The sequence below is a fragment of the Bufo bufo genome, chromosome 4 (assembly GCF_905171765.1).
Source record: "Bufo bufo chromosome 4, aBufBuf1.1, whole genome shotgun sequence".
NCBI lineage: Eukaryota > Metazoa > Chordata > Amphibia > Anura > Bufonidae > Bufo > Bufo bufo.
Genome location: NC_053392.1, coordinates 482,110,482 through 482,254,660, shown reverse-complemented (window position 1 = coordinate 482,254,660; position 144,179 = coordinate 482,110,482). Strand labels below are relative to the sequence as shown.

The 144,179-nt window shown below is 44.4% G+C and overlaps 1 protein-coding gene and 1 long non-coding RNA gene across 3 annotated transcripts; one reads left to right on the top strand and one right to left on the bottom strand.

The window, feature by feature from the left end:
• Positions 1-24,825: 24,825 nt before the first annotated feature.
• Positions 24,826-69,944, bottom strand: STX11 (syntaxin 11). 2 transcript variants are annotated; one of them, XM_040429540.1, is made up of 2 exons: positions 69,580-69,944; positions 24,826-25,971 (listed from the first exon to the last, which is right to left on the bottom strand). In XM_040429540.1, the coding sequence occupies exon 2, from the start codon at positions 25,964-25,966 to the stop codon at positions 25,109-25,111; it is 858 nt and encodes a 285-aa protein (XP_040285474.1). In that variant the 5' UTR covers positions 25,967-25,971; positions 69,580-69,944; the 3' UTR covers positions 24,826-25,108. The 2 variants fall into 2 exon arrangements, with proteins under 2 accessions (XP_040285474.1, XP_040285473.1); XM_040429539.1 differs by lacking the exon at positions 69,580-69,944 and adding an exon at positions 43,598-43,703.
• LOC120998736 lies at positions 25,867-99,306 on the top strand. The gene is made up of 3 exons (XR_005778473.1): positions 25,867-25,973; positions 40,178-40,182; positions 99,206-99,306. It is a non-coding gene; the product is annotated as an uncharacterized LOC120998736 (long non-coding RNA).
• Positions 99,307-144,179: the final 44,873 nt, after the last annotated feature.

Sequence of the window (144,179 nt, the reverse complement as noted above, 5' to 3'; positions counted from 1 at the left end):
ATATGTGACAGTGACTGTATAGTGTATATGTGACAGTGGGGGCAGTGACTGCCTAGTGTGTATATGTGACAGTGACTGCATAGTGTGTATATGTGACAGTGACTGTATAGTGTATCTGTGACAGTGATTGTATAGTGTATATGTGACAGTGATTATATAGTGTGTATATGTGACAGTGACTGTATAGTGTATATGTGACAGTGGGGGCAGTGAATGCATAGTGTGCATATGTGACAGTGACTGCATAGTGTATATGTGACAGTGGGGGCAGTGAATGTATAGTGTGTATATGTGACAGTGACTGCATAGTGTATATGTGAAAGTGGGGGCAGTGAATGCATAGTGTATATGTGGCAGTGACTGCATAGTGTATATGTGACAGTGGGGGCAGTGACTGCCTAGTGTGTATATGTGACAGTGACTGCATAGTGTGTATATGTGACAGTGACTGTATAGTGTATCTGTGACAGTGATTGTATAGTGTATATGTGACAGTGATTATATAGTGTGTATATGTGACAGTGACTGTATAGTGTATATGTGACAGTGGGGGCAGTGAATGCATAGTGTGCATATGTAACAGTGACTGCATAGTGTATATGTGACAGTGGGGGCAGTGAATGTATAGTGTGTATATGTGACAGTGACTGCATAGTGTATATGTGACAGTGACTGCAAAGTGTATATGTGAAAGTGGGGGCAGTGAATGCATAGTGTGTATATGTGACAGTGACTGCATAGTGTGTATATATGACAGTGACTGTATAGTGTATATGTGACAGTGATTATATAGTGTGTATATGTGACAGTGATTGCATAGTGTATATGTGACAGTGAATGTATAGTGTATATGTGACAGTGACTGCATAGTGTATATGTGACAGTGAATGTATAGTGTATATGTGACAGTGGGGGCAGTGACTGCATAGTGTATATGTGACAGTGGGGGCAGTGACTGCATAGTGTGTATATGTGACAGTGACTGCATAGTGTATATGTGACAGTGATTATATAGTGTGTATATGTGACAGTGACTGTAAAGTGTGTGTATGTGACAGTGACTGCATAGTGTGTATATGTGACAGTGGGGGCAGTGACTGCATAGTGTGTATATGTGACAGTGACTGTATAGTGTGTGTATATGTGACAGTGATTATATAGTGTGTATATGTGACAGTGACTGTAAAGTGTGTGTATGTGACAGTGACTGCATAGTGTATATGTGACAGTCACTGTATAGTGTGTATATGTGACAGTGAATGTATAGTGTGTATATGTGACAGTGATTGTATAGTGTATATGTGACAGTGGGGGCAGTGACTGCATAGTTTATATGAGACAGTGACTGCATAGTGTGTATATGTGACAGTGACTGCATAGTGTATATGTGACAGTGAATGTATAGTGTATATGTGACAGTGGGGGCAGTGACTGCATAGTGTATATGTGACAGTGGGGGCAGTGACTGCATAGTGTATATGTGACAGTGATTATATAGTGTGTATATGTGACAGTGACTGTAAAGTGTGTGTATGTGACAGTGACTGCATAGTGTATATGTGACAGTGATTGTATAGTGTATATGTGACAGTGGGGGCAGTGACTGCCTAGTGTGTATATGTGACAGTGACTGCATAGTGTGTATATGTGACAGTGACTGTATAGTGTATCTGTGACAGTGATTGTATAGTGTATATGTGACAGTGATTATATAGTGTGTATATGTGACAGTGACTGTATAGTGTATATGTGACAGTGGGGGCAGTGAATGCATAGTGTGTATATGTGACAGTGACTGCATAGTGTATATGTGACAGTGACTGCAAAGTGTATATGTGAAAGTGGGGGCAGTGAATGCATAGTGTGTATATGTGACAGTGACTGCATAGTGTGTATATATGACAGTGACTGTATAGTGTATATGTGACAGTGATTATATAGTGTGTATATGTGACAGTGATTGCATAGTGTATATGTGACAGTGAATGTATAGTGTATATGTGACAGTGACTGCATAGTGTATATGTGACAGTGATTATATAGTGTGTATATGTGACAGTGACTGTAAAGTGTGTGTATGTGACAGTGACTGCATAGTGTGTATATGTGACAGTGGGGGCAGTGACTGCATAGTGTGTATATGTGACAGTGACTGTATAGTGTGTGTATATGTGACAGTGACTGTAAAGTGTGTGTATGTGACAGTGACTGCATAGTGTATATGTGACAGTGACTGTATAGTGTGTATATGTGACAGTGAATGTATAGTGTGTATATGTGACAGTGACTGTAAAGTGTGTGTATGTGACAGTGACTGTATAGTGTGTGTATATGTGACAGTGACTGTAAAGTGTGTGTATGTGACAGTGACTGCATAGTGTATATGTGACAGTGACTGTATAGTGTGTATATGTGACAGTGAATGTATAGTGTGTATATGTGACAGTGACTGTAAAGTGTGTGTATGTGACAGTGACTGCATAGTGTATATGTGACAGTGATTGTATAGTGTATATGTGACAGTGGGGGCAGTGACTGCATAGTGTATATGAGACAGTGACTGCATAGTGTGTATATGTGACAGTGACTGCATAGTGTGTGTATATGTGACAGTGGGGGCAGTGACTGCATAGTGTATATGTGACAGTGGGGGCAGTGACTGCATAGTGTATATGTGACAGTGATTATATAGTGTGTATATGTGACAGTGACTGTAAAGTGTGTGTATGTGACAGTGACTGCATAGTGTATATGTGACAGTGATTGTATAGTGTATATGTGACAGTGGGGGCAGTGACTGCATAGTGTATATGTGACAGTGACTGCATAGTGTGTATATGTGACAGTGACTGCATAGTGTATATGTGACAGTGATTATATAGTGTGTATATGTGACAGTGACTGTAAAGTGTGTGTATGTGACAGTGACTGCATAATGTATATGTGACAGTGGGGGCAGTGACTGCATAGTGTGTATATGTGACAGTGGGGGCAGTGACTGCATAGTGTATATGTGACAGTGGGGGCAGTGACTGCATAGTGTGTATATGTGACAGTGACTGCATAGTGTATATGTGACAGTGGGGGCAGTGACTGCATAGTGTGTATATGTGACAGTGACTGCATAGTGTATATGTGACAGTGATTATATAGTGTGTATATGTGACAGTGACTATAAAGTGTGTATATGTGACAGTGACTGCATAGTGTATATGTGACAGTGATTGTATAGTGTATATGTGACAGTGGGGGCAGTGACTGCATAGTGTATATGTGACAGTGACTGCATAGTGTGTATATGTGACAGTGACTGCATAGTGTATATGTGACAGTGGGGGCAGTGACTGCATAGTGTGTATATGTGACAGTGACTGCATAGTGTATATGTGACAGTGACTGCATAGTGTATATGTGACAGTGACTGCATAGTGTGTATATGTGACAGTGACTGCATAGTGTATAGTGTGTATATGTGACAGGGACTGCATAGTGTATAGTGTGTGTATGTGACAGTGACTGCATAGTGTGTATATGTGACAGTGGGGCAGGGACTGCATAGTGTGTATATGTGACAGTGACTGCATAGTGTATAGTGTGTATATGTGAGCAGTGCAAGAGTATTAGCCCCGGGCTACACTGTGACTTTTTGTAGCATGACTGATTGATTTTAACTATTGAATGACAGCTGCAGTCCATAAGATTGCATTCAACTGAACGCATTCATTTGGATTGCTGCTGTCATTCAATAGTTAAAATCAATCAGTCATGCTACAAAAAGTCACATTCTAGCCCTAGCCTAAGCCTGCCTCAAAATAAAGGCAGGCAAAAAACATGTATCAGGCAGCCAGCAAGATTTGGGGTTAATGTGACTCATTAACCCCAATCTTGCCACTATCATGTTTTAAACATGATGGGGGTCACTTATTTTTAATGTCAAGCTAGGCACACGCTTTTGGACTGGACCCCATGGGCCTCACATTAATAGTAAGTGAGGTTTTTCTGTTTAATTCAATCAACGTTTTACGTTAAAATAATCAAAAGTTTTTTTTGTGTTTTTATTTTTTTTCCGCGTGGTATCGCAATACTTTTTTATGGTATCAAAATCGAATCAAAATTTTGGTATCGAAACAACCCTAGTTATGGCACTATATGGCACTTACTATTATAGATTTCTTTGAAATTCGGTGCCATTTTCTATAAGATATGCTCCCTTGTTGGCCAAGACTTTTGTGCGCTCCACACAGGGATTCTGTCCATAAAATGTCTGCTGATACATAGTCATGTGACAAGGCAAATCATCTCCATGGGATGTCCTCCTCCTCTGCACCTGCCATCTGCTCTGAAAATGGTGGGCGTTTAATCTAGGTGCAGTGTGTTTGAATAGAGAAAACACTTGGAGTTGATTTGGGTGGTCACATGACCTTCCATCAGCAGCCATCTTATGGACAGGACCTCTGTGTGGACAGCACACAAGATTACCCTAACAAGGGGACATGGCATATACAGCACAAAATGTCAACAATGGCTATATTAGCAATTGTGATATAGTCATCTTGCATAAAATACACATTGGCCACAAGTAGCCAGAAAGTGGCCAATCCTTTTAAAGTGGAATAAAATCTAAATGTGGCCCCATTTTGTAGACGGATCCAAATTGAAAGAAGATGGGGCAACACAAACAGGGACAAGTAGGCAGGGACAACCGAAGTAAGCGGGGCCTGTAATACTGTAGTGCAGCACAAAATACTGCCACCCTCATCACAGTATTTAACTATTTCACTGTTCTGAGGACGTTGATACAGTTGAGGTCAGGGGGCACCTGTGCTCCTAGCATTAAGGCCTTATGCACACGGCCATTGTGCGGCCATTCCGTGCATTCGTTCCCCGATGCACGGGCAACATCCGTGCAGCGGCCAGGACGGATCGAGACCCATTCAACTTAAGGTGCCATCATTATTGGTTCTATTTTGGGGCACATAATACTTTTTGAACACTTAATTTTGCTTTTTTGAAAGCAGGATAAAAACAGCAACTTTGCCATTGCTTTTTGGGTTTTGTTTTTACAGCGTCCACCGTGCGGTAAAAGTGACGTTATATTTATTCTGCTGGTCAGTACGATTATAGAAACACCACTTTTATACAAAGCATTTTTGTAAGAAAAAAACAATGAGGCTGCAAAAGATGCAGACAGAACACCTTGTGCTGTCCACATCCATACTTCCGTTCCACGGCCCCGCATAAAAGACACAGCATGTCCTATTCTTCTCCACAGAATGGAAAACGCACAAGGGCGGTATTCATATTTTGCGGATCCGCAATTTGTGGAACGCAAAACACATAAGGTCGTCTGAATGAGCCCTAAAACTGCGGTATTAGGATACCTGCAATGGTGCGGATTTGTATTCAAATAAATCAGCATGATATCCATACCAAAACCGCATAAAAAAAAAACCACACATAAATCAGCACTATTTATCGCTGTTCTGGTGCGTTATTTGTGCAGTTTTTGGTCCAGATTTTCTGTTTATGTTAACATCCCCATTGAAGTCTAAGGGGAAGACCAATTTACCTAAGGTGTGGAATCAGGACAATTGACATGCCGCATATTTCAAAATCCGCACGACAGGTCAATTTCCACATGGAAGTAAAAAAGCAAAGTGCACATGAGATTTGTCAAATGTCATTTACTTTGCTGGTACTGTATTAGGCCTCATGCACACGGACATATCAGTTTTTGCAGTCCGCAAATCGCAAATCTGCAAAACACAGAAACCAGCCAAGTGCATCACGCATTTTCCCTTCTGCAGGTCCCGCAATATGTTTTAAATACCTATTCTTGTCCGCAAAATGGACAAGATCGGATGTGGATCGAAAGTATGGTCGTGTGCTGGAGGGCTTACATTGCGTTTTTTCCGTCCGAACAGCTCAGAAAAACCATGCGTAATCGGCAAAGTGTGCCGGTACGTTTACTGGCAAAATAGTTTGGCCAACTCGTAGTGCGAATACCCGGCCAATGCAAAAGCTTCATGAAGATGTAGGCCATATTTTGATCAGTATTTGTAAGCTAAAACCAGAAGTGGATCCAAACACAGAGGAGGGCAACTAAAGTAATAACTGGAATGGGGCAACTACAGTACCCTGAAAGATTATCAAAATTAGGGTTATTCACGTTAGAAAAAAGACGACTGAGGGGAGATCTAATTACTATGTATAAATATATCAGAGGGCAGTACAGAGATCTATCCCATCATCTATTTATCCCCAGGACTGTGACTGTGACGAGGGGACATCCTCTGCGTTTGGAGGAAAGAAGGTTTGTACACAAACATAGAAAAGGGTTCTTTACGGTAAGAGCAGTGAGACTATGGAACTCTCTGCCTGAGGAGGTGGTGATGGTGAGTACAATAAAGGAATTCAAGAGGGGCCTGAATGTATTTCTGGAGTGTAATAATATTACAGGCTATAGCTACTAGAGAGGGGTCGTTGATCCAGGGAGTTATTCTGATTGCCTGATTGGAGTCGGGAAGGAATTTTTATTCCCCTAAAGTGAGGAAAATTGGCTTCTACCTCACAGGGTTTTTTTTTGCCTTCCTCTGGATCAACTTGTAGGATGACAGGCCGAACTGGATGGACAAATGTCTTTTTTCGGCCTTATGTACTATGTTACTATGTTACATTTCTTCTCTATTTAAGCTAAGGCTTTACTGCAATCTTGGCCGCAACACCCATTGAACAACTAAAGATCGCTGTTTAGCAGTGCAGCCATTCAACTGGGCCGTAGCATGACTCAAGTTGCCAAGACACCAAAATTAGTGATTCTGGGCTCATGGGTGAAGCAATGCTGCAACCCCATTCAACCCCAAGATTGCCATGTAGCCCAGCCTTATTCTCCACTCTTGGTTTTAGCTTACAAATAGTGATGCTAAATATTGGCCAAATTAAATAAGACCATAGAGTTCTTCCACAGAAGACCAGTGTGATAGCTGTGCAGATAATTTTTGTTCACGTCATATATTTTGATAGTTGAGTTTTTCAGTTAAATACCATGTAATTAAATACTTATTGGCCATTCTATTTCAGTTAAAGTTCATAAAGATTAGAATGATCTTATAAAGCCGTTTGGATGGTTGCCAAAGGGCAAAAAACAGTTAAAAGGGAAAAAAACTGGTTATCTACAATGTTAACATAGTACTGCATCCTTTAGATAAACTATCTGTAGATGTGAGGTTTTAACCATGGTAGCCCTTTTATAGATCTAAGGATCTTTTTTACACTGGAGATGAATCGCCTGAACGAGTGCCATTCGATTGGAGCTTGTAGGATTACATTTTGGACTCGATGGACCGCTGTAGTTTTTAACCTTATCAACTATGTAAAATAGGGCCAGTCATGGCAAGGCAGCTAACAAATCAGTATAGGGGGCTTGGCAGGAAATGTTATGTGTACGTTCTTCATTTATACCTATAGTCATTCACAGAAGGTAGACACTGAAGATGTAAGTAATGATGCTTTGGTTTTTATATGTCTTAAAGGGGTTGTCCGGTTCCAAAAGAAAAAACAGACAACTCAAGGGATTGTCAAGGGACCTGTAATAAAGATCCCATGCAGCCACTCCGGTTCTTCCGGCTACAGCAATGATATCATGTTGACAAAATAGGACTGTTGCAACCAATCCCTGCCTTCTTTAGTGCACCACAGAGGCCAGAGATTGGCTGCAACGGTCACTTGCTGTTGATATGACATCACCACTGCAGCCAGGAAAACAGAGCACTGGAGAATTGGAGCAGCAGGGTGGGATCAGGCAGCTAAGTGATCCCCTGTGTTTTGCTGTTTCCTCTTGAAACCAGAAAACCCCTTTTAAAGGGGTATTTTTATCTGGACGTTTATAGTACTGTCCAACAGGTGCATATCCTGTGGATGTGCCATAGAAGTCCAGGTGGGAGTAACCCTTTAATATATATACGAGATTCCAGAGATCCATCCGCCCATTAATCATTTTGTTCACCAAAAAACAAAACATATCCCCATGAAGAATTCCCCCAAATTCTGCAATTCCTACAGGAAAACAAATCTGCAGAACACTGTGTGAATTATATATTAGATTTATATCCCTACGTTCCAATAATATAGTATTTTATAGTTATATTTTAACCACGGGATAGGATAAGTATTTGATCGCTGGGGGGTCCCAGTAGTCATACCCCCAGTGATCAAATACGAGTGTGGCTAAACTTCCCCATAAGAATGCGCATGCACGCCCACTGCTCTATTCGCTTCTATCAGACTTATTCGAGCATTGTACTCGGCCGTCCCATAGAAGTTAATCAAGCGGTAAACGCGCACACACCACCACTCCATTTTCATGGTGCATTTCAGCGCCACATGCATACTTGTCATCGCTGGAGGCAGGGCCGGCTCCAGGCTCATGTGGGCCCCCTTACACAGTGATAACTCTCTGAGTACAGATAATATGGTAGATGTCCCCTGCAGTCCTATGTAACAGCACAGATAACACAGTGATGGCTATCTGAGTACAGAAAATTTAGTAGTGTTACCTGCAGTCCTATGTAAAACCACAGATAACACTAGTGCTGATAATGTGGTAGTGTTACCTACGTCCTTAGTGTGCCTCTCCCACGGACTCCATGCTGGTGGCGCTGCCTCCTCTTCAATCTTCTTCTTCTTGCCCCGCACAGAACGTCCTGATGCAGCTGCATCAAGACATAGGGACACTGCGGGCATGGTGATGGTGACACACACAGGGACGGTCAAATACACACAGGGACAGATACACACACACAGGGACAGACATACACACAGGGACGGTCAAATACACATAGGGACAGATACAACACAGGGACACACATAGACACAAGGAGAGACACATACACACCAGGACAGACACACACATATGGACAGACACCTGTGTGATGGTGGTCTACAAACTTCTATCTAATGTGTATGGCCACCTTAAGGGGGCATTAAAAGGGAATTCCACCTTTAGTTAGGCTCCAACCTTTTACTACCTTCTAATATGACTCCCACTGATTCCCAGTACTGAGGGGACATGGACTGGGGTTTAAAAGGGAATCATCAACATGTACCAGAAGGTGGTCTCAACTGTAACCCATTAGGCACTGGCTAGACTATGGTATGGAGTCTAAGCAATGCCTCTTAAACACACACACACACACACACACACACATACACAGGGATGGTCACATACACATAGGGACAGATACAACACAGGGACACACATACACACAGGGACGGACACACACATATGGACAGACACCTGTGCGATGGTGGTCAACCAACTTCTATCTGATGTGTGTGGCCACCTTTAGGAGGCATTAAAAGGGAATTCCACCTTTAGTTATGCTACAACCTTTTGTTACCTTCTAATACGACTCCGACTGATTCCCAGTACTGAGGAGACATGGGCTGGGGTTTAAAGGGGAATTATGAACATGTACCAGAAGGTGGTCTAAACTCTAACCCATTGGGCACTGGCTAGACTGTGCTATGGAGTCTAAGCAATGCCTCTTAAACACACACACAGGGACAGACACACACAGCTAGGCCTCCTCACACTCCAGCCTGGCTCCTCTCCGTACAGGAACACAGCTCTCCGCTCCTCCCCCACTGTTCACATGGACGGAAGACATCAGGAAGGTCCTTTAGCCCGGTAGAAAACTCCATCTACCCTGTTCTGAGTCCTGGGGCCACCCATCCCAGCAATGCACTCCGCAAAAATTGTCTGCATTGCTGGGGTAAGCTGCCCTAGAATTCAGAACAGGCAGTTTAATGAAGACCAGGACACAGCTGCAGGAGTGAGTGGGCACCCCCAGGAGCAGTGGGCCCCGGCGCTTGCCCGGGTGTGCCGAGTGCAGACGCTGGCCCTGGCTGGAGGCCCAAGTGGTCAGACCTCCAGTGATCAAACACTTATCCTGTGGATAGGGGATAAGTGTTATTAGTGGCACACCTTAGGGTACTTTCACACTGTTCACCCTGTTGGACCCGTCCTGCCGCTATTTCGCTGTGCCGCTGGACTGCCGCTCTGTCCCCATTGACTATAATGGGGACGGGGCGGAGCTCCGGCGCAGCACAGCAGTTCGCGGTGAGAGGCCGCCGGACTAAAAAGTCGGACATGCAGTACTTTTAGTCCAGCGGCCTTTCGCTGTGCACTGCCGTGCTGCGCCGGAGCTCCGCCCCCGCCCCCCATTATAGTCAATGGGGACGGAGCGGCGGCACGGCAAAATAGCGGCAGGACGGATCTGACAGGGTGAACAGCCTGTCGGATCCGTCCTGCGCTAGTGTGAAAGTATCCTTAAATGTTTCTTGAGATCCATGTGTGTAGTGTTGCTGTTACCCGGGCAAAAAATCTGCTTACCTTTAAAACTGCATGATGTGTAATGTAACAAAACGGGATAGTCAGTGACATTATGCGGTAGTCTCTTATCCACAGGCAGTTCAACATTCTGATTAAAAAAAAAAATCCCCTCCCCGTTCCTTTTTTTTTTTTTAAGAGGTCTGTATGTGGAACCATTCACTTCAATGGGTCCACAAAAAAAATTTGAAATGACTCTGTGTGCATTCCGTTTCCATATGTCCATTCCACAAAAAAATTGCACATATCCTATTCTTGTCCGTTTTTGCCTTGTTACAATGGATCTGCAAAAAAACTGATGCAATACGGATGTCACCCGGCCTAGTAAAAGCTATTGAATTGGAAAGTAGGCACGTGGCGATTCACACACTGAAAACCATATACATATTGGGGTTCTAGGGGCTTTCAATATTGATGACCTATCCTCAAGATAGGTCATCAATATCAGATCGGCGGGGCTCCGACACCCAGCACCCGCCGATCAGCTGTATGAGGAGATGGTGCGCACAGTGTGCACGTGCCATCTCCCTTCACTTTTCCTGCTCGCTGCTGCTTTGCCATATATATAGTAGCAGCTAGAAGAGAGATGGCAATACAGGTGTTGGATCCCCGCCGATCTTAGACCTCTTTCACACTACCGTATGGCTATTTCAGTGTTTTTTTTGGCTGACCCATTGAAATGAATAGTTCCGTATACGGACCGCAAAAAACGAAAAAAAAAAAAAACGGTTGTGTGAAAGAGGCCTTATATTGATGACCTATCCTGAGGATAGGTAATCATTATTAAAAGCTCGGAGAACCCCCGCAACACAAGTGCATTTTCTATTGAAAAAAAAACTGTTCTAATTAATATTACTAGAAATGATTTCATGGTAAACCTTATTTTAAGTCATTCTGGAAGAGTTGTACTTATCTGGTCCCTTAAAACGGAGAATGCTCTTATGGATAAAAGTAGTCTGTAAGTTATCCTGTACATGGTTAGTACAAGCTAAAGAAAGCAATGTATTTGAATACTTTCAATCTATTTTCTGTAAGTTACTTTATATTTAAGAATTAAATTTGCATTTAAAACTGAATATGAAAGGCGATACAAAAGTAGATATTTTTATTTATTTATTGATCAGATTGTGCAGAATCCCACTACTACCAGGGGAGTCTTTAACAAGGGGCAAAAGGGGCAGCTGCCCTGGGCCCAGGTGCTCCTGGGGGGCCCAAGGCAGCTGCCTCTTGAGCCCTGCTAGCCACTGCCCCAGGTGTCAGGCTGTCAGCTACACAGGGGGTGCTGCCATGCCTGCCGGCACTCCAGGCAGCAAACTGTGAGAGCTGTGATTCTCTAGGACCTTAGATGACATCATCACCATGTGACCAGTAACCTAGCAATATTACTGGTCACATGGCTATGAGGTCATCAAGGTCCTTTCTACTAAGAGTGTTGCTGTAGAAGTTTGCCTTAACTGTGGAGCTTTTTTTGTGAAGATTACATCAGAAAAAGGTGACAGGGGCTGTTATGCTAATATACTGTAAACTACTGTATAGTGGGGTGCTGTATAGTGTGGGGGTCTGTATACTATGGGGGGCTGTATACTGTAGGGGCCTGTATACTGTGGGGGCCTGTATATTGTGGAGTGCTATACTGCTGTACTGTATAGTGTGGGGGCTGTATACTGTATACTGTGGGTGCTGTATATTGTGGAGTGCTATACTGCTGTACTGTAGGGGGCTATATACTGTGGGGGGCTGTATACTGTATACTGTGGGTGCTGTATATTGTGGAGTGCTATACTGCTGTACTGTATAGTGTGGGGGGCTGTATAGTGTGGGGTGCTGTATCGTGTATAGTTTGGGGTGCTGTATACGGTGAGGTGCTATACTGCTCTACTGTATACTGTGAGGTGTTGTATACTGTGGGCTGCTATACTGCTCTACTATATACTGTGGGGTACTGTATAGTGTGGGGTGCTATACTGCATACTGTGGGTTGCTGTATACTATAGGGTGCTATACTGTGGGGTGCTGGGGTGCACTGTAACGCTAGGGTGAGCCGAGCCCTGGTCTCCTTCCTGCAGAGTGGTGCCCACTTCCAGCCTGAGCCCAGCTGCCCAGAGCACTGATCCTGAGCCGCTGGAGTCTTCAGAACTGGAAGTATTTACGGTCATTCACTTTACTCTACCAGATGTGTGATTTTTTGTGTGTGTGTTGTGGTGGAGGGCGTGATTGCCTGCTAAGGTGTGGGAAGGCGGGATCCAGGGGGCCCAAGTAAATTTTTGCCCAGGGTCCAATCAATATTAAAGACGGCCCTGACTACTACTGTAATGGTACATTGCAAAAGGGTAGAAAATATGATTTATTATGTGGCATTTTCATTTCATGTATTTATGGTGCACAAGGAGCTAAAGGGGTTGTGCAGCGATTTATATTGATGACTTATCCTCAGGATAGGTCATCAATATCTGATTGGCACCCTCACCGATCAGCTGTTTGAGGCGGTCTTCCATGTCAGCGCCACTTCCTCTTCATTACACTGCACTTTGTCTCGGAAGTGCAATGTAATGACAAGTACTCTCTGCATTCACTCGAATTACACCACACCGCCGATCGACAGGAGACGGTGCGTAGTGTTGGTAGGTGTGCCGAGTGTCGGACTCCCACCTGTCAGATATTGATGACCTATCCTGAGGATAGGTCATTAATATAAAATCGGTGCTCAACCCCCTTAATGTGACGAGTTAAGGGGACATTTACTATTCTATTAACACTTTTGTGGCATCAGAATGTCGCCAATAATTTGTGACTTTTCCCCCCTTCACTTTTCTTTTCAGAAATGGCTAGAAAAGTGGGAGATGTAGCAGGCATGCCCCATTTATCTTTATTCATGTCAGTTTTCTAGTGTTAATAAATAAAAATCTATGGCAGCTTAAAGGGGGTGGCAGGTTCCCTTTAAAATGTATGTAACCAATCTGGATTATTAACAAAAGACTCCCTAAGGGCCCTTGCACATGAACATATGTATTTTGAGGTCCACAAAAAATACAGATGACATCCGTGTGCATTCCGTGTTTTGCGGAACGGAACAGCTGGCCCCTAAAAGAATAGTCCTATCCTTGTCCGTAACAATAATAGGACATGTTCTATTTTTTTTCGGAACGGAAATGGAATGCACACTGAGTAACTTTTTTTTTTTTTTTGCGGACCCATTGAACAGTCCGCAGAAAACAAACAAACGAAACGAATACCGAAACAAAATACGTTCGTGTGCATGAGCCCCAAGTCTGATATTCCCAACGCATCTGAATATATTCCAAAATATTCCATATACACATTTTAAGTGTGAACATCAGGACTTCGTCCTTATGAGAACATGAGAGGAGAACTGGCCCAGATTTATTAATGTGAATGCACATAGACTCCATCTAAAAATTGGTGCACAGTTGTACAATTTGGGTTTTTCCATTTTTTTCCTGATTCGTTCGAAAAGGGGGCAGGGTCTCATAGGAAAGGAGGCATGTCCTAAGATGCAAAGTGTTCTGCCAGAATAAAATTCTGTCTAAAAGTAAGCCAACCAATAGTTAGTATAGAATTAGGCAAAAGTGTCTATTCCTGCACCATATTTACCATCCTATGTTAATATATTAAAAGGGAACCTGTCAGATTCTGTATGCTACCCCTTTACTGAGGGCAACATATTGTAGCGACAGACCTGCTGTATTCAGCGGTCTCTCACTCCTGGGAAGGAGGAATTCAGTAGTTTTAGAGCACTGACATGCTAAAGACAGCAGCACAACAGAGCTGCGGGAGGGTGGGTACAATGCTGCTGCTGCCCTCCTCCCCCATCCTCTCAATGATGATTTACAGTTTTCCCTCTTGTTATCCATATGAACAAAAGCAGTCAATCATCATTCGGAAGTGGGGAAGGGGGTTTAGGGATAGGGTGTGGGGCAGCGTGCAGCATTGGCACAGGCTGCAGCTATGGCAGGTACTATTCTAAGTGAATAGTAATACAGAGTGCCAGACAACTGAAATCAGCGGATCTGTCACTACAGGAGCTGATAGGTTCTATTTAAACTTATTAGAAAGAAAGACTGGGCAGCTATAGGATACTATTTCCCCATGCAAAACATAATGACAGTTTATAAAACTTGGAGCAAATATGGGAGTTCCAAAAATCGGCAAGCGTTGTACTCGGCTGTCTCTGGAGCTCTCGTAGTGATAAGTGTTAGGCAATATGATTGCCGTGTTTGTGAGAGGGGAGGCGGGGCCCTACTGCCTATTTATACCAGCAGGCACAAAGCCACAGGTGTGGTTCGACGACGCTACAAGCACTTCCGGTTCGGCTGGGTCACCATCGGATACTGGGTGCGCTAGCGGCGGTTCGGTGGTTCGGCAGTGAGGCGTTTTTCCACAGCAGGCGCTGCTACTCCTGGTAGGACGAAGGCTGCTGGGGCTTGCTGGCAGCCTGGGACATGTTACGATTGAAGCTGTTATCCGAGGGGCAGGGTTGGCGGTGCTTACTTTCTGTTTCGTTCCTGTCTTGAGCGGCGCGCACTGGGCGTGCTCCCAGTGCTTGTCGTAGCGTGCCGGCGTGCTCCCAGTGCTTGTCGCAGTGGTCAGGGTGTGTGGGCGCCATCTGCTGGTCATTTTTTGCTGCGCAGCTCTGCAGCTTCGCCAGCACATCCAAGTGCTGCTCGTTATGTTATACGTGTTTAACTGTTTGTTGCTGGGGGTTCGGGGGCCCACAAGTCCGTTTTAATCTCTTAAGGACACATGACATATCGGTACGGCATGTTGTCCTGGTCCGGCGGGCGGTGATCGGAACCTGATGCCTGCTCAAATCATTGAGCAGGCACCTTGGCTAAATGCGCCGGGGGGTCCTGTGCCCCCCCCCCCCCTCCATGTCGGCGATCGCAGAAAACCGCAGGTGCGGGCAGTGCGGCAGGGAGGGCGGGCGGGTTTTGCTTGGATAGCTGAGCAGTTTGCAGGATAGCTGAGCAGTTTGCAGAGTGTCAGCACATTGCTGACACTCTGCTTGAAATGCCTGACATCTGTGCTAGCACAGATGCCATGCGTTTAACCCCTTCCATGCCGCGGTCCGTAGAGACCGCTGTATGGAAAAGGTTAAGAGGGAGGGAGCTCCCTCCCTCTCCCATCGGGGGCTGCTGTGCCTTTTCAGCACCCGATGGGAGAGGGAGGGGGCCCCCCTCCCTCCCCATCACCCACTGCTCTGCTGTGGCAGCGAGAGATGGTTACCATGGCAACCGGACACCTTCACAGGCGTCCGGCTGTCCATGGTACTGATCAGAGGCTGTCCATGGTGCTGATTAGACTTCTGCTAATGGCAGAAGTCTAATCAGACTTTGTAAAGTGAAAATGCAGTACAGTACACTATAAAGTGTACTGTACTGTATTATATTATACAGACATCAATCAGACCCACTGGATCTTCAAGAACCAAGTGGGTCTGTGTCAAAAAAATGTTTAAAAAAAAAGTGAAAAAAAAAAGTAAAAATCAAAAAACATATTTATCACTGATTAAAATTGAAAAAAATAAAATTCCCTACACATGTTTTATATCACCGCGTCCATAACGACCTGATCTATAAAACGGTCATGTTATTTTACTCGCACGGTGAACGCCATAAAAAATAAAATAAAAAAATATGATTAAATTGAAATTTTGCCCACCTTACTTCCCAAAAAAGGTAATACAAGTGATCAAAAAAGTCGCATGTACGCCAAAATAGTACCAATCAAACCGTCACCTCTTCCCACAAAAAAATGAGACCCTACCTAAGATAATCTCTCAAAAACTGAAAAAACTATGGCTCTCAGAATATGGAGACACTAAAACATGATTTATTTGTTTTTGTTTCAAAAATGAAATAATTGTGTAAAAACTTACATAATTAAAAAAATTGTATAAATATTAGGTATCGCCGCGACCGTGACAACCTGCTCTATAAAAATATTATTAAATAAAAAGAACGGTTTATTGGTTAGGTATTGGGGCTCTGCCTTCCAGCCTTCGTCAAGGGAGTGGGCTCTATATTATCAGCAAATCAAAGTATATGAAGAGATTGAAAGGAATCGGAGAGTTGCACGCAGAGCCACGTAGAAATAACTAGAAATAAGAAATTGTATTTTCTGTTTTTTGATTGAACAGAGGGGAACGACAGCCAATGACGGGGGGGGGGGGCCTATAGGGATATTTTTCATTTCTATATTTTATACATGATCGTGATTTGTTATGTTAATAAAATTTAGTTAGATGCACAGGATGGTTGATGCACCAAGCAGGGTGCTCTCAGTTTTAGCAGCGTCACCCCGCTGCTAAAAGAGGATAAATATAGAAAAGAGATAACTGGGCACACCTGAGATATTGGTAATTGTTGTTTATTAATTAGTTGTAAAAGTAATTAGAAATTTATTAGAAATACTTGCGATAGTTTGGGGTATAGAGTCACTATCACACTATTAAGCAACATACATGATGTCAATTCTGCGTCCCAGTAGTTGGAATGGAGCTGCAACAGTCACCGCCGGCAATTAAGCAGCCTCACTCCAATCCCTGCGCAGGCAGAATAAATACACAGCATATAAGCTACACAAATAAAACAGCATTAAATTGGCGGAACAATGTAACAATAATGTATAAAAGTGATAAAAATTCAATAGCAGTAAAATGGATCCAATGTCAAGAGAATAATATCCAGGTAACAATATAAATAGGGATTCGTTTCTCCTGAAGGTTTCCAAATGTCCAAATATGCCAAAGGTACCCACAAGTGGTGTTGTATAGTGTATTCACAATAGTGCAAGTAGTTTGGTTTATTCAATCATTAGACCAGCGGCGTCCCGCTTGCGGTCTAAAATTAATCCAACAGTTGGACAAAAGTACATAGAGGAACAGTCTTACCGGTGCTGGAGGGTTCTCACGGTGGGGAGAAACCTCTGCCGTCTATCGAAACTTGATCCCGGTTTTTGTGCAGTCGGGTAGAACTCGCGGAAAGATGTTGTAGATCACCTGTTAGCAGTCGAATCACTGCACGAGGTCCCGCTTGTTTGAGTCCTAATGGAGTATCCCAACCTTCCAGGTAGAGGTTTCAGATCGGCTGTGTTTGACGAGTCGGCTCAAGATTGTTCCTTTCTCTAGTCGATGCGGTGCACTCGCATATGCTTGAATTTGGGGGGTCAGACCAGACGCGTTTCGGGGTTAGAGTGTCGCCTTCATCAGTGGCTATCTGACCTCCCCAAGAGACCATTCTTTTATGCTCTGGCAAAGAGCTTTACAAACCCCGGTTCGGAATTTAGTTCCGGAAGTCCTGAAAAAACCTTTTATCTCATCAGGGAATATTTTCCTTATAAGTGTCACAATGCCGCTTTACTTGTTCTGTTTGTTAAAAGACTATTGTTATGTTTGCGCGTTTATGCACTAATAGTCATTTGTATACTGTATCGTTTGTTGCAATGTAAAACAACTAGATGATAACGTTGCGGTTCACTAGCGTTTTCGTTATCGCCTGCCACCGTCCAGATGATACAATATAAAATCGTACATTTATAAATATATAATATATCACATATACAGAGCATTTCAAAAGGTTTTTCGACATTTATCTAACTATTCCACCACTTTACATAAAAAATGTCTGTAAAAATATCTATAAAGAGAGAAATGAAAAGACGTATAGTAAAAAATTTAAAATGAGGGAGATAAATGTTAAAAGGACACCATTGGTGCTATATTCACAATATATAAATTCACAATATATAAATTCTATTTCCAAAAGGTCATATATTAATACCTCTATATAGACAAATGTCTATATACCTAGAAGAAGGAAATAGATATGGGCATTGGTATATATCCATACATTGATTTTTAGTTTTTTGATTTTTTGTGAAGTTCGAGATCAAATCTCGATGATTTATTATATTCATGTCCAAAAAGTTGGACAAACTCCATAAGCCCCATGGGCATATTGTTCGTAATATTAAACATGATATATCATCATGGACAATCCAAAATATATATATATATATGCACACAAATACCCATAAGTTATTTCCATGGGAATATTAAAAATGTGTAATAAGAGATTCCAATAGAAGTCCCATATAAATCCAAAAGTTATGATGGTATAAATACATATCTCAGAAAAAAAATATATATATACTGTATGTATATATAAAATTTGAAGAATAAAAATTGATATTGATAAAAATCGATAAAAGTGATTTATGTCTGTTTACATAAAAATTGGCCCATACAGGGGGAATTTTATTAGAGGGGGAATTTTATTAGATAGACAAAACAAGCTGATGCCATGAACAGTCGGTCAGTGGTGCATGTTGAGGAACTAGATTTGTTATGTGATGTATTTATATATATTATATACTAATATGATTAATATAGGTTATGTATTAATTTTATGTCATTTTCTTAAAATTAAAATAAAGATAAATAAAAAAAAAAAAAAAGAACGGTGTAAAAAAAGCAATTTTTTGTCACCTTACATCACAAAAAGTAGTGCCAATCAAACCGTCATCTCATCCCGCAAAAATCATACCCTACCCAAGAGATTTGCCCAAAAACTGAAAAAACTATGGCTCTCAGACTATGGAGACACTAAAACATGATTTTTTTTGTTTCAAAAATTAAATCATTGTGTAAAACTTACATAAATAAAAAAATAGTATAAATATTAGGTATCGCAGCGTCCGTGACAACCTGCTCTATAAAAATATTACATGATCTAACCTGTCAGATGAATGTTGAAAATAACAAAAAATAAAAACTGCTATTTCTTGTTACCTTGCCTCACAAAAAGTGTAATATAGAGCAACCAAAAATCATATGTACCCTAAACTAGTACCAACAATACTGCCACCCTATCCCATAGTTTCTAAAATAGGGTCACTTTTTTGGAGTTTCTACTCTAGGGGTACATCAGGGGGGCTTCAAATGGGACATGGTGTGAAAAAAACGGTCCAGCAAAATCTGCCTTCCAAAACCGTATGGCATTCCTTTCCTTCTGCACCCTGCCGTGTGCCCGTACAGCGGTTGACGACCACATATGGGGTGTTTCTGTAAACTACAGAATCAGGGCCATAAATATTGAGTTTTGTTTGGCTGTTAACCCTTGCTTTGTAACTGAATTTTTTTTTTATTAAAATGGAAAATCTGCAAAAAAAGTGAAATTTTTAAATTGTATCTCTATTTTCCATTAATTCTTGTGGAACACCTAAAGAGTTAACGACGTTTGTAAAATCTGTTTTGAATACCTTGAGGGGTGTAGTTTCTTAGATGGGGTCACTTTTATGGAGTTTCTACTCTAGGGGTGCATCAGGGGGGCTTCAAATGGGACATGGTGTCAAAAAAACCAGTCCAGCAAAACCTGCCTTCCAAAAACCGTATGGCATTCCTTTCCTTCTGCGCCCTGCCGTGTGCCCGTACAGTAGTTTACGACCATATATGGGGTGTTTCTGTAAACTACAGAATCAGGGCCATAAATAATGTGTTTGGTTTGACTGTTAACCCTTGCTTTGTAACTGGAAAAAAATGATTAAAATGGAAAATCTGCCAAAAAAGTGAAATTTTTAAATTGTATCTCCATTTTCCATTATTTCTTGTGGAACACCTAAAGGGTTAACAAAGTTTGTAAAATCAATTTTGAATACCTTGAGGGGTGTATTTTCTAGAATGCTGTCATTTTGGGGTGGTTTCTATTATGTAAGCCTCGCAAAGTGACTTCAGACCTGAACAGGTACCTAAAAATTGGGTTTATGAAAATTTCTGAAAAATTTCAAGATTTGCTTCTAAACTTCTAAGCCTTGTAACATCCCCAAAAAATAAAATATCATTCCCAAAATGATCCAAACATGAAGTAGACATATGGGGAATGTAAAGTTATAACTATTTTTGGAGGTATTACTATATATTATAGAAGTAGAGAAATTGAAACTTGGAAATTTGCAAATTTTTCCAAATATTTGGTTAATTTGGTATTTTTTTTATGCAAAAAAATTAACTTTTTTAAACCAATTTTAGCAGTGTCATGAAGTATAATATGTGACGAAAAAACAATCTCAGAACGGCCTGGGTAAGTAAAAGCGTTTTAAAGTTATCAGCACTTAAAGTGACACTGGTCAGATTTGCAAAAAATGGTCCTTAAGGTGAAATAGGGCTGAGTCCTGAATGAAGAGAAAATAAAGCTATGCTAATTAATAATTGATATATTATAATGGTGCGTTTTCTGGTTTGGTTATGATAGGGGGGGTTACTTGACTACTACTTTCACTTAGTAAGTTGGTTTTCCTTAATTTCAGTAGTACAGTCAGCTACACTAGGTGTGCGCTGCAGTCCTATCGTTATCTTGTCTACCTGTAATCAAATGGTAGGTATGGTAGGGGCCTTGTTTGTCATACTATTTACGCATGATGCTGGGCAAGGGGTTTGACTGTTTTTTATCACGGGTGCGCCATTTTTCCACCTCGTCCACAGGCACCAGATTTCCTGTTGGCACTTCTAGTAGTTCTACGGTTCACGTATAGGGGTAGTTGGTACCTGCAGTCGGGCCCACTGTCATGGCATTTCCATTAAGGTATATGTCAAAAAAATAAATTTTAAAAAAGTTTAAAAAAAATTAAAAATAAAATGTATTTTAAAAAAAAATAGATATTTTTTATTTTTATATGCAAGGTCTGTCACGACTACAGGCAATGGGTCAATGTCTGTCACGACTACAGACTCGTTTACTATTCTTGTCACAACTACAGGCGCAGCATTGATTTGTCTGTCAGGTCTTCAGACTCGATTTCTAGTTCTATCGCGACAACAGGCTCAGCATGGTAAGCTCTAGCACGACTGTAGTCCACGTCCAGGGTCATTAGTCCTGTCACGATTACAGGTTCGGGGTGTAATGGTTCACGACTATAGGTTCATGTGTATTTAGTCACGGTTGTAGGTGGCGCTTGTCTATACATCATTCATACTTAGGTGTAGGTATATGGTTATTCAGGGTTTGCACGTTGCTTGTCAATTAGGGTGCTAGTTTGGTCCCTTGATTTATTTATCTCTTTTAGTAGGGAGTTGTCTCAAGAGTTTCTCGCTGAGGGCTCATCCTCCTCTCGCGACAGTGGTGATCTGCAATCAGTAAGAGGTGCTGTACCATCGTTGAGGTCATGGACCTTTCCCTAATTGACGGCAGAATTTGTAAAAAGAATCTCGTTCTCAGCCTCAGCTAGAAAGGCAGAACTTTACCGTCTTCTCTCTACGGATTCGGCTGCACCAAGCCAGGTAGTGGTATCAATGAATACCATTCAGACTTCCCTTACGCAGCTACACGCTGTCATTAATACGATGGCTTCTTCAATGTCTGACATTCAGGCTAGACTGGACACAGTCGAAGCCAGCCAGTACTGCTGCTTCTGGCTTGATGGGGCAGACATCGACAGTGGCCACTTTTTCACAGTTTATGCTCCTGGTGGGTCGAGTCCTACTCCCACTATTGCACCTTTACATTTCATACCCACTAACATACGACAAGACATCCTTGAAAGGAAAGATGTTAACCTGGCATCTCTTCTCATAGCTACTCATGAGGCCCCAGATAACAAAACCATAACCTGCGGTGAGGGTTCGGTGATATTGGAATCTGGGGACGCTAGAGCTCAATATTGCAGAGTTGGTGTTGGCCTTTAGCTTGTTTCAGGACGTGGTTTGTACGCTTAAGCCCACTTAGGAGGGAGGAGTTAGAGCTCTACATGTATAGAATGGTAGACTTGGTATACAAATATGGTGGTACTGCATTCTTCTACTATCCCCGCTTATTCTCGGCTTAGGCAGCAGCTGCTCTTGCACAGTGTCAGCATACCGTTGATTGGTCTATTATTGATATGGAGCTATTTTGTCACCATTATGTGGGACTTAAAGCCCCAACCTGTACGGTTTGTAACTCCTGCGCCATACTGCTGGGTGGTGTTCTAATATTACCTACACAACGGAACTTTCCCAGTCTAGCGCTATTCCGGGCCCGTCAGTTAGCAGGGTAGTCTCCGGGGTGGATAAGTTGGGTCGGCCAATTAAATATTTAGGTAAATCACTAATTTGGAACAATTTCAATTATTCTGCGTGCCACTACAGCTAGTGTAGATTGTTGCATTTGTGTGCTATTTGCTTTTGGACCCACCCCCGAGTTTCTTGCATGACTAAGCGTAGTTTATGTGGAAATCCTTAGTTTTTACTTAGCCGCTCATCCAGACCCAGGTTGGGTACTGTTCGTGCTCAACGGCTTAGTTAACGGTTTTCATACGGGTATGCTCGCCCTCCCTCAATCTCCATAGGAGTGCACGAGTCCTGTCACGCCAACAGGCACGATATTACGAAGTCTGGCCCGACTACAGACTTGAGGTTATGAGTCCTGTCACGACTACAGGCACGTCACTCGTCCTGTCACTACTACAGGCACGATATTACGAAGTCTGTCACGACTACAGGTACGATCATAAGTCCTGTCACGACTACAGGCACGACATTACGAACCCGGTTACTACGACAGGTACAAGGCTAGTAAGCCGGTAATGGCCACAGGCAGTGTGGTCTCGGCGGTCCGGTCACGATTACAACATACAACGCAGCAGCAATGTTGGTCCTGACAGGACTATAGCCATGGTTATTAGTTGATTGGGGCAGGGTATAGGCACGGTTTAGATATCCACGTCACGGCTACTGGCACGGTTGCGGTAGCTGGTCACTTTACAGCCTTTAGGTAGCACGGGTTCATTAAAGAGGTCACGAGTAGGCCCTGGGTAAGGTTGGTTAAATATGAAACGAAGAATTAAAATAAAATAAAAGTGGCTGACATCCTTATGTTGGGTAGATCTGGTTCGAAACACATAATGTCATTTGTGAGGAGGTTTATTTGGCTGTCTTTACATTTTCACTTCATTTGCACACATATTAGTGGGCAGTGTAATGTCACAGCGGATGCTCTGTCCCGGTTTATCTTCAACTCTTTCAGGTTTTTCGGGCGCAGATTGTTTGCTGACGCCAACTCATCATTTCCAGTTGTTGATGAATTAGTGGCATATCTCGCTGTAGCCAGAAGCCTTATGGCCAAATCATTGTCCACTAATACCTTTAGGACATATAAGACGGCCTGGCACTTGTTTAGTAGATTTATACATACCTACCCGCCTGCGGAGTGGGGCCTATAACTTACATACTCGCATTTGTTGCTTTTTGCCACTCTTATCTACAGTTGGCCCATAGCACTATTAAACTATACCTAGCTGGTATTCAACCTTATTGGTATTGCCAGTGTCCCGATCAACCGTCTCTGTTCTCAGCCCATCCTGTTAAGGCCTTATTAAAGGGTATTCAGAAGGTGTCCGTTAAAAAACGACCCACTTGAGAGCCTTTTTCTGGCAGCATGTTTAGGTCTTTATCAGACATGTTGCAGAATAAACCGTTTGGTCTGCACATCAGCCTACTAATTAAAACAGCACTGTACTTGCCTTTCTATGGGTTCCTCAGGCTGGGTGAAAGTTCCTGTGCCAACACATCTTTAAATTTCTTACGCTAGAGTCAGTGGTGCTGGAGCAGCTCTTGCTATATCCTTACCTTAGTAGCTTCTAAGACGACCAGGCCGGGGGAACCGGTAGCGGTCAAGTACTTTGCCACGGCTAATAAATGGTGCCCGGTGAGTGAATTACATCAATGGTTGCAGTTTATCAAAGCTGAGCCACCTGATTCCCCCTTGCTCATGTTGGGAGATGCTCCCTTGAATATTAATTCGTTCATCCGCCTATTGTTGGCCAATTCAGGGGTTAACCCTTTGTCTATTACTGGTCACTCTTTTCGTATTGGCGCAGCTTCAGCGGCTTCTGAGCATAACGTACCGGTTCATATCATTAAAAATGGGTCGATGGAATTCTGCTTGCTATACTCGTTCTATTCCCGATCCGCATCGTGAACTATCACTTGCCTTCCGAGATTTGGTTATGTAATTACATGTCATAAAAATACCTTTTGCTATATCTATGGTCCTTCTCCCATGCTGTAGCACTGGCCAATCGCAGCACTCAGCTCATAGCCTGAGAGTTTTTCTTTTCTCTCAGGCCATGAGCTGAGCACTGCGATTGGCCAGCGCTACAGCATGGGAGAAAGAGACGCCGGCAGGTTCCCCTGGGTGGAGCCGAACATATGAAGACACCGGAGGCTATACCGGGAGAACGGAGCGGCGCCCAGGTATAATAGTAAGTGCAGGGAGATCCCTGGGCGCCGCTCTACATGTCTGTATACTTAGTTTCGATTTTCAATTCTAGTGAAAGGTCCTCTTTAAGTATAGTAAAAAAATAAAATGAATGTATTTGTATCATTTTTTTCTTTTTATTAAGAATTCCTAGAAACATCCATATTAGTTTTGACGCTCAACATATAAAATAAACCTTTTTATGTAAAGAATAAAACAAGGCAGTGACTTCTATATGTAACAGTCACATACAACATTTTTATACATATACAGGATTACTCACAAACAGGATATTTTTTTTTTTTTTGGTTTTCAGCATCTATATTCAGTAACTATTTAATAGAGTGAAATAAAAAAAAAATAAGGAAAAAGATCTTGTTTAATACTTGTAAGGCACTGCAAGTTCATACAGTTTTCTATAAATAAGACCCCCAGCTTTATAAAAATCTGTTCAAGGAAACTTTTGGCTTCAGTCGCAGCAAGGGCAGCAACAACAAAACATCCTGCGGCACGGATTCTTCTTCTTATACTCTACAGCTTGTTTGATTTGTGCTTTTGCTGCTCCAACATAATCTTGAACTTTTTCCATGTTTAACTCAACAACATTTAGAGTCTCAGCCTGCTTTTCAACCAGTAGGGCCATTTGTAAGAAGAGATCATGGACCTCTTTTATACGTGTCTCCAGCTTTATGAGCTCTTTGTGCCGCGTTTCAATTTCATTTAGCGCTGAGCGTGCAACTTTAACATCAGAGAGAAGATTTTCAGAGAAGACATCCCATTTCCCTTGTTCAATCATATCTTCAATCTGGTTTCCTGACACATCTTTCCCCATGATCTCAAGCTGACGTTGGATTCGGATTTTGCAGTTATCTCGTTGAACCATTTCAGCTTCATTGTATTCAACCATGGCTTGCTGGAAAGCACGTGTGAGGGTAATATACTGAGCTTTGGACACACGTGCTATCACTGAACTTTCCCCAAACTTGTTTTCAGCATCTTCACTAAGGTTTTTGAGGTTTTGGAGTTTCCTGTGGATGCCTTCTCCCCGTAGCTTAATGTCTTTAGCTATACTGTTGGAGTCCCTTTTTATGCTGCTAAGGCGACGCATTGATGTAAGAAAGCGTGTTGTTTGCTTCCCCAAGCGTCTTATATCAACCTTCAACAAGTGGTTTTCTGTGCGGATTAGTTGTATATCCCGGTACAGGACTTCTAAAGAATGGTCAGTTTCAAACATAGCAACATCTTCTGGAATGTCCTCATCACTACTTTGAACATATTGATTGTGAAGTCTTGCATATTCCAGTAGCTCACTGAGACGGTCCTTCATGATTACTGTAAAAAAGAGATAACAATATTCAGTGTATTTGTAGTGAAGAAACAAAGATATACGCAACAGTAAATTAACCTAATAACCGTAACATTGCTGCAATTTAAGGCGGGTTTACACCGAACAGGCAGATTAGCAAGGACGAATGTTCCTACAGCTAGAAGATAAAGTACAAAGATAGCTATGTTCTTGTGACTTCCTGTTGCACCACTAAAGTGTGATCAGCTTCAGTGGTGTTACAGAAGTAGGGGCGAGGAGTAATTAAATCTATTTTTACATTAAAAAATAAAAAAAATAAAAAAATTCTCATAAGCATTGACAGTATATGGTTTAGATATAGGTGCCTAGAAAGAAGGTGCCACGGCACTTTTGGATTTTTCTCTCACAACCTAGCACTGCAGCAAAACCTAATAGTATTCAACGGATTTATGCTTAAAGGGGTTATCCTATCAACCTTTCATAGCCAAGATGGGAATAAAAACAGTAAGTGCCAGACAGGGGAGGTGGAGTTACAGAAATAGCTGAGCGGCCAGCTACACTGTTTCTGTAAGGATACATTTACACGACCACAGTGTTTTGCGGATCCGCAAAATTGCGGAACGTACACCGCTACCATAGAAATGCGGATAAGCGCCATCTTTTTTGCTGGGCCACGGAACGCAACTATGACTGCGGACAGCACACTGTGTGCTATCCGCATCTTTTGCGTCCCCATTTAAATGAATAGGTCAGCACCCATTTGGGAACGGAGGTGGACTCGTACGGTCTTGGAAATGTAACCTAAGGCTTAGGCTACGCAGCAACATGCTGTACAACATTTCATGTAATGTATTTCAATGGTGCCGCAATGCGACATGCTGTGACTGACGCAACAGTAGCAAATTGTGGACCCGCAAAACACGGACACCGGCCATGTGCGTTCCGCATTTTGGGGACCGCACTATAATAGAAATGCCTTTTCTTGTCAGTGTCTGCGGACAAGAATAGAACACGTTCTATTTTTTTGCGGGGCCGCGGAATGGAAGTGCGGCTGCGGACAGCACACTGTGTGCTGTCCACATCTTTTGCGGCCCCATTGAAAATGAATGGGTCCGCACCAGTTCCGCAAAATTGAGGAACGGATGTGGACCCATTTTGCAGACGTGTGAATGGACCCTTACTCTGAAGTAGCTCCCATGCACCACTGTGGGAGCTAAGGAAACAGTGGCCTTTATTCACTGGTCTTCTATTCCCTGTCTGTCAACTTCCACACGGATGGGGTCATATAGGTTGCTGTAGCCAATGATTAGCATCAGCAGTGATGTGTCCTCAAGTGGCATGGCACTGCTGGGTCACATGCCACTTGAGGATGTCATCTGTGAGGCCAGTCATTGGCTGCAGCAGTACATGTGACCCTGTCCATGTAGAAGCAGACAAACATGGTCTAGAACAGGGATGCCCAGCCCTCGCCCTCCAGCTGTTGCAAAACTATAACTCTCAGCATGCCTGGACAGCCTACAGCTATTAGGGCATGTTGGGAGTTGTAGTTTTGCAACAGCTGAAGGGCCACACGTTGGGAATCCCTGGTCTAGAAGAAGAACAGTGAAGAAAGGCAAGGAGCCGGAGCAGAGTGTCGAGAAGCTGACAAGTATTGATTTCTCCACAGGTATTCCAGGGTGGATGGCGATAAATAAATAAAAAATTCTGGACAACATCTTTAAGGTAGTATACTATTAAAGGCATGCATAATATTTAAAGATCTACGATGTATGAATCCTTAGTACAGTAGCCATACTTTACCCATGTATGCCTCCAATTTTACATGTGGCATGCAGAATCACATGGTGCATTTCTACCCTAGTAGCATTGCTGCTACAGAAAAATACATACCTAACCGCAACTAAAATGTCAGACCCGTAGGTGGGACTCCCATGTGCATGGAAAAGGCTTGAAGCAAGTCTTGGTAGTCAATAAGGAGTAGACTTTTTTCCACAGTTTTTACTAAAGCACTGGACATTCAATTTCCCTTATACAAAGTAAAAAAATAATAATTTAGCACACTATTAATGCATGTTCTATCTGGAGTACAGAACACAGAGGCAGACTGGCCATGAACTGTACTGAGAAATTTTCCGGTGGTACAATGACTAGGGAGCGGCCCAAGTCTTCCTCTCTGACACTGGCCAGGTACATAATGAGCTCTTGGCAGTAATTAACGCTGCGAGATTTAGGTACTCCTATACCTCGCCAGCGACCACACATGTCCTCCTGAATTCAACTGCCGTGGCCAGCCTCACACCTCCTAAGGCAACTGGAGGAGGAGCAGGACAGAAGATGGTAGCTACTGAGGGCCACCACAGAGGGAATGCTTTTGGGGCAATATATTGTGATACACTGTGGTATTTGGTTCTGCCGAGACGGTATTTCGCACTATGGTATTTCTGACACCTACTATTTGTGTTGCCCCGAGCCTTCTGCCAATTTGGATCCACCTAAAACATGGAAACACTTTTTGTTTCTTTTTTCCAGGGCCACTTTAGTCCACCCCTGACAGAATACTTGTGCCTGGACCATGCCTGTACAACGATGACAACCATACAGTGGTTCGACCGCAGAAAAAGTACACGATATATATATATTCTCGATATATCAAAACAGCAAGTATCTTGCTGGACTAGTAATCATTTGGATGCATTTAATCCTTGCTGCATTAAGAATTTGCCTTTGAAGAGGACTTGTCTCAGAAAAATGCAGGGCAATCTGCAGGCAGCATTTTATAGAACAGAAGGAGTAGAGCAGATTAATATACTGTACAGTTTCAGAAAAAAGTGTAATTTTTCTGAGTTCAGTTGTACACAGGGGCCATCTTTTTACTCGGTCCGAACACATAGCGATATTTGTGCGCTTGGACGCCATCGGTGTTTTGCGGATCAATGATTTGCGGACCGCAAAACACACAACGGTCGTGTGCATGTAGCCTTAGAGGAAAAATTGTTAGGAAACATTCTTTCCTGTATATACAGTGTAAGTGCTGCCAAAAATTACAAGGAAGAAGCACTCCGCTACAGCCTGTATATCACATAAAGGAGGGCCTCATTCACATCGTGCTACAATTGTTCAGGTACACTGCTGCACTCCTAAAGCCTAAGCACTAGGATTCTGTGGACCAGACTCTTTGCTAATGAGACTGGTCTTGGTGGAAGAGAGGGTAGAAGAATTATCTTCTGCCAGCCAACCGACCACCCGGTCGCACTGGTCCAACTTGGACAGTGTTGTCCTGCGACGTCCAGTTAACTGTGAAATGAAACTGGGTATAGTGGATTTTTTCTTTTTTTTCCAGTTTCACCGGCAGCTGGCACAGTTTCATTGCGCCCAGGGCTACGGCCTCTGCCTGAACAGTCAGCAACACGCCCACTTCCCCCGTCCCTTAGTGCTCGCCTTCTTCATATGATGTTGGACAACTTATTAAAATTTGCCCCTAGCAAAATTCTTTGCTGGTATACTGTATATAACGTTTGTGGATTGAACGCACACACAGATGTGCCTAAAACTAGTTAAATTTGTCCCAAATAAAATGTATTCTCTGCTGGAATACTGTATATAACGTTTGTGGATTGAACGCACACACAGGTGTGCCCAAAAGTAGTTAAATGTGTCCCAAATACAAATAATTCTCTGCTGGAATACTGTATATATGGTTGCGGCCTAAACGCACACACAGATATGCCCAAAACTAGTTAAATTTGCCCATAATATAAATAATTCTCTGCTGGAGTACTGAATATAACGGTTGCGGATTGAACGCACACACAGATGTGGCACAAATTAGGTTAATTTCCCCAGAAAAAAAAAAAAAAATTATTCTCTGATGGCGCGGTGTATATCTGACTAGCAGGCACACTCTAGTGAATAAGCCCCTCTTTATAATGCCTGATAAACACACTGCTTTCTGATGGCGTACTGTAGATCTCACTAATATCAAATCTTTGTCTTTTAAAAGCTTTTGGGTACTTAAAAAAGCGATTTTCCACCCCTGCACTCTCCCTTCCTGGAGACGCCTGTCCCCGATACTGCTGAATTTAAACCCTGGTAAAAAAAATAAAAAATTATAATAATTAATAATAATAATAATAATCAAATTTAAAAAAACAATGGTGCTGCACTGCTGTCAAACACACACTGTAGTCCTTAAGACGACTGTTTGGTCTCTCAATAGTTTTTTTGGAGTTAAATCTGTGAATTTCCAGCAAAACACCATCTATCCCTGCCTATTGTCTGCTCTCCATGACGCTGAATGATCCGAGCGCGGGACGTCTGCTCCTATATAAACTGGTATCACGTGTTCCGGCCAGCCAATCAGTATAAGGCTACTAGCTAACATGGCTATGGCATTACACTGAAGGGAATTACTTACCTGAACGTTGATTGGCTGCAAACGTGCGGGGAGGAGACTCGAGCAATGCGACGAGCACACGTGGTATTCGGCCGAGTACCGCCACGTGCCGAGCATGCTCGCTCATCACAATCAGATGTGAACTCTCCTTTATTGTGCTTGACATTAGTTTTCCTTTCTGCTCCTTCTAGTACTACAACCACTCCTTGGTGATGTGTATGTTAATTCATCTCTATACAGCTGCAATCCACTAAATACATTACAAACATCCCTAACACGAGTGCTTTTAGGGTACGCATACACAACTGACATACACGTCAGAAAAATCCAATGTGTATTTGCAGTGAAATTTGTTTCAGAAATCTCTGAGTCTGAACCTTGAATTTCAGCCATTGATTTGCAGTTCGTCATTCAGTGGATCTGAACATGGATTGCCACATGATATGACACATGGAAATCCACGTCATATGAACCAATTCCCACTTAAATCAAAAGGAAGCTGAAGAGACATGTTTCATGTGGATTTAAACATGAAATGCCTGTCGGAAATTCCAAGCCTCGGAATCCACTTGAAGAAAAGACTCGTGTGAACATAGCCTTATATGCTAAACAAGTTCCCTTTAAGAGAGATCTTATAATATATATATATATATATATATATATATATATATATATATATATATATATATATATATATATATATATATATGTATATGATTTTCTGACACCATTGGCTAATAACAGGCAGAGAGTATGTCTCTTATGAGCATCTTTCATCATTTTTGTGACAGTTTCTCTCCATTATAAAAAACAACTAACCAGCACTAAAGAGAATAGGAAGTTTAGCAAAACTAGAAGGTCTGTTAAAAAAACGATATACCAGACCACACAAAAATTTTAAAAGGTAAAAAAAGAAAATAAATCAAAATACAATTTATGGCAGTCTTGCGTGACTTGACAGAAACTACTAATTTTCCCATCAAAACTTTACAGTGGCAATCCCCATTATAAGTAAACGGAGTCCGTTGGACGGTAGTAGTATCAACCATGCAACAGATCTGGCAGAGCATTGGGGTTCCTGTTATACACATAGGCCCTGATTTACCAAACTACTGCAGAGGAAACTGGCTTAATTACCATTAGCAACCAGATTCCACTTTTCATTTTCCAAAAGGAACTCTGAAAAATGAATGGTGGAATCTGATTCGTTGCGATGGGCAACTAAGCCAGTTTTCCTTTGCATTGGTTTTGATAAATCTACCCCATAGCCTAAACGCTCTTTTACAGGAAGCATTCTTTCCCGACAATTGCCTGTTCTTCAGTGAAGGAGACCGCTGTATTTACATGCAGCGATCTCCTCCGCAGTATGGGGAGGAGCGGTCACTAATGCGATTGCTCATCCCCATACATAATCATTCTTTGCCGGCAGCAGAGGCTGTTCTGACGGCACAACCTGCTGCTGGCAAATAATAATTTAGGTGTATGCACAAACGAGCGTTTCACTCGTTCATTGGGTAGTTGACTGCACCTTTTCACCGCCAGATATCGCTAACCAGTGTTCCTATAACCCCTTGTCACTGATTATCTGGTGCATTGTTGGCCTGTGTAAAGGTGGCTTAAGAAATGAGAGCTGCACTGTAATTGGCAGCTATAAGCAAGAAGCCCAGTTTTTCTGATAGTTTATAGACACAATACATTTGAAAAGTCTTCAGACTTTCACCTTTTTTCACATTTTATGTTGTGCCCTTGTGCTAAAATAAATAAAGTTTTCCTCATCTTTGTGCACTCAATACCCAATAATGAGAACGTGAAAACTTAATTTTAGAAATTTTTGCTAATTTATTAAAAAGGAATATTATTGAAAATCTGGGCCAAAGGTTTACCTTCCAACAAGGCAATGACCCTAAGCACACAGCCAAGACAACATAGGAGCAGCTTAGGGACAACTCTGTGAATATCCTTGAGTGGCCTGGCCAGAGCCCTGACTTGAACCCAATTGAACATCTCTAGAGAGACCTGAAAATGGCTGCCCACCGACAGGCCCTATCCAACCTGACGGAGCTTGAGAGGATGTGCAGTGAAGAACTGCAGAAATTTATCAAATCCAGGTGTGCAGACCTTGTGGCATCATACCCAAGACGACTGGAGGCTGTAATCACTGCCAAAGGTGCTTCAACTAAGTTCTGAGTAAAGGGTCAATGAAATACTTTGGTTTTTCCTCATCAATAAATTACCAAAGTTTTCTAACATTCTGTTTTCACATTCTCATTATGGGGTATTGCGTGCAGAATGATGGGGAAAACTTGAGAAGACTGGAACATTAAAAGGTGAAAAATGTGAAAGGGGGAAGGGGGGGAGGGGTGTTTGAGGACTTTCCGAATGCATTATATAACCCTATTATGAAGCAGAAGGTAAATAGGATGTATGGACTTCTACATATTGTTTAGTTTTGCCCTGTCATTCTACACACAGTCTGTCCAAGAGTACATATCATTGCTGCACTTTACACTTTATTTACCACAATTCCGACAACTCCTTTAATGGGAGTTAGAGATTATGTGCAACGATCCTCAATAGTATATATAAATCACTGGAAAAAAAAATGGGTATAGCAGCACAACGAAAAAAATAATAAATAAAACCTTTTCTTGTGGTGGTGCCAGCCGTGTTGGGAACCAGTCTGAAGTTCCCCCTTTTTAATATATGATATATATATATATATATATATATATATAAATCACTGTTAGGGCTGTTTCACACGAGCGGATGCCGTGCGTGACATCCGCTCCGTGAATGACAGCCAAGACCCGATGCAGACTGCAGAAGCACGGAGCATTAACATGATTGATAATGCTCCGTGCCTCTCTGTGATCTCTTTACTACGAAATCACAGTGAGATAAAGTTGTCACTGTGATTTCGTAGTAAAGAGATCACAGAGAGGCACGGAGCATTATCAATCATGTTAATGCTCCGTGCTTCTGCAGTCTGCATCGGGTCTTGACTGTCATTCACGGAGCGGATGTCACGCACGGCATCCGCTCGTGTGAAACAGCCCTTACTGGGATTGATTATTTGTGTTGGATCCATAGCTCTACATGTAGTGCCTTGAAAAAGTATTCATACCCCTGGAACTTTTCCGCATTTTTTTTCACATTACACCCACAAATAAATCTATTTTCTTGGGATTTTATGTGAGAGACCTAATAATAGAATAGGAGACTCTTTTGATTAGTCTTGAAGGGTAGGCGGGCACAGATTTGTTTTGATCAAACTATATTCACTGGGAGTCTCAGATTTTATTATTATTATTAGAATGAAGGCTTAGTCCATATATAATGTTTGCATCTAGGGCTGCAGCTATCGACTACTTTTGTAATTGAGTATTCTATCGAATAATCTAACAATTAAGAGTACTCTAATAACGAAAAACTAATTAAAATAAAGCTTTTCTTTATAAAAAAAAAAAAAAAAACTCATCAGCCCCCCAGTGCAATCAGCTACCCCCCCCCCCCATGTCATCAGGCTTCCCCCTAGTGCCACCAGCTGCCCCCCCAGTGCCACCATCTCCCCCTCCTAGCCATGTCCCTAGCGCCAGATGTGTCAGGAGGAAAGTGCAGCTCGGTGGGGGCCGGCGGGTGACCACGGAGCGGTGAGTAAGCGCTTCACTCCAGCTCTGTGGTCACACGACACACAAATCCTTGATGCAAAAAATTAGCATCGAGGATTTTGTGTGTCAAATTACTTTATTCAACCGAATAATCGTTTCAGCCCTATTTGCATCTATTGTTTTAGTGCATTGTTTTCCGTGATTTTATAAATGGAGCCATGCACATTCGCATATTTACTATCATATCGTGCAGGATGTTTTGTATCTTTTTCAGTGATTTTTCAACTGAAGAATATGTTTATTTGATTGCTTCTACAGTATAATGCTTTGGTATACTGATAAACTGACAATCTACTAGGTTGTGCTTTGTCACAGCCTAAGGCCTCATGCACACGACCGTTGTTTTGGTCCGCATCCGAGCCGCAGTTTTGGCAATTTTCAGACCGCAAAACGCACAACAGTGTTGAGGCCTAATAGAAATATATTGTTCCTTTGATTGGCCGTAACCTGCCATGGCAACCCATTGGCGCCCCACAAATCATACCTCAATGGGGTGAACCTCTATTTGTTGCCACTGAATACGACATCTAGGGGGGTTATATCCCCGATCCAGATAAACTAAGATCAATGAAAAAAAATAAAAAAGTTAAACTTATTTTACTTATTTTGCAGTTTTTCTGCCATCTACCCCTGTTTTCAGCTAATAATACATTCTTCAATGACTCTAGAGCTGAAGCCATGGCAGGATGTGATCACATAGATGCAGGACTTTGTCACATGACAGTGGCCGCATTACTGGAGGCAGGGGGCAGTGGAACAGCAAAAAAGAATTTTAATAATGCACACGAGTGACTAACCTTTTAAAAAAAACTGTAATAAAGTGAAAACGTAGCAAAACATATCAGCCCTTCGTCCTAAAGTATACATTTTAACAAAGCGACTGGGTATCTTTGATAAAACTAGCCAATACTTCCTACCACAGAGTTCAAGGAAGTTGCAACAGTCCAGATGAGCAGCATAGTTAACTAACGGACTATTGCATTATAAAGACAGAAAACAAATATTAAGGAATGGGTGTTTCAGAAAAAGACTGAAAAACATTAAACATGTATAAAAACACCACTTTATCTACTAAATGCAATTGAAATGGTTGGCAGGACAAGCAGAGCATCCATGGGGCATTTTTGATAAAGACAGAATTATGCCAGTAATTGATTGGTATCAAGACATTATGGGTATCAAGACATTATGGGTAACTGCGGATCACAAAATGTTTTTCCACTTGGATTTTCATGCTGAAAAAACGTAGCATAATACAGTACCAGCAAAGAATGAGATTTGTCTAATCTCATTTGTAAATTTGGGAATTGACCTGCCGTGCGGATTTTAACCCTTAGAGCCCCGGCGCCATACATGGTATTTAAACATGTCGCCTGCTGGCATGTGCAGCAGCCCCTTAAGGCTGGTCACAGTCACGGCCAACTATTGCCTGCCGCCACCCCCGTCGCAGGATGTTTTGATCCGAGCGACTGTGAAACGCAGCAGCAGCCGTGCAGGGACCAGGAGCGACACAGGTGTTGGGGAGCAGGTAAGTATAACTCATACAAGGGGCCCAGACATTGGCTATCTGATAATCCTACTCACAGGGAGAAAGGTGTCAATCATCTGCAGGAGGCGGATCTATCCCCAAAGCTTATGAGGACTCATGAGCATTGCAACTCTTAAAGGGAGCTTAACAGCCATTTTGACCATGCTAAACTGCCGATAGCGCTAGATAGGGGCTGGGTAAAGCAGTTAAACCATACCTTTCATGGCAAAAAAATAAATAAAAACACAATCTTTAGAGCATCATCTGCTATTGTGCTTTACCTTATTTCTCCATCCTCTGTAACACTGCTAAGGTGGAGGCACATGCTCAGTTCCATCCTTCAACTGCCACCAGCCCTATCTACTGTTAGAAGCGGTGACAGTTACAGGAAAAGATCTGCGGGAGTCCATAGCCCCTGAACTGTAAAAGGCAGAGAGCTACAGCAGAAAGGACACACCTTATGAACTGCCGGTTTGAAAGTCCAGCAGAGCAATTGGAGCAATGAATGTAGGGAGCTCTGGATCCATGTGAGGCACAGGACTGTTTCTAACTTTTTTGGAAGAGAATGTCAAGCACTGTGTGGTCCGATTTTAATTTTTCATATTAAACATGGGATAACCCCTATAAGAATTTTGACTGATGTTAGCTAGACATAAAACACAGCATTTCTTAAGATAGATTAAAGGGTTTGTGATTTTTTTTGGGGGGTGGTTTGGCAACCGCCACAGCAGCTGATCTCTGGCCAAATGGTCATGTGATGCAAGGGCAGCATGCCACCCCTGCGGCTAGCGACTGGCTGCAGCGGCATCAAACAGGAAGTTTACATCCAGAAAGCCCAGTGGAACAGGCGTGTCCATAGAGTAGTCGGGAGTCAGCGCTGAGAAGCAGGTAAGTATGCTTCCCTTCGCAGGTCTGCACAAGACCTTTAAGATATGTGATAGGGGAAGGTTGCTTGTTCCTCAATTCAATATCATAAAAGGTTAAGTTAAACTTCTGAGCTATTCAACCTCAACACCTCCTTAATATTTCTTCATAAGTTTACATGCAAGAGTTTTCCTATAGTACATGACTATGTACTAGCCAAGAGGACCTACAAAAAAACACAGAAATTCCTTATACACTGTGGACAGATTTGCTCCTACTGCTAACAATCCAAAGACAGAACAATCTAGCAAAGCAATGTCTACATAGTCTATACTCTTCAGATAAACAATGGTGTTCTTTGTGTCATCTACTGCCCCATGACCCTACACTAGCCACAAAACTGTGGTTTTAAATTGCGACAAACGTTGGGGCATTTTTTTCACATCTAGTTTTAGAAAATTCACTGTGCCTATGGGGTGTGGATTAAAAAGAAAGACGTATCTTTTAATGTAAAAAAAAAAAAGGCATGGCCTAAGATGCACCAATTCTGGCATAAAATCCAGAATTAGTCTTACCAGTAATTCGGTTTCCATGAGATCACTACGACGGCACGAGATTGACCCTTGACCTCTGTAGGGGCAGGAACAGAGAAAGGTTAAATCCCCCCCTTCCGCTGACACCAGTGTTTTCAAAATGGTGGTGGTTAATCACATAGTGACCAAAAATTGTAATATCAATTTAGGAAGGTATTTCTTCATACCCACCAGGGAACCTCCACAAAAAAGGAGAAAAAATAAAAAAAAATATAATAATAATAAATAATAATAATAATAATAATAATAATAATAATAATAATAATAGGGATTAATGTGCCGTCAAGTTCTCCCGAGATTCCTTCTCCCTGGCTGTGAGCGGTTCGCCCTGATTGGATCGCGCTCACAGACAGGGAGAAGGAGACGCCCACAGCAGAAGACTGCATCTCCGCCCTATTGCGAAGTTACAGCTCATTACAATACAGCGCGGCAAAATAACGGGGGACCACAGTGTATGAAGGGGGGGGGGGGTGTTTGCAAAAATAAAATAAAAAATAAAATAAAATACACCCATGGCATAAGTGGGGGCCGCCCTACAAGGTAATAACATAATTAGCCTATGTCAAAACAGATGAAAGGTCCTCTTTAAGGAAGGGGGGGGAGGGGGGTGACTGCCTAAAGGACTTTGCGCTCGTAAGTATTGGAAAAATCTAACAGATAGTGTTTTGTAAATGTATGTACACTAGACCAGGTTGCGGCCCTGCAAATGTCTAAGGATGCTCCTGCTTTTTCTGCCTGAGAAGATGACATGGCCCTAGTAGAGTGAGCTTTTAAGTTATCAGGGCAGGAGAGACCCTGAATTTCATAGCAAAGGGAAATGGTGTCTTTAATCCTTCTAGCTATAGAAGATTTTGAAACTTCCTGAACGATTTGGTAGACTCGAGATACGTACGTCTAACATCGAGAGAATGAAAAACAGATTCTTTACCGTTTGTAGGGTTATTACAGAAAGATGGTAAGATAATCTCCCGATTCCTTTAGAAATTCGACACTACTTTAGGGAGGAATCCCGGATCTAATCGGAGGACTATTCTATCCTCTAGAATTCTGAGATAAGGCTCCCTGATGGAAATGGCCTGGATCTCAGCCAGTCTTCTTGCGGACGTGATTGCGATTAAAAAAGCTGTCTTGAAAGAAAACAACTTGATTGAACAGTCATTTAGGGGCTGTCCAGGAGTCCTGGTAATAATACTCTGCAACCTTCGCTCCCCATCCTAACCGGCTTGCATCAGTTTTGATCTAGACAAGGAGTTTTCCTCCAGACTACGCATTTGGAGAGGTTCCTTGGGACTGTCCACCAATACAGGGACATTTTTACAGTGTATGGGATGAGTACTTTTTAATCTAGAGTATTTTGCGGTTTGTTCCAAATCCTGAGAATCCAGGTTTGTATGGTACGAAAATGTAACTTACTCCCAACAGACTCATCTCTGCCCTTATGGAATAGGCCCAGCAGACTCATCTCTGCCCTTATGGAACAAACCTTTTTCTGAAATATTTTGACTTTCTCCGTTATAGATTGGATCTGTTCTCGGGGAAGAAAGGTGGTAAGAATCAGAGAGTCCAAGATCACCCCCAGGAACCATATTCTTGTTGACGGTTGTAGAGAAGATTTGTCGACATTTACTATCCAGCCCAGTTCTTTCAGTGTGGATACAAAGGAGTTTAGATCGGTTAATAGACGGTCTACTGTATAGCCGATTAGAAGAAAATGGTCTAGATATGGTACTAAGGCTAACTCTTTTGGTCTTAGATACGCTACCATCTCGACTATAAGCTTGGTGAATACCCTGGGGGCGGAGGAAATTCCAAATGGAATGTCAGTAAATTGATATTGGTGAACACTGCCTTTCTGATCTCTGATGGCAAACCGTAGATTAATCGGGATGTGGTAGAAATCATCTTTTAAGTCCACTGTGCACATTAAAGTGTCCTTTCCCATTAGAGGTATTAAAAGACCCCAGGGATTCCATCCTGAACTTTCTGTAAGATATTTACTTCAGGAATTTTAGATTTATTATAGTTCGGAATGACCCTTCTTTCTTTTTTAATAGGAAAAGACTGGAATCAAATCCCCCTCCTTGGTCTGAAAATGGAACTTTGACCACCACTCCCATCTTTATAAGGTCCTGAACTTTGTTCTGAACACTCAGATCCAAGGTTTGACACTAAAAACCTGTTCGGGGGGGGGGGGGGGGGGGGGGGGGGACTGAAGAAAACTGTCTTGTAACCTAAACTGACCACCTCCCGGGCCCAGGGTTTATTCTGGGGATTAAGGAGAAAACCCCTTCCCTTGCCTCCTTTGGGGTAGCTCCAGCGCCCTGATTTTCCCTTTCCCCTATAGGATTTATCCTGTCCCAAAAAGGGACAAAATTTTCTTCTGTATGGCCTTTCTTCGGGAAAACCCTTTTTATCTGAGACTTTTTCCAAGATCTTATCTAAAACTGGGCCAAAAACATATTCCCCTAAAAAAAGGAATGGAGCACAGCTTCATTTTTGAAGTCTTGTCTCCTAACCAAGGCTTCATCCAAAGGGCTTTACGAGCTGCATTGGATAGTTCTGCGTCCTTGGCTGAGAACCTAACTGATTCGGCTGAGGAGTCTGCCAAGAAAGCCGTTGCTGATTTGAGGAATTGAGTTTAGTATTTCTTCTTTGGGGGTCTTATTCTTAATGTGGTTCTCCAGCTTGTTTAACCAGAGGAACATAGATCGCGCAACCAATGTTGCCGCAATGTTAGATTTAAGGTTAAACATGGCCGCCTCCCAGGATTTCCGTAATAAACTGTCTGCCTTCCTCTCCATGGGATCTCTCAAATTGGGATGCATCCTTAAAAGGGCAAAGATGTTTTCTTATTTACTTTAGCCACCTGAACGTCTATTTTAGGGAAATCAAATATTTTTGACACAGCCGGATCGAATAACACCCCCAGTCATTTTTCAGAATCTGACCATTCTTTTAGGATCATGTCCTTGATATTCTCATTAATAGGAAACACTCTAGCTCTTTAACTCTTAGACCGCCAAACATTTCCTCCTGGATGGAGTGAGTTTTTTGTATCTCTTCCACCCCCATGGTAGCCCTCACGGCTTTTAACAGGTCCAACATTTCGTCTGCAGCCAAGTAGAATTTCCTACCCCCCTCAGAAAATTCTGAAAGGTGGTCATTTCATCCCAATGTCTGGAGGAGGAAGCGTCCTCCCCCAAACATTCTGAATCCGAGGATGAGGGTGCTATTCATTTTTGTCGTTTTGGTGGAACCGGACCTATGGCAGCCTCAGAAATATGGGATAACGATGATCTAATTTCCTCCTGTATCATGGATCTGAACTCATCCATTATTGAGGGTTTTTCCACACGAACAATGTTTGCAATGCAGTCCTTGCAGATCTTTTTGGGGTAGGTTTTGATGTTTTTTTTTTTTTGTTTTGTTTCTTCTGTGCCTCTTTAGATACGTCGAGAACAGACCAGAGTCAAGAGGAAAGACCTCAGATCAGTTATGACTCATAGTTCCCCGTTATATGCAGTCATCCGGAACACCGCCTTCTGGGTTACTTCCTGGATCACGAAACCGGAAGTGACGGAACAGTAAAGTGCGAGACGCGCCGGGCGCTCATTCCAAGCTTAAACCACCAGGAGGAAGGAGGAAGACGCCGCCCCGGGAGTAGGCCCTAGATCAACCAGAGCGAGCCCTTCCGATTTCCCCCCTGTTCAGCATTAGTACAAGAGTGCTAGGGAGCAGGGGGACCTCCGGAATCAGATGAGTGCCACAACTGACACATATAGACAAATAATAAAAGTTCTTCACCTCCCTCCTGCATGCAAGGAGACCTTTCTCTGCCCTGGCCTCTGTAGGGACAGGAAACACTGGTGTCGGTGGGGATTTAACCGCTCTGTTCCTGCCCCTACAGAGGTCAGGGGTCAATCTCCTTGTCATGCCGTCATGGTGATGATATAGAAATTTTGTCGCAAAGTAAGAGGTTGTTAGACTAAAGGGTCTATCCATGCACATTTATCATCCAGCCTGAGCCACTGATAAATCTGGTGCAGGACTAAACAGCTTACATTTACTCTGTCTACAGAGTCGTAATTCTGCAAAAATCCCAATTATGGCTTCTTCACACATACACAATTATTTCAGCGTTTCATTTTGTAAGTGCGTTTTTTCTCCAGAGTTTAAAAGGGGTTATCTAAAGTAGGTTTATTATCGGCCGATATTCAGGATTTTGAACGTTATCGGCATCTATTTTGCCGATATTCCGATAACGAATTGGGAACAAGTATCGCGCTGCTGTCAGCACGATCCGTGTTCCCTCAGGAGCACAGGGGAGAAGGAAGCAGTGTCTCCCTCCCCTGTGCCGCTGGCACCAATGAGAGGAGAGGACAAGAGGAGGGGAGGGGCTGTGGCCACTGCGCCACCAATGAAGATAACTCTCTCATTCATTCATATACAGGAGGCGGGAGCTGGCTGCAGAATCACATAGCCGACTCCCGACCTCTATGAGCGGTAGCTGCGATCTGCGGTAGTTAACCCCTCAGGTGCGGCACCTGAGGGGTTAACTGCTGCGGATCGCAGCTACCGCTTATATATGTCGGGAGCCAGCTATGTGATTCTGCAGCCAGCTCCCGCCTCCTGTATATGAATGAATGAATGAATGAATGAATGGAGAGAGTTATCTTCATTGGTGGCGCAGTGCGCCCCCCCCCACCAAAGCCCCCCAGTATTAATCATTGGTGGCAGTGGCCACAGGGTCCCCTCTCTTCCTCTCCTCGGTGGCAGTTCTGATCGGATCCCTAGCAGTGTAAGCCTGGGATCGGTTACCATTGCAGCCAGGATGCTATTGAAGCCCTGGCTGCCATAGTTAGCTCCCTGCTGCCCAAAGCACAGGGCAACAGGGACAGTGTGAGGTCCTATTCACCCTGATAGAGCTCTATCGGGGTAAATGGGACAAGGGTTCTAGTCCCTAAGGGGGCTAAAAGTTAGTAAAAAAAAGAAAGTTACAAAAACAAAAAACACTAAAATATTAAGTATAAAATGAAAAAGAAAGATTTACAAAAAAAATAAAAAATACATGTTAACAATAAACATTCATTTTCAGCAGATTTGGGTAGAAATTATTTATCAATTTTTTTCAAAAATGAAAATTCACACAATATCGGTATAAATTATCGGCTATCAGCCTGAAAGTTCACAGATTATCTGTATCGGTTCTAAAAATAAAAAAAATTAAAAAAATCAATATCGGTCGATCCCTAATCCAAAGGATAAAAAGATGGGCCCCCCCATGCCTGGGCCCCTTATTTACATTATACTTACCTGCTCCCCAGCAATCGTGTCGCTCTGAATCTCCGCGCATTGCGGCCTCTTCAAACAGTTGATTGGTGGAGTCCGACTCCCAGGACCTTGCCAATCTCATTATCGATGAGCTATCCTGAGGATAGGTCATGAATGTATAAATCCTGGAGAACTCCCTTTAACACAGGATGTTGAGGTTTTTTTTTGGTAGTGGCGTTTATTCACGATTAAAGTGTATAATTTTTGGGTCTATATATATATATTTTTTTTTTTTTTTTTTTAAATCGCAGCAAGCATTTTTTTTTGCCCCTTGTCTGCCATTTTTCTCCCATAGAACTCCAATGGTTTTTATTGCCACTTCAAAAATTGCATGTGTAATCTGTGTTAAGGTTTTTTTTCATGGTATTTTTGCTTTTTTCTTTTGCTGTAAATCTATGCTTTTTTCCAAATACAGCTCTCTAGAGAATACGAGATCATAGGGGAAGGAGGGGCACATACTTTCGTACAAAAAAAAAAGTAAAAAACACACTATATGCTCAAAAATGCCTGAAAAATGCTGCTGAACAAACTAGGCATTTTTCTGGCCCAAACCCCCCAGCACGAATAAAAGTGTGTGTGTATGTACATGGCAGAGACAAGGCGACCCTTACAACAGTACAGCTCGGGAACAGGTGTGAACAGCCTTGCCCTCTTTACTCAACAGTTTCCAAAATCTTACAGCAATCATTCAATTGTACTGTACGGTGACTGAAAAAAGTTTGTTTCCATTTCAATATATATATATATTTTTTTTAAATAGTTTTAATATATAATTGTACATTAAATTATAGCAGAAATCAGTCCCTAAGCTAGTCCTGGTTGAAGATTAGCTGGCTTTGTATAGAAACTCAGATTTATTAGCATTGTATACTGTATGATCATAATAAGCAATACATAAATGTAAAATACAGTTTCAAAATATTCCTATAAATAAAAAATGATGGAATATATGCCAAATATCTAATCATTAGAAATACATATAATTTAAAGAACTGCTAACAACTTGCGTCTTGGAAATGGTGAGAACTTTAAAAAAACGCATATAATTTTCAGAACTTGGTTAGGCTTTACTGAAATGAAACCCATTTAATCCCATTCATTTACAACTTACCATTCCCATCATTATGTTTAAAAAAAATAAAAAAAATCATTAAAAGTTCACCAACCAATGCAGAATTCTGTGCCCAATAATAGTATTTAGAGACCAGGAGAAATTTTCTCCAATATCTGACGACGTTCTAATGAACTGTCCGCAGACAAACCACAAACGCCTACCTGTATTCTGCACCTGATCACTTCTTGTATCCTCCATCTTCCTGGGTTAAAATGCTCACCATTGAGTAAACTCTACATGAAATATTATAAGCCCACTGAGGCTTCTACAGCATCTGGATGCTTATAAAGAGGGCAGCGTGCTCTTGCTTCTTTTAAGAGACCAATCAAATGACTCAAGTTACCCAAAAGGAAAAAAGAGAGGATGTTTTATAAAAACAGAACTAGAAAAGCACTTCTCTTTTTTTCTTTTTTAACTACAGTACTTAAAAATATCAAAATGTGTCAGGCGGGGCAGATTCTGTCACAGGGAAACATCTGTAACCCATTCCTGCTGAATAGTAGAACCAACAACCCTACAAACACATGATTATACTGGGATAAATACTGATTATACTAATAATTTTTTTTATATATATATATATATATATATATATATATATATATATAATATATATATCTATATATATATATATATATATATATATATATATATATAGAAAGAGAAGGAGATCCAGCGGGAGCACCACCAACGATGTGGGTGCAACGTCCGGCACAGGGTAACGGCAATACCCCAAGTATTGTAGAGATGAAAGTCGTCGGACTGCACTCCAAAAAATAGTGAAATACACGGTTTTATTCACCCATAGTCTGGCAAACTTGCGACGTTTCGGCTCACAAGAGCCTTCCTCAAGCATAGAGGTAGTGAAAGTGAGAGCATATAAAAGACATTTCATAAGTGTGAAACCAATCAGATTGAAGTTACAATTAAGTTCCAATTACATACATCTGATACAAAACACAAAGTGCATGTGCATAAAGTGACATGTGTCATATGGTCTATATCCTCAAGACTAACTCACTATATGTGAAAATAATGCCGTTACAGATCATGATAAAAACAGTGATATAATAGTGAGTACGGATCAAAGAAATAAAACCTTAGGAAGTCATAGCGCCCACATAGACCATCGCGTTCGTTGAGCGTCTCTGTCTCTTCAATGCGCATGTCCAGACACACGTAATTCCAAGAGTCGTGATGCAGAAAATGTGGCGCATGCGTTCTATAGTATCAAACAAACATCGCCATCTTGTTAAAGGGCATGTTGCCCTTTTTTTGCATCACGACTCTTGGAATTACGTGTGTCTGGACATGCGCATTGAAGAGACAGAGACGCTCAACGAACGCGATGGTCTATGTGGGCGCTATGACTTCCTAAGGTTTATTTCTTTGATCCGTACTCACTATTATATCACTGTTTTTATCATGATCTGTAACGGCATTATTTTCACATATAGTGAGTTAGTCTTGAGGATATAGACCATATGACACATGTCACTTTATGCACATGCACTTTGTGTTTTGTATCAGATGTATGTAATTGGAACTTAATTGTAACTTCAATCTGATTGGTTTCACACTTATGAAATGTCTTTTATATGCTCTCACTTTCACTACCTCTATGCTTGAGGAAGGCTCTTGTGAGCCGAAACGTCGCAAGTTTGCCAGACTATGGGTGAATAAAACCGTGTATTTCACTATTTTTTGGAGTGCAGTCCGACTTCTTTCATCTCTACAATACTTGGGGTATTGCCGTTACCCTGTGCCGGACGTTGCACCCACATCGTTGGTGGTGCTCCCGCTGGATCTCCTTCTCTTTCTACATATCGGTACCGTGAGTGAGCACACCTGAATTCCATTCATCATGTCCTACACCGAAACACCCTATGGCGGCACGTATACTGCGGAGGAGGTTGATCGCATTATGCAGGGGATTGGGGGCGATGCCGCTTTTCTCCGGACTCCCACCGCTAAAGAACTCAAACACAAGTTTGTTATAATATCCAGACGTCTTATCGCAATGAAACTACATATGGCTACATTGGGACAATACTACAAAGAAAAAAAGATCCCGAGAGGAATGCGTTCCAATTTACGTCCAAACCTGTTTCCCAATAATGATTTATTTTGTAAGCGTTTTGAAATGTTATCAAATAGATATTCTCTGGACTATATTTTATTGAATATTGACTTTCTACAGTTGGAGGTGACTTCACTTACCGATGAATTAATTGAAGTGGAACGTGTATTACAGGTGCAATTATCCCCTGACGAATATACATATTTTAAAGATGATGTACAAAATCAGTTGTCTAAAATGCAAATGGAATTGGAGGAGGGTAAAAGGAGTAATGGATCCGTGATACGGAAGATTACAAGAGAGGTGATATCTACACATGGCAGACAGATCCATCGCATATGTCTTTTAATCAAAATAGTAAAATGAAAAGAAAAAATACACAGTCTGTTACAGATGAAGAAAGGGCTTTTTTAGGAAGCGATCTGGATATCAAGAAAAGAAAAGAACAAGAACCAGAAGGGGAGGCAAAAGGTTCAGAAGACAAAGGAAAACAGCGACAAAACAGAACCAGACTACAGGCGATAAAGGCATCATCCAGAGACAGAGACCATAGTCTTTAATTTATCTTCAACAGAATTGACTGAAGCTCAACACAGTGTTCTATCTAAGGGACTCACTTTTTGTCCAGGCTCTAAGGTAAATTGGTTCAACATTGAAATGGATTTGAATGATTTTTTTCGTTCTATTAAGTTGAAAATGTTTTTTAAGGGTCGCGTTGCCAATACACAGGTACACTCTAGTGAACTCTCACTTCAAAAAGTGGGTTTAACTAACAAGAGTGCTTTTTATCCAGTTATAGATGAGCCTGCGGTTGAGGCCTATATATCTGCAGTTAAAAGAGACATCAGAGAGCTCAAAACCCGTTCTGGGGAAATAGACAGATTCACCCATCCGAATCTGACTACTGCAGAGATAGAGGCCCTAACTCAACTCAAAAGTAATTCTCGGTTGACGATTAAACCTGCCGATAAGGGCGGAGGGGTGGTGGTACTTGATACATCCAAATATATTAAAGAAATTACACGACAATTGAGCGACACAAATGTATATGGTATATTATATGGTGACCCTAAATTTAATATCATGAATATGATTCGTCAGAGCCTATCCGATGCGGTGGCCGGGGGCATCATCGATGAGGGGCTTAAGGAATACTTGATGGTACCTTGTCCCATCACTCCGGTGATATATATATTGCCCAAAGTCCACAAAAGTTTAGTGGACCCCCCCGGCCGCCCCATCGTTTCTGGCTCTGATTCAGTGTTCAGTAAAATAGCCATTTTCCTGGACAAACTGTTAAGGGCCTTCTCGACAGCTGGTAGATCATACATCAAAGATACAGGTGAATTTTTACAGCAGTTGAGAGACACTGATGTGAGTGACGTGCAGAGCCTTACTCTAGTGTCCTTTGACGTTGTATCGTTATATACGTCAATAGGACATGAAAAGGGCATGACTGCAGTCAATAAATTTCTGGATGAGTCGCCTTTAACACAAAATGCCAAACAATTTATCAACACCATGTTGAGACTGATCTTGGAGAAAAACTATTTCTTGTTCCAAGACACTTTCTATAATCAAAAGCGTGCGTTGCGATGGGGTCGAATGTGGCCCCTACGTACGCCAATAATACATGCGCCACATGGAGGAGGACTTTATCTATGTATCCCACCACTTTCAGCATGTTCTGAGGTGGTGGGCGATACATAGATGACGTCCTCCTCCTGTGGACAGGTACGGAACCTCAATTGATCGATTTCCATGCCTACTTAAATAGCATTGATACAGATCTTCAATACACAGTGTCTTTTTCAAAAACACAATTGTCATTTCTAGACACTAATGTTCGATGGATTGATGGCTCTATTCACACGGGCCTGTTTGTCAAGTCAACTGATCGAAATACACTCTTGCGGTTTGAAAGTAATCATCCCCGCAGCTTAGTCAAACATCTACCTTATTCACAATTTTTACGTACTAAGCGCATTGTATCAGATCAGATTGAGTTTACGAACACTTTGGAGATGATGGCAGACAAATTCAAAGAACGGGGCTACCCCCGTCGACTGTTGGATCAACAAAAAAGTAGAATTCTCCTTACTAATACAGAGATTGCTCCACCTGCCCCTCAGAAGACACGTAGGATACCCTTTATGTCCACATTTTCTGATCACAGCGTGGCAATAGGGCGCATTCTGAGGGATAACTGGAGCATTCTAAGTAAGTCCATTCAGGACGTACCCGAATTTAGACTTCCTCCACTTCTATCTTATCGAAAAAATAAAAACATTAAAGATCATTTAGTGAGGGCAGATGTTGGCCCCGAGAAGGTCAGCATACAGCGGACATTGGCACCGTTGGGGTTTGGATGTTATCCGTGCCTCAACTGTGTCAACTGCCGCTTTATCTGTAAATCTAGATCCTTTATACATCCATCGACTAACAAAGAATATCCCATTAAATTCCATCTGACTTGTTCGTCATCATACGTGATTTATGTGTTGGCTTGCCCTTGCAACCTAATCTATGTTGGAGAAACATCAACAGAACTAAAGTTGAGACTAAACAATCATAGAAATTCCATTAGGAAAAAACGCACTGATCTACCAGTAGCCAGGCACTTTGGATCCCTACAACATACGGAACGGGATCTAAGATGTTGGATTGTTGATCAGATCACACTCCCTAGGAGAGGAGGTGATCGCTCAGCAATCCTCAAAAAAAGAGAATTGCAATGGATCTATAATCTGGATAGCTTGTACCCTAGAGGTCTTAATGTTGAGTTCAGGTGAGAGTTTTGGGACTTGTGGCTCGTTTACCCTCTCCCTTGGTGCGATATATCGTTCTCTTATATGTATAATAGTGCAGGAGGATTGTGAAAGATCAATATGTAATTGCAATGTAATATATACAAAATATTAACATATACATTTTCTCTTTGCCTTTTAGAACATTTTAATACACATGGTACTGGATACGGATCTGTGAACTATATCCTTTTGGAAGCAATGGAGACCAGAGCGGATACCATCTTCTCTCTTCTGTGCGCAGTCCAAGATTTATAATTTTCTATAGTGCAGACCTAGATCTTTGATTATCTTTATGTTGTGATGCCGTTCCATCTTACTAGGGATGATCTCCCTGCGGCCATGATATTGTCAGCTGTCAGGCTATGGTGTCGGTATGGTTCATGGAAGTGTTCCCGTCCGGCACCGGCGGCCCTTTGGTTCGGTGTCCCTCTCGGTGGGGCGGGATCCCGATCCATCTGCTGTCACATGTAGGAGATCCCTACCATGGCTACTTACCCTATTTCGGGGATATTTGGTACAGCTCACATCGGTGCAATGTATAAATGTATAGGGCAACATGCCCTTTAACAAGATGGCGATGTTTGTTTGATACTATAGAACGCATGCGCCACATTTTCTGCATCACGACTCTTGGAATTACGTGTGTCTGGACATGCGCATTGAAGAGACAGAGACGCTCAACGAACGCGATGGTCTATGTGGGCGCTATGACTTCCTAAGGTTTTATTTCTTTGATCCGTACTCACTATTATATCACTGTTTTTATCATGATCTGTAACGGCATTATTTTCACATATAGTGAGTTAGTCTTGAGGATATAGACCATATGACACATGTCACTTTATGCACATGCACTTTGTGTTTTGTATCAGATGTATGTAATTGGAACTTAATTGTAACTTCAATCTGATTGGTTTCACACTTATGAAATGTCTTTATATGCTCTCACTTTCACTACCTCTATGCTTGAGGAAGGCTCTTGTGAGCCGAAACGTCGCAAGTTTGCCAGACTATGGGTGAATAAAACCGTGTATTTCACTATTTTTTTGGAGTGCAGTCCGACTTCTTTCATCTCTCTCTATATATATATATATATATATATATATATATATATATATATATATATATATATATATATATATATATAATATATATATATATATATTTTCTCTATTAGGGCTGGATAATTTTGCAAACAAAAATACAATTTCAATTATTATTTTTTAACCCTATGCACGATTTTCAATTTGAATCTTAATTTCGGATTTTTCTTAATAAACCGAAAAAATAAAAAAATACCAAGACAGTACAGAACCATTTATCAGTAGGAGCATGTGTAGAGGAGTGAAGGCCACCGACAGGTGCTGTCATGTCACCAGTAGGTGACCAAGGCTTTTTTCAGTACTTGAATGTGGGTCAGCTGTTTTCTGGAAGCTGCTGGCTTCAGATACTATACAATGGATGGAAGTAGGGGCTGACTGGGAACTTAAAAAGGCCCTGGGAAAATCCTAAAAGTTGTAGGTCCAAACTGACAGAAGGCAGGGTAACAGAAGTAGGTGGAGCCAGCAATAACATAGTGCCGCACAAAGTACCCCCCCCCCCCCCCCTGCAGCCCTTTCGACTGTACGGTACTAGAAAGCCACCATGGCCGTGTCAATAGGGCCACATGACCGTGCTGTGTGGCCTTACGCTAAGATGCAAGTACAGATGCAGTCTAGCAGTAATCCGCTTGGCTTACAATGGCTCCACCACACCATGTCACAACAATATTTCACAAGTTGTGATCAACAACAAACAAGAAAATAATCGTCTGTCTTTGAATCGCAGAAAGTGTTTACACTGGGCAAAAATTGTTCAATTACTTTGCAGATTATCGCATGGCTTAAAGTGCTTTAATTAAGGGCTCATGCACACGGCGCTATGTATTTTGAGGTCCGCAAAAAACATGGATGACGCCTGTGTGCATTCCGTATTTTGCGGATCGGATCAGCTGGCCCCTAATAGAACAGTCTTATCCTTGTCTGTAATGTGGGCAATAATAGGACATGTCCTATCCTTTTGCGGAACGGACATACGGAAACGGAATGCACACAAAGTAACTTCTGTTTTTTTTTGGGCGGACCCATTAAAATGAATGGTTCTGTATACGGTTCGCAAAAAAAAAAAAAAAAAACGGAGCAGACACGGAAAGAAAATACGTTCATGTGCATGAGCCCTATTGGTTTGTTCACATGGTAAAGTTGTAAGGCAGCTTGCAGAATTCTCTCCTTCTAGGGAACAATACTTCATAATACAGCATGCAATGGAACATGCCACAATCTTCTGTCTCATGGATTCCATATGAACCCAAGAGAAAAAAAACAAAAACTGTACAGTTTGAAATTGGTGTGCGGTAAGCTATAGTCACCGGCGCTATGACAGCCGTGAGTAGCAGTCAGCATCTTACATATGCTGCGAGCAGATGAAACAGGCATAGTGACCTCACATTATCAGTAGCGGTCAGCGCTAAGCATTATCTGCTGCCACTAGACGGGTTAGGCTACTTTCACACTAGCGTTCGGGTGTCCGCTTGTGAGCTCAGTTTGAAGGGGCTCACAAGTGGCCCCGAACGCATCCGCACTGCCCTAATGCATTCTGAGTGGATGCGGATCCGCTCAGAATGTATCAGTCTGGCAGCGTTCAGCCTCCGCTCCGCTCAGCAGGCGGACACCTGAACGCTGCTTGCAGCGTTCGGGTGTCCGCCTGGCCGTGCGGAGGCAAACGGATCCGTCCAGACTTACAATGTAAGTCAATGGGGACGGATCCGTTTGAAGATGACACTATATGGCTCAATCTTCAAACGGATCCGTCCCCCATTGACTTTCAATGTAAAGTCTGGACGGATCCGTTCAGGCTACTTTCACACTTAGAATTTTTTTCAAACTATAATGCAGACGGATCCGTTCTGAACGGATACAAACGTCTGCATTATAGGAGCGGATCCGTCTGAGCAGACATCAGACAGACCGGCTCTGAACGGTAGTGTGAAAGTAGCCTTAGTAGTGAATGCGGTTTTATTCCATCTGCCCTGCTCCTGATCATTTACCAGGATACACTGCTAAGGAAATGCGTAAAGCAGGGCTTTCTGTGCAGTAGAGAGCATCTGAATACTAACCGAGCAGGGCTTTCTTTGCTGTAGGGGGCATCCGAATTTACATTGGCAGTTAGAGTGGTCTCTACTGATGCCATAGAGTGTCTGCTGACCCCAGTCTGAAATTATGGCACATAGGCTGAGACAGGGAGATACATGATTAGTTAGTCCTCCAGCTGGTAATATGTGCAGAGTCAGCTGAATCAAAGAGGACACTTTGCACTTAGGCCCCTTTCACACGGGCGAGTATTCCGCGCGGATGCGATGCGTGAGTTGAATGCATTGCACCCGCACTGAATACCGACCCATTCATTTCTATGGGGCTGTTCAGATGAGCGGTGATTTTCACGCATCACTTATGCGCTGCGTGAAAATCGCAGCATGCTCTATATTCTGCGTTTTTCACGCAACGCAGGCCCCATAGAAGTGAATGGGGTTGCGTGAAAATCGCAAGCATCCGCAAGCAAGTGCGGATGCGGTGCGATTTTCACGCACGGTTGCTAGGAGACGATCGGGATGGAGACCCGATCATTATTATTTTCCCCTTATAACCATGTTATAAGGGAAAATAATAGCATTCTGAATACAGAATGCAAAGTAAAATAGCTCTGGAGGGGTTAAAAAAAATAAAAATAAAAATTTAACTCACCTTAATCCACTTACTCGGGTAGCCCAGCATCTCCTTGTGTCTCCTTTGTTGAATAGGACCTGTAGTGAGCATTAAATACAGTTACAGAACCTTTGATGATGTCACTCCGGTCATCACATGGTACATCACATGATCTTTTACCATGGTGATGGATCATGTGATGACCGGAGTGACGTCATCAAAAGGTCCTTTACCCAGGTCCTAAAGAAAGAATACAGAAGGAGATGCCGGCTGCGCTATCAAGTGGGACTAAGGTGAGTTAAAAATAAATATGTAACCCCTCCAGCGCTATTTTACTTTGCATTCTGTATTCAGAATGCTATTATTTTCCCTTATAACCATGTTATAAGGGAAACGCACCCGCACATTTTCCCGCAACGCCCGTGTGAAAGAGGCCTTATACTGCAACTGGGAAGACACACGCGAAGAGGTCCCCGTCATGCAGTAATGACCAGTATTGCAAATCTGTGGGGGAGATCCATGTGGGGCTGTCCTGAAGTTAGTTAAGCTTCAGCATGCTACATGAGAAAGTGGATGGGTATATAGAATATCTAAGAAATTCCCTCCACTTTCAGAGGACACGGTTTTTTAGGTGTAAAGGCTCCAATTTTACATAGTTGAACTTGATGGACTTGTCATTTTTCAACTGTATTGAATAAAGATTTATTTTTTGTTTTATTCTAACATTTTTACCAGGCTAGTTATATACTCCAGTTTCTTCCCACACTACAAATACATACTAGGGAACTTAGATTGTGAGCAAGCGATCACAATGTCTTAAACCCCTGTGTTATATGTCTGGGCTATATACCGCATTTTTTGCCCTATAAGACGCAGAACTCCCCTGCATAACGGAAATGGGACGGATCCGTTTTGTAGTCCATAGACTTCTATTATGACGGAATGAATAACGGAATGTCTCTAAAGGCATTCAGTTATGCATTCAGTCATAGAATTGCGTTACGGTCCGTGGTAACGAAATCCGTAACGCAATTGACCTTTAACCAACAAACTAAGTGTCAACAAATTTCATAAGCGGACATTCTCTTATCTCTAGCTGGGACGTTGACTTTTTATGATTTGATGACTTACATCACTGTGTAAAGTTCACAGGAATATCTAGATTTCTTTAGTTACTCTGATTTATGCACGTTCACTGGTTTTATTGCCGTTTTAACTACCGGGCGTGTTTAACTTGTGAGGGTTTGGAAACATTATGTTGTATCGACTGTGCTGGAATCAGAAATTGTTAATATCTACAAGATCCCCTATAACTAATGACATTCTTTTAAAACCATAGGGGCACATTTTCGTTGGGGTGGGAGATTCTGCCTATAAAATAATCTTGATGAATTTCAATTTAAAGGGGTTTTCCGGGATTTTAATATTGATAGTCTATCTTCAGGATAGCTCATCAATATCAGATTGGCAAGGGGTCCGACACTTTAATGGGACGGCTCCTTCCTATACACTTGAACAGGAACGAGCCATCCCACTGAAGTGAATGGGACAGCTTTTAATTACACCTGCGCACCACTGCGATGTCGAAAGTGACCAGGCAAACAATGAAGGAAAGGCTGTGCTCTCACAAAGCGATCCTTCTCTTTAACCAGCTGATCGGTGGGGTGCCGGGTGTCGGACCCCGCCGATCCTATATGATGACCTATCCTATAGGTCACCATTAGGGTTGAAACGATTACTCAATTGAATCGATTAATTCGACACAAAAAATAACAATGATCATTTGTGTCATATGACCACAGAGTGGGAGTGAAGCGCTTGCTATTACTCACCGCTCCGTGGTCACCCGCCGGCCCGCACCGCACTGTATCCTGACACAGTCAGGTCATAGTGCACGCTTATATGCACTATGACCCGAAGCTGTGTGACATCAGGACGGCAGTGCAGCACGCAGAGAAGATGGAGGGGCGCCCCTACAGGAAAGGTAAGTACTGGCGCTGGGGAGATGGTGGCACTGGTGGGCAAGCTGGTGGCACTGGGGGGGGGGGGTGCATCTGATGAGTTTTTATAAAGAAAAACGTTTTAATTAGTTTTTTTGTTATTAGAGTACTCAATTAATAGTCGATAACTGCAGCCCTAGTCGCCATCAATATTAAAAATCCGGGGAAAACCCTTTAAGGATGATTATAGTTTTCTTACATTTTTTAGCGTTAACCTTTATCAATATACTGCCTTTGCAGGGGTGTTCTGGTCATAGACCCTACAGGGAAATTTCCTGGTGGGTTGGTTCTCAGGGGGCCACCCAAGCCTGCTGGCCAGGTACATAGAAACATAGAATGTGTCGGCAGATAAGAACCATTTGGCCCATCTAGTCTGCCCAATATACTAAATACTATGGATAGCCCCTGGCCCTATCTTATATGAAGGATGGCCTTATGCCTATCCCATGCATGCTTAAACTCCTTCACTGTATTTGCAGCTACCACTTCTGCAGGAAGGCTATTCCATGCATCCACTACTCTCTCAGTAAAGTAATACTTCCTTATATTACTTTTAAACCTTTGCCCCTCTAATTTAAAACTATGTCCTCTTGTGGTAGTTTTTCTTCTTGTAAATCTTCTCTCCTCTTTTACCTTGTTGATTCCCTTTATGTATTTAGCAGTTTCTCTCATATCCCCTCTGTCTCGTCTTTCTTCCAAGCTATACATTCTAAGGTCCTTTAATCTTTCCTGGTAAGTTTTATCCTGCAATCCAAGTACTAATTTAGTAGCTCTTCTCTGAACTCTCTCCAAGTATCAATCTGGTGCTCTCAGCATTAAGCCTCATTCACACATCAGTATTTTGATCAGAGATTTCCATCAGTGATTGTGAGCTAAAACCAGGACTGGAGCCTCCACAGACATAAGGTATAAGGGAAAGATCTGCATCTGATGTGAGTTTAGAGCCGCACCTGGTTTTAGCTCAAAATCACTGATGGAAATCACTGACCAAAATACTGACGTGTGAATGAAGCCTTAATGCTAGGAGCACTAGGTACTTATGCACCTGGCTGGTGGCTGCAGGTGCCATCCTAAAATCAACTGTATCGCCGTCCTCAGAATGGTGATACAGTTATATACTGCAGCGGCAGTTTTTTTTTAGCTACACTGTGGTTCTGTTGGGGAGTTATTTTGTGCTGCACTGTAGTATTAATTCTTCTGTTGTACCTGCCTACTTGTTTTGCCCTGGCCTTCTGTCAATTTGGAGCCTACAACATGAGGCCTTTTTTTTTTTTTTTTTTTTTACAAAGGCCACTTTAAAGGGGTTTTGCCATAATAGACAATGGGGGCATATCGCTAGGATAAGCCCCCATTGTCTGATAGGTGCGGGTCCCACCTCTAGGACCTGCACCTACACGGAGAACGGAGCGGGGAAAGTAGTGGAGGGCGCACTGCGCATGCGCAGCCTCCCTCAGTTAATTTCTATTGGGCTGCCAAAAATAGCAGAGCACTATTTCCGTCGGCCCCATACAAATGAATAGCGGGGGCCGTACATGCGCGATGCGCTCCCATTTACTTGTATGGGAGCAGTGCCTGGTGGTGGCCGTACCCTGGGGTCCTCCAGCCACAACTCTCTCTGCTCAGTTCTCGTTGTAGGTACGCTTTTCAGAGGTGGGACCCGCACCTATCAGACAATGGGGGCATATCCTAGCGATATGCCCCCATTGTCTGTGATGGGAATACCCCTTTAAGTTCCAAGTCCAACCCTGATAGTATGTCCCATGCAAAAAAAAAAAATTGCTCATTAGGTCATCGCATCTCAAGGGTTTCATTGGTACTATTTTTGGTTACATGGCATTTACTATTTAACATTTATTTTTGGGGAGTGGATAGGAAGAATTCTGTTATCTTATGCGTTTTTCATTTATTTATTTTTTAATTTGTTCACAAGGCGGTGTATATAAACAGGTTATCTTTATTATATGGGTTGTGGCGAACACAGAGTGATACCATAGATGTATACAAAATAAAACCACTTTTTATGGGAAAAATTGCATTATATAAATAAACTTCAATCACCTTTATTTTCATGTTTTACTCTCACTGGCAGACATGGCTTATATAATGCAGTGGGATACAGCACCTTGTATACCACTGCACTAACCCTGGGTTCACACCTGAGCGTTCTGAAAGGAGCGCTCTGTATGCGCGATTGTACGGGCGTTTACAAGCGTGCATACAGAGACAAGCGAACGCCCATTGTCGCGCGTTCCCGAAAGTCTATGTACGGGAACGCGCGACAAAACGCCCCAAAGAAGCTCAAGTACTTGTTTGAGCGTCGGGCGTTTTACAGCGCGATCGTACGCGCTGTAAAACGCCCAGGTGAGAACCATTCCCATAGGGAAGCATTGGTTTCTCCTTGTTGTGCGTTTTACAGCGCGTAGGAACGCGCTGTAAAACGCTCAGGTGTGAACTTAGGGTAAAGCCCATCATTGTGATACAGCCTAATATCCAAATGATCATGGCAGTCCTATTGCCATTGCAACACATCGGTACATTGTGTTCACGGGGTCGATAGGAAGCCTCTGTAACTGCCTAAACATCTAGGGGTTTAAGAGTCTGGCATCTGAGTCAACTGTGATACCGGCCATTACAGCGGAAGCCCGGCCATACTCCGTGTCGGGCTTCTGCTGTAATTTGGATCACTGTATCAGCGCAACATGTGCAAGTCTTTTCAGTCCCCATCACCATGATAATTTTTTTTTTTTAAAGAATCAATACTGTCTGGCAGAAAAAGGACGAATTAACCAAACTAAGGGCTAATTTCACACTAGCGTTTTTGCGGAATCCGGCAGGACTCAGCAAAAACGCTTCCGTCACTGATAATACAACCGTCTGCATCCGTTATGATGGGATCCGGTTGTATTATCTTTAACATTGCCAAGACGGGTCAGTTATGAACGCCATTGAAAGTCAATGGGGGACGGATGCGTTTTCTATTGTGTCAGATAAAACGGATCAGTCATCACGGAAGTCACATAATAAAGACCAACTGAATAAATACATACCAGTGTATCCATAGCCTTTAATCAATTCCTTCTTTATGGATATCAGAAGTTTTCTAGCTTTTGTAGCTTTTGAAAACTTAAAGCTTATTAGGTACATCCCAAACAGCTCAGCTCATATAATGCTATAAACATGCAACTCAACAGAAAGGGGAAATGCTTGGAAAGTTCAGGTCAGAAGCAGACATGATTATTCCTGCTGTAATGTATGACAATCATAAGACAATGTAATCTATTCGCCTATTTATATAAAGGTAAACTCGTTAAACACATTAAAAGGGCATTCCGCTTTCTTTACCCCACAGTTATATTGACTACATCAATAAGCTTTTTAGGCTTGGGCTACTTTCACACTTGCGGCAGAGAGATCCGGCAAGCAGTTCCGTCGCCGGAACTGCCTGCCGGATCAGGCAAAATGTATGCAAACTAATGGCATTAGTAAGACTGATCAGGATCCTGATCAGTCGAAAAAATGCATTGAAATGCCGGATCCGTCTTTCCGGTGTCATCCGGCAAAACGGATCCGGCATTTATTTTTTTTCACCTTTTTTTGATCTGCGCATGCGCAGACCGGAAGGACGGATCCGGCACTAATACATTCCTATGGGAAAAAATGTCGGATCCGGCATTCAGGCAAGTCTTCAGTTTTTTTTGCCGGAGATAAAACCGTAGCATGCTGTGGTTTTCTCTTTTGCCTGATCAGTCAAAACGACTGAACTGAAGACATCCTGATGCAGCCTAAACGGATTAGGGCTCTTTCACACCTGCGTTATTGTCTTCCGGCATAGAGTTCCGTCGTCGGGGCTCTATGCCGGAAGAATCCTGATCAGGATTATCCTAATGCATTCTGAATGGAGAGAAATCCGTTCAGGATGCATCAGGATGTCTTCAGTTTCCGGAACGGAACGTTTTTGGCCGGAGAAAATACCGCAGCATGCTGCGCTTTTTGCTCCGGCCAAAAATCCGGAACACTTGCCGCAAGGCCGGATCCGGAATTAATGCCCATTGAAAGGCATTGATCCGGATCCGGCCTAAGCTAAACGTCGTTTCGGCGCATTGCCGCATCCGACATTTAGCTTTTCAGAGTGGTTACCATGGCTGCCGGGACGCTAAAGTCCTGGCAGCATGGTAAAGTGTAGTGGGAGCGGGGGAGCAGCATACTTACCGTCCGTGCGGCTCCCCGGGCGCTCCAGAGTGACGTCAGGGCGCCCCAAGCGCATGGATCATGTGATCACATGGATCACGTCATCCATGCGCATGGGGCGCTCTGACGTCATTCTGGAGCGCCCGGGGAGCCGCACGGACTGTAAGTATACCGCTCCCCCGCTCCCCACTACTACTATGGCAACCAGGACTTTAATAGCGTCCTGGGTGCCATAGTAACGCTGAACGCATTTGGAAGACGGTTCCGTCTTCAAATGCTTTCAGTACACTTGCGTTTTTTCCGGATCCGGAGTGTAATTCCGGCAAGTGGAGTACACGCCGGATCCGGACAACGCAAGTGTGAAAGAGGCCTTACTCTCCATTCAGAATGCATGGGGATAAAACTGATCAGTTCTTTTCCGGTATAGAGCCCCTGTGACGGAACTCTATGCCGGAAAAGAAAAACGCAAGTGTGAAAGTACCCTAAGGAGTCACAGACGCTCAAGGGATCTTTTAAAGGGGTTCTCCAGGCTTTTAATATTGACGACCTATCCTCAGCATAGGTCATCAATATCAGATTGGCCGGGGTCCGATACCAGGCACCCCCGCCGCTCAGCTGTATGAGGAGAGGGCGTGCGCAGTCTCCCTTCCTGCTCGTTGCTGCTTTGCCATACACATAGCAGCGGTGAGCAGGAAGAAAGACGGCATGTGCACACAGAGCTCGCCTTCCCTTCATACAGCTGATCGGCGGTGGTGCCGGGTGTTGGACCCCCGCCAATCTGATATTGATGACCTATCCTGAGGATAGGTCATCAATATTAAAAGCCTGAAGAACTCCTTTAAGCCTGGAGCCCTGCAGTGCCTTCATATACCTGCTCACGATGTGGATTATGCACGTTTTTTGCACCAGCAAAGTGAATGAGATTAAACAAATCTCACATACGTTTGCTTTGTGCGGATTTTACCCTTTTCAATGGAAGTGTGAAATCTGCTGCAAAACTACATCAATTCTGCACCAAAAACCGCAGTTGCGTATTCCGGTTTTTGGTGTGAAAACTAAGAAATTCAAATAGAAAATTGTTCTGATCTTCTGCAGGTTCTCCTGTATCCGTCTGCAGGTACCCATAAAGAGCTTTTCCAGGATTCAAATATTGATTATATTGAGGTTAGGTCTTCAATATCTGCAGCTCCACTGTCACTTCCATCGGTTGCACCGCTATACCATGTACAGTGCTGTGTATGATATAGTATGAAGAGGCCACAGTGCTCATCCAAGAACGATGGCCACTTCAAACAGCTGATTTGTCGGGGGGAGGTTAGTCTGACCCCACTGACCAGAAATTGATGACCTGACCTGAGGACAGGTCACGAATATTTATTCCCAAGAAAATTCCTTTAAACACAAAATTCTGCTTGCACCCTCCACTAGAGAGTGGGAGCTTAGCGTGTTACTAACAGTATGCTCCGTCTAGTGGAGGTTCCAGGTAGCAAGAATGTGGTGCTTTGGTCAATCTGTCCCTAGAGTGTAAATGCGCAACTGGTCAGTTGGTAGGCCAAAAATAAACCCTTAATATTTGAACCCAGCCCTAAAAATAGACATTTTGACAATGAGTTGATGGAGGATATATTTTATGTAAAATACAAGTAGTTCTCAGAAATGTTCCTAGAATTGCTTAAAACAACTAAAAACAATACAGCTTTACAGCACAACCAACCAGGCCACATATTTTACAGACCAACTTTGGACTTCTGTTTACCAATGATTTTTTTTTTTGTGTTCCCCTTTTAAGCGCTCACATTCATTGCTGGAAGTGATGAAATTACTAGAAGACAAACCATGGTTTTATAAGTCAGTGTGGTTATCCTGGTTTCTAGAGAATGACAGCAAAACCAACCACAGCAAGAACACTTCTACAAAGTAAAAAAGAATAATCCAGTATTTAGTCTTAAATGTTCATTCACATTAAAGGGGGTTTCCAGTGGGAAAAAACTGGTGGGAACGGGCTCAGAGGGGATTAAAAAAATAAAAGCACCAATACTCACCTTGATCCCCCCTCTGTTCAGGTTCCAATGTTGCGCAGGTCCCTATTGCCCTCTTCTTCCTGGTCCTGTCTCGACACACCAGCAATCCCCCAAATTGGTTAGGCCGGTAAAGGAAAAAGGACATACCTGCTTCCAGGCTTGGGCTCCCTGCTCCTTCTCCTCCAGGCCTGTGGTGTTACGCTGGACTCCCTCAACATCAACATCCAGTGACATGGCCACAGCAGGGACCGGATCCCCTTATGTCATCTGATCGTTTGTCATGGTGTAAGGGGACCCAGTCCCTGCCGTGGCCAGCGATTGGCTGCAGTAATGTCAAACGGAATGTTGACATCAACATTACAGGCCTGGAGCAGAAGGAGCGGGGAGGTGGCGCAGGCAAGTCTTCTTTACTTTACAGGTCCAGCCAAGTGGGGGTTTGCCAAAGCCCTCTCCATTCTTCCACAACCCCTTTTATAAATATCCACCATTGTTCTTCGCAATGAAAAAGCCTGTCTGTAAACTGCTGAGAGGTTCCATCTACAGCGCTTGGCCATCCCCAGCACTCCCATAGTGATGGAACGAGTGGCTGTGCACGTGTGTGACCATCTAAGGGGGAGACACGAAATTCCCATTCTTATGATCAATGGGGTCCTGCTGATAGGGGATACGTTTAACCACTTCCAGACGGGGCCATTTGCCCCCTTCCTGATCAGGCCTATTTTTGCAAATCTGATATGTGTCACTTTATGTGGTAATAACTTTGGAACGCTTTTACACATTCAAGCCATTCAGAGATTGTACATCATGTTAATGGTAAATTTGAGTCAATATGCTTTACCTTCATTTATGAAAAAAAAAAAAAATTCACAGTTTTTCTAAATTTTAATCTCTCTGCTTTTAAGGTAGATAGTGATATCTCAAAAATACTTATTAATTAACATTCACCATATGTCTACTTTATCTTGGCATCATTTTGGTAATGTAATTTAATTTTTTTAGGACGTTAGAAGCAAATTTTTGAAATTTGAAAGTTTAAGGCCTCATGCACACGGCCGTTGTTTTGGTCCGCATTCGAGCCGCAGTTTTTGCGGCTCGGATGCGGACCCATGCACTTCAATGGGGCCGCAAAAGATGCAGACAGCACTCTGTGTGCTGCCCGCATCCGTTGCTCCGCAAAAAAAAAAAAAATATAACCTGTCCTATTCTTGTCCATGTTTTGCAGACAAGAATAGGCAGTTATATTAAAGGCTGTCCGTGCCAATCCGCAAATTGCGGAACGCAAAACACACAACGGTCGTGTGCATGAGGCCTAATTCTGAAGTCAGTTTGAGGAGCTTACATAATAGAACCAATACAAAACTACACCCCTCAAACTATTCAAAACTAATTTTGGAAATGTTGTTAACCCTTAAAGTGTTCCACAGAAATTAAAGCAAAAATGAAGGTGAAATTGCCGGCCATGGTTGACAGATCTCTGCTGTTTCAAACAGCAGAGACCTGTGGCTAATTACCGTGACCGGCAATAATGCCGATCGCGGTAATTAAATATATGCCGTGACCAAGTGAGCTCGCGGCATCTAAATGCACAAAAAAAACAAAAAAAAAAAACACAACAGAAGCACGCACTTCCGGGCTTCCTACCGATGCCCCATGTGGCCAAATTGAGGAATCGGACGAGGCTGAAAGTGGTCATGCTGCAATTCTTATTTTGGCCACCAGATGGCAGGCCAGGATAAGAAATGAGCAATATTGAGTTTAAATGGCATTTAAAAAATCCCTGATAGACCAAAATTAAAAATTTAAAAAAACATAATTCATAGGCTCGTATATGAGCCACAAAATCTCACAAAAAAATAAAAGTTAAACACCCCTTTCTGTATAATAAAAAAATAAATACCTAAATAACAATAAATATAAACATCATGGATATCGCCGCAAACGAAAACGCCCATACTATTAAAATAGAAAAAATAAAATTTTGAAGGGTGTAAATAGTGAAGGGTGTAACGGAAAATAGGGTCAAATGGCCGATTTGCCATTTTTTCATTGCTTCTCTTACCGAAAAAAATGTGATAAAATGTGATCAAAAAGTCACACTCCAAAATAAGCCCCTAAACAGCTCAGTAGACATAAGTATAAAAGAGTTATGGGAGTCAGAATATGGTGATGAAAAAAAAATAATAATCATCAAAAAGTTCTAATTTATTTTTACACTGATTAGACATGAAGAACTTATATGGGGCATCGTTGTAATCAAAGGCTGTTACAGATGCAGTGGCTGCATTGCCTGCAGCCACTTGCAAACTGGCAAGACTTTCCGCAGTAATAACACTGGGAAGGTCTACACCATCAACCATTTCATCAATTGTAGGACCCGGGGGATGATCTACCGTCTCGCCTGCGAATGCGGCAAAGAATATGTCGGCAAAACCATCCGCGAGTTTCGCAGGCGGGTGGGCGAGCACCTTAACGACATAGCCAAGGGCAAGGATACACCAGTAGCCAACCATATCCAGAATCATCATAATGGCATTGCCCATGTGTCCGTCACGGGCATAGACAGAGTCTTCCCTCCACGTCAGGGGGGGAGATTGGGACCGGGCGATCCTGCAGCGTGAAACTCGCTGGATCTATTATCTAAAATCCATGACTCCATTGGGCCTCAATGAACGACGCTGAGCACACCTCCATCTCTGGAGCTCCGTTGGACGTGACCTGGGACGCACACGCTGCCGTGCGCTGCGTTCCATGGCACGCAGGGCCGCCGATCACGTGGTCGAGCTCATCCGCCCCACGTGACTTTTGAGGGGCGTACCCTGGTTATTGGCGCGCTGTGTTCACCTTTAAAAGTGGCGCTGAGAAGGTAAGCAATAGCCGACAGCCCCATACTCTATACCCAACGTTTAGGGCCCCACAGTGACCATACTGCGCTTCTGTACAGCGCCCTATTGTGCTACGACAGCCCACTGGCACGCCAGCACCTGAGGTCTTTCTGTGATGACAAGTGTGTTGCCGGGTTCCACTGGCCTGGCCACCGTACCCTGAGCTAATTTGGTCCCGCTGGTCCATTTTTTGTCGTTTTTGAGCCATTTTGGCCATAACGGCCTAGCTCTTAGCCTGTAGCCAGTTTGGCTCTAAATGTAACAATTTTTAGCCCACCTGGCTACCAATGTTGCTAACTACAGGCGTCCTTTTGCCTGTCACCCTGTAATTTCCACTTCCCCTGATGATTTTTTGTCAAATGAAACGTGACACGTCGGGACTTCTATAGGGTACACTAGGGATACCGGCCCCCACCAGGGATAGGTATCCGGACAGGGTTGCTCCTTGCGGGGAAAGTACTCCGTATAGGCAGGCAGAGTCTACTAGCCCCTTCCCTTACCCTAGGGTTGTATTAGGGATTCTTTTCCTGACCTTGCCTACTATCCAGCAACCCATTGTACGATCATCCTTATGCATGGTTTCCAGTGACTACCACCTGAAAGAATTGGAGGATTCCCAGGATGTCTTCTTGCTTTGGCACCGTCTGAAAAGACCTATCCATCCATCCATAAAGTTCATTCTGGGTGAGAGCGTTCCTCTTCTACACTGGTTATCTTTCCTGTGCCTTTGTCTTTGGCCCACCCGGGCTTGTCTATTTATGTGTTTTGTAATTGTCCTTTTTGTGCCACTTATTCTAAAGCATCTTTGATTAAATGTTAAGTTTTATTTCCTTTGGTCCCACTCAGGGGATCAGTCCATTTGCAATTTCAATTTTGGGAGTTTATCGGTCGAGGCTCTAAGCTAGACCTTGTGCACAACTTTTCTTATCGTTGTAATCGTACTGACCCAGAGAATGAAGGGCATGGGTCAGTTTTGCCGTAAACGAAACGCAGCGAGAACAAAACCCGTAAAATGGTGGAGGAATTGCGGTTTTTTTTCCAATTCCCACTACATTTTATGCCATAATTAATGGTGGCATTAGAAAGTATAACCTGTCCCGCAAAAAATAAGCCCTCATACAGCTGAGGCCTCATGCACACGACCGTTGTTTGTCTCTGCGTCTGTTCCGCCGAGGGGGTCACCAAGTGCACCCCAAACTCCCCCCAGTCACCAAGTTCCCCCAGGCCGCCGCTCAGCCTTAGGCCTCATGCACACGACCGTTGTTTGCTTCCGCGTCCGTTCCACCGATTTTAGCGTTTCAGATGTGGACCCATTCATTTCTATGGAGCCGTTGAAAATGCGGATAGTGCACCGTTTGCCATCCGCATCCGTGATCCGTGGTTCCAGTCCGTCAAAAAAATATAACCTGTCCTATTCTTGTCCGCAGAAAACGGTTCGCGGACCTATTCAAGTCAATGGGACCGCTAAAAACCACGGAGGCACACAAGATTGTCATCCGCGTCCGCATCCGTTTTATTCCTATGATTTCCATGGCAAACCTGTCTTAGACTTTTTTTTTACCTTCCTTTATGTCTGGTGGTCCTCCAAAAATAAAGGAAGACACACGGAAACAAAAACGGATCACGGAACAACTGAACCCCATTTTGCGAAACGGAACACAACAACGGTCGAATGCATGAGGCCTATGACCAGAAAAATAAAATAAAAAAGTTATGGCTCAAGGAAAATAGGGAAGAAAAATGAAAACACAAAAACGAAAAGGTTAAGAGCGATATCTTTTTTATTTATTTTTATTTTTTTATTGACTGTGAGCTGTGTGAGGGCTTATTTTTTGCGGGACAAGCTGTAGTTTTTATTGGCACCATATTGAGGTACATTTGGCTTTCATCTCGCTTTTCAGGTCATGTAATTTTTCAAATTCTTTTTTTTTTACCATTCACTTCATGGGGTAGATCATGTGATATTTTTATAGCTCGGTAGTTTTTAGTTTACATTTTACACAATAAGAAAAATTTAAAAAAAAAAAAAAAAAAAAATCATGTTTCTGTGTTGCCATGTTCTTAGAGACTTTTTATTTTTCTGGCTATGGTCTTGTGTGAGGGCTTGTTTTTTTGCGGGATATGGTGACGTTTTTATTGCTACCATTTTGGAGTACATACGACTTTTTGATTGATTGAATATTACGATATGTTTTTTAGGAGGTGAGGTGACTAAAGCGCAATTTTTATTATTATTATTTTTTTAACATTGTTCATTTGATGGGGTAGATCATGTGATATTTTTGTAGAGTCTGTTGTTACGGATGCGGCGATACCAAATATGTCTATTTTATTTAGATTTTTTAAACATTTTACACAACAAGAGCATTTATTGCAATTTTCTTAGAGCCATATTTATTTTTTTACTTTTCTGGCTATGGTCTTGTGTGAGGGCTTGTTTTTTTGTGGGATGAGGTGACGTTTTTATTGCTACCACCTTGGGGCACATACAATTGATCGATTAAATTATGTTTTTTGGGAAGTGAGTTAACTAAAAAAGCTGTTTTGGCGTAATGATATTTTTTATTTTACACTTTGTCTCCCCCATAATGTCATACAAGACCTCTGGGGGACTTTTTTTTCACTATTGATTTCTCCTGTAACTGGGGCTGACATAGTAGCCCCAGTCATACGATTGTTGGTGTCCGCAATGCACGGGCACTTTCTGTGGGGCAGACGCATGGTTATCGCAGACCCAGTCACTTGAATGGGTCCGCGATCCCTCCGTTCCGCAAAAAGATGTGAGCATGTTCTATCTTTTTGCGGTGCTGAGGCACGGAACGGAACCCCAGAAAGCACTCCGTAGTGCTTCCGTAGTGTTCCGCATCTCCGGATTTGCGGACCCATTGAAGTGAATGCGGTCCACAATACAGGAACGGGACACCAAGGGTCGTGTGAACGAGCTCTAATACTGCACTGTACAGCCTCAGTGCAGGGCTGATCGAGGTCTGTGGAAGACCCGACAGCTCCTGCACTCTCCCGTCCCCGGCGGTCACACGACCACCGGGCCGGGACAGGAAGCGGCACATTGCTTCCTTAGCTGTACACACAGAGCTCGTTAGGCACTCTGTATACAGCGATCTAGAAGGCAGGGACACCCAGGAACGGTCCCTACCTTCTCTCTGGGGTGCCAGCTCCCATCTCTGAAAAGACATTCCAAAACGTCCAATGAGATAAACCCGACCGCCCAAGACGTTTATAGTCAATGGGCAGTCGGAAAGTGGGTAAAATCTAGGGACACTATAAGTTCTGGCTGCCGCACGAGTATGAAACTGTCCACTGGTGACCAATGGCTGCAGGATCTTGCTGGTATAGCAGGGAACTTACCAGCATGTTCACCACCACAAATGAATGGGGTTTCATGCACCTGTGGCCATAATGCCCTTGTAAACCTAAGGATCCCCTTGTCATAATCATCTCTATATCAAAGCATTTCTAAACTCCATTGTGAAAACACACAAAGGACGCAGTGAAGGTTTCTAAACAGGTTATGCAGAGTTCTTCACAGAAACGCCTCTTGTAACAAGTTCTCACATGCACCACAGAGAGAAATCGGCTTGTGAAACTGCTCCGTGTGCTTATTTCAGCTACATTGCAGTGTGTCGACGAGAACAATCTTTTAAATACAATGGGGAAAAAATTGCAGAGCATTAATTTCCCGATAAACAGGTCCGATACTGGTTCTCAGAAGCTTTAGTCAGCAGCTTATGGGGGAGTATCAATGGTTTGACTGCAAACAGCCGTCGCAATTTCCAAGAGTGGTTTCTGATTGACCTACATGAAACAAAATGCAGCACAGTTAGGGCTCATGCACACGACCGTTGTAGTTTTGCGGTCCGTTTTTTCACGGATCCGTTGTTCCGTATCTGAGGTTGTTTTTTCTCTTTTTTGCGGAACGGAAACGTAATGCACACGGACTACCTTCCGTTGTTTTTGCGGACCCATTGAAGTGAATGGTTCTGCATACGGTCCACAAAAAAAAAAAAAAACAGAACGGAAGCGGAAAGAAAATATGTTCGTGTGTATGAGGCCTCAGGGAAAGATCTGCACCTGTTCTGTGTTTAGAGCCGCACCTGGATTTGGCTCAAAAATCACTGATGGAAATCACTGACTGTGAATAAAGCCTCATGGACACGTCCGTGAAACACGGACCGTGTGATACCGGCCTGGATTTCTTCTGAATGCAGGAGCGCGCGGCGTCATTGGTTGCTATGACGCCGTGCGCTTCCCGCTGCCGCACTACAGTAATACACTGGTATGATCTATACCAGTGTATTACTGTACTGCGGCGGCAGCGGGAAGCGCACGGCGTCATAGCAACCAATGACGCCGCGCGCTCCTGCATTCAGAAGAAATCCAGGCCGGTATCACACGGTCCGTGTTTCACGGACGTGTCCATGAGGCTTAAGGCCTCTTGCACACAGCCATGTGCCCCCCGTGGCCGTATTGCGGCCCTCATACGGCGGGTCGGCAATACATGGGGCACCAGCCGTGTGCATTCCGCATCAATTGAATGGGTCCGGAAATCCGGAGATGTGGAACGGAAGCATGGAACTGAATCCTATGGAAGCACTATGGAGTGATTCCGTGGGCTTCTGTTCCGTGCTTCCGTTGCGCAAAAAAATAGAACGCCTCTTATCTTTTTGCAGAACGGACGTATCGCGATCTGCATGCGGCAGCCCCACTGTCGGTGCCCGTGCATTGCGGACCGCGGCTCGGGTAGCGGTGTGCAAGAGGCCTAAGGCCTCTTGCACACTAATGTTTTTTTTTTCCGTATCATTTCCGTTTTTGTGGATTCCATTTGCAGTCCGTATGCGGAACCATTCATTTCATTGGTTCTGCAAAAAACAAATGCATTCCGTTTCCGTATATCCATTCCGCTGAGAGATAGAACTTGTCCTTTTATTGCCCGCAAATAACGATTCGTGGCTCCATTCAAGTCAATTGGGCAGCAAAAAATACGGAATGCATACGGAACACATCCGTATGTCATCCGTTTTTTGCGATCCGCAAACAATGGATTGCATACGGAAACCACACGGAGATTTTTTACGGAATGGAAATGGAAACAAAATGGACCGCAAAATACTGAAAAAGCCATACGGTCGTGTGCAAGAGGCCTAAGGCACAACTGTGATACACAAGTAAGTGCAGGATTAGAAATACATGGCAGCGCCACACCTGTCACTGTGGCTGTACCCGGTATTGCAGCGCAGCTGCAGTGAAATGAATGAAACATCTCTTTCTAAAGGCTCGTGCACGTGACCGCATAATGTTCTAAGATACAGTCAGTTTGTATCTGATGACAGGGCTATCGCAGTGTACTCATGTGATGATGATAAATCACTACAATACACTCAGTTCAGGTCAGATGAGCCGCAGTCGGCCGTCACACAGACCATGTTTCTGGGGTTGAGCACGGTAGTGTGCATGAGCCCAAATTCTCCAAAAGCCCCTTACAGCCTCAGCTGATGTAGACACAGATATAAAATACTCCCTGTGGCCTTCACTACAACTTTCACACCGTGTACAACGGCCACTGACAAGTCACCTGATAGGACATGATCTCGTCAATGCCGTTTTTAGGAATCTCCATTGTAGTCCCAGCTGTTTGTAAGACTCAGGAAATTCTGTTAGGCTAGGTTCAAACCTGAGCGCGCTGTAAAACGCTCAACAGGCAAAAACCAATGTTTCCCTATGGGCTTGGTTCTCACCTGAGCGTTTTACAGCGCGTACGAACGCGCTGTAAAACGCCCTACGCCCCAAGAAGTACAGGAGCTTCTTTGGGGCGTATTGTGGCAGTTTTTCATTGGATGCCTCTGTGGTTAATCACACAAACGCGCGTACTCAAAATACAAAACCGCCTGTAAAAAGCCATTATCGAATACGCTCAGGTGTGAACCCAGCCTTAAAAAATTTGTAATGTAACAACAATCCTCTGTCTGTTAAATGGTTAACCATTTTTTGTTCACCTATTTTTTCATATCCTCATTTGTCCTAACCTTCAGCAGGCCCACATTTTAAAGATTTGTTTCTTTGTATTGGACAAACATGAGAAACACCAAACACTTTGTATCCAACCCATGTACTAAGGTACAGCCCCTATTTGAAGTGGGACGTAAATACAAGTTTCAGAGAGCTAAGGTATGGAGTATGCCCCCACCTCAAGACGCCCCAAGGAAACAAAATGTGACAGCTTGACGTCAGCCCGGTCAAAAGAGTTGATGGAGTAAAGGTGTATTCACACCTGCAGGTTACTTGTGAGGTTGGTGAACACAAAACCAGGAGAAAATAATTCATGCTCTACTTTTAAAATCCACATCTGACTTTAAAAACTGTAAAATAGGTTGGAAACATCGAACTTGTGTTCTCCATGTCTTTACCTGAAGTAGCGCTGCTCGGACTAGAAACCAGTGGGGAGAGCACGAGATGCTGCACGGGGTCACGTCCCAGGAGACACCATGTCCGACTGCTCTTCCTCTGTCAGTAGATGCGCCGTCTCTTCACACACAGGTGGAGGGAGTGACAGGAGGAAGCGGCGGGGGTGAGATATACTCATCTGAGAGGAGGTGTTTCCATCACATGGCCGCGGCTAGTTCACATTCCCGTCCTGTGATTCCGGTGCACGTTACGTGTGCTGCTTGTTACCTAGTGCGGCTAGCTATGTGGAGCGTATCCCGGCGGAGGGACAGTACAGCCTGTTACTCCCGCTGGAAGAACCGTACATTGTGTCAGGGCAAAGGCTAAATGCTATACTCCGTAAGGACCTCCTGACGTAACAACATTATGTGACGTCACAATACGTGGGTCTGCAGCTGGGGCCTCTACCACAGGCACTAGCTGACTGCAGAGTAGGAAGGACAGGGGTGGCTGCTCAGCAGAGTGTGTAGCACTGAGAGGGGAGAGAGTCTGACAGTTCGGGGGATTCTGTGTGGGATTGTATACTGGGGGCTGCTGTGTGAGATTATATACTAAAGGGGGGTTACTCTGTGTAATTATATACTGGGGGGGCTGCTGTGTGTGATTATATACTGGAGGAGGGCTGCTGTGCGAGATTATATACTGGAAGGGGGCTGCTGTGCGAGATTATATACTGGAAGGGGGCTGCTGTGCGAGATTATATACTGAAGGGGGGTTACTCTGAGATTATATACCGGGGGGGGGGGGGGGTTACTCTGTGTAATTATATACTGGGGGGGCTGCTGTGTGAGATTATATACTGGAAGAGGGCTGCTGTGCGAGATTATACACTGGAAGGGGGCTGCTGTGCGAGATTATACACTGGAAGGGGGCTGCTGGGTGAGATTATATACTGGAAGGGGGCTGATGGGTGAGATTATATACTGGAGGGGGGCTGCTGTGTGAGATTATATACTGGAGGGGGACTGCTGGGTGAGATTATATACTGGAGGGGGACTGCTGGGTGAGATTATATACTGGAGGGGGGCTGCTGGGTGAGATATTATACTGGAGGGGGGCTGCTGGGTGAGATTATATACTGGAGGGGGGCTTCTGGGTGAGATTGTATACTGGAGGGGGGCTTCTGGGTGAGATTGTATGCTGGGGAGGTGGCTGTGTGGCGTAATGGGGGGAAAAAAACCTTCAAAATCGCTGATTTGTCACTATTTTGTCATTTCACCTCCCCAACCATTTTTTATAAAAGGCAATCAAAAAATAATATGGTATTAGCTAAAACAGCTCTGTACATATAAAAATAAATTCTTAAAAATCAAGAAAAACGATATAAATCACTGTAATTGTACTGAGGCCTCATGCACACGACCGTTGTTTTATTCCGTGTCCGTTGTTCTGTTTTTCGTGATTTTCTGCGGACCCATTGCCTATTTAATGGGTCCGTTGAAAACTCGGCTAATGCACCGTTTGTCATCCGCGTCCGTGATCCGTGGTTCCAGTCCGTCAAAAAAATATAACCTGTCCTATTTTTTTCACGGAAAACAGTTCGCGGACCCATTCAAGTCAATGGGACCGTGAAAAGATTGTCGTCCGCGTCCTTTTTTATTTCCTATCATTTGCATGGCAAACTTGACTTAGACTTTTTTTTACTTTCCTTCATGTCTGGTGATCTTCCAAAAATAAAGGAAGACACACAGAAACGGATCACGGAACAACGGAACCCCATTTTGCGGAATGGAACACAACAACGGTCGTGTGCATGAGGCCTGACCCGGAGAATAGAGGGAACAGGTCAGTTTTATCTCATAGGGAACGCTGTAAATACAAAACCCATAAAACTGTGGTGGAATTGACTTTTGTTTTCCAAATCAACCCCATTTGGAAATTATTTTTCAGCTTCCCACTTCATCATATGCAATATAAAATTACTAGAAAGTACAACTGCAAAAAGCAAACTCTCACATGGCTATGTGAAAGGAAAAAAAAATAAAAAGTTAAGGCTGGCAGTAAAAAACTAAAATGGCTATCCAAGACAAAAGCAGACCTTCTAGATCTGGCATACCCGCACTGGCGACTATACTCACCCGGTCCCCGCTGCTGAATTCGGCCTGTGTGGCTCGGAATGGCAATTCTGCATCGGCATCAACATGTGTCATCGCCAATCACAGGCTTCGGGGGTGACTAGAGATGAGCGAATTTCTTAAAATTTCGATTCGGCTGACTCCCCAAATTTCACCCAAAAATTCTCTTCGTGACAAATTACTTCGTCACGAAGTGCATTTTTTTTAAAGCAGCAGGTGCAATGACAGGGAGCAGCAATAGCGCCGCCCCCGTCATTGTACCCCTCAGATGCCACGTCCATACGTGATTGCGACATCTGAGAAATTAACAATAAAAAATGTTTTTAATCAAACTTACTGCATTCATTTGCTTGCGACGGGACGGCCGCCGCCATCTTGCTTGAAGATCTCGGCCGAAATCCTGTGCAGCGTGAGATCTTCAAGCAAGATGGAGGCTGGCAGCCCGTCGCCAGCAAGTGGAGGAGGTAAGTTTGACTTTTTTAGTTATACTATTTTAGGTTAAATTGATTCGCCGACACGAAGCACGAGGAAATTCGGCTTCTAGGCGAATCGAATATCCTGAAAATCGGATCGAATTCCACTTTGTGGGATTCGATTCTCTCCTCTCTAGCGGTGACCTCTTCCCCTTAGGTCATGTGTGACGTCACACAGACCAAATCCAGTGGTGGGAACCAGGTGAGTATCATCACCAGTGCAGGACTGTTTTGTTCTCGGATAACCCTTTTAATCATGGTGGGATCAGCGATGCCCAGAACGGTGCAATTTTTAGGGGAAGAAACATAAGAGACCAGACAGCATCATATATGTGCTAATCTGCCAGCAAAATATTCAAAGAAATGAAAACCTACACAGTCCAAACATACACTACTATTTGGCTTTCGGGTGAAATTTATGGAAAATGTAAATGTTCCAGCTCCAGTGATATTATATCATGAAAGTAGGGCATTTAACCCCTTAAGGACCAACGCCATACATGTACTGCGCAAGGTCCGCCGGGTTCTGGGAGAGGATCGCGGGGGAATCAGGGCGCGATGGCAGCTCTTACCGGCAGGCATCAATGCCGGGTAGGAGCAGCATTGCGTATTTCCATCCCCCCAACTCCAAGCGCTGCGATTGGGTGGTCACTGAAGACCGGCACATCGCAGCGTCCGAAGCAGTATGGAGCTGCAGGGGGGGGGGGGGGGGGGCGTCATGTGGAGGTGACCGGTGCTGAAGTAGTCAGCACAATGCTCCTCCGAGGTCAGCCAGGGCACTAAAGTGTTTGGAGTCTATGCCAGCGCTGCGATTGGCTTGAACAACGCTCCAGCAGCAGAGGGAACCGGAAGAATCCCTCTGCACGCAGCCATTCTAGCTGGAGACTGCATGGAACTTGTGGTTCATCACCACTGCTTACTGGTACCTTACATCTGCTGCAGTCAGTACTTCACTGTTCAGCACCTGGGCTCATTTTTTTTGGTGTAGATAGATTATTTTTTTTCCATCTGTGCCTTTTTTTTTTAAGTAGTAATAGAAGCTTATACAATATATATATATATATATATATATATATATATATATATATATATATATATAGTGACACAGTAAAGGGAGTTGTATGGGGAGGCAGGTATTTTCCTCCCAGTGTGTGCTGCTGGACTGATTAGAGGCCAGGTGGGGGTCAAACACCAGACTGGACTCATGTGCCGCTCTGGGTTTTGAAAACACCTAGCTGCCTTAGGCCCCTTTCACACGAGCGAGTATTCCGCGCGGATGCGATGCGGGAGGTGAACGCATTGCACCCGCACTGAATACTGACCCATTCATTTCTATGGGGCTGTGCACACGAGCGGTGATTTTCACGCATCACTTGTGCGTTGCGTGAAAATCGCAGCATGCTCCTCTTTGTGCGTTTTTCACGCAACGCAGGCCCCATAGAAGTGAATGGGGTTGCGTGAAAATCGCAAGCATCCGCAAGCAAGTGCGGATGCGGTGCGATTTTCACGCATGGTTGCTAGGTGACAGTCTATAAACTGTATTATTTTCCCTTATAACATGGTTATAAGGGAAAATAATAGCATTCTGAATACAGAATGCATAGTAGGTGATCAATTGAGGGTTAAAAAAAAATAAAAAAATTAACTCACCTTCTCCTCTTGTTCGCGTAGCTCCCGGTCTATTCTTTACTTCTCAAAAGATGAACTATCGGTTAAAGACCTTTGGTGACGTCAGATCACATGCTCCAATCACATGGTACATCACCGTGGTGATGGACCATGTGATTGGAGCATGTGATCTGACGTCACCACAGGTCCTAGCCGATAGTTCATCTTTTGAGAAGTAAAGAAGAGACGGGAGCTACGCGAACAAGAGGAGAAGGTGAGTTAATTTTTTTATTTTTTTTTAACCCTCAATTGATCACCCACTATGCATTCTGAATTCAGAATGCTATTATTTTCCCTTATAATCTACAGAACACCTAACCCAAGCCCGAACTTCTGTGAAGAAGTTCGGGTTTGGGTACCAAACATGCGTGATTTTTCTCACGCGAGTGCAAAACGCATTACAATGTTTTGCACTGGCGCGGAAAAATCGCGGGTGTTCCCGCAACGCCCGTGTGAAAGAGGCCTTAGGCCTCATGCACACGACCGTTTAATTTTAAGGTCCGCAAAAACGGGGTCCGTAGGTCCGTGATCCGTGACCGTTTTTTCGTCCATGGGTCTTCCTTGATTTTTGGAGTATCCACGGACATGAAAAAAAAAGTCGTTTTGGTGTCCGCCTGGCCGTGCGGAGCCAAACGGATCCGTCTTGAATTACAATGCAAGTCAATGGGGACGGATCCGTTTGACGTTGACACAATATGGTGCAATTGCAAACGGATCCGTCCCTATTGACTTTCAATGTAAAGTCAGGAGTCCCTATACCATCGGATCGGAGTTTTCTCCAATCCGATGGTATATTTTAACTTGAAGCGTCCCCATCACCATGGGAACGCCTCTATGTTAGAATATACCATCGGATATGAGTTAGATCGTGAAACTCAGATCCGACAGTATATTCTAACACAGAGGCGTTCCCATGGTGATGGGGACGCTTCAAGTTAGAATATACTAAGAACTGTGTACATGACTGCCCCCTGCTGCCTGGCAGCACCCGATCTCTTACAGGGGGCTGTGATCCGCACAATTAACCCCTCAGGTGCCGCACCTGAGGGGGGTTAATTGTGCGTATCATAGTCCCCTGTAAGAGATCAGGGGCTGCCAGGCAGCAGGGGGCAGACCCCCCTCGGCCCCCCTCCCTCCCTCTATTGTATTAATTTCATTGGTGGCCAGTGTGCGCCCCCCCCCCGGCCCTCCCTCTATTGTATTAATTTCATTGGTGGCCAGTGTGCGGCCCTTCCCCCTGGCCCCCCCTCCCTCCCTCTATTGTATTAATTTCATTGATGGCCAGTGTGCGGCCCTTCCCCCCGGTCCCCCCTCCCTCTATTGTATTATTTTCATTGGTGGCACAGTGTGTGGCTCCCCCCCCCCCCCGATCATTGGTGGCAGCGGAGAGTTCCGATCGGAGTCCCAGTTTAATCGCTGGGGCTCCGATCGGTAACCATGGCAACCAGGACACTACTGCAGTCTTGGTTGCCATGGTTACTTAGCAATATTAGAAGCATCATACTTACCTGCTGCGCTGTCTGTGACCGGCTGGGAGCTCCTCCTACTGGTAAGTGACAGGTCTGTGCGGCGCATTGCTTAATGGTCTGTCACTTACCAGTAGGAGGAGCTCCCGGCCGGTCACAGACAGTGCAGCAGGTAAGTATGATGCTTCTAATATTGCTAAGTAAGGGGAGGCCGCACACTGTGCCACCTATGAAAATAATACAATAGAGGGAGGGAGGGGGGGCCGGGGGGGGCCGCACACTGTGCCACCAATGAAAATAATACAATAGAGGGAGGGAGGGGGGGCCGCACATTGTGCCACCAATAAAAATAATACAATAGAGGGAGGGAGGGGGGGCCGCACTGGCCACCAATGAAATTAACTGGGGAGGGAGGGGGGTCTGCCCCCTGCTGCCTGGCAGCCCCTGATCTCTTATAGGGGGCTATGATATGCACAATTAACCCTTCAGGTGCAGCACCTGAGGGGTTAATTGTGCGGATCATAGCCCCCTGTAAGAGATCAGGTGCTGCCAGGCAGCAGGGGGCAGTCATGTACACAGTTCGTAGTATATTCTAACTAGAAGCGTCCCCATCACACGAAGTGAAAACTCATCTCTGAAAAAGCTTTTATGCAGACGGATCTTCGGATCCGTCTGTATGAAAGTAACCTACGGCCACGGATCACGGACGCGGATGCCAATCTTGTGTGCATCCGTGTTCTTTCACGGACCCATTGACTTGAATGGGTCCGTGAACCGTTGTCCATCAAAAAAATAGGACAGGTCATATTTTTTTGACGGACAGGAAACACGGATGCGGCTGCAATACGGTGCATTTTCCGATTTTTCCACGGACCCATTGAAAGTCAATCCGTTCAGAATGCATTAGTTTGCCTCCGTTCAGCCTCCATTCCGCTCTGGAGGCAGACACCAAAACGCTGCTTGCAGCGTTTTGATGTCCGTCTGACGAAACTGAGCCAAACGGATCCGTCCTGACTTACAATGTAAGTCAATGGGGACGGATCCGTTTTTACTGACACAATATGGTGCAATTGAAAACGGATCCGCCTCCCGTTGACTTTCAATGTAAGTCCAAATTGATCCGTTTGCATTATTATTATTTTTTTCATGGTAATGCAAACGGATCCGTTCTGAACGGATACAAGCGTTTGCATTATAGGTGCGGATCCGTCTGTGCAGATACCAGACGGATCCGCACCTAAACGCAGGTGTGAAAGTAGCCTTAAAAGACAGCTGGGTTCAGCAGAAAGGATCTCTGTATTGGAATCTGAGGCTTGTGCTGACTCTTTGAGGCAGAACTGCCAGCTGGGTGTGAACTAACACCAAAACCACAAGGTGACTTTCTGTTTATGAACTTGCCAAGAGTGGGAATAAACACTGAACTGTTTGATTTAAGAACTGGTCGGTGCCTCTATACTGCGTCCGCTTATCCTGTCTACCAGAGCGAATCCCCACAATAAATATATATACATTTTTAGCTAGTGTTCTTTTTTTTGTATCTGCAGTAAATTTTGATACTGCAGTGTCTGCACAGATGCACCAAACGTCAGCTTGCGTGTGTTCTGCATCCCTGAGCACCAATATATTTAGTGTTACTTTAGGTAGTGTTAGTGTAGATTTTTGCACGCAAATAATATCTTTGTGTGTGCATGCGTCCTGCTGAGCGCTGATCAGAAACATACATTTTTCTGACCGGTCTGCTTACTGTGCAGATTATTATTTTTTATTTTTTCCGTGTAGTTAGAGATTTTAGTTAGGTAGTGTTAGGGCTCTTTCACACGAGCGGATCCTGTGCGTGGAATCCGCTGTGTGAAAGACACCCAAGCCCCGTCCCGGACAGCAGAAACACGGAGCATTAACATGATTGATAATGCTCCATGCCTCTCTGTGATCTTTTTACTACAAAATCACAATGAGATAAAGTTGTGACCGGTATCCGCTCGTGTGAAAAAGCCCTTAGTGTAGGATTTTGCACGCACGCAAGATCTTTGTGCATGCGTGCATCCTGCAGTTCTTTTTTTCTACTCCTTTTGGCCTCATGCACATGGCCGTTGTGCGGCCGTTCCATGCATTGGGGACCGCAATTGCAGTCCCCAATGCACGGGCAACATCCGTGCAGTGGGCCGGACCCATTCAACTTGAATGGGTCTGTGGTATGTCATATTTTTTTTTTGCGGTGTGGAACCACGGAAAGAAACGCCACGTAGTGCTTCCGGTGTTCCGTTCCGCATCTCCGGAATTGCGGACCCATTGAAGTGAATGGGTCCGCATCTGTGCATGCGGGGTGCACACGGCCGGGGGCCGTGGATTGCCGACCTGCCGTTTGCATGAGTCTTATATTTCAAATTAATTACAAGCCCCTTCAAGTGTAAAAACACAACATACACACCCCTCACAATAAATAAAGCTTTACACATTTCACACCCCAATAAAATAAAAATGGCCTGTCTGTCCCAACGAGTGTAATCAGCTGAAGAGGCATACGCCATGCTTGCCTCCGATACTGAGTCTGCCAGTGAGGGAGAAGAGGATGCCACCCAGAGTGAACCCTTATGGACCCTACCCCCTGACGATTATCAACCCCAAAAACTTCTCTGAAGATTTTGTAAATTTAATGGTGGCCCAAACCAATTTATACACCCAGCAATTTATTGCTCAGAACCCTACATCACAATACGCTAGACCCCTTGGACCCCAGTAAATGCAGCAGAGATGAAGTTTTGGGGACTCGTGCCACATATGGGCGTTGTAAAAAAAAAAAACATTAGACAATATTGGAGTTCGGACATTTTCTACCAGACTCCAATTTACAGTAAGATCATGACCTGGAAGCGATTTGAGTCAATTAGGAAATTCCTACACTACAATGCACAGTGCCCACCCCATAACGACCCGACATTTGACCGTCTGTTCAAGATTAGACCTGTCCTTGACCACTTTAACACCAGGTTTGCTGAGGTGTACACCCCTGATTAAAATGTCTGTGTAGATGAGTGCCTATTAGTTTTCAGAGGGAGGGGGTTAGATTCCGCCAGTACCTGCCTAGCAAACAGGCAAGGTATGACATTAAGATTTACAAACTTTGTGAGAGTAGCTCCAGGTACACCCACAAGTTCCGCATCTACAAAGGGAGAGATTCCAGGATAGAACTACCAGAATGACCCCCCCCCGTCCTAGGAGTTAGTGGGAAGATAGTGTGGGACTTACTGCACCTACTGCTGGATAAGGGTTACCACCTCTGAGTGGATAACTATTATACCAGCATACCCCTATTCATGTCCCTAACTGCCAGAGGTACTGTGGCTTGCGGCACAGTAAGCAAAAATCAGGGAGGTCTCCCTAGATCCCTGATAGGGCAACCACTGAGAAAGAGTGAAAGCAGGGCTCTCCTCCATAAGAACATGCTGGCGGTTAAGTCTAAGGACAAGAGGGATGTCCTTTTACTGACCACCATTGACACTAACACCAACTTCTATGCTGCTAAACGAGGTACCACAACCACTACCCCTAAACCAGTTTGCATCCTTGATTACAACAGGCACATGGGAGGGGAGGGGGGTGATCTTTCAGATCAACTTCTGAAGCTCTACAATGCCACATGAAAAACGAAAGTGTGGTACAAAAAGCTGGCTGTGCAATGCGTATGTGCTATTTCAATCTGCAGGCCACACAGGAACTTTCCTTCAGTTCCAAGAGGTGGTTCTCAAAGCCAGGCCAGGGGGGGGGGGGGGGGGGGGGGGGGGTGGGGGTCCCAGTACTTCAGGAAGTCATGGTGCCCGTGTTGTACCAGGGCAACATTTTTCAGGTCAAGTCCCCCAGACAGCAAGGAAGGGAAGGACCCAAAAAAGATGCAGGGTGTTTTCCAAAAGGGGGGTAAGGAAAGACACCATTTACCACTGCGAAACCTGCCCTGTGCATGCAGGATTGTTTTAAAATCTACCACTCTACCATGGAGTATTAATTTAATTTCATCCATGATGTACCCTGTAGTTATATCTCTGATTTAGTCCGCATAGCTTACAGATCCACTTTTCACCAACCACTACATATTCATTTCTGTGAGACAACTGTTAGGTCAAAAGTGCCCGTTCCACCCGCTTAAAATGTTCCTACTGGGGTGCACTTTCCAAAATGGAGTCACTTCTTGGGGTTTTTAATTTCTGGGGACCACTTGGAACCAAACCCGAGTTTGGGAAATTGTTTTTTTACAGTAAAAATTAATCTATGGACCGAAGTTTTATGCGAATCGACTTTGGATGTTTCATCGATTCGCTCATCCCTAGTAACAAGTTCTCACATGCACCACAGAGAGAAATGGGCTTGTGAAACTGCTCCGTGTGCTTATTTCAGCTACATTGCAGTGTGTCGACGAGAACAATCTTTTAAATACAATGGGGAAAAAATTGCAGAGCATTAATTTCCCGATAAACAGGTCCGATACTGGTTCTCAGAAGCTTTAGTCAGCAGCTTATGGGGGAGTATCAATGGTTTGACTGCAAACAGCCCTCACAATTTCCAAGAGTGGTTTCTGATTGACCTCCTACATTAAACAAAATGCAGCACAGTTAGGCTCTGGTCACATTTCTGTGCGTTCCACACAATTCTTGAAATGACACCATGACCAAACAGGACAGACCCATTATAAGGGCTCCTTCGCATAAAACTTTGTTTCAATACTGTACGGGAGCGAGTCAGTCGTGTTGGGACCCACGCAGTCCGTGTGTCGGAAGCGGCTCCCCTGACATGAAATGACTATCATAATGTTCTAAGATACAGTCAGTTTGTATCTGATGACGGGGCTATCGCAGTGTACTCATGTGATGATGATAAATCACTACAATACACTCAGTTCAGGTCAGATGAGCCGCAGTCGGCCGTCACACAGACCATGTTTCTGGGGTTGAGCACGGTAGTGTGCATGAGCCCGAATTCTCCAAAAGCCCCTTACAGCCTCAGCTGATGTAGACACAGATATAAAATACTCCCTGTGGCCTTCACTACAACTTTTACACCGTGTACAACGGCCACTGACAAGTCACCTGATAGGACATGATCTCGTGAATGCAGTTTTTAGGAATCTCCATTGTAGTCCCAGCTGTCTGTAAGCCTCAGGAAATTCTGTTACCAAAAAAATGGGTAATGTAACAACAATCCTCTGTCCGTTAAATGGTGAACAATTTATTGTTCAACTATTTTTTCATATCCTTATTTGTCCTAACCTTCAGCAGGCCCACATTTTAAAGATTTGTCCCTGTACGTATTCTTTGTATTGGACAAACATGAGAAACACCAAACTTTTTGTCCCAGCATTTTGTATCCAACCCATGAACTAAGGTGCAGCCCCTATTTGAAGTGGAACATAAATACAAGTTTCAGAGAGCTAAGGTATGAAGTATGGAGTATGCACCCACCTCAAGACGCCCCAAGGAAACAAAATGTGACAGCTTGACGTCAGCCCGGTCAAAAATATCAAGAGTTGATGGAGTAAAAGTGTATTCACACCTGCAGGTTACTTGTGAGGTTGGTGAACACAAAACCAGGAGAAAATAATTCATGCTCTACTTTTAAAATCCACATCTGAGTCTGACTTTAAAAACTGCAACAACAAACTGTAAAATAGGTTGGAAACATCCAACTTGTATTCTCTATTGAATCTCTGGCAGAATTCAGAGGATGGCCCTCGAATTTCTGCCATGGTTTTAACCGTGCGGGTAATCGATGAGCGACTGATCGTGGATTTTTTTGTGCAAAAAAAAAAAAAAAAAGACGCACAAGAATAGACATAAAAAAACACCACAAAGTCTGCTACGACAAAACTCAGTGGGGGAGATTTATCAAAGCTAGTTTAAAAGAAAACTGGCTTAGTTGCCCATAGCAACCAATCAGATTTCACCATTCATTTTTGAAAGCTCCTTTTTTTGATAATCAAAGGTGGAATTGGATTGGTTTCTTTGAGCAACTAAGCCAGTTTTCCTTTTCAGCAGTTTTGATACTCGTAGGCCTCATTCACATTTTCATGTCCTTGACATCTGTGAAAAGTCCATCAGTGTTTCATCAGTAAAGATGTCAGTGAAGAATCCGTGTTTGGTCAGTGACTGCTCAGTTGAAAGTTAAAGGGGTTGTCTGGGTTTAGAGCTGAACCCGGACATATCCCCGTTTTCACCCAGGCAGCCTCCCTGATATGAGCATCGGAGGATTTCATGCCCCAATGCTCTCCTTTGCCCTGTGCTGAATCGCCCAGGGCACAACTTTTTCTGGAGATCCGGCAATGTATCGGGCACTCCATGGGGAAAGCTAGGCAGAGGCTTCCGCTTAGCAGTGAGCCCGGTGATGTCACTGGCAATAATGGGTCGGCTTTAAAATGGCTAGGGCAGCTCTAAAGCCCGCGCATCAGAGGCATCATGGACCAAAGTAGCGCATGTCTCTGTGATTTTTCCACCTCTGTATCACCTCTTCTTAGTACTGGCCTCCAGGCCTCACTGAACTGGCGAATTGCAATATTTCCATATAACTATGTTATTTTGTCTCTACACTCATCTAAAGAATTATTAGGAACACCTGTTCTATTTCTCATTAATGCAATTATCTAGTCAACCAATCACATGGCAGTTGCTTCAATGCATTTAGGGGTGTGGTCCTGGTGAAGACAATCTCCTGAACTCCAAACTGAATGTCAGAATGGGAAAGAAAGGTGATTTAAGCAATTTTGAGCGTGGCATGGTTGTTGGTGCCAGACGGGCCGGTCTGAGTATTTCACAATCTGCTCAGTTACTGGGATTTTCACGCACAACCATTTCTAGGGTTTACAAAGAATGGTGTGAAAAGAGAAAAAACATCCAGTATGCGGCAGTCCTGTGGGCAAAAATGCCTTGTGGATGCTAGGGGTCAGAGGAGAATGGGCCGACTGATTCAAGCTGATAGAAGAGCAACGTTGACTGAAATAACCACTCGTTACAACCGAGGTATGCAGCAAAGCATTTGTGAAGCCACAACACGCACAGCCTTGAGGCGGATGGGCTACAACAGCAGAAGACCCCACCGGGTACCACTCATCTCCACTACAAATAGGAAAAAGAGGCTACAATTTGCACAAGCTCACCAAAATTGGACTGTTGAAGACTGGAAAAATGTTGCCTGGTCTGATGAGTCTCGATTTCTGTTGAGACATTCAAAGGGTAGAGTCCGAATTTGGCGTAAACAGAATGAGAACATGTATCCATCATGCCCTGTTACCACTGTGCAGGCTGGTGGTGGTGGTGTAATGGTGTGGGGGATGTTTTCTGGGCACACTTTAGGCCCCTTAGTGCCAATTGGGCATCGTTTAAATGCCACGGGCTACCTGAGCATTGTTTCTGACCATGTCCATCCCTTCATGACCACCATGTACCCATCCTCTGATGGCTACTTCCAGCAGGATAATGCACCATGTCACAAAGCTCGGATCATTTCAAATTGGTTTCTTGAACATGACAATGACTTCACTGTACTAAAATGGCCCCCACAGTCACCAGATCTCAACCCAATAGAGCAGTGATGATGAACCTTTTACAGACAGAGTGCCCAAACTGCAACCAAATACCCACTTATTTATCGCAAAATGCCAACACGGCAATTTAACCTGAATACCAATATAGTATATCTTCCATGTACTTTATCATTTAGCTATAATAGCTTAATAGACTACATTCAATGTGCTGCCTGTGCTGTTCATAGTGCGTCCTGTGCTGATGAATGGCAGGAAAAGTATAAAGCATATTGGTACGCTATAGACTTTTTCCAAGGCGCGGGTGCCCACAGAGAGGGCCCTGAGTGCCGCCTCTGGCACCCGTGCCATAGGTTCGCCATCACTGCAATAGAGCATCTTTGGGATGTGGTGGAACGGGAGCTTCGTGCCCTGGATGTGCATCCCTCAAATCTCCATCAACTGCAAGATGCTATCCTATCAATATGGGCCAACATTTCTAAAGAATGCTATCAGCACCTTGTTGAATCAATGCCACGTAGAATTAAGGCAGTTCAAAAGGCAAAAGGGGGTCCAACACCGTATTAGTATGGTGTTCCTAATAATTCTTTAGGTGAGTGTATATTCGCATCTAACTGTTAGGGCTCATGCACACAGCCGCTGCCCCGCTGTGGCCGTATTGCGGCCCGCATACGGCGGGTCCGCAATGAACGGGGCATTGTCCGTGTGCACCCCAGTTCCCACATCACGGATGCGGACCCATTCACATGAATGGGTCCGCAAATCTGGAGATGCGATGCGGAAGCACTGATCGGAACCCCACGGAAGCACTATGGAGTGCTTCCATGGTGTTTCTGGCCGTGCCTCCGCACCGCAAAAAAGTAGTGCAAGTAGTGTTACGGATTGCGGACCCCATTCAAGTGAATGGAGTCCGCGATCCTCATGTGGCTGCCCCACGGTCGGTGCCCGTGCATTACATCGCAATTTGCGGTCCACAGCACACGGTCGTATGCATGAGCCCTTAGGCTACTTTCACAGTAACGTTTTCCCTTTCCGCTATTAGGATCCGTCATATGATCTCAATAGCAGGGGAAAACGCTTCCATTTTGTCCCCATTCATTTTCAATGGGGAACAAAACTGAACTGAACTAAACGAAATGCACCAAAATGCCTTCCGTTCCATTTGGTTGCGCTCCCATTGCGGACAGAATAACGCTGCAAGCAGCGTTTTTCTGTCCGCGATGTGGTGCGGAGCAAGACGGATCCGTCCCCATTGACTTACATGGTGTGTCAGAACGGATCCGTCTTGCTCTTTCTCTGACACAATAGAAAACGGATCTGTCCCCCATTGGCTTTCAATGGTGTTCATGACGGATCCGTCTTGGCAATAGAAGACATAATACAACCGGATCCGTTCATGACGGATGGATGCGGTTGTATTATTGTAACAGAAGCATTTTTGCAGATCCATGACGGATCCGCAAAAAACGCTGGTGTGAAAGTAGCCTTAGCAATAGCTGTTGAATAGAGATTTTCAGCAATTTTGTGACTGTATAAAAATTAAAGAGGGAAACAAATGGAATAGACGGCTCTACTATTCAAGCAGATGATCGAGGTGCAAAGCTGCTAGAACTGACTCACCCAGTCAGAGGTAGAATAATTGAAAGTAAATAGATAAGCAGGCACACTCTGATTTGGGTCAGTCTATTAATTTATTTGTATATATGGTAGTTGTAGAGTGTATAATATATTAAAATAATGTTACAATATAATAAAGCAAAGTGTAGAATGTAGTGGAGATGAAGAAGTGTATTCTGCTAAATGTCCTTTTGAAGGGTAAGTGACCTCTGTAGCTAGAGACTAGAGTTGAGCGAACACCTGGATGTTCGGGTTCGACGAGTTCGGCCGAACTTTCGAAAAATGTTCGGGTTCGGGATCCGAACTCGACCCGAACTTCATCCCGAACCCGAACCCCATAGAAGTCAATGGGGACCCGAACTTTTGGGCACTAAAAAGGCTGTAAAACACACCCGGAAAGGGCTAGAGGGCTGCAAAAGGCAGCAAAATGTAGTTAAATCCCCTGCAAACAAATGTAGATAGGGAAATGATGAGTTAACATAAAATAAATAAAAATTAAACAATATTAATTGGAGTGAGGTCCCATAGCACAGAATCAGGCTTCAAGTCACCCACCAATGGAGAAGGTCACTTACTATTATTTTGACCACAGCACCCAGACAAAGGAGAGAGGTCCCACAGCAGAGAACCAGGCATCATATCACCCACCACAGGAGTAGGCCACCATTTAGTTACTTTGACCCCTACACCCAGACGGAGGAGAGAGGTTACACAGCAGAGAATCAGGCATTTAGATCACCCACCACAGGAGTAGGCCACCATTGAATCAGACCCCGGCAACCATGTCAGATGGCACAAGCATAAGCTTTATATCAATCAGCACAGGAGAAGGCGACTTTGACAGACTTTGACCCCTACACCCGGACGGAGGAGAGAGGTTTCAAAGCAGAGAATCAGGCATTTAGATCACCCACCACAGGAGTAGGCCCCAATTTAATGGGACCCCGGCAACCATGTCAGATGGCACAACCATCAGCTTCATATCAATCAGCACAGGAGAAGGCGACATTGAAAGACTTTGACCCCTACACCCAGACGGAGGAGAGAGGTTTCACAGCAGAGAATCAGGCATTTAGATCACCCACCACAGGAGTAGGCCCCCATTGAATCAGACGCTGGCAACCATGTCAGATGGCACAACCATCAGCTTTATATCAATCAGCACAGGAGAAGGCGACTTTGAAAGACTTTGACCCCTACACCCAGATGGAGGAGAGAGGTTTCACAGCAGAGAATCAGGCATCATATCAACCACCACAGGAGAAGCCACCATTTAGTTACTTTGACCCCTGCACCCAGGAAGAGGAGAGAGGCACCACAGCACATATTCTGGCATCATATCAGCCACCACAGGAGAAGCCACCATTGAGTTACTTTGACCCCCGCACCCAGGAAGAGGAGAGAGGCACCACAGCACATATTCTGGCATCATATCAGCCACCACAGGAGAAGCCACCATTGAGTTACTTTGACCCCCGCACCCAGGAAGAGGAGAGAGGCACCACAGCACATATTCTGGCATCATATCAGCCACCACAGGAGAAGCCACCATTGAGTTACTTTGACCCCTGCACCCAGGAAGAGGAGAGAGGCCCCACAGCACATATTCTGGCATCATATCAGCCACCACAGGAGAAGCCACCATTTAGTTACTTTGACCCCTTCACCCAAACAGAGGAGAGAGGTTCCACATCAGAGAATCAGGCATCATATCAACCACCACAGGAGTAGGCCACAATTTAATGGGACCCCGGCAACCATGTCAGATGGCACAACCATCAGCTTCATATCAATCAGCACAGGAGAAGGCGACTTTGAAAGACTTTGACCCCTACACCCAGACGGAGGAGAGAGGTTTCACAGCAGAGAATCAGGCATTTAGATCACCCACCACAGGAGTAGGCCCCCATTGAATCAGACCCTGGCAACCATGTCAGATGGCACAACCATCAGCTTTATATCAACCACCACAGGAGAAGCCACCATTTAGTTACTTTGACCCCTGCACCCAGGAAGAGGAGAGAGGCACCACAGCACATATTCTGGCATCATATCAGCCACCACAGGAGAAGCCACCATTGAGTTACTTTGACCCCCGCACCCAGGAAGAGGAGAGAGGCACCACAGCACATATTCAGGCATCATATCACACACCACAGGAGAAGGCCTCTTTCAGTGATTTAGGCCTTTGGACCCAGACAGAGGAGAGAGGCACCACAGCACATATTCTGGCATCATATCAGCCACCACAGGAGAAGCCACCATTGAGTTACTTTGACCCCTGCACCCAGGAAGAGGAGAGAGGCCCCACAGCACATATTCTGGCATCATATCAGCCACCACAGGAGAAGCCACCATTTAGTTACTTTGACCCCTGCACCCAGGAAGAGGAGAGAGGCACCACAGCACATATTCTGGCATCATATCAGCCACCACAGGAGAAGCCACCATTTAGTTACTTTGACCCCTTCACCCAAACAGAGGAGAGAGGTTCCACATCAGAGAATCAGGCATCATATCAACCACCACAGGAGTAGGCCACAATTTAGTTTATTTGACCCCTGCACCCAGGAAGAGGAGAGAGGCCCCACAGCACATATTCTGGCATCATATCACACACCACAGGAGAAGGCCTCTTTCAGTGATTTAGGCCTTTGGACCCAGACAGAGGAGAGAGGTCAGAGATTAGCTTCATATCCCCCAGCACAGCAGAAGACCGCTTTATTTGACTTAGGCCTCAGCACCCAGACAGAAGACAGAGGTAGCATGGCAGAGGTTATGGCTTCATGTCACCCGTTAGTTTAACCGGCCACTTTCATCTGGTTAGGCCCCGGCGCCCAGACAGAGAAGAGTTTCATTCAACTGTGGGTTTCATAAAATTTGTATCAAATAAAGAAGTGGCCCGTAGCACAACAAGACATGTTTTAGGCAGTTAATAAGGACTACTCTGCACAAGGGAGGGACAGGTCCTGTGGGATCCATGCCTGGTTCATCTTTATGAAGGTCAGCTTGTCCACGTTGGCTGTGGACAGGCGGCTGCGCTTGTCAGTAATGACGCCCCCTGCCGTGCTGAATACGCGTTCAGATAAAACGCTGGCCGCCGGGCAGGAAAGCACCTCCAAGGCATAACATGCTAACTCTGGCCACGTGGACAATTTTGAAACCCAGTAGTTGAATGGGGCCGAACCATCCGTCAGGATGTGGAGGGGTGTGCAGACATACTGTTCAACCATGTTAGTGAAATGCTGCCTCCTGCTAACACGTTCCGTATCAGGTGTCGGTGCAGATAGCTGTGGCGTGGAGACAAAACTTTTCCACATTTCTGCCATGCTAACCCTGCCCTCAGATGAGCTGGCCGTGACACAGCTGCGTTGGCGACCTCTTGCCACTCCTCTGCCTTCACCTTCCACCTGTTCCCCTGTGACATGTGGGAATGCTCTCAAGAGCGCCTCTATCAGCGTGCGCTTGTACTCGCGCATCTTACGGTCGCGCTCCAGTTCAGGAATTAAAGTGGGCACATTGTCTTTATACCGGGGATCCAGCAGGGTGGCCACCCAGTAGTCTGCACACGTTAAAACGTGGGCAACTCTGCTGTCGTTGCGCAGGCATTGGAGCATATATTCGCTCATGTGGGCCAGGCTACCCATGGGTAAGGACAAGCTGTCCTCTGTGGGAGGCGTATCGTCATCGTCCACCGTATCCCCCCAGCCACGCACCAGTGATGGGCCTGGGCTGCCACCCCGCTGTGAACTTGCGTCATCCTCGTCCCCCTCCACCTCCTCCTCCTCATCCTCCTCGTCCTCCAGTACAGTGCCTTGGCTGGCAACTTGTGAACCTGTCCTCTGCTGCTTAAACAAACCTCCCTCTGAGCCACTTCGAACAGACTGGCCCGAAAGTGTTAGAAACGAGCCCTCATCCTCCTCCTCCTCCTCCACCTGGGCCACCTCCTCTAACATCATTGCCCTAAGTGTTTTCTCAAGGAGACATAGAAGTGGTATTGTAACGCTGATAACAGTGTCATCGCCACTGGCCATGTTGGTGGAGTACTCGAAACAGCGCAGCAGGGCACACAGGTCTCGCATGGAGGCCCAATCATTGGTGGTGAAGTGGTGCTGTTCGGCAGTACGACTGACGCGAGCGTGCTGCAGCTGAAACTCCACTATGGCCTGCTGCTGCTCGCACAGTCTCTCCAGCATGTGCAAGGTGGAGTTCCACCGGGTGGGCACGTCGCATATGAGGCGGTGAGCGGGAAGGCCGAAGTTCCGCTGTAGCGCAGACAGGCGAGCAGCGGCAGGATGTGAACGGCGGAAGCGCGCACAGACGGCCCGCACTTTATGCAGCAGCTCTGACATGTTGGGGTAGTGGTGAATGAACCTCTGCACCACCAAGTTCAGCACATGCGCCAGGCAAGGGATGTGCGTCAAACCGGCTAGTCCCAGAGCTGCCACGAGATTTCGCCCATTATCGCATACCACCAGGCCTGGCTTGAGGCCCACCGGCAGAAACCACTCGTCGGTCTGTTGTTCAATACCCCGCCACAACTCCTTTGCGCTGTGGGGCCTGTCCCCCAAACATATGAGTTTCAGAATGGCCTGCTGACGTTTACCCCGGGCTGTGCTGAAGTTGGTGGTGAAGGTGTGTGGCTGACCGGATGAGCTGGTGGAAGCAGTGGAGGAGGAAGCCGAGTAGGAGGAGGAGGCTACAGGAGGCAGAGAATGATGCCCTGCGATCCTAGGGGGCGGAAGGACGTGCGCCAAGGAACTGTCCGCCGGGGGCCCAGCCGCCACTACATTCATCCAGTGTGCAGTTAGTGAGATATAGCGTCCCTGGCCGTGCTTACTGGTCCACGTATCTGTGGTTAGGTGGACCTTGCCACAAATGGCGTTGCGCAGTGCACACTTGATTTTATCGGACACTTGCATGTGCAGGGAAGGCACGGCTGTCTTGGAGAAGTAGTGGCGGCTGGGAACCACATACTGCGGGACAGCCATGGCCATCAGCTGTTTGAAGCTGTCTGTGTCCACCAGCCGGAATGACAGCATTTCAAAGGCCAGCAGTTTAGAAATGCTGGCGTTCAGGCCAAGGGCTCGAGGGTGACTCGGGGGGAATTTGCGCTTCCTCTCTAAGGTTTGAGATATTGAGAGCTGACCGCTGCTGTGTGATATAGTGGAGACGCTAGTTGACGGTGGCGGTGGTGGTGGTGTCGGTGGCACATCCTCTGTTTGCTGCTCGGCAGGTGGCAACATTCCTCTTGAGGCGGAAGCCGAGGCAGCAGCGGTAGAGGGAGCAGGGGGAGCCTCAGCAAATGCCTGGTTTTTAAGGTGTGTACCCCACTGCAGTTCATGCTTTGCATGTAGATGCCTGGTCATGCAGGTTGTGCTGAGGTTCAGAACGTTAATGCCTCGCCTCAGGCTCTGATGGCAGAGCGTGCAAGTCACTCGGGTCTTGTCGGTAGGACATTGTTTAAAGAAGTGCCATGCCAGGGAACTCTTTGAAGCTGCCTTTGTGGGGCTGGGTCCCTGTTGGCGATGTCCAGTAGCAGGCGAACTCTGGGGGCGGCGGCTCGTCTGCTTTGGCCCCCTGCTCCCTCTTTGGCTTCGCTGTTGTCTCGGTCTCACCACTACCTCTTCCTCTGAACTGTGAAAGTCATCGCCACGACCTTCAGTCCATGTGGGGTCTAAGACCTCATCGTCCTCTGCATCGTCTTCCACCCAGTCTCCCTCCCTGACCTCCTCCTGTTCAGTCTGCACACTGCAAAAAGACGCGGCAGTGGGCACCTGTGTTTCGTCATCATCAGAGAGTCGGTGACTCTGCTGTGGTGGTATTCCCATGTCCTCTTCATCTGGAGACATAAGTGGTTGTGCGTCAGTGCATGGTATGTCTTCCTCCACTGGGGAAGGGCTAGGTGGACGCCCCTGGGAAACCCTGGAAGCAGAGTCTTCAAACAGAAGAAGAGACTGCTGCATAACTTGTGGCTCAGACCGTTTCCCTTATATGCTTGGGGGTGATGTGACAGACTGATGGGCTTGGTTTTCAGGTGCCACCTGTGCGCTTTCCGCAGAAGACTGGGTGGAAGACCATGTGGTGAACGTGCTGGAAGCACTGTCGGCCACCCAATCGATTAATGCCTGTACCTGCTCAGGCCTTACCATCCTAAGAGCGGCATTGGGCCCCACGAGATATTGCGGTACATTCTGCCGGCTAGTTGAGGGAGTTCGTTCCCTACTGTGTGCGCCTGGGGCCGAACGGCCACGTCCTCTACCAGCAACAGAGGCTCCACGGACACCACCACGACCGCGTCCTCGTCCCTTAATAGTATTTTTCTTCATTGTTGCGATTCAACTCGCACCACAATGAAATATATTATTTTTTATAAGCAAAATCCCCTCACTGGAATACTTTCAGTCTTTTGACTGTATGGATTACAGATGGAATGACTGTTATATGTGAGTACCGCTTTCTTTGACAGATTCTAGTATGGGTACATATATGTTTTCCCAACCCCAGCACATTAGTTTGCTAATTCCAGATGTATGAAACGCAGGCCTAACTGTATCTAGTATATTGAACGCCAGATAAACTAACTTGGCCTTTTTTAAATAAAAAAAATCCCCTCACTGGAATACTTTCAGTCTTTTGACTGTATGGATTACAGATGGAATGACTGTTATATGTGAGTACCGCTTTCTTTGACAGATTCTAGTATGGGTACATATATGTTTTCCCAACCCCAGCACATTAGTTTGCTAATTCCAGATGTATGAAACGCAGGCCTAACTGTATCTAGTATATTGAACGCCAGATAAACTAACTTGGCCTTTTTTAAATAAAAAAAATTCCCTCACTGGAATACTTTCAGTCTTTTGACTGTATGGATTACAGATGGAATGACTGTTATATGTGAGTACCGCTTTCTTTGACAGATTCTAGTATGGGTACATATATGTTTTCCCAACCCCAGCACATTAGTTTGCTAATTCCAGATGTATGAAACGCAGGCCTAACTGTATCTAGTATATTGAACGCCAGATAAACTAACTTGGCCTTTTTTAAATAAAAAAAATCCCCTCACTGGAATACTTTCAGTCTTTTGACTGTATGGATTACAGATGGAATGACTGTTATATGTGAGTACCGCTTTCTTTGACAGATTCTAGTATGGGTACATATATGTTTTCCCAACCCCAGCACATTAGTTTGCTAATTCCAGATGTATGAAACGCAGGCCTAACTGTATCTAGTATATTGAACGCCAGATAAACTAACTTGGCCTTTTTTAAATAAAAAAAATCCCCTCACTGGAATACTTTCAGTCTTTTGACTGTATGGATTACAGATGGAATGACTGTTATATGTGAGTACCGCTTTCTTTGACAGATTCTAGTATGGGTACATATATGTTTTCCCAACCCCAGCACATTAGTTTGCTAATTCCAGATGTATGAAACGCAGGCCTAACTGTATCTAGTATATTGAACGCCAGATAAACTAACTTGGCCTTTTTTAAATAAAAAAAATCCCCTCACTGGAATACTTTCAGTCTTTTGACTGTATGGATTACAGATGGAATGACTGTTATATGTGAGTACCGCTTTCTTTGACAGATTCTAGTATGGGTACATATATGTTTTCCCAACCCCAGCACATTAGTTTGCTAATTCCAGATGTATGAAACGCAGGCCTAACTGTATCTAGTATATTGAACGCCAGATAAACTAACTTGGCCTTTTTTAAATAAAAAAAATCACCTCACTGGAATACTTTCAGTCTTTTGACTGTATGGATTACAGATGGAATGACTGTTATATGTGAGTACCGCTTTCTTTGACAGATTCTAGTATGGGTACATATATGTTTTCCCAACCCCAGCACATTAGTTTGCTCATTCCAGATGTATGAAACGCAGGCCTAACTGTATCTAGTATATTGAACGCCAGATAAACTAACTTGGCCTTTTTTAAATAAAAAAAAAATTCCCTCACTGGAATACTTTCAGTCTTTTGACTGTATGGATTACAGATGGAATGACTGTTATATGTGAGTACCGCTTTCTTTGACAGATTCTAGTATGGGTACATATATGTTTTCCCAACCCCAGCACATTAGTTTGCTAATTCCAGATGTATGAAACGCAGGCCTAACTGTATCTAGTATATTGAACGCCAGATAAACTAACTTGGCCTTTTTTAAATAAAAAAAAAATTCCCTCACTGGAATACTTTCAGTCTTTTGACTGTATGGATTACAGATGGAATGACTGTTATATGTGAGTACCGCTTTCTTTGACAGATTCTAGTATGGGTACATATATGTTTTCCCAACCCCAGCACATTAGTTTGCTAATTCCAGATGTATGAAACGCAGGCCTAACTGTATCTAGTATATTGAACGCCAGATAAACTAACTTGGCCTTTTTTAAATAAAAAATAAATTCCCTCACTGGAATACTTTATGGCTTTTCACTGTATGGATTACAGGTGGACTGGTATTAGTAGGGGTGACACAAGCACACCCAAGTCCCTGATGTAGGATTTCTATGGCACAGACCACTATTACAAGTGATTAATGGACGTTGGGAGAGATTGTGCTGCAGCACTAGTCCCAAGATGGCCGCCGCCTATCAGCCCAGTAACATGTGCCACAAAATGGTCTGCACAACCTTTAAAAAAAATAGCCTTGGACTGTGCTGCTAAATCGCTATTGGTCTGAATCCCAGGTGTAGATGTCTGACTTGTTTGGAGCTTTGGAATGCACACTGTGGCAGCTTCTGCTGCAGCACTACAAGTCGCAAAATGGCGGCCGGCGGTCAGCCCAGGTACATGTGGATGGAAAAATCACTCTGGCCACTCTAAAAATAGCCAATCCCTATCAAAAAAGCAGCTCAGCTGCAGTTGTTCAGATGAATCACAGGTGGAGGAGAGAAATTTGCTTCCAGTTATTCAATTATCCCTGCCTATTCTCGCCCTAGCATCAGCTGCGTCTATCCCTGTTCTATTCACATCGGGAGTGAGCACGTCCCGACGTGCGCACAAGCTTATAAAGAGGCTGAGTCACATGCTGCACTTGGCCAATCACAGCCTTGCCAATAGTAGGCATGGCTGCGATGGCATCTTAGGGCAAGTAGTATGATGCATGTTGATTGGCTGCTTTGCAGCCTTTCAAAATGCGCCAAAATACATGCCGAACGACGAACCCGAACCCGAACTTTTACGAAAAAGTTCGGGTTCGGGTCCGTGTCACGAACACCCCAAAATTCGGTACGGACCCGAACTATGCTCGAACTGTTCGCTCAACACTACTAGAGACACAGAGCATCCCTTCTTCCCACAGCCCAGCACAAGAAGTACAACGATATATATTGCTTACAATGTACATGCACGCTGCTTTATGAAAATCGACTGACAGCTACATATACCTACAAGGCGCATCATTTACCCTCCATTTAACAGCGGTGACTATATAAAAGGAGACACAAGGCGCATTATTTATCTCTTATTATTTATCTCTTATCCAGTGAATATTACCTCAAAAAAGACTATCCTATATATGGGGAGATAAGGATAAAGGCGCACTATTTTACCCTCCACCTTGAGACTACTATTTTATGAAAAGACTGTTTTATATAAAACTACATGAATTAGGACAATCATTTTTTATTTTTATTTTCATTTTTTACTAGCGCATAATTTTTTACTAGCGCACTATTATTATTTTTATTTTTTTAGCGCAACCTTTTTAATTACCAGCTGGTAACCATCCAGTGGTGACCGACTTATTCCCACATTTTAACACTATTATCTATTAAAAGGACATTTAGCAGAATACTCTTCTTTATCTCCACTACATTCTACACTTTGCTTTATTATATTGTAACATTATTTTAATATATTATACACTCTACAACTACCATATATACAAATAAATTAATAGACTGACCCAAATCAGAGTGTATAAAAATTTGCAGGCCCAAAATAGAGAAATTTTGGACACACCCAAAGCAACACACTAGTATAAATCCACTACCATAAGGCCTCCTGCACACGACCGTTGTGTGCACCCGTGGCCGTTGTGCCGTTTTCCGTTTTTTTTCGCGGACCCATTGACTTTCAATGGGTCCGTGGAAAAAACGGAAAATGCACCGTTTTGCAGCCGCATCCGTGATCCGTGTTTCATGGCCGTGAAAAAAATATGACCTGTCCTATTTTTTTCACGGCCAACGGTTCACGGACCCATTCAAGTCAATGGGTCCTTGAAAGAACACGGATGCACACAAGATTGGCATCCGTGTCCGTGATCCGTGGCCGTAGGTTAGTTTTTATACAGACGGATCCGAAGATCCGTCTGCATAAAGCTTTTTCAAAGCTGAGTTTTCACTTCGTGAAAACTCAGAACCGACAGTATATTCTAGCACAGAAGCGTTCCCATGGTGATGGGGACGCTTCTAGTTAGAATACACTACAAACTGTGTACAAGACTGCCCCCTGCTGCCTGGCAGCACCCGATCTCTTACAGGGGGCCGTGATCAGCACAATTAACCCCTTCAGGTGCGGCACCTGAAAGGGTTAATTGTACTATCATATCCCCCTGTAAGAGATCAGGGCTGCCAGGCAGCAGGGGGCAGACCCCCCCCCCCTCCCCAGTTTGAATATCATTGATGGCCAGTGCGGCCCCCCCCCCCCTCCCTCCCTCTATTGTAATTATTCGTTGGTGGCACAGTGTGCGCCCCCCCCTCCCTCCCTCTATTGTAATAATTCGTTGGTGGCACAGTGTGCGCCCCCCATCGGCCCCCCCTCCCTCTATAGCATTAACAACATTGGTGGCCAGTGTGCGGCCTCCCATCTTCCCCCCCCCATCATCATTGGTGGCAGCGGAGTTCCGATCGGAGTCCCAGTTTAATCGCTGGGGCTCCGATCGGTAACCATGGCAACCAGGACGCTACTACAGTCCTGGTTGCCATGGTTACATAGCAATAGTACAATAGTAGAAGATTCATACTTACCGGCTGCTGCGATGTTCGTGTCCGGCCGGGAGCTCCACCTACTGGTAAGTGACAGCCTCAGGTCTGTGCGGCGCATTGCTAAATGAACTGTCACTAGTAGGAGGAGCTCCCGGCCGGACACGAACATCGCAGCTCCCAGGTAAGTATGAATCTTTTACTATTGTACTATTGCTAGTAACCCGCTGCCACCAATGATCGTGCCACCAACGATTTATTACAATAGAGGGAGGAAGGGGGGGGGGGCGGGGGGGCGCACACTGTGCCACCAACGATTTATTACAATAGAGGGAGGAAGGGGGGGGGGCGCACACTGTGCCACCAACGAATTATTACAATAGAGGGAAAAGGGGGGGGGGCGCACTGGCCACCAATGATATTCAAACTGGGGAGGGGGGGGGGTCTGCCCCCTGCTGCCTGGCAGCCCTGATCTCTTACAGGGGGATATGATAGTACAATTAACCCCTTCAGGTGCGGCACTTGAGGGGTTAATTGTGCTGATCACGGCCCCCTGTAAGAGATCGGATGCTGCTAGGCAGCAGGGGGCAATCATGTACACAGTTTGTAGTATATTCTAACTAGAAGCGTCCCCATCACCATGGGAACGCCTCTGTGTTAGAATATACTGTCGGAAATGAGGTTTCACGATCTAACTCATATCCGACAGTATATTCTAACATAGGGGCATTCCCATGGTGATGGGGACGCTTCAAGTTAAAATATACCATCGGATTGGAGAAAACTCCGATCCGATGGTATAAAAGGGACTCCAGACTTTACATTGAAAGTCAATAGGGATGGATCCGTTTGAAATGGCACCATATTGTGTCAACGTCAAACGGATCCGTCCCCATTGACTTGCATTGTAATTCAGGACGGATCCGTTTGGCTCCGCACGGCCAGGCGGACACCAAAACGACTTTTTTTTCATGTCCGTGGATCCTCCAAAAATCAAGGAAGACCCACGGACGAAAAAACGGTCACGGATCACGGAAAAACGGGACCCGATTTTTTTCCGTGATCCGTGACCGTTTTTTCGTCCGTGGGTCTTCCTTGATTTTTGGAGGATCCACGGACATGAAAAAAAAGTCGTTTTGGTGTCCGCCTGGCCGTGCGGAGCCAAACGGATCCGTCCTGAATTACAATGCAAGTCAATGGGGACGGATCCGTTTGACGTTGACACAATATGGTGCCATTTCAAACGGATCCGTCCCCATTGACTTTCAATGTAAAGTCTGGAGTCCCTTTTATACCATCGGATCGGAGTTTTCTCCAATCCGATGGTATATTTTAACTTGAAGCGTCCCCATCACCATGGGAACGCCTCTATGTTAGAATATACTGTCGGATATGAGTTAGATCGTGAAACCTCATTTCCGACAGTATATTCTAACACAGAGGCGTTCCCATGGTGATGGGGACGCTTCTAGTTAGAATATACTACAAACTGTGTACATGACTGCCCCCTGCTGCCTAGCAGCATCCGATCTCTTACAGGGGGCTGTGATCAGCACAATTAACCCTTCAGGTGCCGCACCTGAAGGGGTTGATTGTGCTATCATATCCCCCTGTAAGAGATCAGGGCTGCCAGGCAGCAGGGGGCAGAACCCCCCCCCTCCCCAGTTTGAATATCATTGGTGGCCAGTGCGGCCCCCCTCCGCCCCCACCCTCCTCCCTCTATTGTAATAATTCCTTGGTGGCACAGTGTGCGCCCCCCAGCCCCCCCCCCCTTCCTCCCTCTATTGTAATAATTCGTTGGTGGCACAGTGTGCGCCCCCCCCCCTTCCTCCCTCTATTGTAATCGTTGGTGGCACAGTGTGCGCCCCCCATTGGCCCCCCTCCCTCTATAGCATTAACAACATTGGTGGCCAGTGGGCGGCCTCCCATCTACCCCCCCCCCCCCCCCGATCATTGGTGGCAGCGGGTTACTAGCAGTAGTACAATAGTAAAAGATTCATACCTACCTGGGAGCTGCGATGTCTGCTTCCGGCCGGGAGCTCCTCCTACTGGTAAGTGACAGTTCATTTAGCAATGACACTTACCAGTAGTTGGAGCTCCCGGCCGGACACGAACATCGCAGCAGACGGTAAGTATGAATCTTCTACTATTGTACTATTGCTAAGTAACCATGGCAACCAGCGTCCTGGTTGCCATGGTTACCGATCGGAGCCCCAGCGATTAAACTGGGACTCCGATCGGAACTCCGCTGCCACCAATGATGGGGGGGGGGGAGGGAGATGGGAGGCCGCACACTGGCCACCAATGTTGTTAATGCTATAGAGGGAGGGGGGGCCGATGGGGGGCGCACACTGTGCCACCAACGAATTATTACAATAGAGGGAGGGAGGGGGGGGCGCACACTGTGCCACCAACGAATAATTACAATAGAGGGAGGGGCCGCACTGGCCACCAATGATATTTAAACTGGGGAGGGGGGGGAGGGTCTGCCCCCTGCTGCCTGGCAGCCCTGATCTCTTACAGGGGGCCGTGATCAGCACAATTAACCCCTTCAGGTGCGGCACCTGAAGGGGTTAATTGTGCTGATCACGGCCCCCTGTAAGAGATCGGGTGCTGCCAGGCAGCAGGGGGCAGTCTTGTACAAAGTCTGTAGTGTATTCTAACTAGAAGCGTCCCCATCACCATGGGAACGCTTCTGTGTTAGAATATACTGTCGGTTCTGAGTTTTCACGAAGTGAAAACTCTGCTTTGAAAAAGCTTTTATACAGACGGATCTTCGGATCCGTCTGTATAAAAACTAACCTACGGCCACGGATCACGGACACGGATGCCAATCTTGTGTGCATCCGTGTTCTTTCACGGACCCATTGACTTGAATGGGTCCGTGAACCGTTGGCCGTGAAAAAAATAGGACAGGTCCTATTTTTTTCACGGCCAGGAAACACGGATCACGGATGCGGCTGCAAAACGGTGCATTTTCCGATTTTTCCACGGACCCATTGAAAGTCAATGGGTCCGCGAAAAAAAGCGGAAAACGGCACAACGGCCACGGGTGCACACAACGGTCGTGTGCAGGAGGCCTAAGTATTACTTCCAACCCACACTAACAGAAAAGTGGTGGTACTGTTTACTAAGGGCTTGTTCACTGCATTAAAGGCAATGTGCCGGGCGACCATCGCAGAGAAAACGGCAGAGTATAAAAAAGAAAAATGGACTCCTGAACGGAAACCATTCGGCCCCCATTATAGTCAATGGCATCTGTCTGGCTCCGTTCGGGTCGGTTATGTGCCAAATCCAGCACTTCCGCTATTTTCGCTGTTCTGCTCCTCTAACGGAGTGGAACAAAGGAAAGCTATAGTGGTGGTGTCAACTCGGCCAAAATCAGTCACTTTCCCTGGTGGAAGCTACAGTTGTTGCTTTTGTCAGATAATTTGGTGTTTGAGTCAAAATGTAGATTTCATCCATTTTGGTGACACAGGGACAGTTTATGAGAGGAAACAGAACTAGTGAGTAAGGCCAAGGGCAGAAATAACATCACAAGTGTCACACACAGGTATTACAGCAGGAACCAAGTTTGGTTGGAAAGAAAAAACTAATTGGGAAATGTTCTCTAAATTTTTTTGTATAAAACCCAAAAGCAGAGAAAATGTGTTAGTGCAGGAAACCAATGGGGTCTTGTCTTTCATTTTTAATCTCTACTTGAAACAAGAATGCTGCGATTTCATTGGTTGTTCCACTTTTACTTGCCGCAGTGCTTATATATAAGGCGTCCATCCCCAGGGTCTGCCAGTTCCCATGTCCTTACCTAAAGTAGCGCTGCTTTAACTCTGTCTCTGCCCGGATTATAAGTACGAAAGAACACGAGATGCTGGACACGGGTCATGTCCCAGGAGACACCATGTCCGACTGCTCTTCGGGTATGAGATATACTCTCATCTGAGAAGAGGTGTTTCCATCACATGGCCACGGCTTGTTCACATGGAGGCACATTACACCCACAAAGCTAACTTAAAAAGTATCTAAATAATAAAATGAAGACCAAAACACTTTTATGATGGAAGAAATGGCCGCAATGCTTTATTTAAAGTTTATTATGAGTTACCCAATAAATTACCATAACATAAATTAATCAATTTAGAATAAATAAAAAATTACTTAACCATTATAATACCAATTCATTAACCATTAAAAACCACAATCCACTCAGCTATAGCTGAGGGATAAATCCCACTAATAAAGCATGCAACAGAGAAAATAATATTATTTTAAGGAGGGGGGAAAGGCAGGATCAGGTCCTCTTCAAACTGGCACCCCAGCTCAGCCAAATGCTGCAATGTAAAGGTGATGTAATGCTCCTGAAGAAGGGAAATTGTTATCCCCGAAATGCGTTGAGACACATATTTGTATTAAAGGTGATTGATCAGAAGCATTGGATTCCTGCTGCCTTCCATCACTACTACTCTACATGCGATCCTGGCCGGGGGGTTTAGTCACAGGTGTCATGTGCTTATCCTGATGACTACCCCCCGGTGAAGTGAGTGCGACTTGTGTGAAATTGTCCTGAGGGTCATTTCATTTATTATATTATATTTTTTATACCATTTATATTAGTGTAATTTAATGCCACTTGTGTGAAGTTGCCCTGAGGGGCATTTCACCATTTCTATCATTAATTTGTATTATTTATTTTTATCATTAATTATACTATCCATTTATATATTTGTACCCCTCTTTTATAGCTGTGTTCATTCACAACTTATAGTACCACGTACTATCTGTATATCATGTTATAGAGCCATCCAGTCCTACTTCTTATTTCCCATTCCTGTCTTTCCTTTTCTCCACGACTTTGTGTCCTAACGGGGATTGGCGCTCGTTTTCCCCTTTTTTCCTTCTCCCTTGTTTTATTCCTGGGGTCTATATTGTAAGTGACTGACTCTGTTCAACACTGTAGATATATCACCCTACACACGTATTCACGCAATGTAAAGGGGCCAGTTTCCCGCCGTTCACAGCCACAACAAATCAACAGCTTGGATTTCTCCCACAGCAACCGATGGCAACCAATCAGCAGAGACCTTGACTCTTCAGCTAACACCACTTCTAACCAGATTAAACTGGTCTTCTTCTCTCAGGTAAAATTCTCCTGAGGTAGCTTACCTGTCAAATATAAAACAAAAAGAAGGGGGGGGAGAGACACACAAATATGAAAAAAACCTTTACCCTAAACTAGGGATCGACCGATATAGATTTTTTATGGCCGATACCGATACCGATAATTTGTGAACTTTCAGACCGATAGCCAATAATTTATACCGATATTCTGTGAATTTTCATTTTTGAGAAAAAAAAAATTCCTACACAAATCTGCTGAAAATTAATATGTTTATTGTTAACGTGTATTTTTTTTTTTTTTGTGAATCTTTTTCATTTCTACTTAATATTTTTGTTGTTTTTTTTTTTACTAACTTTTAGCCCCCTTAGGGACTAGAACCCTTGTCCTATTCACCCTGATAGATCTCTATCAGGGTGAATAGGAGCTCACACTGTCCCTGCTGTTCTGAGCTGAACATGGGAGCCGGCTATGTGATTCTGTAGCCAGCTCCCGCCTCCTGTATATGAATTAATGAAAGACTTATCTTCATTGGTGGCGCAGCGGCCACAGCCCCTCCCCTCCTCTTGTCTTCTCTCCTCTCATTGGCAGCAGCAGCAGCACAGGGGGAGGGAGACACTGCTTCCTTCTCCCCTGTGCTGCTGAGGGAACACAGAGGGCGCTGAGAGCAGCGCGTTCTGTGTTCCCAATACGTTATATCGGCAAAATAGATGCCGATACCGATAACGGTCAAAATACTGAATATCGGCCGATAATATTGGTAAAACCGATAATCGGTCGATCCCTACCCTAAACACCTAAAGGTGTATGTGGCCCGTTGTGTCCCCCAAGCTAAACGCTCTGGGGAGCCTATACATTCTAGTCCTGTGATTCCGGTGCATGTTACGTTATCTAGTGCGGCTAGCTATGTGGAGTGTATCCGGGCGGAGGTACAGCCTGTTACTCCTGCTGGAACCGTACATTAGGTCAGCGGTAAATAAGCGTGGGAATGGAGGGTCACTGTCGTCATTACAGAGCGGTGCAGGTGCTGAGGTAAAACAAGCGCCTAGTGAGATCTGCGTAGACTAGTTATGGGGTTACCTCAGGGGGGAGTTTTTAGGGCTTCACACGGTGAGTCGTTACTGTCTGTTCTGCCTCCCTCCCACCGGTTCACTGTGGCTGAGCTTATGGGGAGCTCACACAGTGGAAAGTCCCCTGAGCAGAGGCTGCATCCTCCAGAGTCATTTACTAGAAAGGAATCCTACACTGAACAAAAATATAAAGGCAACACTTTCGGTTTTGCTCCCATTTTGCATGAGCTGAACTCAAAGATCTGAAACATTTTCTACATACACAAAAGACCCATTAGTCTCAAATATTGCTCACAAATCTGTCTAAATCTCTGTTAGTGAGTACTTCTCCTTTGCCAAGATAATCCATCCCACCTCACAGGTGTGGCATATCAAGGTGCTTATTAGATAGCATGCATATTGCACAGGTGTGCCTTAGACTGCCCTCAATAAAAGACCACTCTAAAATGTGCAGTTTGATCACGCAGCACAATGCCACAGATGTCACAACGTTTGAGGGAGCATGCAATTGGCATGCTGACTGCAGGAATGTCTACCAGAGCTGTTGCCCGTGCAATAAATGTTCATTTCTCTACCATAAGCCGTCTCCAAAAGCATTTCAGAGAATTTGGCCGTACATCCAACCGGCCTCACAACCACAGACCACGTGTAACCACACCAACCCAAGACCTCCACATCCAGCATGTTCACCTCCATGATCGCCTGAGACCAGCCACCCGGACAGCTGCAGCAACAATCGGTTTGCATAACCAAATAATTTCTGCACAAACTGTCATAAACTGTCTCAGGGAAGCTCATCTGCATGCTCGTGGCCCTCATCGGGGTCTGGACCTGACTGCAGTTCATCGTCGTAACCGACTTGAGTGGGCAAATGCTCACATTCGATGGAGTCTGGCACGTTGGAGAGGCGTTCTGTTCACGGATGAGTCCCAGTTTTCACTGTTCAGGGCAGATGGCAGACAGCGTGTGTGGCTTCATGTGGGTGAGCGGTTTGCTGATGTCAACGTTGTGGATCGAGTGGCCCATGGTGGCGGTGGGGTTATGGTATGGGTAGGCGTATGTTATGGACAACGAACACAGGTGCATTTTATTGATGGCATTTTGAATGCACAGAGATACCGTGACGAGATCCTGAGGCCCATTGTTGTGCCATTCATCCACGACCATCACCTCATGTTGCAGCATGATAATGCACGGCTCCATATTGCAAGGATCTGTACACAATTCCTGGAAGCTGAAAACATCCCAGTTCTTGCATGGCCAGCATACTCACCGGACATGTCACCCATTGAGCATGTTTGGGATGCTCTGGATCGCCGTATACGACAGTGTGTTCCAGTTCCTGACAATATTCTGCAACTTCGCACAGCTATTGAAGAGGAGTGGACCAACATTCCACAGGCCACAATCAACAACCTGATCAACTATATGCGATGGAGATGTGTTGCACTGCGTGAGGCAAATGGTGGCCACACCAGATACTGACTGTTTTACTGACTCCCCCCACCCCCCAATAAGGCAAAACTGTGCACATTTCAGAGTGGTCTTTTATTGTGGGCAGTCTAAGGCACACCTGTGCAATATTCATGCTGTCTAATCAGCACCTTGATATGCCACATCTGTGAGGTGGGATGGATTATCTTGGCAAAGGAGAAGTGCTCACTAACACAGATTTAGACAGATTTGTGAACAATATTTGAGAGTAATGGGTCTTTTGTGTATGTAGAAAATGTTTCAGATCTTTGAGTTTAGCTCATGAAAATGGGAGCAAAACGGAAAGTGTTGCACTTATATTTTTGTTCAGTGTATAAACCAGGGGCAGGTATTTTTCTGATATAATGGTCTAAAAAAAAAAATGGTGTTCCGCAGACACCATTTGGGGACAATGTAACAAGACCGGCACTTCTCAGAATTTCAGGAAAATCGATTTATTGGTCACATATTATTATTCCATAGTGATGCGTTTCAGCACCAGTGTGCTTTCTTCAGACTACAAACAAACATCTCACATACAAACTTTAAATAGGCAAATGAAATACAGGGGAACTGACGTCATCAGTAAGGCTCCTCCCCCTCATTGACGATAATGGCCATGTCATGGAAATTATATAATAGGATATAATCCAATACGTTTAGTAATCAATCTCGCTAGAAAAAAAGAAAAATACATTTGTAAACTTTATATTATCAGGATACCTCACAGGAAACAAGACACATTGTATTCACGATTAAGGCCCCTGGGTTCCATCGATGGATCCAGTAGGCCTCTCTCTTTAATAACAATTTATTTATGTCACCCCCTCGACGGGGTAACGACACTCCCTCAATAATTTGATACCGTAACTGTGCAATGTTATGCTTTTTTTTTTCATGAAATGGAGGGGTATTGGAAGCAATAAATTGCTTTTTCTGATAGTAGATTTGTGCTTACTCAGTCTGTACTTCATTCTCATGGAGGTTTACCATTTGGGGACAGTCACACTAGGTGTAAAGACTGTAGATTTTTCACAGCAGAATTGTGTGCGGAAAACCCGCAATGTTTAAAGCACCAGCGAAGTAGATGAGATTTTTAAAAAAATCTTACCCATAGGCTGCAGAGTATCCACACATGAAATGCACTGAGCGGATATCTGCCATGGTTTTTACTCATTACAGTGCATGTAGGCATGTGCACACGTACTGTTCCACCATGTTGCTGCAATGCTGCCTCCGAGCCACTTGTGAATGACTGGACTGATAACCGTGGAAATGATCCCTCTTCCTCCTGTGCCACATCGTCTTCCAACATCGCCCGAAGTATTTTTTCAAGGAGACATAGAAGTGGGATAGTAACGCTAAGGACTGCATCATCGGCACTGGCCATGTTGCTGGAGTACTTGAAACAATGCAACACGGCACACACGTCCCGCATCGAGGCCCACTCGTTGGTGGTGAAGTGGTGCTGTTCTGCAGAGTGACTCACCCATGCGTCCTGCAGCTGAAACTCCACTATCTCCTGCTACTGCTCGCACAGTCTCTCCAGCATGTACAAGGAGTTCCGCCTTGTGGGTACATCGCATATGAGGTGGTGAGCGGGAATGCCGAAGTTACGCTGCAGCGCAGAAAGGCGAGCAGCAGCAGGGTGAGAACACCAAAAGTGTGCATAGACGGCCCACACTTTCCGCAGCAGCTCTGACATATCGGAGTAATTTTTCAGGAACCTCTGTACCACCAAATTCAGCACATGCGCCAGGCAAGGGATGTGCGTCAAATCGGCTAGCCCCAGAGCTGCTATGAGATTTCACCCATTATCACACACCACCAGGCCAGGCTTGAGGCTCAGCGACACAAACCACTCATCGGTCTGTGGTTCCATGCCCGTCTACAGCTCCAGTGCGGTGTGGGTTTTTCCCCCCAAACAGATGAGTTTCAAAACCGCCTGCTGTCGTTTCCCCCTGGCTGTGCTGAAGTTGGTGGTGAAGGTGTTACGCTGACCGGATGAGGAGACGGTAGAGGAGGAAGCGGAGGAGGAGGCAAAGAGAGATGTCCTGCAATCATCTGTGGCGGTAGGACATGTGCCAAACTGCTATCCGCCTCAGGCCCAGCCGCCACTGCATTTAATCGGTGTGCAGTTAGGGAGATAGAACGTCCCTGCCTGTGCTTACTGGTCCACGTATCGGTAGTTATGTGGACCTTGCCACAGATGGCATTGCGCAGTGCAGACCTGATTTTGTCCGCCACTTGGTTGTGCAGGGCAGGAAAAGCTCGCCTGGAAAATGAGTGGCGGCTGGGAACCACGTACTGTGGGACAGCCACCGCCATAAGGTTTTTAAAAGTCTGTCTCCACCAGATGGAATGACAGCATTTCAAAGGCCAGGAATTTTGAAATGCTGGCATTCAGGGCCAGAGATCGCGGGTGGGTAGGGGGGTACTTCCTCTTTCTCTCCAGTGTTTGGGGGATGGACGGCTGCCCCATTACAGCGCTACAGAGTGGCCTGATGAAGGGTCTTTCTTGTATGACCCGAAACGTTGCTTAATTATGACCGGCTGAATAATAATAAAAAATTAATTGATTTCACAAGCATAAACGGAGTGCTGTCTGTCTCTGTAAAAATTTCAGTGTTTGGGGGATGGACAGCTGAACGCTTCCATGAAACAGTGTGGACATGCTGGGTGATGGTGGTGGAGGTGGTGGTGTTGCTGCCACATCCTTTGTTTGTGGGGTGGTAGGTGCCACTGTCAGGGCCGGACTGGGGATAAAAACCAGCCCTGGAAAAAGTTGCACACCAGCCCCACAGCGTTGCGTCATTATTTACTTGTTTATAAAAGGGGAAAGCATTCATTTTAAAACACGTGTGTAAACACGAATATGAACTTTGCCCCACGATAGCTCTTTTGTAGAACCCCATTGTTCATATTACCGTTTTACTGGCTAGGGCAGCGCTAAATCCCGGCCATCAGTGACGGTGACGTCACTGGGCTTCCTGGCAGCCCCATGGAGAGCCCCAGTACGTCACCAGATCTTCAAAAAATGCCTTTGCCCTGCGCGATTTAGCGCAGGGCAAAGGAGAGCATCGGAGCATGAACTGCTCCGATGCTCAAGTCAGGGGGGCTGCCTGGGTGAAAATGGAGGTATGTCAGGGTTCAGCTCTGAACCCGAACAACCCCTTTAATTTATACTCAGATATAGTCCTCCTGTAAGTACCTGGCCTTCCCCCTCTTCCTTCCCCCCCTTCCCCTTCTGTCCCCCTTGAATGTATGTCAGCAGCAGCACCAGGAGAAGGACTGGAGCTGCAGGCTGCACAGGGACAAGTGAGTGACTGGCAACCCCTTCCTGCTGTCACAGAGTTGCTGGATTCTCCTGGAAAAGTTGTTGAAGTGCAGCTGCCTGGAGGTGGTGGGCTCCAAGCTTCTCACAGCCACTCTGACCACCATGCATGGAGTTTCAGCTGCCTGGAAGTGACCTCCAGGCTTCTATGTATGAAGGCACAGTAGACTGCTGGGAGCTGCCTGTGTGGAGGCTGAGCAGCCTGCTGGATGCAGAGAGCTGTGTGATCACTGACCCCTCCTGTACAGAGAGCAGCAAGGGACTCTCCAGGAGTGGCATCAGCTGGGCAGATCAGCTTCTAGGATATGGGCTCCATGGGCCCTCTGTGGCCCTCACATGCATCACTGCAAGGAGATGATTGGGGCAGTTGACAGCAGGGCTCTGGCTGGTGGTAGCACTTTGTGAAAGGTTGTCACACAGGTTGTCAGGGGCTGGGAGGGGAGAACATCTTGGAGCCCAGATCCTAGAAGCTGATCTGCCCAGCCGATGTCACTCCTGGAGATTCCTGTAAACTGGAGACTGTATGTAAACTAAAAGTATACACTACATAACCCTGACAGCCTGCACAGTCACATGTGGGCACAGCCCTGGCATCCAATACATGTCACAGAGAGCTATACTGTGCAGTATAGCTTATAATGCACAGTACAGCTCTCTGTGATATGTATTGGATGCCAGGGCTGTGCCCACATATGACTGTGCATGCTGTCAGGGTTATGTAGTGTATATTAGTGTACATACAGTCTTATAATTTATAAGACTGTATGTAAATAATATACACTACATAACCCTGACAGCATGCACAGTCATATGTGGGCACAGCCTGGCCCCTTCTAACCCCCAGGGCTGTTTACATCGGTGACGGCGGCATACAGAGGGGTCGGGCTCTGCTTCCGGTCTGCGGCCTGGGCCCGGCATATTTGAATCTGGTGAGGCGGCGGGAGCCTGAGCAGGGGCGTAGCTAGAAATGACTGGGCCCCATAGCAAAAAAAATTTATGGGCCCCCCCCTCCCGGATCTCCCACCCCCACATACCTATCGGACCTCCCACCCCAACATCCCCACACCACACTATTAAAGGGATTCTGTCATCAGATTTAACCCCTCTAACCTAAACATATGCTCATGTCCAGACTAATAAGAAGAATCCTAAGCTGGCCTTATTAAACCTCACTGTGGCTCTATTTGCCCAAAAAACAGGTTTTTATAACCTGTCAATCACTTACTTAAGGTGCCCAAGGGGAGGTCCGTTAATACAGGGTGCCCGACCACACCCCTTGCTGTCCGTTGCCCAGCGCCGCCTTCCCTGTCTTCAGTGCCGCCTTCTACAGCTCAGCGCCGCCTCCGCAATCCTCCCCGTCCCAGACGGCAAGGGGTGTGGTCAGGCACCCTGTATTAACGGACCTCCCCTTGGGCACCTTAAGTAAGTGATTGACAGGTTATAAAAAACAGTTTTTTGGGCAAATAGAGCCACAGTGAGGTTTAATAAGGCCAGCTTAGGATTCTTCTTATTAGTCTGGACATGAGCATATGCTTAGGTTAGAGGGGTTAAATCTGACAGAATCCCTTTAAATAATGCAGCTGCGCCTCCCAGGCTTGAGCAGGTATATGTGTGAATATGGATAAGCGAAGATGCTGAGATCCGGCTGTACCTCACTTTGAGGTACAGCCGGATCTCAGCATCTTCCCTATTCACACATATACCTGCTCAAGCCTGGCAGGCGCAGCTGCATTATTTAATAGTGTGGTGTGCCCCCCCCCCCCCTAACATAATAAACATTGATGGCGCAGTGCGCCCCCCCCCCAACACCCCAGTATAATAAACATTGGTGGCGCAGTGCGCCCCCCCCAACATAATAAACATTGGTGACGCAGTGCGCCCCCCTCCCTAGTATAATAAACATATAAACATTGGTGGTGCAGTGCCCCCCCAACACCCCAGTATAATAAACATTGGTGGCACAGTGCGCCCCCCCCCCCAACACCCCAGTATAATAAACATTGGTGGCAGTGGCACAGTGCGCCCCCCCCAACATTATAAACATTGGTGGGCAGTGCGCCCCCCCCCTCCCTAGTATAATAAACATTGGTGGTGCAGTGCGCCCCCCCCAACACACCAGTATAATAAACATTGGTGGCACAGTGCACCCCCCCCCCCCAACATAATAAACATTGGTGGGCAGTGCCAATGAGGGTTAAAAAAATAAATAAAAATTAACTCACCACCTCCAATTGATCGCGTAGCAGCCGGTCTCATGTACTTTCTTTAGGACCTGTCAAAGGACCTGTGGTGATGTCACTGAGCTCATCACATGATACATCACATGATCCATCACCATGGTAATGGACCATGTGATGGAGGCTGGAGCTCAGTGATGTCACCACAGGTCCTGAAGAAAGTACAGGACTGGAGACCGGCAGCAGCTACGCGATCAATTGGAGGAGGTGAGTTAAGTTTTTATTTTTAAACCCTCATTGGCACTGCCCACTGCCCACCAATGTTTATTATACTGGGGGGGGGGGCCCGCACTCAATGTTTATTATACTGGGGGGGGGGCCGCACTCAATGTTTATTATACTGGGGGGGGGGCCGCACTCAATGTTTATTATACTGGGGGGGGGCCGCACTCAATGTTTATTATACTGGGGGGGGCCGCACTCAATGTTTATTATACTGGGGGGGGGATTGCACTCAATGTTTATTATACTGGGGGGGCCCGCACTCAATGTTTATTATACTGGGGTGGGCCCGCACTCAATGTTTATTATACTGGGGGGGGGCCGCACTCAATGTTTATTATACGCCACTGAGCCTGAGGCCACTTGCAGGAAGAGAGGGGCGGCCACACACAGGACAGCCAGATCCTCAGGATCACGGGCTGCCGCTCACAGCGACACCAGGTGGTCGGAGGGAGCAGTGCCGCTCCCACGGAGGCCGGCCGGCCTGCTGGCCTGCTCAGCTCCACCCACCTGCCAGTGCGGCCACCACTCCACTACATCAGACTGAGGCTAGCTTTTGGATTCGGCCCGCCGGCCGCAGAAAAAGTGCAGGCACATCTTAAAGCGGCCCACCGGGAAATTCCCCGGTATCCCGGTAGGCCAGTCCGGCCCTGGCCACTGTCACTCCAGAGGGGGAGGAAGAGACCGCAGCAGAAGAGGGAGCAAGAGGAGCCTGAGATCTTCAGAATCAGAATCAATTTATTTCGCCAAATAGGTTTGCACTTACAAGAAATTAGACTTGGAAGTTGCTTGACAGAGACAAACAAAACAGTACAAGGACAGACAGTATGGATAGTGCAGGACAAGGTCATAGCAGCTTTAGCGTGGTTCTGCATTTTTTGTGGTTTTTCAGGTGTGTACTCCACTGCAGCTCGTGCTTTGCACTTAGATGCCTGGTCATGCAGGTGGTGCTCAGGTTTAGAACATTTATGCCTCGCTTCAGGCTCTGATTGCACAGCGTGCAAACCACTCGTGTCTTGTTGTCAGCACATTGTCTGAAGAACTGCCACGCCAGGGAACTCCTTGGAGCTGGCTTTGGTGTGCTCAGTCACTGGGTGCGGTGGACAGTAGCAGGCATACTGGCTAGGGGACGGCCACTCTGCTTTTGCACCCTGCTCCCTCTTTTGCTGTGCGGCTGGCGCTGTGTGATCACCACCTCTTCCTCTTGATTCTATGTGGGGTCTAAGACCTCATCATCCTCCACATCATCTTCCTCCCACTCTTCACCCCTGCCCTCCTTGCCGGTCTGCACACAGCAGAAAGCCACAGCAGTTGGCACCTGTGTTTCGTCATCATCAGAGACGTCCACATCCTGAAAGATACCGTAAGTTGGACATCAGTGCACTCAATCTCTTCCACTTCTGGGGCAGGGCTAGGTGGATGGCCCACGGAAACCCCTCCAGCAGAGTCATAAAAAAGCATAAGAGACTGCTGCATGACTTGGGGCTCAGACTGGTTGGGTGATTTGCAAGGGGGTGAGTTGAAATACAGGGTTGCAGGTGCCAACTCTGCAGTTTCAGCAGGGGACCGTTCGTACACCAGTATTCGGGCCTACAAAATGACGCTGAACGTCCTGTCACATACATGCACCTGAGGAAGGTGTTTCATTTGGGCGTGTAGCTGGCACAGATCGACCACTTCCTCTCTCTGCAACAGGAGCTCCACCAGCAGCACCACGACCAGGGCCATGTCCCTTATTTGATGCTCTCCTCATTCTTTGAGGTCACCCACCGAACTAAGAGACAGATTAACTATATTAATTTCTCTGTCACGTATGCAATACCTCACACCAAAAATGGGTATATGTCACCCACCGAACTAACAGACGGATTAACTATATTAATTTTTCTGTCACGTATGCAGTGCAGGTGTACCGCACACCAAAAATGGGAATATGTCACCCACCGAACTAACAGACGGATTAACTATTATATTTTTGTGTCAGGGGTACAAAAATGGTGCATTGCACTATTATATGTCACCCACAGAATGAACAGCCACATTAATTATTATATTTCTGTGTCAGGAATACAAAGATGGTGCATTGCACCCCCAAAAAAATCGCTATAGGTCACCCACAGAATTAACAGCCAAATGTATTATTATATTTCTGTGTCAGGGGTGCAAAGCAGGTGTATTGCACCCACAAAAAGTCATTATAGGTCACCCACAAAACAAATAGCCAGATTCCTAACACTCTCCCTCACTTCAGCTGCCTGTTTCCTGTCCCTGCAATACTCAGAGCTGATAGGCGGTGCTATACGTGATCCAGCTTGTATAGAGGCTGGGTCACATGATACACCAGCCAATCACAGCCATGCCATTACTAGGCATGGCTGTGATGGCTTCTAAGTGCCCACAGCTTAAAAGCTTGTTGATTGGTTGCCCTGCAGCTTTTCAAAAGCTTTATTAAATGCCCGAACACTGAAGTCGAACCCGAACTTTTCTGGGAAAGTTCGGGTCCGGGTACCCAAACTCGCAAGTTCTGTACGGACCCGAACTTTACAGTTCATGTTCGCTCAACACTATCCATGAATGAGACAACCCATTTAAGGCCTTAGATGCCTATGCTTCTAAGTGGTTTTATAGGAATGCTTGTACCTGATATTTGGCCCATATCATTGTGCTGCTGATCAGTTGATAAACAATCAAATGGAATGAAAGAGATGCCCAATGCATTGGGCTGATTGATGTGTTTGTCAATCGGAGCTCCTCCAGGCCGAGCATCAGGCATTATTAAAGACTCATTCATGTGGGCCAATACTCTAGGCCAGGACTGGCCAACCTGCGGCTCTCCAGCTGTTGCAAAACTACGACTCCCAGCATTCCCAGTCTGCCTACAGCTATTAACCTACAGCAGGGAATGGTGGGAGTTGTAGTTTTACAACAGCTGGAGAGCCGCAGGTTGGCCAGCCCTGCTCTAGGCACTGAACGGGAATGAACTATTTGATCCTGATCGTTATCAGCTTGTTAAAGCTGTAATCCCTGTATATTCCCGTACATATTCATTGTTTGTCAATAAATATCAGATCCCCCTACAAATGAGCAGTGATGGACGAACATCGGCTGGGACGTTTCGCGAATGCGAACACGTGTTCGTGATCAAATGTCCGCAAACCATGCGTTCGCTGCGGGCCCCATTCACTTTAATGGCAGGCGAACCTGAAAAACTTTCAGGTCATATTTGCAGCCACCAAATACTTGCTAGAAGTGCACAAATAGTCCCACAACATGAACAGTGACATACCAGAGGCGGATCAATGGCAAAAACTCTCAAAAATGTGCCCTGCTGGAGCCTAGAAAATTTTTATTTTAGGCTATGGGAGTACGGGCCACAAAAATTAGGAATTCACCTGACAGAAAAGAACAAGTGATTATGTGGCTGGAGGTATATTAGACAGTCAGTGGATAACAATTTTACTGCAGGCCAGTGGAGTACAGGCCTCAAACATTAGGCATTTACCAGACAGAAAAGAACAAGTGATTATGTGGCTGGAGGTACATGTGGCTGCAGGTACATTAGGCGTTCACTGAATAACAATTTTACTGCAGGCCAGTGGAGTACAGGCCCCAAAAATTATGCATTTACCTGACAAAAAATAACAAGTGATTTTGTGGCTGGAGGTATATTCGGCGGTCAGTGGATAACAATTTTACTGCAGGCCAGTAGAGAACAGGCCCCAAAAATTATGCATTCACCTGACAAGAAAGAACAACTGATTATGTGGCTGGAGGTATATTAAGCGGTCAGTGGATAACAATTTTACTGTTGGCCAGTACAGGCGCCAAAAATTAGGCATTCACCTGACAGAAAAGAACAAGTGATTATGTGGCTGCAGGTACATTAAGCGGTCACTAAATGACAATTTTACTTTAGGCCAGTGGAGTACAGGCCCCAAAAATTAGGCATTCACCTGACAGAAAAAAAACTAGTGATTATGTGGCTGCAGGTATATTTGGCGGTCAGTGGATAACAATTTTACTGCAGGCCGGTGGAGTACAGGCCCCAAACATTAGTCATTCACCGGACAGAAAAGGCCTTTTATGCCGCTGTATATACATAAGACAAGGACCATTCTTTGTTCTGAGTGGTGGCGGATATGTGTGGACTGGCATGAGGAAATTAAATTACACATGGTCATCACATTGTCTCAAATAGAGTAGCCCCCCCCCCTTGGAATTCATTCAGCATTGCAACTTCCTCATCTTCCAGCTCTTGCTCCTCGACGGCTTGATCAATGACCTGATGCAATGCACGCTCCAGAAAAAAGGCATAAGGTACGATGTCACTGATGGTGCCCTGGCTGCGACTGACCAGTTTGGTGATCTCATCAAATGGCCGCAGAAGTCTGCATGCGTCGCGCATGAGCAGCCACTGGCACGGTGAAAAGGAACTAAGCTCCCCAGAACCTACCCTGCTGCAGAGTTCGTACAGGTAGTCGATAACGGCACGTTGCTGCTGGAGCAGCCTATCAAGCATATACAAGGTGGAGTTCCAGCACGTTGGGCTGTCACAAATCAGACGTCTGACGGGCAGGTGGTGTCGCCGCTGAATGTTAGCAAGGCGAGCCATGGCCGTGTAAGATCTTCTAAAATGGCCAGAGATTTTCCTGGCCTGCCGCAAGATGTCCTGGACCCCGGGGTATTTGTCAACGAATCACTGCACGACTAAGTTCAGGACGTGTGCCATGCATGGCACGTCTGTCATTTTGCCCTGTTTCAGCACGCTCAGCAGATTGGCACTGTTGTGGCACACCACTTTACCAACTGTCAAATTGAGCGGGGTTAGCCACTGATCGACCTGTGACCGCAGAGCTGAAATCAGTGCAGGACCGGTGTGGCTCTTGGCTTCCAGGCACAACAGCCGCAGCACAGCATGGCAACATCTCACCTGGCATGTCAAATAGGTTCTGGGGAGCTTAGGGGGTGCAGTGGAAGAGGCGGTAGCAGTGGAAAAGGTGGAATCAGCCAAGGAGAAGACGGAGGATGAAGTAGGAGAAGAAGAGGCAGGCCTGCATGCAATCCATGGCGGTAACACCAAATCCACACGGGTGTTATGGGTTACATGCTTGAAGGCCGTCAGAAGGTTCACCCAGTGGGCAGTAAAAGTTATGTACCTTCCCTGCCCGTGTTTGCTAGACCATGTGTCTGTGGTCAGATGTATCTTGGCACCGACACTGTGTGCCAGAGATATATTTAATTGCCGCTGAACGTGGCGATATAGCTCTGGGATGTCCTTCTGGGAGAAATATTTCCTTCTGGGGACCTTCCATTGCGGTGTGCCAATGGCCACAAATTTTCTAAAGGCCTCCGAGTCCACCAGCTTATATGGCATTATTTGGTGGGCTAGCAGTTCCGACAAGCCAGCGGTCAGCCGTTGGGCAAGAGGGTTATCCGGTGTCTTCAACTTTTTACGCTCGAACATTTGGGCCATGGAAGCCTGCCTGGAACACGACGACGGCACGGTGGAAGGTGAAGTGGAGGACAAATGGGAGGAGAAGGACGTGGAGAGCCGGGAGTGTGGCTTTGTAGGTTCTGAAGGCGTTGCTCCCACTGGGATCGGTGATGGGAGGCCAGGTGCCTTCTTAAGGCGGTCGTCCCCAGGTGAGTGTTGGGCTTACCGCGACTTATGCGTTGACAGCACAGGCTGCACATGGCAACACTATTGTCAGCAGCTGACACGTTTAAAAAAAGCCCACACTGCGGAGCCATGTGCCGGCGTCCTGGGAGAGTAGGATGTGACCGTGCATGGTGGATGGCTCGCTCCAGATACATTTGCAGTCTGCTTTTTGCCTCCGGTGAGCTGCGAGTTCTGCCTCCTTCTCCTCCCTATCTGCTGCTCCGTCTCTCCCTCTGAGCTCCCCTCCTCTTCCTCTCTTGTGGGCATCCACGTGATGTCCATCGACACGTCATCATCATCACCTTCACCACCACTGACATTAGAGATCTCGGAGTAGGCAGCAACAGCGGGGACCACCCTCCTTGGGCTGATCTGGGTACTGTCGTCAGACTGTTGGGTGGCGGCCGTTCCTGCCTCCTCTTCCTCATCCGATGCCAAGAATGGCTGCGCATCAGTAAGGTCTGGGAATGGATGGGAAAATAATTCCTCTGACTCGAGTGGAGGGGCTATGGTGGTGGTGGTGTCTTTGGGGGTGCACACAGCAGAGAGTGAGGAGGGTGCAGATACAGAGGAAGAGGAGGGTGCAGAAGCGGAAAGCTGAGTGAGCCACTCAACCAACTCTGGTGCTTTCTTTGACGTAATCGCACGCACCTTCTCCAACTTCCCACTTAAGTCCGGCCTGGTGCACCTGCCCGACCCCTACCACCCCTGCGGAATGGCCTGCCTCTTCCTCTGCCTGTCATTTTCAAAATGACCCTGTGCCAAAGTCCCTAGAGAAGAGCAGTATTTGTGGAAGCAGGTATATCGCACACCTCAATCAGTATTTTGTGGAAGCAGGTATATAGAACCCCTTAATCAGTATTTTGTAGAAGCAGGTATATCGCACCCCTCAATCAGTATTTTGTGGAAGCAGGTATATCAAACCCCTTTATAAGTATTTTGTGGAAGCAGGTATATCACACGCCTCAATCTGTATTTTGTGGAAGTAGGTATATAAAACCCCTTAATGAGTATTTTGTTGAAGCAGGTATATCGCACCCCTCAATCAGTATTTTGTGGAAGCAGGTATATAGAACCCCTTAATCAGTATTTTGTAGAAGCAGGTATATCGCACCCCTCAATCAGTATTTTGTGGAAACAGGTATATAGAACACCTGAATAAATATTTGGTGGAAGCAGGTATATCGCACCCCTCAATTAGTATTTTTTGGAAGCCGGTGTATCGCAGTCCTCAATCAATATTTGTTGGAAGCAGGTATATAGAACCCCTTAATCAGTATTTTGTAGAAGCAGGTATATCTCACCCCTCAATCAGTATTTTTTGGAAGCCGGTGTATCGCAGTCCTCAATCAATATTTGTTGGAAGCAGGTATATAGAACCCCTTAATCAGTATTTTGTAGAAGCAGGTATATCTCACCCCTCAATCAGTATTTTGTGGAAACAGGTATATAGAACCCCTGAATCAATATTTGGTGGAAGCAGGTATATCGCACCCCTCAATCAGTATTTTGTGGAAGCAGGTATATCAAACCCCTTAATCAGTATTTTGTAGAAGCAGGTATATCACACCCCTCAATCAGTTTTTTCGGGGCAACAGGTATATCACACCAGTTGCAATTAGTTATTCCAATAGCGTTTGTCCCTATATATAGCTGCGGTATCGCAGCAGAACCGCACACAACTGTTGCACAATACAAATGCACTATAATATACTTTCTATGTTAGAAAGTATATTATAAGTATATCACACCCCTCAGTATATCACGCCTATCGATAGCACACCTATACCCATCCTTAAAAGGACTTTTGTGGCCCTATTAGCTAGCGTTTGGTGTCCCTAACAGTCTGTTTCTGCTCCACAAAGCAACCTCTCCCTACACTGGCAAAATACAGAATGTAAAATGGCTGCCAGATCAGGTTCTGTTATAGAGTGGGTGTGTGTTCATTTGCTAAAACGTCTCAATTGGCTGTCCTGTCCCACCTGATGAATGTGTCATGGGTCAAAGTTCGGCACAATGCAAAAGAATATGGCGCATGCGAACATCGCCATATGTTCGCAAGTTCGCCGGGAAACGACCGCTGGGTGAACCGCAAGGCCATCTCTACAAACGAGCATACTGCTCTATCTAATTGTCGGCAGATTTACATAGGGCAGTCATCAGGACCGGGCGTTTGATCTGATGTGTCTTGATAACTTGTCCATATATATTTGGATGAAAGAGCACATAGGAACTTATGTCCAGTTTGGCCATGTCTCAGTTTGTGCCCTTACAAACCCCCCTAACGTATAGCTGCAAATTCTACCTACTTATGCAAGTAGTTCAAAGAAATGTCACCTCTTATATGAGGAGTGGCCCTAGGTTGTGGATGAAACTTAAGCAATAGAACAAATAATATTATTGAAGTATGGTAAACCTCAGACCAGGTGGCTGGTTTGTCCTATTGTTCTTATATAGCTAAGTATGCAGAAAATGCTTAAAAAATAATGCACCCAAAGAAAGGCCTCAAGTACACACCAATATTACATATTAGCTTTGTATGTGCAGATCTTTAGTGGGGAATCCATGGAGATGAATAGGGTATCACTTATGGAAGTCTGCTTCTGTCCTATAGTCCAGTACAAATAAAGAAACATCATGCTCTGTACAGCACCCAACAAAGCATAGTATAGTTTTATACTAAGTCCCTGTGGTCCATCGTATGGCACTCTGTATGAAGCCATATGGCCTCCCACCCTCAAATTCTGGACATATGACAGCTGAATTAAAGACAGCTTCTGAATATTGGAAAATAGACCCAAGAAGCTAACTGAGCATATATTCTACTACTAAAAGTCAGGTGTCTTTTCATTAAAGGGGTTGTCCAAGTTATTTTTATTGATGACCTATCCTGAGGATAGGTCATCAATATTAGATCGGTGGGGGTCCACACACGGCACCCCGCCGATAAGCTGTTTGAAGAGAAGGCATGCGCTGTGCCAGCGCTGCCTCCTCTTCATTGTTTATCTGCTCGCCATTGGATCCGCAGCAGTGAGCAGGAGTAATTACACATAAGCTGTCCCATTTATTTAAATTGGAAGGCTCCTTCTTATACATGTAGTTTTTAAAGGAATTCGGCAGAACTAATGTCTTGGAGAACTAACCCCAGATCTTCTGTGGATATAAGCTTGCTCTAGTCACTTTGTCTCTTTATGTAATCACAAACAAACTCAAGGATGCTGAGTTCATGGCTTTGTAGTGGCCATATCATCAATTCCAGGACTTTTTGTTCTTCTTTATGCTGAAGATAGTTCTTTGTATGTTTGGGAGTTATTGTCCTGCCACCTTGAGTACACCGTTAATCCTAACCAAGTCTTTAACTACATTTGCTGAAATATACGTCGGAATTAGGGCTTTTTGACAACAATTCTTCCATGAAGATCACTTCTGGACAGATTTCTCCAAACAGTAGAAGGGTGTACCTGGGTTCCAATGGTTTCTGCCAGTTCTGAGCTAGCATAACTGGACATCTTCCGATGTTTAAGGGAAATAAGCAGGATGTGTCCTTCATTTGCTGCAATAAGCTTCCTTGGTTGACCAGTGCATCTACAGTCTTTAACATTTTCCATTTTTTTGTGCTTCTTAAAAAGAGCTTGAACAGTAAAACTTGAAACCACTTTGCGCTCTGAATGAAGAGATGAATAGTAAATAGGCAAATGGTGGGAAGGATGAAGAACTCCCTGACCCTACACTGAATGCTAAGTACCCTAACGTTGCAGGGCACCCCACTAGGGGAAACCCTGGAACCTACCTCTAGTTGCACCCTAATCAAGCCCTGTAATTTCTCTATGCATTTCGCATTTCTCCCCGAGTGCGGGTTCATCACTTAACAACCCCCCTTCCCAAAAAAATAATATATAAAAATTAGTCAAACAAAAAGTCTAAGATGGAAGTAGTCACATCTATTACAATATAGATCACTTGATGAAGCATGACTGATAATGATAACCAGGCTCTCAATTGGGTCGCTCACTCCTCCCACATGCCAAGATAATCATCAGCCTTCTGATTATCTTTAATTGTAATATTTCTGTTGTTATGTGGCTTCTCTACCTAATTTTAACATAGCTTTTTAGTAAAAGTTATGTTTTAGCTCTATGCCTTCTGTGATAGTGTTTCTTTGCTGTATGACCTGTGACATGAAATGGTATTCCACAACCTCACTTTTGTAGCAGAGTTTGGCTGCTCCTCACCCAGTTTTGAGTCTCCTACACAGCTGCTTTTGTTTCAGTTAATGACTCAACTGAAATATAAAAATGAAGATCATTATCACCTGTTTGTTGCAATTGGTTTTGTTCCGAAAGCAAATGGTGGTCACACCAGATAATGATTTGATTTAGGTTTCTTTTTTGTTCATTCTCTTTGCACGTTGTTAATTGATAAAAAAATAAACTGTTAACTCTTCAGTTTTTTTAAAGCATTCTTACTGTGCAGCATTTTTTCTACACCTGCCTAAAACATTAGTACAACACTGTAGTGCTACATTCACATCTCCCTTGTGTAGTCCAGTAGTCTGTTCCAGCAGAGGAGCAGACTACCGGAGAACACTGTATCCAGCATACACCTCTGAATGCCCATTGACTATAATGAGATCTGATGGGTTTCCAGCATAAATGCTGGCTTTCTGCCAGAGAAATACAGCTGCATGCAAAAGCCTACATTTATGCCTGAAACCAGCTGGATTCCCGTCTGTTTCCATTATAGTCAATGGGGATGCAGTAGTGTCCGGGTATGACAGCTACACAGTACTCTGGCAGTCTGTTCCTCTGCTAGAACAGACTACACATCAGAGATGTATCAGTAATTGAATGGAAACATTCAAGATAAAAACCTTTCCTGGTCATGTGAGGTGTTCAGCATGTAAGCATAGTATCTATAAACTACCTTTTTGTTACAGTAGTGTATTCATTTGTCACATTTACACAGAAGTAGTCCTCATGCATGCGCCCATATTTGATTTTCAGTCCACAAAAAAAGGAACCATGAAAAACTGATACCTTTTGTGTGCATTCCATATTTTTTCTCACTCCCATCAATAAAAAAAGGTCTATTTTCATCCGCAAATATTGACAGGTGTAGAACCTGTGCTGAGATTTGCAAATTGGGCATATTAACCCATAGGAATGAATGGGTCAGTGTGCCATCCATGGGAAAAAACAACACACTGAAGAAAAATACGGTCGTGTGCATGAGTCCATACATTTTTCAGTTACGTAATGACACAATCTTATAGTTTTGTAACATATGGATTTTTGGATGCTTTGCTCCTGTTAATAATTAATAAAATCACTGATATAAAAAAGGAACAATATATGACTTCCTGTTTCCACCTACCCTCCATATGTGAAGTTTAACTTCTTCTTTTTGCAAGTTTCTGGGAAAGGTAGACAGCAGTCAATAATACTGCCATTATACTCCCTCTAAGGTTTCTCACCAGGCTCCTAAATGGTTAATCTACCTCATTATCCAAATTAGGCTCTCAGAACCACTTTTAAGTTGGTGACAGCTACATTTCTTAGTCCCTGATGTTACTTATCTGCTATCCAAAATGTCTGTCCACTATCTATCTACTCTCTCTACTACTGAACACAACTAAATTCACCTTTCCACCATCCAATTCGGCACTCGCCACCAGGACTATCGATCATACTTAGTCTGCTGCCTTAGGCCCTTTTCACACGGGCGATTATTCCGCGAGGGTGCAATGCGTGATGTGAACGCATTGCACCCGCACTGAATCCCGACCCATTCTTTTCTATGGGGCTGTGCACACTCACATAGAATTGAATGGGGCTGCGTGAAAATCGCAAGCATCCGCACGCAAGTGCGGATGCGGTGCGATTTTCACGCACAGTTGCTAGGAGACGATCGGGATGGAGACCCGATCATTATTATTTTCCCTTATAACATGGTTTTTATGCACAGAGGATTTTTGGACTCGGTCCTTGTGCCTTTATTGGCTCTAGTGGGATAGAAAACCTGACACATTGCTAGTTAGTCCTGCCACTACCTTCTACTGTCTCCAGTTGCCAACATCATACGAGGCATTCTCCAGCCTGTTGCCTCCAAACATCTCTGCGCTAATCTCCTGATACAGCCTACCTCATAATATGCCCTTCTTACAAAGCCTTCTTGTCTACTTTTCTGCTCCTCCCATGTTCTCCAACAAGTTTCTGCAACTTAGGGTATGTTCATATTGAGTCCGATGTGATTTTCCACATTGGTTTCTACTTGTAAAATTCAAAAATCTGCATACTATACATAGTGTCATAAATTAGGCACATTGCAAATGTTGGTCTATGATAAATTCCCTCCACTGATTTTAGAAGCAGATTCAGTTATTGAATTTTCTGCCTCTACTTTAAAGCGGGTTTCCTCAATAGAACATGCACCCCTGGAGAAAATTATACAGTGGATGGAATCAGAAGCACAAAGTTCAGACCCCTGATTAGGTCACATCACCATTTTATTTTCTATTCTTTTGATCCGTCAGATGAACAAAAAAAAAAACTTTTCCTGTGCATCATTTAGGCACATTTTGCATCCATTTGAACCATTTCTGGAAATGGCTCAAACGGATGCCAAATGTGCATAACTGATGCCCAGGGTTGTTGCTTTTGCAGAATACTGGTGTTCTTTTTCTGTTCTTCTGACAGATCAAAAGAACGGAAAATGAAATGGTGATGTGACCTAATCGCATGCACCTTCTCATATATCCAGGCCATGGAACATATGTGTCATATTCTGTTTCATAGATGCATACTTGTACATGTGCTGGAGATCAGGGATGCCATCACTTTACATGAGAGATTTTCTTGGCGTGAGTTACTGTGTATGTTGTGATACATTGTTTGGGGGATTTTTATATGGGTTAGCCACTACTCAGTAACTTGAACCCCTGAGGAAGCTGGTTGTGACCAGCTATACATGTGGAGTATTATGCGTGCTGTCTTTGCCTGGACCTACCAACACATGTATTTGCTATAGGATGTTTCCTTAGGGCTCTTTCACACTTGCGTTGTCCGGATCCGTCGTATACTCCATTTGCCGGAAGTGCCCGCCGGATCCGTAACACCGCAAGTGAACTGAAAGCATTTGAAGACTGATCCGTCTTCAAAATGCGTTCAGTGTTACTATGGCAGCCAGGACGCTATTAAAGTCCTGGTTGCCATAGTAGTAGTGGGGAGCGGGGGAGCAGTATACTTACCATCCGTGCGGCTCCCGGGGCGCTCCAGAATGACGTCAGAGCGCCCCATGCGCATGGATGACGTGATCCATGCGATCACGTCATCCATGCGCGTGGGGCGCCCTGACGTCACTCTGAAGCGCCCCGGGAGCCGCAAGGACGGTAAGTATACTGCTCCCCCGCTCCCCACTACACTTTACTGATAGGAATTTCTAAGTCCCACTTGGTACCCCTGGCACCAAACTTCTAGTATCAGCTTGGTTTGAGTCCCTTTCTGACGTCAGGAGAGCGCTTCACTCAGTAGGTAACGAAAGACACAACAGTGATGTACTGAATGAACACTCTAAGGTTTATTTTTAATGCACACAGGTTATATAGAGGGGGCTTTACCCTCTTTATTAGCATATCATCGTATGTTATGTATTTAACCTATCATATTAACACGTATCATTCTACAGTCAGAGAAATAGAAACAAAAACGGAACTTCCATATTAGGAATATTGTCCGGGAGTAGTGCCAAAGAGATAAGATTCAGGGTTACAGAGAATAGAAACCTTACAGTATATTAGTTTCACCGCAATCAGAGTTAGTACCTAACATAGAAACAAAACTTCAGCAAAAAGCAGAATTGATTTTGACATAATAAAGAACATGGATTCCTTTCAAATCCCCTCTTAAGAACCTTTAGTGGATCACACTTCATGGTTCTTTCCTTTCTTGTCCTTTTTCTCTCTATATGATATTAGGTAATTCTTATACCCATCTGGGCTTCGATCCTCCTGGGGTACAGTAGTCTGATATAATGACATATTAGAGAGCCCTTTTTCTAGCATTCGTCTCACACAGGGAATAACACATAATGCTACTACACCTATTACTACAATTACTATTAGTATGACAATCCCTAGTTGCATGAGACCTTGTTTCCAATTTGTGAACCACCCAAAGTATTGATCCCATGGATCATTTATACCTGAGTTCTTTTTCAGTTCTACTGACAGATCTTCAAGCTTTTTTATAGCTATTGTGACCTTACCAGTGGGGCCAGTATTATTTGGTATGTATGTGCAGCAGGAGGTTGGATCAATCAATACTCGGCACACTCCGCTCTTCTCTGCAAGAATCATATCCAACACCATTCGATTCTGGAATGTCATGATTGAGTCCGCTTGTAGTTCTTCTGCTACCCCTAGAAATGCATCTCTGGTATAGTTTACAAACCTTTGCTGATTGTAGTATATGTAATTTATCCAATCCACATTTTTATTCACAGTAATGATGGGAAATATTGATTCAAATCCGGCGGCTACTTGATCTCTAGCTTTGAACTCATCTGGGACCCCTCTTGGAACACCTATTGCATCTATATACACATGGGGATCAAAACTTGAAAGGGGGGTGCTTCTTTTGTTTCTCTTTAGCACCCCTTTGTCTATAATATCTGATTCAGTAAAAATGTGCATGTTCATTATAGCTTTGGCAAGCGCACATTCACCTTTCCAGGCACCTTCCAATCTGGATCTTATTTTTCCATCTCCACAGATCCAGTACACATCTCCTATGGAGTATACTTGGTTCTGAGTGAGGGATATGTTCAGATTGCTGTATTTGTGACAATAACCTTTGGTGAAATTCTGTACATTCCTCCCATGTGTACTCCCCTTGTAACATGTGTAGTTACCTGGATATACCTGGATACCTGCCCCTGGGCGAGGATTTTTTTTAACAAAAGAGGGTATTTTGATTTCCATTCTGTACATGCACTGTGGTTATAAGACATATTAACAAAAAGAGTCAAAAAACATTCTTCAACACTTTCTGGTAACACTAGGGGTACGGTACCTAGGTGTGGCTTGGCAGCACCGCATATGTAACAGTTACTTTTATTCACAGAGGCTGCACTATATTTCATCCACTCCAGCCACAAATTAACATCAGAAAAACCCGTCCCCATGGCCAAAGTATCCTCATATGTGGGATTAGATATGGCCCTTAGGTTTTTTAGAGAAACTATATGCGGGGCTAGTGGGTTTTTGGGGACACCTGTGATGGGCTGGTATTCCTTAGACTTATACATATCTCTAAGTTTGAACATTTGTGTTACCTGAGAAGTCTCAGCTCCCCACATTTTATGGAAGTACCATCCCAATACATAATCTTCTTCATCATATTTACCAGGGTTGTCTATTGTCAATACAATTTTCATTTCCGCTGACCTTTTTTTGCAATAATTCAATGAGGAGGTGTCCACATAACACGTCCCTCTCTCAAGGAGTGTCATTCTAGTCAAAAGGGACTTAGAATTTTTATCCCTCCTTTTGAGGGCGCTTTCTGGTTTATATCCCCATTTTGTCCCTGTATTCCACCCTACTGATCCCCAGTATCCACAACCTTTTCCCCAGTATGAGTCTGTTACACATATATAGGCCTGTCCTTCTACATAGTCGTTGGAACAAAAGTTATAATATGAACATGTTTTCAATATATCACAAAGGCAAAAGGTGTAGGTAGCTACGTGAGTGTTAGATGAATTATACCAAAAGGTGATGACGCCGCCCTTGCTAGTTGCGGCTACTTCTCCCTTACTACTAATTGGTAAAATCAACAAGATTATTGAAGCAATCTTAGTCAGTACATTCAACCATTTCCCAGAAAGGAGTGAGGAGCTCATCATGTTGGAGGTCAGGGCTGTCTGCCCCAGTTAGTACCTCTGGGCCTTGTTGGAGGTCAGGGCTGTCTGCCCCCGTTAGTACCTCTTTTCCTTCTTCAAGGCCAAGGCTGTCTGCCTCCGTTCCTGCCTCCTCTCTTGTTCTCACAAGCTTCACTCGGGTGGCGTGGATCCAAGTTGGAGACTGTTCAGTCAGCACAGCTGTTCTGGTCACTGCAACCACGATAGTGGGTGGGCCATATGCGAAGTCACCTTGGGATTTTCCTTTCTTCAGTGTTTTGATCACTACCTCATCCCCCACCCTGTATGGGTGGGTGGGTTCCTGTGGAACAGAGGGAGACTTACAAGCAACTTTTTCCTCAGTTTTATTAAGAACTTGTATCAATTTGGTGACATATTCTTCCCTTATTAAATCAAGATCACCTTCCTGCACTATCATTGGGCGTCTTGCCCAGGGAGTGGGGAAAGGCCTTCCCATGAGTATCTCGAATGGTGATAACCCTAACCTCTTATTAGGTGTCATCCTTATTTCTGCAAGTATTATGGGTAGGATCTCTTTCCATTTTTCAAAGGTACCTGCAGTGGCCTTCCTCAATTTATCTTTGATAGTCCTGTTCATGCGTTCCACAATGCCAGAGCTTTGTGGGTGATATGGAATGTGAAATTTCCATTCTATATGTAGTAATTTAGCAATTTCCTTGTTTAGTTTGGAGGTTAATGCTGGCCCTTGGTCAGATTCAATCATCAGAGGGCAACCCAACCTAGGAATAATTTGTTGAGTAAGTATCCTTGCTGTTGTTTTAGCATCCTCTGATTTGGTGGGGAATACTTCAGGCCATCTGGAGAACATGTCAACAATCACCAAAGCATATTCCTGTCTACCATGAGTTTTGGGAATATGTGTGAAGTCTACCTGTAAATGGGTGAATGGAGTAGTGGGATAGTCAAGGTGTTGATGGACTACCTTCAAGGGGTTGTTCGGGTTGTTCCTTAGACATGTAATGCACCTGTGTACATATTCTGTTACTAACTTTTTGATGTCAGTAATGTAAAAATTTTGACTCAACAATGACTGAGTTGTCTGTATGCTGTTATGTCTTGCTCCATGGAAATGTGCTATGAAGATGGGAGCACTGTGTTGGGGGATGCATGGTTTCCCCTCTTTGCAGAGTAATCCTGTTTTAGGATTTTTCTGCAATACTGGATAACACCAGTCTTGCCGTTCCTGTTCAGTGGCGTATCTTTGAAGATCGGTAAGCATTTGTGACATCTCAGGGGTTGGAGGTGCCAAACATGGCATCTCCCAATGGTTACATGGACCTGTGGGGTTGCATTTGGCCACTCGTTTCGCCTCCCTATCTGCCAGCGCATTGCCCTGTGAGACATGATCCTTACCATTGGTGTGTGCCTTGCAGTGGACAATTGCCAATTGTGAAGGCAATCTGATGGCTTCAAGTAGATAGCGGTGCAACTTCAAGTGTGTTAAGTAAAGATTTATACAAGGGACCATTGAGAAAATCTGAGCCCTCTATGGGAATTAATGGGGTTTTGACAAAAACTTTCAAAACTGACTCACTACCACTTGAGACCATGGACAAGGAGTACATCACAGACCATGCCTTCAGCATTATACCAGATTGCCCAGTCAGCCTGTTAGGGAGAGATTTGTTCATTAAGCTTGATTTACAAGTGTCAGCCAAAAATCAGGGCATAAGAGTGGTGTTGTGATACATTGTTTGGGGGATTTTTATATGGGTTAGCCACTACTCAGTAACTTGAACCCCTGAGGAAGCTGGTTGTGACCAGCTATACATGTGGAGTATTATGCGTGCTGTCTTTGCCTGGACCTACCAACACATGTATTTGCTATAGGATGTTTCCTTAGGGCTCTTTCACACTTGCGTTGTCCGGATCCGTCGTATACTCCATTTGCCGGAAGTGCCCGCCGGATCCGTAACACCGCAAGTGAACTGAAAGCATTTGAAGACTGATCCGTCTTCAAAATGCGTTCAGTGTTACTATGGCAGCCAGGACGCTATTAAAGTCCTGGTTGCCATAGTAGTAGTGGGGAGCGAGGGAGCAGTATACTTACCATCCGTGCGGCTCCCGGGGCGCTCCAGAATGACGTCAGAGCGCCCCATGCGCATGGATGACGTGATCCATGCAATCACGTCATCCATGCGCGTGGGGCGCCCTGACGTCACTCTGAAGCGCCCCGGGAGCCGCACGGACGGTAAGTATACTGCTCCCCACTACACTTTACCATGGCAAACAGGACTTTAGCGTCCTGGCAGCCATGGTAACCATTCAGAAAAAGCTAAACGTCGGATCCGGTAATGCGCCGAAACGACGTTTAGCTTAAGGCCGGATCCGGATTAATGCCTTTCAATGGGCATTAATTCCGGATCCGGCCTTGCGGCAAGTGTTCAGGATTTTTGGCCGGAGCAAAAAGCGCAGCATGCTGCGGTATTTTCTCCGGCCAAAAAACGTTCCGGGCCTGAACTGAAGACATCCTGATGCATCCTGAATGGATTTCTCTCTATTCAGAATGCATTGGGATAATCCTGATCAGGATTTTTCCGGCATAGAACCCGACGACGGAACTCTATGCCGGAAAAGAACAACGCAAGTGTGAAAGGGCCCTTAATATCTTTTTGGCACACTGGATACCATATTATGACTTTGTGTTCACTTCTTTTTATAGCCCAGATTTTCCCTTTTCTTTTGTTTCATGTATAGTTTTTTTGGGCTCTCAGTCTGACACTCTATTTTTATTCCATGTAACTGGCCATTCCTTTCTTTTTTGGTTCATGCAAAAGAAAAAAATGTGTTTTTTATGTGTTTTTTGTTGTGGATTTTCATGCTGATTTTCTGTTTATGTTAAACGGGTTGTGCAGGCAGTAAATAGTGATGACCTATCATCGGGATAGGTCATCAATATCTGATCTGCAGGACACCTGCAACACCCGACACCCCCGCCAATCAGCTGTTTGCAGAGCAGGTGGTGCTCCATGCAAGCGCTACTTCCTCTTCATTATCCTGTCCGTTATCTGGGAAGTCTTTGCAGTCTAGTGTATTGATAAGTACTCGTCCCATTCACTTAAATGGAGCGAGTACTTGTAATTACACTGCACAGTCGCTGCAAGGGAGATGACATGTAGTGTAATGAAGAGGAAGCAGCACTCACATGGAGTGCCGCCTGTTCTTCAAACAGCTGATCAGCGGGGGTGCCGGGTGTTTGACTTCCACAGATCAGATGTTTATTACCTATCCTGAGGATAGGTCATCACTATATACTGCCTGCACAACTTCTTTAACAACCCCATTGAAGTCTACGGGAAAACCACCCTGCATAATGTGCGGAATCGCACAAACAATTGACATGTTGTGGATTTTAAAATCCACACAGCAGGTCCATTTCTGCACCTAAGAAAAAAAGCAACGTGCAGATGAGATTTGTCTAATCTTATACACTTTGCTGGTACTGTATTACGCTGCGTTTTTTCTGCATATAATTCGCACCATGTGCAGGCACCTTAAGGCTACCTGTACACATTGCGAAATATGCACAACTTTTCTGCGCAGATTCCCATAACTAAATTCCTTAATAACTGCAGTCTATTACAGTACAAGCAAAGTGTATGAGATTACACAAATCTCATGTACAGTTTGCAGATTTTTTTCTGAGCAGAAATTGACCTGCTGCGCGGATTTCATATTAAACAGCATGTCAATTATGTGAATTTTACCCTTTTCAATGGGTCAGATCTACGGCAAAACTGTATCAAATCTGCACCAAAATCCACAATTAGAAATTGCGAATTTTGGTGCCGGTATGCTGCAGAAACTCGCATAAATCCGCATGAAAATTTGTGCGGATATTATGTGCAGGTGGTCTTATTGGGCAGCAAAAACCCCACCACTACACCATAAAAATAATGCTGCAAAACATGTAACAGATTTCAATAGAAACCGTTTTAGGGACATTAACTTATACCTGTAAGTAGGAACTGTTTCTATTCAGAAACTAGATCGAACGGTTTTTGCCATTTTTGTGTAAATGGTGCAAATTTCTGCCTCATGTCCATGCAACATAAGAACCCTGGAAGGTAAGAGAATACATTTTAATGTAAAGTGTAATCAAATTTTAAATTTGGCAATCAAGCTTCAAAGTAATTGATATTTTCTTGTATGATGTACCTTTGCAGCACAATAAAGTTATTCTTTAATAGTTGTAAAGTATTTGTCACCCCAAACCACTTTTCGTGTCAGTTCTTCTATACTGTATTGTAGTCAAGGTAACACCAACTGTAGTGCAATGCTGTAGTATTTGTTACCATCATTCAAACCAAATGAGTTCTAATACAACTGCATGTTAAAGGTGAGGTCCCTGTAGAGGAGGAATTATTATATATGATAGTTAAATCATATTTGGTAGTAAATGCTACATAGAAACATAGAATGTGTCGGCAGATAAGAACCATTTGGCCCATCTAGTCTGCCCAATATCTTATATGAAGGATGGCCTTATGCCTATCCCATGCATGCTTGAATTCCTTCACTGTATTTGCAGCTACCACTTCTGCAGGAAGACTATTCCATGCATCCACTACTTTCTCAGTAAAGTAATACTTCCTGATATTACTTTTAAACCTTTGCCCCTCTAATTTAAAACGATGTCCTCTTGTAGCAGTTTTTCTTCTTTAAAATATTCTCTCCTCTTTTACCTTGTTGATTCCCTTTATGTATTTAAAAGTTTCTATCATATCCCCTCTGTCTCGTCTTTCTTCCAAGCTATACATGTTAAGGTCCTTTAATCTTTCCTGGTAAGTTTTATCCTGCAATCCATGTACTAGTTTAGTAGCTCTTCTCTGAACTCTCTCCAAAGTATCAATATCCTTCTGGACATATGGTCTCCAGTACTGCGCACAATACTCCAAATGAGGTCTCACTAGTGCTCTGTAGAGCGGCATGAGCACCTCCCTCTTTCTACTGGTAATGCCTCTCCCTATACACCCAAGCATTCCTCATATGTGGGATTAGATATGGCCCTTAGGTTTTTTAGAGAAACTATATGCGGGGCTAGTGGGTTTTTGGGGACACCTGTGATGGGCTGGTATTCCTTAGACTTATACATATCTCTAAGTTTGAACATTTGTGTTACCTGAGAAGTCTCAGCTCCCCACATTTTATGGAAGTACCATCCCAATACATAATCTTCTTCATCATATTTACCAGGGTTGTCTATTGTCAATACAATTTTCATTTCCGCTGACCTTTTTTTGCAATAATTCAATGAGGAGGTGTCCACATAACACGTCCCTCTCTCAAGGAGTGTCATTCTAGTCAAAAGGGACTTAGAATTTTTATCCCTCCTTTTGAGGGCGCTTTCTGGTTTATATCCCCATTTTGTCCCTGTATTCCACCCTACTGATCCCCAGTATGGGATTTTCCTTGGGATTTTCCTTTCTTCAGTGTTTTGATCACTACCTCATCCCCCACCCTGTATGGGTGGGTGGGTTCCTGTGGAACAGAGGGAGACTTACAAGCAACTTTTTCCTCAGTTTTATTAAGAACTTGTATCAATTTGGTGACATATTCTTCCCTTATTAAATCAAGATCACCTTCCTGCACTATCATTGGGCGTCTTGCCCAGGGAGTGGGGAAAGGCCTTCCCATGAGTATCTCGAATGGTGATAACCCTAACCTCTTATTAGGTGTCATCCTTATTTCTGCAAGTATTATGGGTAGGATCTCTTTCCATTTTTCAAAGGTACCTGCAGTGGCCTTCCTCAATTTATCTTTGATAGTCCTGTTCATGCGTTCCACAATGCCAGAGCTTTGTGGGTGATATGGAATGTGAAATTTCCATTCTATATGTAGTAATTTAGCAATTTCCTTGTTTAGTTTGGAGGTTAATGCTGGCCCTTGGTCAGATTCAATCATCAGAGGGCAACCCAACCTAGGAATAATTTGTTGAGTAAGTATCCTTGCTGTTGTTTTAGCATCCTCTGATTTGGTGGGGAATACTTCAGGCCATCTGGAGAACATGTCAACAATCACCAAAGCATATTCCTGTCTACCATGAGTTTTGGGAATATGTGTGAAGTCTACCTGTAAATGGGTGAATGGAGTAGTGGGATAGTCAAGGTGTTGATGGACTACCTTCAAGGGGTTGTTCGGGTTGTTCCTTAGACATGTAATGCACCTGTGTACATATTCTGTTACTAACTTTTTGATGTCAGTAATGTAAAAATTTTGACTCAACAATGACTGAGTTGTCTGTATGCTGTTATGTCTTGCTCCATGGAAATGTGCTATGAAGATGGGAGCACTGTGTTGGGGGATGCATGGTTTCCCCTCTTTGCAGAGTAATCCTGTTTTAGGATTTTTCTGCAATACTGGATAACACCAGTCTTGCCGTTCCTGTTCAGTGGCGTATCTTTGAAGATCGGTAAGCATTTGTGACATCTCAGGGGTTGGAGGTGCCAAACATGGCATCTCCCAATGGTTACATGGACCTGTGGGGTTGCATTTGGCCACTCGTTTCGCCTCCCTATCTGCCAGCGCATTGCCCTGTGAGACATGATCCTTACCATTGGTGTGTGCCTTGCAGTGGACAATTGCCAATTGTGAAGGCAATCTGATGGCTTCAAGTAGATAGCGGTGCAACTTCAAGTGTGTTAAGTAAAGATTTATACAAGGGACCATTGAGAAAATCTGAGCCCTCTATGGGAATTAATGGGGTTTTGACAAAAACTTTCAAAACTGACTCACTACCACTTGAGACCATGGACAAGGAGTACATCACAGACCATGCCTTCAGCATTATACCAGATTGCCCAGTCAGCCTGTTAGGGAGAGATTTGTTCATTAAGCTTGATTTACAAGTGTCAGCCAAAAATCAGGGCATAAGAGTGGTGTTGTGATACATTGTTTGGGGGATTTTTATATGGGTTAGCCACTACTCAGTAACTTGAACCCCTGAGGAAGCTGGTTGTGACCAGCTATACATGTGGAGTATTATGCGTGCTGTCTTTGCCTGGACCTACCAACACATGTATTTGCTATAGGATGTTTCCTTAGGGCTCTTTCACACTTGCGTTGTCCGGATCCGTCGTATACTCCATTTGCCGGAAGTGCCCGCCGGATCCGTAACACCGCAAGTGAACTGAAAGCATTTGAAGACTGATCCGTCTTCAAAATGCGTTCAGTGTTACTATGGCAGCCAGGACGCTATTAAAGTCCTGGTTGCCATAGTAGTAGTGGGGAGCGAGGGAGCAGTATACTTACCATCCGTGCGGCTCCCGGGGCGCTCCAGAATGACGTCAGAGCGCCCCATGCGCATGGATGACGTGATCCATGCAATCACGTCATCCATGCGCGTGGGGCGCCCTGACGTCACTCTGAAGCGCCCCGGGAGCCGCACGGACGGTAAGTATACTGCTCCCCACTACACTTTACCATGGCAAACAGGACTTTAGCGTCCTGGCAGCCATGGTAACCATTCAGAAAAAGCTAAACGTCGGATCCGGTAATGCGCCGAAACGACGTTTAGCTTAAGGCCGGATCCGGATTAATGCCTTTCAATGGGCATTAATTCCGGATCCGGCCTTGCGGCAAGTGTTCAGGATTTTTGGCCGGAGCAAAAAGCGCAGCATGCTGCGGTATTTTCTCCGGCCAAAAAACGTTCCGGGCCTGAACTGAAGACATCCTGATGCATCCTGAATGGATTTCTCTCTATTCAGAATGCATTGGGATAATCCTGATCAGGATTTTTCCGGCATAGAACCCGACGACGGAACTCTATGCCGGAAAAGAACAACGCAAGTGTGAAAGGGCCCTTAATATCTTTTTGGCACACTGGATACCATATTATGACTTTGTGTTCACTTCTTTTTATAGCCCAGATTTTCCCTTTTCTTTTGTTTCATGTATAGTTTTTTTGGGCTCTCAGTCTGACACTCTATTTTTATTCCATGTAACTGGCCATTCCTTTCTTTTTTGGTTCATGCAAAAGAAAAAAATGTGTTTTTTATGTGTTTTTTGTTGTGGATTTTCATGCTGATTTTCTGTTTATGTTAAACGGGTTGTGCAGGCAGTAAATAGTGATGACCTATCATCGGGATAGGTCATCAATATCTGATCTGCAGGACACCTGCAACACCCGACACCCCCGCCAATCAGCTGTTTGCAGAGCAGGTGGTGCTCCATGCAAGCGCTACTTCCTCTTCATTATCCTGTCCGTTATCTGGGAAGTCTTTGCAGTCTAGTGTATTGATAAGTACTCGTCCCATTCACTTAAATGGAGCGAGTACTTGTAATTACACTGCACAGTCGCTGCAAGGGAGATGACATGTAGTGTAATGAAGAGGAAGCAGCACTCACATGGAGTGCCGCCTGTTCTTCAAACAGCTGATCAGCGGGGGTGCCGGGTGTTTGACTTCCACAGATCAGATGTTTATTACCTATCCTGAGGATAGGTCATCACTATATACTGCCTGCACAACTTCTTTAACAACCCCATTGAAGTCTACGGGAAAACCACCCTGCATAATGTGCGGAATCGCACAAACAATTGACATGTTGTGGATTTTAAAATCCACACAGCAGGTCCATTTCTGCACCTAAGAAAAAAAGCAACGTGCAGATGAGATTTGTCTAATCTTATACACTTTGCTGGTACTGTATTACGCTGCGTTTTTTCTGCATATAATTCGCACCATGTGCAGGCACCTTAAGGCTACCTGTACACATTGCGAAATATGCACAACTTTTCTGCGCAGATTCCCATAACTAAATTCCTTAATAACTGCAGTCTATTACAGTACAAGCAAAGTGTATGAGATTACACAAATCTCATGTACAGTTTGCAGATTTTTTTCTGAGCAGAAATTGACCTGCTGCGCGGATTTCATATTAAACAGCATGTCAATTATGTGAATTTTACCCTTTTCAATGGGTCAGATCTACGGCAAAACTGTATCAAATCTGCACCAAAATCCACAATTAGAAATTGCGAATTTTGGTGCCGGTATGCTGCAGAAACTCGCATAAATCCGCATGAAAATTTGTGCGGATATTATGTGCAGGTGGTCTTATTGGGCAGCAAAAAGCCCCACCACTACACCATAAAAATAATGCTGCAAAACATGTAACAGATTTCAATAGAAACCGTTTTAGGGACATTAACTTATACCTGTAAGTAGGAACTGTTTCTATTCAGAAACTAGATCGAACGGTTTTTGCCATTTTTGTGTAAATGGTGCAAATTTCTGCCTCATGTCCATGCAACATAAGAACCCTGGAAGGTAAGAGAATACATTTTAATGTAAAGTGTAATCAAATTTTAAATTTGGCAATCAAGCTTCAAAGTAATTGATATTTTCTTGTATGATGTACCTTTGCAGCACAATAAAGTTATTCTTTAATAGTTGTAAAGTATTTGTCACCCCAAACCACTTTTCGTGTCAGTTCTTCTATACTGTATTGTAGTCAAGGTAACACCAACTGTAGTGCAATGCTGTAGTATTTGTTACCATCATTCAAACCAAATGAGTTCTAATACAACTGCATGTTAAAGGTGAGGTCCCTGTAGAGGAGGAATTATTATATATGATAGTTAAATCATATTTGGTAGTAAATGCTACATAGAAACATAGAATGTGTCGGCAGATAAGAACCATTTGGCCCATCTAGTCTGCCCAATATCTTATATGAAGGATGGCCTTATGCCTATCCCATGCATGCTTGAATTCCTTCACTGTATTTGCAGCTACCACTTCTGCAGGAAGACTATTCCATGCATCCACTACTTTCTCAGTAAAGTAATACTTCCTGATATTACTTTTAAACCTTTGCCCCTCTAATTTAAAACGATGTCCTCTTGTAGCAGTTTTTCTTCTTTAAAATATTCTCTCCTCTTTTACCTTGTTGATTCCCTTTATGTATTTAAAAGTTTCTATCATATCCCCTCTGTCTCGTCTTTCTTCCAAGCTATACATGTTAAGGTCCTTTAATCTTTCCTGGTAAGTTTTATCCTGCAATCCATGTACTAGTTTAGTAGCTCTTCTCTGAACTCTCTCCAAAGTATCAATATCCTTCTGGACATATGGTCTCCAGTACTGCGCACAATACTCCAAATGAGGTCTCACTAGTGCTCTGTAGAGCGGCATGAGCACCTCCCTCTTTCTACTGGTAATGCCTCTCCCTATACACCCAAGCATTCTGCTAGCATTTCCTGCTGCTCTATGACATTGTCTGCCTACCTTTAAGTCTTCTGAAATAATGACCCCTAAATCCCTTTCCTCAGATACTGAGGTTAGGACTGTATCACTGATTTTATATTCTGCTCTTGGGTTTTTACGTCCCAGGTGCATTATCTTGCACTTAGCAACATTAAATTTTAGTTGCCAGATTTTTCACCATTCCTCTAGTTTTCCTAAATCCTTTTCCATTTGGTGTATCCCTCCAGGAACATCAACCCTGTTACAAATCTTTGTGTCATCAGCAAAAAGATATCCCCGGAAGAAGCCAGGTTTACTGGCGAAACGGCGTTGGGTCAGGAGTCGGCCGAGAGATCTTTGCACCACTCAGGGTATGTTTAATCTTAACCTCAATCTCTACAATTGCCTCCTTTGCACTTTGTTCGGGGCGTTGCTGTCATGAGGTTTTGAGGTATGCTTTTTTAGCTAGCATTCTTTTTTCCCTGTTGTTATTTTCGTGCACTGATCTCCCGGCCTCTCCTTGGGTCCTGCTCCTCATCTGTGTGTCCTGCCTTGTGCTGCCTTCTTTTATCATGCATGTATGTATTGTTCATATATATTTATAATAAAGTCTTTTGGATTTTCATATAGACGAAAGTCAGTTTCATTTTTTGGTGATTATTATGACTCCTTGGGGGTCAGTTTTTTCGATTTATTCGATATTTATTCTGTCCGGTTAAAATTGGTTGACCTGAGTACCACAGTGGTCTCTTCCTTTTTTTGCTTTTACTGACAAGCCTAATGCAATTATCTGTTGCCTTCAATAGTGCCACTTTTAAGTAGTCCCATTTCTCCTGGACTCTATTGAAACTGTTCCAATCTGATAGGGACTCGTATGCCACTAATCTAATTTTAGAAAATTCAGTTTTTCTAAAATCTAAAACTTTTGTTTTTGTGTGGTGTGACTCAGTCAATGAACTTATAGTAAACCACACTGACTGGTGATCACTAGATCGCAAGCTTTCCCCTACAGTAATATCAGATACCAAATTCCCATTTGTGAATACTAAATGTAAAATGGCCTCCTTCCGGGTTGGCTCCTCAGCTACTTTCTGTAGAGATAATCCCAGTAGGGAATTTAGAATATCTGTACCCTTGGCAGAACTAGCTATTTTGGTTTTCCAGTTTACATCAGGAAGATTAAAGTCTCCCATAATGATAACTTCCCCTTTCAATGTCATTTTAGCTATTTCCTCAACTAGTAGATCATCTAATTCTTTGACTTGGCTAGGTGGTCTTTATATCACACCTACACAAGTTACCTTATGATTATCAAGCTGCAAGGTGACACAAACTGACTCTAAATTGGTCTCGCTAACTTGTATTAAATTAGATTTTATGATATCTTTCACACACAAGGCCACCCCTCCCCCTTTCTTGCCTTCTCTGTCTTTCCTATATAGAGAGAACCCTGGTATTGTTATTTCCCAGTCATTACTCCCATTGAACCATGTCTCAGTAACAGCCACTAAATCTATATTCTCAGATGCCTACAATGTAGACAGTGTGCAGGTAAACATGGAAGAGGACACAGGGCCTGCACAAATACTGTATGCATTTGTCAAACAGTTTATGATGTGGGTGTTAGGAGTTGGCCCCCCACCAACCTTATATTAATGACCTATCCTGAGAATAGGCCATCAGTATCATCTTTAACGCTTGTCAATTTCCACGCAGATTTTTTTTCCTCATCGTGTCAATGAGGTGAGAACACTCATTGATTTTGCTGCTACTGAAATATGCTGCATCTTTCTGCTGGAAAAATCCAGTCTGAAAACCTGCAATGTATATGCCTCCATGAAATGCAGTAAACTCCCCATTGAATGTTTCCTGTCTGACGCAGGAATAAGTGCAGTGCCATCATAAAAAGATTAGAATAGACAAATTACATGGTCCAGATGGCATCCAAGTTTCCTAAGAGAATTTAAGGGTCATGTTTTCATCAAAAAATACATTTTAGCATATGTTACTGCTGCAGCAGCATTATGCATAAAGCAATCTTTAGTTTCTTCACATACCACAGTTTGCCTTGAGTTTTTCCCTTAGTTACGACTGTTTAAACATTTACAATATGAGGACCTTCTCAAGATGGCTCCTCTGCCAGTTCTCTGAGGCCAAAACTGCTTCCCCTCACTTCCCATACACACTTGCTGTAGCCAGCAGCTCCCTGCCAGCCAATCAGATTGGATTACTGAGAGACATGCCTCCTCATTTTAAAGCCAAATGCAGGCATGCAGTGTGAAGGACCGCCCCTCTATTTTCTGTTTACATTAAGTTGGGAGACAGACAAGCCATAGCAACAGTTTTTTAAGGGAGCAGTGGAAAGGGACAGAGGACATTAATGAAAGCTGTTATTATAAGGTAATTACAGATCTTTTGGCAATCATTGACAGACTAACTCAGGTATACATGCCTAGCTCTAATAAACTAGCAAATAAAAAAAATATGACAGTTACCCTTAAAGTAACATACTAGACAGACCCTTATTTCTAATATATGAAGGACATCTGTCAGCACATTTGTATTTATGAAACTGGTTGATCTGTTGCATGTGCGCTTCCCATGTTCATATTTGCCCACATTTCTGAGAAAAATTATGTTTTAATATATGCAAATGAGCCTCTAGGAGCAACGGGGGCATTACCGTTACACCTAGAGGCTCTGCTCGCTCTGCAGCTGCCACACCCTCTCCACTTTGATTGACAGGACTAGGCAGTGTAAAAGTGATCACACCTGGCCCTGTCAATTAAGGTAGAAAGGGTGTGGCAGTTGCAGAAAAAGTCAAGCCTCAAGGTGTAATGGCAACGCCCTGTTGCTCCTAGAGGCTCATTTGTATAAATTAAAACATTATTTTTCTCAGCAATGAGGGCACATATGAACATGGGACCAACACAGATTCCTTCAGCTGCCAAGTGCACATGTAACGGGTCAGCCAGTTTCATAAGAACAAATCTACCGACAGATGCCCTTTAAGGACTCTATAATGATATATGATGCTGTTGTTCCAAAAGGGGTAAAAAAAAAATCAGCCTGGAAACTATAGGCCTAATTAACATCTATTGCTGGTAAGCTGTTGGATGGTTTTCTGAGAACCGCTATTCTGCAGTATGTCAATGAAATAATGGCATGGATTTATGAGGGATTGGTCCTGTCCAAATAATCTACTTTCTGTGAGGAGGAACTTTTGAGACAGGCTGGAGGTGAGTCATTGGATGATTCCCAAATCATTTCATACTGTGCCACATATAAGGTTCGTACATAAACTTGAGAATGTTATGTCGGCAATTTGTGACTGCCGGGTTACTCACTCGCCTCCTGTGCCTGAGTCTGTTGGTTTCCTCCTAAGCGGGCTCAGCTGCCGGAGCACACTGCGAGGCCTGTGCAGCTGACACATCTTTCCAGCAGCTTCTCAATGTCTTCCTATGGTGCACTCTCCTCTTAGCCTCTTAAAGGGCCAGTATGCGCACATCTACTGTTGCTCCCAGCCTATGGCACCCTTCCGTAGGGTATTCAAAGAGAATTTGTCACCAAAAATGCAATGCAATCTGCAGGCAGCATGTTATAGAGCAGGAGAAACCAAACAAATTGATAAAATATTTTGTGGGAAAAGACTCATTAAAACTTATATCACTTCTGTTTCTAACTTAAAGGGGTTATCCCACTTAGCAGTTTCATACTTACCTGCTGCCACCGCGCGTTCACCTCCTGGATTCTGGCTGGGGGCGGGATTCATCTTGATTGAAGTCTTCTCCCGGCCGGGCCGCGCGCTGGACTGAACGCGCACGCTGCCGCGCATGCGCAATGTGACTTATTTCTGGCCAGTATAGTACAGAGCCGGCGTGCGCGTTCGCAGCTCTGTACTATTCTGGCCGGGAAGAAGTCACCGTCGCGCATGCGCGGCAGCGTGCGCGTTCAGGACAGCGAGTGGCCCGGCCGGGAGAAAAGAAGAAGTCTTCTGGGCAAGCGCGACCATCGGGATTTTGCGGAAGAGCGGTGGTCGTAACCAGGGGAGGCCGAGTCACAACAATAAGGTAAGTGGGGAGAAATTTTGTCCTAATCGGTGGGAATTTGTTAATAAAGTATATTTACAAAAATGATCACTGTCAAATCATTAACAGATTTAACAGTGATCATTATGATGGGATAACCCCTTTAAGACCAATCTGTTCAGCTTGTTTCTGTATTTGACCCTTCACTACCTGACCTCTGCAGGCCTCAGGAGTTTTAGGAAAACGTGCTATCTCTTTCTGTAAATTTTTTATTAATTTTTGCTTTTTATCAAAACCCCCAGCTCTCGCCCCTCCCTAAGCTCTTGAACTCAATGATAGCTGGCGGTAGGCATCTAATCATGTCACCCTATAAAGCTCTCAGTGCCAAACTTGATACTTTAGTGTAGAATCACACATGCAGTTTTTCATGTGTTTTTCTGGGGGCTAGAGGTGAACCCAAATTAAGGAAAAGTTCAAAGGAGAGTCTAAAACTGTATCTCCCATCTCTTTAGTTCAAAAACCTGCATCAACAATCAGCCTTACCCAGGAATCCAGAGACAAATAAGCATATATACCTTTATATCTATTACATGCCTGTTTGTTACTGAATGTCCATGCCTCTCAGCCTTCCCAGATCCACAAGGACAGGCTAGGATTATGGTCACTGTCCTGCAGTCCCGAAAGAGTTGCAGCACGTCCCTCAGGATGCAGATATAAATAACTATAGTGCTGAAACTGGGAGCCATAAGCTCAATGCTCCATCATACATCCTGCAACATAGTGACTTTATTGTGCCTGCTGCAAGTCGCAGACATGCAAACGCCAGAAGAGGTCTATACTGAGTGGTGAGCTCAGTTTATTGTAGGAACACAGGTAGCTAGGTGAGTGCTACATTTTAAAGGGGTTCTCTAGGAATTAAGTAAATTAAATTACTTAAATATTACTTTAATATAAATATATTCCCAAATACCTTTTCATTAGTTTTGTCTAAGGCACAATCATTAGGAAAACTGAAATGGCCTCCGTCCTATTAGTACACACAAAACCTGTCCTAATCACACAGCAGGACAATTTACTCCACAACACCGAGCTACATAGCTGCCTTATCCTTCTTTCTGCTCTGCTTGTCAGGGAATTATCATCCTGAATATAGATGATAAGAACTTTAGCTGAATCTCTGTGGGACTGGAGTTCATGAGGAGATATGAAGTACCGAGATGATGAACAGGACAGACTGTGGTAATGTTTGGCTGTGGTAATGGACACTGCATACAAGTGCTGCTGCTCATTTGCCACATCCCCACCCTCCTCTCTGTACTTCATGTCTCCTCATGAACTCCATTCCTACAAAGATTTAGCTGAAGATCATATTAAATTGTATTCAGGATCATAATCCCTGACAAGCAGAGAGGAGGATGAGGCAGCTCTTTTAGCTCAGTGTAGCTCAATGTTCTGAAGAAACTTGCCCTGCTAAGTGATTAGGACAGGTTTTGTGTGTACTAATAGGACGGGAGCCATTTTATTTCTCCTGATTGCTCCCCAGACAAAACAAACCATTCTAACTAATGAAAGGTATTTGGTAATACATTTTTAATAAAGTAATTTTTCTATATCTTCATTTTCCTAATTCCCAGAGAACTCTTTTAAGGCACTGAAGGAGCATAATACTTCATAGGAGAGCAGGAAGGGAGATATAACAGTGTGGGGAGGCTCTAAGGAAGCATTATGCAGCATGAGCAGGCACTAAGGGGACAGCACGCTGTGTGGGGCACTAAGGGAGCATCATGCTGCATGATGGGCACTAAGGGGGTACCATACTGCATGGGGGTACTCACGGTAGGCACAAAGTCGTCATCATACTGCACGGATGCACTAAGGGGGCGTAATACAGGATAGGCAGGATATAAAGGAGGATTATTCTGCATGGGGACACTGAGGGCATAATACTTCATGGGGCACTTATATTCTATGGAGGGGCACTAATGGGGCATCATACTATGCGTAAAAGCACAAAGGTGTCATCATACTTCATGGGGAAACTAACGGAGCATACTACTTCATGGAGGCATACTACAGAGTGGCAGGATCTAAGGGAGTATCTGCATGGGGGTCACTAAGGGCAGGCATGGAATCCAGCCGGTTCTCTCCGGTTCTGCCGAACCGTTTGTTAAAATTACAGCAGGTATGCAGGACCGGTCCTCCAGCACATAACATAATTGATTATTTTCAAAACCCGGCACTCCAGCAGCCGCTCACTCAAATCTCCCGCACGCACAGGGCCGAAAAATGAACGACCTTTCTTTTAATTTTTTTTATCTGACATACTTACTACTGCCGCAGCGCCGCCGCTGTCCGCCCGCCCGCCCCCAGCTTGCGTGTGCCGGCTTCTCGGAGTCATGGCAACACATGGTCACATGGGCTCAGGCCACGGGGCGTGACTGGTGAGAGAGCGGCGCCGGGGCAGCGGGAAGCAGCCAGAGCAGAGGGACTGTCTAGAGCTGACTGACTGTGTTATGTGTTGTGTCTGACTCACACAGTCCAGAAAATAAAATTGTTGGTGAGCCGGGTATCTCACTGGAGTTTATATGGCGCCCCCTGGGTATTATCAGGACACCTGAGATACTCGGCTCACCAACAATTTTATTTTCACCTCAGTCCACCAGTGGGTACTGAATTCCTTCTTCCTTTTTTAGGGGGGTTTGGGGAGCTGCCTACTTTTCTCCACTATTCTTTAGCAGTTTTCTCTGTCCTCCTTCCACACCATTCTGTGGTTATCCCCTGGCACCTTATTAGTTCCATTTTCCCTCCACCTTTTCTGTACATCCGTGCAGAATACTCAGTTTCCTTTTTTCTCTTCACACAGTCCAGACACAGCCGTCAGCAAGATTGAAGAGTCGAAGCCAGCAGGAGTCAGGACAGGTCAGGTGGTGTTAGGGTACTGAGTGTGACAACATGGATCGAGGGGGCCAGGGGGGGAGAAATGTGACAACATGGATGGGGGGGAGAAATATGACAACATGGAGGATGGAGGGGGCCAGGGGGGAGAAATGTGACAACATGGAGGATCGAGGGGGTCCAGGGGGGGAGAAATGTGACAATATGGAGGATGGAGGGGGCCAGGGGGGGAAAAATGTGACAGCATGGATGGAGGGGGCCAGGGGGGGAGAAATGTGACAGCATGGATGGAGGGGGCCAGGGGGGGAGATATGTAACAATATGGATCATGGAGGGGGCCGGGGGGGAGAAATGTAACAACATGGATGGGGGGGGAGGGAAATGTGACAATATGGATGGAGGGGGGGGGAGAAATGTGACAACATTGATGGGGCTGGGGGGGGGGAGAAATGTGACAATATGGATCATAGAGGGGGCCAGGGGGGGGAGAAATGTGACAACATGGATGGGGGGGAGAAATGTGACAACATGGATGGGGGGGAGAAATGTGACAACATGGATGGGGAGGAGAAATGGGACAATATGGATGGAGGGGGGAAATGTGACAATATGGATGGAGGGGGGGGAGAATACGGGACCAGGGGGCATCATACTGTGTGGGGGAGCACTAAATGCGGCTTTACACTTTGTGGGGGACACTAAAGGGGCATCATATCATGTGGGGAAACAAATGGGCAGTATTATTGTCTGAGGGGCACTAAGATAGCACCTTTACTGTGTGTGGGGTATCTTTACTCAAACAGGCTCTATTACTGTGTGTGGCTACAAAGAGGATTGGGTGGAGTTAGAGGTGTGTCTTAATACAAAAACCATTTGTAACTACACTGTATGCATTGCTACTCAGCATTTTATCATAGTTGGGAGTTATGGATGTCTGAGTGAAGTTTTACTGCACAAAGAGATTAGCTGCCTACCAGTAATAATTTTAGGTCAATATAAAATCTGTCATCAATGTCAAATGAGCAAATTAGCATTTGTCGTTTGATTGCTGCATGTTAACATTAGCTGTTTGATTGGGAACTGTGATTCTTATGTGTAAATGGTCCTTTAAGTGTGCTATGAACATATTGCCTGGTATAAAATGATACTTAGCAGCCATTTGTAGATAAAAGGTAACACAGTAGGAAAATAGAAAGTTAGACAAGTTTTCTCATGGTTTTTATGTATAGGTGGAATAGTATTTTTCTATCTGTTAGATAAGTGAAATATGATTTCAGCTTATTCTTTGTATCCTCCTTTGATTGTGTAATTAAGTGACTAAGATTATTGCAGCATATGTATGTACACCATGAAATGATTCAGTTGTCATGTTCACAATCCCATGCACAACCAGTTTTGCTGTTTATTTATTTTTTATTACACGTGTCAACAGGTACTGGTTCAAGTCATTAGACATATGCCTTTAGTGGAACACAATGCATGACTAAATGTATGTAGTTCTTATTTAGTTATATATTTATTTTTACTACCTACAACCAGATACTGAAATATATTCTTTTTTTTTTTTATCTGTTTTTCTTTTCTGATTGGATGTTTTCTTTTTCATTTATCTATAAATTATTATGGGGTGGCCATTGTGACTGAGCTATCTGGTCTGTGAACAGCAGTTCTGAGATATGCATTACCGCAGTCACATACACTGGAGATGACTCATTAGGGGAATTTTATCAGACCCACTGAGACAGAAAACTGGTGCCCAAAAAGTTTATTTTTTTTGCGCATGCCCTCTTTTACACAAAAATGTGTGACCTTTTACAGTCTTACGTCGCACTCACCACTTTTGTTAAATGTGGGCAGGGGCGTACGCGGTCCATTACTTATGCCAGAAAACTGATTATTGTGAAGTTCAAGTGAGAAAACTGCAAGATTTCAGGGTTTTTAAATATAGGTTCTGTATATTAGAAAATATGGCCACAACTTTTTGAAAGAGAAAAGGTTGAAATGTCATAAGTGTAGTTAGGGCCCTATTTTGCAGTAGGATCAATATGTCCTATCAGGTGCAGGTCCAACTCTATATATACAAACTGAAAAGACTAGCGTGGTATTAGCAGGAGGTGCTCAAACCCACATGCAGTCGTGCATATATATAGGGGAGCAAATCCTGCACTTGTGGCCCGTTGCTAATGGCGATCCCCAGCAAAAATGCATATGGTGCAGGATGCCCGCAGCGAACCACAAGTACCACAATAGACATCCTGCACAAGGTAGCAATTGTGTGGATGTCATAATCAATATAACAATATAACAAAAATAGTAGCAAAGACAGATGCACTCTGCAGTCTTACTAAACCCTCAAACTGATTTTAAAATTGAGAGATTAGTCAACATGTCCTACGGTGTAGGGCATGTCTAAGCCCGGGCACCACGCCAAGGTTTCTCAAGTAGCCCGGGACCTAACACTCTCCTAACTGAGCCGTATGGGCAATACCAGGAGTCAGTGGGCAAATTACAGGAGCATGAGGCCGACTCACAAACAACTCACCAGTTACCTCCAGCATGTAGCCATGCTTGCAGTGGGAGGAGGGAGGAGTCTGCGAGTCCCACTCAAGACTGGCTGATATAGCCCAGGCCTCACAG

Coding starts and splice junctions, on each gene's coding strand:
- STX11 (XM_040429539.1), bottom strand. CDS start 43,634: ATGGAGGATACAAGAAGTGATCAGGTGCAGAATACAG. Junction 25,972..43,597: donor TGATCAGGTGCAGAATACAG/GTAGGCGTTTGT, acceptor TCTTTTTTACAG/TAATCATGAAGGACCGTCTC.